General features: G+C 46.4%; 1 protein-coding gene across 1 annotated transcript; it reads right to left on the bottom strand.

The window, feature by feature from the left end:
- Positions 1 to 604: 604 nt before the first annotated feature.
- LOC116754523 (DNA polymerase nu-like) lies at positions 605 to 115,384 on the bottom strand. Its single transcript, XM_032633224.1, is given in 19 exon segments — positions 605 to 749; positions 752 to 788; positions 790 to 942; positions 2,017 to 2,051; positions 4,382 to 4,449; positions 10,746 to 10,824; positions 13,080 to 13,190; positions 18,083 to 18,214; positions 22,922 to 23,004; positions 61,494 to 61,608; positions 62,522 to 62,596; positions 63,549 to 63,606; positions 95,858 to 95,923; positions 96,537 to 96,590; positions 97,490 to 97,546; positions 105,576 to 105,668; positions 105,981 to 106,064; positions 114,557 to 114,621; positions 115,315 to 115,384. Coding segments are annotated over 19 exon segments (1,575 nt in total). The 3' UTR covers positions 605 to 609.
- Between the last annotated feature and the right edge of the window lie 522 nt (positions 115,385 to 115,906).

Raw genomic sequence — 115,906 nt, forward strand, 5'->3', positions numbered from 1 at the left:
GCTGCATCTGCGCCCTGTCAACATGCTCGCCCTGCCCTGGGTAGGCGCTGCACCCCACTTGGAGGGTGGCATGCAGAGCCTGGACCCAGACCAGGGTCGGGAATGGGGCCGCGGGATGAGACAGGCGGCCGGGCAGTGGTGCGGGGCAGGGTCGGGGGGAGCCCAGCTGCAGTCCTGCTGGGACACCTGTCCCAGTGAGGTGACCTTCCCCTGCCTCAGTGTCCCCACTATGTCAGGGGGTGGCACCTCTGTCACAGGCTGCTGTGAGGCTCCAGGGGTGCACGGGCCCTGGGGGTCTGTGAGAACCAGCTCGCGTGGACACCTGGCCGGCGAGCACCTGTGCACGGGCCCCTCTGGCCCTCAGGAGGGTGGTCAGGCTGTGATCTCTGGCCAGTACATCACTGGCCCGGCCCTGGAGGCCCTGGGAGGCAGGCTGCTGGCAGCTCCTGGGCACCCGTGAGGTGGTGAGTAGCTGTCAGCCTGGGGCAACCTAGGCCTGGGCCACTCCTGCCTGGGGTGCTTGCCCTGGCTGTGCCCAAGCGGCCGAGGGCTGCGCACATGGTGTATCCCACCCAAGGGAAGAATTCACGCGGACAGGGCTGAGCACATTCACAAGAGGCGTTTACTCCAGGGGGCACCCAGCTGCCCCAGCTCCAGAGGGAAGGTGGCCCTAGCCCAGTACCAAGCGCTTGACTCTGACCTTGGGAAGGCCACGCAGCGGGGCTGGTGGAAACCAGTTCTCTTCCCCGCTGTTGCCTGGGGCTACAGACCAAATGAAGGCGAAAAATGCGTGCACGGGGGTAGGCGCTCAGGGACCAGCGGTGGCTGAGCGGTTGCTTGGAGACTCGGCAGGACGGTGGTGGGGTCACGGGCTGGGGCCTCCTGCAGTGGTGCCAGGTGTCCCCACGAGCGGCCAACACTCAAGCTCACCTTCAGGGGCACCTGCGGGTGGCAGCCAGAGGTGAGCGCCAGACCTTCCCAGCCACCGCCCAGACCCCCACGCGGGCAGCCACTTGCCCCAAGACACACAATCAGACACGGCCACAGCAGCTCAGCTACGGACAGACGCACACTCACACACGCTCACACACACACACACACACACGGCAACAGGTAAACGGGCTCACCACACACCCACCCTGTCACGATGCCTCGACCTTGGCTGAGCCCCCCTCACCTGCCAGGGCCCCTGTGCAGCAAGGAGCTCGTAGGGGCTGGCCAGGCAGGGGGCTCTGGCATAGGGAGGTGTGTCCTGGGGCCACCTGTGGTCCCCCAGGGGGATCAGCTGATTTCAAGAGGTGCAGAGGAGTCTGGAGAGCCCTCCTAGGGACCTGATCCTGAGAGCACCCTTGACCACGGCTCAAGAGCTCCCTCTCAACGGGAGGGGGCTGCTCACAGCTGCAGCCCCCTGCCACTTGCAGGGCTACTAGTGGGGTGAGGTGGGGCTTCTTGGGCTCCTGGGGACCGTGGGTCCCCCACGTCTCCACCTGCCACAGGAGCAAACGCCAACCACTCCAGAACACGGGAGTTCCCGTCCCTGGCTGGGCCTGTGTGGGTGCTCCTTCATGCTGCCAAGCTGCCGCCCGCAGGGCGAGGTGAGGGGTGAAGTTAACGGTGGGACGGGTGCAGGGGCCCCAGGGGCACAGAGCATGGCTGTTTCCACGGCAGGGAGGAGGGAGCGACCATGGGACGAGGGGCAAGCCATCCTTCCCTGTAGCCTTTCCAGGGGCTCCAAGGTGCTTGTTGACCCTGCCTGGCCCATGTGCAAGACTTCTCACCTCCTTGTTACTCCTCCACCTTCCCCACCACCCTGGGGGAGCTTGGACCCGAAGGTCTTCCTGGTGGGGACCTGGAGCCCCTCTGAGAGCCAACAGCCAGCAGTCTGGCTGGGACTGGCTTGGCACGTCCAGGTGCACCTGGGGCAGGTGGCAGTGGCCTGCGGGGGAGGGCTGATGAATTCCTCCCCCACGCCCCGCCCCGCCCCCTCACCTGCAGCTGCAGCTCCACCGCCGGCACGTGCTGCAGGGCCTCCATGGTTCCCCTGACGAGGGCTGGGACAAAGGCAAGACAGAGGGGCAGCCCGAGCCTGCCTGGCAGAGCTGGCGCCAGGAGGACACCCGGGCCCCAGCCCTACCCCAGCCCCCAGGATCCCTGGTTCTCCCAAGTCCACACAGTCATGGTCACCTGTACTGGTTGCTCTGGCAGCCACTGCGGCTCTCCCCAACTGGTCCCAAGCGTCGCTGTAGCCCCGCCCACACGCTTATCTGCAGCTGCGGGCCCCCTGTGCCAACCCCACCCCCCCCCCGCCCCGGGTGGCCAGGCCAGGCGATCCCGCTGGCCCGAGCAGCCCAGGCAGGACGACCTGTGCTTCCGCTGAAACCCCTGTCAAGTTTCACGTGCCCGTGACGCTGCAGGGACAACTCCATGGCACTGGGGGCTGGGCCGGGAGCAGCCCGGCGGGAGGGGCTGGCTGGCTCAGTGTTCCTCAGGGTTTGCTCTAAGTTATCTGACATTTCAGTACAAAGATCGCCAAAGGAACGCCCAAGGAATGGGGGGAGGCTGCCTTGTCCTCTGTCCTCCGCGGCCCCGGGGGGGTGCGGGGGTGGGGGTGCACGGGGCCTGGGGTGTCTGGCACAGGATCAGCCGCTGCCCGAAGGCCTCGCTACCCTCTCTGTGCTTGCAGAGGGACACTGGTGTGGCCGGGGAGTGGGGAGCCACTTCATGTGGCTCCTGGGTCCGGCTGTGGGGAGGTGGGCGGGCAGCGTGGGCCCGGCCTCCCTGGGGAGCTGCAGGGTGTCCAGGTGCTTCTAATGGGAGGAGTCGGACCCTGACACCCCCTCACTGGGTGTGCAGACAATGCCAGGTCCTCCTGTGTATCCCCTCCTTTGTGTGACTGACTAAATGAGTGACCCCGAGTAACCACTGGGCAGAGGGGTGGTGGCAGTCAGGCAGAGCTGGCTCTCTCCCAGGCCTCTCCCTGGGGTGACCCGTGTCCCCGGCCTGCACCATATGGCCCATGAGGGCAGGGTCCCTGGGCTGGGGGCCCCAGAGCCCCATCCTGGGTCTGCCCTTTGGGCCGCCATCAGGTGTGTCCTGACCACCCAGCATTTCAGAGATGGCAGCCAGCCCCGGCCCACACCGGGTTCACCTGTCTCGTGGTCCGTGGCTGGGTCGAGACCCCAGAGCTCTCCCAGCACAGCGCCAGGTGGTGCCTCTGAGTGCTGGCCTGTGGCCGAGGCCCCTGCATCCCTGAGGGAGCCACAGGGAGCAGAGCCTCAATGCCTGCCTGAAACCGTTAGCAGTTGCCCCCAGGATGAACGGGAACTGGACTGTTCCTAGGATGGCTCCCTCCAGATGTAGAACTTTTTCTTTCCTTTTTAACCAGCAGCTGAGCACCCGCCAACCCATCAAATGGTTTGTTTCAGGCCCATTATTTCCAAACAGATTTCAAATGATGATGTAGGATGGGCCCCCCTGTAGAATGAGGCCCTGTGTAGGATGTGGCCCCATGTAGGATGGAGCCCCATGTCGGATGAAGCTCTTGTAGGATGGGTCCCCGCGTAGGCTGAAGCCCCGTGTAGGACGGGACCCTGTGCAGGGTGGGGCCCTGCTATGGGCTGGTTTCCTAACTATAAGATGGAGGTGTGTGTAGGCTGGGGCGCCGAGGACAGTGGTCTCACCACTTTTCAGGGCAGGTCTCTGCAGGTGGTGGCGGAGCTGGGGGAGGGCTTGGCCAGTTGTCACTTGGGAGCTGGCTGGGAGGCTGCTACCCAGCCCTAACGCCCAGCCCTGTACTCTCTCCACCCTCGGCCACCTCCCTCACAGGCCCTGCAGGGCCTAGAGGGACCAGGGCCCTAGGGCTCCTGCTCTCACTGGAGAGGCAGAAGAGAGGCCCCCATGCCCACTGCAGTGGTAGCTGTTTAGGGAAGGACTGCTGCCCAATCTGAGGACTGAGTCGGGGACAGGTGGTCTCTAGCTTCAAAGAATCCCGGAGGGCTCGCAGCGGGTGGTGCCCGTCACGGGGCAGGGTGGGACCCAGGCTTGGAGTCTGTGCTCAGCCTGTGGGCCTCAGCCACCCCGATGCTCCAGCACTAACCCTGCTGCCGGCCCCACCGCCTGGCTCCCGCCGGCCTGGCGTCCCAATGTCGCCCCCATCTTTCCGGGGCCCCTGGGGCTGAGGCAGGGCCCCCAGTAGGGCACTTAGCGTCCCTCAAGGGCTGCTGGCCAGGGAATGGCCGTCCAGACCTCTCAAGGGCCCCCAAACAAGGCTGGCCCTTCTGCAGGTGGCGCACAGCAGGTGCAGGGAGGGGGCCTGTGAGCCCCCAGGGAGATACTGTAACTATTCGTGACATAGAAACAACCCTGGCTCCTCCGGGCTCACCTGCGAACTCAGGAATCTGTGAATCCTCCACTTCAAACAGCAGCTCATCGTGAATCTGGGCAACCAACCTGCAAGACATGCGGTGGAGGGAGTCACCCCTGTGCGTGGGCCTTCCGTGCTCTGTCCCTGCCTGTGACAAGGGGTGCGTGGGGGGCATGTGCACAGGGGCACGTGGGGCACTGCCCGGTGCTGGCCAATCCGCCTAGGTTTTGGCACAAGGTGCCCGTGAGGATGTGGCCCGGTAGGGAGTGAGAGGACCCAGGCAGGGGCTGGTGGGCGGGGGTCACGGCACCGTCACCAGGACGGCCTGCAGGAGGAGAACACAGGTTAGAATGATGCATTGGAGGCAGAGGGCCCAGGATAAGAGGGTCCGGGCGACCCCCTGCCCCCCCCCCCCAACCTGGGGAGCCTGACGAGGACACAGTGGGGCTGAGCATTTTGAGGAAGAAGAGCCCCCCTTGGACCATCGCGGGGGCAGGGACCCTGACAGGCCTCTACTCGAGGCCATCCTGCAGGCACAAGACCCCAGCACGTCCCTGCTCCTGGGTCCTGGCCCACGGCCTGGGCACCTTGCTGCTGCCCTCCTGGCCACTCCCTGTCCCCGATACACCACGCTCCCCGCCTGGGTCTGGGCCCAGGGCTGAGCTCCAGGGGGAGTCAGCACTCACTCCAGCCCACTCCGCTGGACAAGTCCTTGCTCGATGCCCCACTTCTCTGAGCCCCCTCAGGCACCCCCTTGAGGGGTGTCTGTCCCCACCTGCCTCTGGGTGAGGAAGAGAGAGGGGGTGTGTGTGGACGCTGCAGTGGAAGGAGGCGTGTAGGCAACAAAGGTGCTGCTGAGGGGCAGGGCTCCTGGGAGGACGCAGACTCAAGCGCCAGGGACCAGCATGTGCGCATGTGTGCACGGGGTGGGGATGGAGGAGGGGGACACCCCAGGGATCGGCCCTCGAAGCTGTTCCTTGGCCGCACAGAACACGGTCTGCAAGGATCTGGCCAGCATGGGCCAGGTGTGCCCCGCGCTTAGAAGGTAGGATCTGGGGGCTTCCCTGGTGGCCCAGTGGTTAAGAATCTGCCTGCCAATGCAGTGGACACGGGTTCAAGCCCTGGTCCGGGAAGATCCCACACACCGCGGAGCAACCAAGCCCGTGTGCCACAACTACTGAGCCCGTGAGCCACAACTACTGAAGCCCACGAGCCACAACTACTGAGCCTGTGTGCCGCAACTACTGAGCCTGAGCTCTAGAGCTCACGAGCCACAACTACTGAGCCCATGAGCCACAACTACTGAGCCTGCGTGCCTAGAGCCCGTGCTCCACGACAAGAGAAGCCACGACAATGAGAAACCCATGCACTGCAACAAAGAGTAGCCCCCGCTCGCCACAACTAGAGAAAGCCTGCATGCAGCAACGAAGACCCAACGCAGCCAACAATAAATAAGTAAAATAAATAAATTGATTAAAAAAAAGAAGGTAGGATCTGGGTTGGCTTCTGACACCTACTGGGGGCTGTGACCTCAGACCCGGTGCCAGCCCCTCCTTGGGGCGGACGAAGGAGGCTCACCCTGTGCACTCAGGGAGGGGGTAGGCGTGGTGCAGAATGGTCTTGAGGGCCTGTAGCCCTCAGGGAAGGAGGGTAGGCATGTGGGGGGTGTGTGTGCTCTGCCCTCTGTGTGACCTGGTCTCTGCCTCTAGGACGCTGCTTCCGAGGGAAGGGGCCATGTCCTGTCCTTGTCACCGTACAGCCTGTGCACGCTTGTCTCCGTACTGCCTGTCCACAGCAGGCAGAGGCAGCGCCTGGCAGAGCTGTGGGCCCAGGGGCACCAGGGAGCTGGGGCTGCACAGGGAGGTGAGGCGAGGCCCCCGGACAGGGGTCACCACAATGGTGAGTCCGGCCGGGCGCGGGGAGCAGTCTTCAAGCCCAGTGCAGAGACGGATTGTGCCGGCGCTTTCAGAAGCTGTGCAGGACTTTGTAACCGAGAAGCACAGGGCTCTACCCTGAACCACTCTCCCCTTTTCTCTGTTGCTGGGTCGGGGGGAGATGAGGCTGTGTTCCCAGCCACCTGCGGTGGGTACCCCCCAGCTCCCACGAAGGCTCTTGAAAGGGCTGACGTGCGGGGGGCGGGGGCGGGTACCCTTTCTATCACCACTGCTTTCTCCCTTTGCCCGCTATGCGTTGTGATTGCTGGAGTGGCCACCTCTACCAAGGCACCAAGCGGGAAACGGCCAGGGAGCCAGAGGGACTTCAGTCCTGCCACCCCGAACCTCTGAACCGAAGTCAGCAACTGGATCCCTCACGATGGGGGAAAGTCCACCTTTAAGTCTGAGCTGCCGTGGGCAGGCACAGCCCATCCCGCTCGTGGGAGTGAATCCCCAGGGCGTGCTGGGTCCAGCCCAGGCCGCAGGCCGCTGGCCGGCACACGCCGCAGTGCCCGCAAGGAGGGGCCTGTATTTTACGCGCAGCCTCTGGCGATGGGCTCTCGGCACCGTCCTCCGGGCAGCCAGGCCGGGCTGGTAGCATTGCCATTTACTTTCTTGCACTACTTCTGGGCCTCTGGCGGGGTCTCAGGCTCCCGAGTTTTCATACTTTTTGAAATTACACTGTGAAATTCCGAGTTGCTGGCGTGCCAGCAACCTAAGGATAGGTTTGAATTGTTAGTCACTCACATCTCGCTCACAGCTGGCCGCGACATCACCGTATCTCCAGTTGGAAACTGGGGCACAGGAGGCGCCCGGCTGGGGCAGGTGAACACAGGTGTCAGACCCGTTGTTGCCCAGGAGGCGAGCTGATGGCTGAGGAACTTCCCGTCCCTTTGTCCTGCGCGGACAGGCCGCACATAACCACGCTCTTGTGGGGACACTCCAGGAGAGCCTCACCTCACCTCCCGGCTGTGGCCCGGCCGGCAGTGGCTGCCTGGGGCAGCTCCCTTCCAGGCGCCCTCAGCTCTGAGCACACCGTGAGGACTCATCTGAGAGCACAGGCTCACAGTGGCTGAGCCCCAGGCCTTCCCGCGGCCTGGCCACAGTCCTTGAGAGACACGGCAAGGCCCCACGCCCCTGCCGTTACGCTGTCGTCCTGACCTGCGCAGGTGACCACAGACGGCCGCTCTGGGGAGCTTGGTCTCAGTGCCCCCACAGTCCCTCTGTGCTGTCAAGGTCAGGTTTTGTTAACTGCTCTGCGTCCTTCCTGCTGGACCAGCGTGGCATCCTCCCGCCCCCAAAGGCCCAGCCTCCCGTCCGTCCACTCCGGCCAGTGGCTGCTGTGGTCCAGGCCATGGTCCAGGGGCTTGCTGGCTGCCCCAGCCTTGCTTCCCATACATCCTCAAGGGCCCAGGTGCTGCACAGCCCTCTCCACCTGCTGCCCTGTCACCGTGGGAAGTCCAGGGCCTGCTGCCCCCATGTCCCTCAAGGCCGCTTCTCGCTGCTTGGCTGGTCCTGTCGCCTGCCCTGGGCCCCGGGCACCTTCTCTGCCCCTTCCTGAGATGGGGAGAGCAAGAGCCCACATGCCAGGCTAAGCCTGACCACAGATGCCCTCGGGTTGCTGCCAGGTGGGCAGAGGGCAGAGGGCTGCCTGTGTGGTGGGATGACCCTGCTGTCCTGTAACCATGGGCAAAGGAGCAGGGTAAGCGTCCTCTGAGGCTGCCACGCCGTCCAGTGGGGAAGCAGTGGGGCTGCAGTCCTCTGCACGAGCCCAGGGGAGGAGAGTCTGCAGCATGCCGGGGGGCCCGGTGCTGGTCTCGTTCTGGTGATTTGGGCCGTGTTGCACCATGCTCTCGGGCTCCCTTCTCTACGTGCAGGTGTTGGAATCGACAGCCTCCAAAGCTTCTTTCCAGCCCCAACATGGTCTGAAACCTGGAAGGGCCTGTCATGGGGGTCCCACGTCGGAAGAGAGGAGGCCGCCCCCCCACCCCCTGACGGCTCAGCACGAGGCCACGTGAGCTCTCGGCCAACGGCAGCGCTTGGGGTCACGAGCCCCCCGGCCTTCCTTCCCCAGCCCGTAGGCAGTGAGTGGAGGCCGTCCTGTGGCTCCAGCCCACGGGGCGCTTCGGGGTGACTGGACCAGGTGCCAGGAGCCCCAGGGACGCGTTCCAGTCACGTTGCTTCAGGCAGATACCAGCTCACGCGTGCCCCGCGTCTGCCCCCCACCCCCACCCCGACCACCGACATTGTCCTAGACCTTTCCTGCCACTCCAGGGAGAACAACTCAAGTTCACACGCACAGTGTGGATGGCCGTGTTCCACACTGGCCTGCTTCGGTTTCTGAAATGACACGAAGCGGTTAACGTGTTCTGTTATGAAACGCGTTTCCTGAAGACAACACAGCGCTGGCAAAAGGGATGGCCACCGGGTTTCTGAATTCCTGGATGAGGACTGTCACCAAAAAGCCCCAGACCCTCGTATGCCACTTCCCTTACCCATCCCACAGAAACTGGAGATGGACCAGACCTCCTAGACATAAGGTATCGCGGACGCGGAACAACCGGCGCTAGCACAGGCCCCACACACCCTCACGCATTTTACCCTCAGAAAAGGCACAAGTGAACAGGATGCATGGATTCAGGAGTCGAGCAGAAAGCCACGAGGAGCCCCGGATGGAAGAGGCGTCTGGCCTCGGCGTGTGCGTGCTGGGGACGGCCGGCAGGAGAGACCCGGCGACAGGAGAACATCTCCCACTCAGCTCCTGCCCCCTCACCTCCCACAGCTGCTGCAGGAACCGGAGACAGCAGCCCAGACCCTGGCGCAGCTACCGCAGGGCACCTGGGGTAGCGCTTATATCCTGCCGGGTCTCAGGCTTCTCACCCTCTGTCCTTCCTCCCAGCCTTGGGGTGACAGCCGGGGTGTGGCTGCTCCTTCCCAGGGGTGTAAGGTGAACCATGGACCAGAGGAAGTGCCCGGGGCAGGGGCTGTGAAGGTGGAGGCCAACAGCGGTGGAGCCTGGGAAGGTCTTCTCCCGTCTCCTTTACTAGGACACGACCCTGCAGGCCAGGGCCTTTGCCCCGGACACACTTCTCTACAAAGTTGTTGAAACTGCCAAAAGAACGTAGGCTAGAACATCAAAATGAACAGGAGGAAACATCTGAAGAAGTAAAGGCGGAAGCTTGTTAAGCAAAGATGAAAGATCTCAGGCAAGGAAAAATCCCATGTCTTGAGGATGTAAAGCAGTATCAAAAGCCAGGAGAGAAGCACAAGCTGGGCTTCCCCGGTGGCGCGGTGGTTGGGAGTCCGCCTGCCGATGCAGCGGACGCGGGTTCGTGCCCCGGTCCGGGGGGATCCCGCGTGCCGCGGAGCGGCTGCGCCCGTACATGGAAGAGGGTGGCCACAGGCCAGCAGGCCCCGTGTCCCGGAGGTGGCGGGAGGAGGGGCCAGCTGTCCTCTGTGCTGGGGACGCCCTGTAGTGCAGAGGAGTGAGCAGACACCCCTCAGGGTGGGGCCCGTGAGACCACTTAACGCTTCATAAATTGTCATCACCTAACCCGCCATGAGCTTCCTCCCCAGGTGCAGACAGGCTGACGCCCGGGAAGGGCTCCTCAGCAGGCAGGCCCACGCTGGCCCACACGTGGAGCCTGGGAGGGCCCGGAGGGGTGGCAAACAGACATAGAGACCAAAGAGGGAGGGAGGCAGACCTCCTGGGGTCGGACATACTCACTTCTCTGGGGAGCCCAGGTGGGCTGCCAGGAGGGGATCCTGGGATTCGGGAGGAGAACCCACCCCCTCCCACCTGCACCCAGGCCAGGACCTTGGGCGGCCCAAGGGGTGGTTCTGGGCCAGCAGAGCCTGGGACGAGCACACCTGGTCACCCGGACAGCCGGACACTCCCTCTGCTCGGGGTATGTGCCCAGGAGAGCAACCGAGGCAGACGTGGAGCCTGGCGAGAGCCTTCGGGGAGGGGATGGCAGCAGAAGCCGGGCCTCTGGCTCACTTATCAGGGGCTGGGAGCGGACGCCGTGTGGAGCCCCGTGTCCTGTCTGAGGGGCTCTCTGAGGTGGGCAGCTGCGTGTGTACCCCTGGGGCCGTGCCCGAAGGGGTTCGGGCTCACCAAGGGGAGACACGTTTCTGCACCAGGCAACCTGGGGAGACTCGGCGTGCTCCGGGGTGAGCAGGCCCTTGGCCACCTTGCTCAGTCCCAGCTGGGAACAAAGCGTTCTCCTGGGAGTGCTGGGAGCACCTTGGCTGAAGCGGGTCCCTCCGTGGGGGTCAGCGAGCTTGTCCGGTCCAAGCCCCGGAGGGAAGTGGCCACTGTGGCTTCGCGTCCTGGAGGCGTCTGCCCGCGGGCTAGGCACAGAGCAGCAGGCCGCCCACCCGAGCCCTGCAGAGGGCAGGTCTGCGCCCTGGGCTGGGCCTGGGCCGGCTGGCGCTCACTCACTGACCTGGCCGTCAGGATGGGGGATGTGGCCACTGCTGTGAAGAGGTGGATCATGGCCATCTTGCAGAGGTCTGCGGCCGAGCCTGTGAGGCACAAAGGGCGCTGGTTGAGGAACAGTGTGAGGTCCGGGCCCCGCAACCCTGCCCACCCAGGACTGTCCGAATTTTCTACACTGCGTAATGCGTGACCCCACGCCCAGCAGGCGAGAGCCGCGAGGATCCACCATCTCTCAGTTCTTGCGTGTGTGGCTGCACCTTTGCTCAGGGACTCGCAGGCTGAGGTCGGTGTGGACCTGGCTGTGTCCTCGTCTGGGGCTCCCCTGAGGAAGGCCCACTTTCAGATGACCTCAGGTTGCCAGCAAAATTCATTTCCTTGCAGTCACGTGACTGGGGTTCCCGTTTCCTGGTGGCTGTGACCCTCAGGTCTGTGCCACGGGCCCTCCCCCCAGCGTGTTTGCCCCCCCACGGCCGGAATCTCTGACTCTGACCCCTAAACATTCTTTCAAGGGTCCACCTGATCAGCTCAGGCCCACCTGGGATGTCCCCTTCTGATACGCTCAAGTCAGCTGACTGGGGACCCTACACCTGCCGTTTATCACGACCTGCCCCTGGAAGCAGTGTCTCGCATGCTCACAGGTTCTGACCACACTTGGGCTGTGCCCGCTGCACCAGCCGACAGGATGACGGAGCCCGGACGGCGGCCATGGGCTCTGCCCCCGCTCCCTCAGCCCTCCCGCTGTGCAGCCCGTGAACCTGGCAGAAACTCAGCCTCCCAGTGTGTGGAGTGGGGCTATGATACGGGCTTCTAGGACTTGGGCGGGATCAATCACACGGTCAGTCAGGCACTCTGGAGGTGCTGGCCAGCGTAGGGGACACGCTTGTTCCAGCGCCAGGCAAACAGTGGGTGTCTCAACAACCGGTTCGGATCACGGGAAACAGACTGAAGTTCAGGTTTCCATTCCTGGCTTTAAGCTGCTCTAGCTGTTCAAGGCTCCTGAGGTTCACGAAGAAATAAAAGGCCCCAGTCAGTGGGCCGCCTCCCTCCACTGCAGGGCCACACTTCCCATGAGCGCAGCAGGAATGCTGGATGTGCAAGTCTGGTCTCTGCGACTGACCTGCTGGCCGTGAGGGGTCTCAGCGCCACGGGGACCCTCTACCGGGGCTGGGATGTCGGGAGGCTTTGCTACCTTAGGAGGGGGCGCAGAGCCGAGAGAGAGGAGGTGAGGTGGGGAGCAGAGCACGGGTGGGGTGGGATGCGGGAGCAGGCCGGCCAGGCCCTGTGTCTGCCCAGGTGGAGGGACAGCTCCCTGGTGGGCACTGGCTCGGCTCAGCACAGGAACGGCAGGTCACTTGTCCCGTGCCGTCACGTGCTGGATCACCTCTCCGGGGGAGCTCAAAGCGTGGCCAGGCCTCCTGGTCAGCTTCCCACGTGGAGAGGTCTACGTGCAGTTTTTTCTCCAAACCAGCTTCAAGGCCGCCTTGCACATGCCTCAGGGACAGAGGCGGGTGGTCGTGAGCCAACCACGGCCTCGCGTGAGGGAGCTGGCCTGAGATGCAGAGACCTCTCAGGGCTGGAGGCTGTCGCCGTGCTCTGCTCTCGTCTGGGTGGCCACAGCGGGGCAGGACCCGGGAAGACACTACACGGAGCCCAGAGCCGGTCCCAGCCGTCTCCCCGCAGCCGCCACCCGCTCTCCTGCTCGCCAAGGCTGAGCTTAGCCGGGCAGCGCTGCCGCACCGGCCTCTGTGCAGCACTCGCTGGGGACTTGACCTTCCTGCTCCACCATCCACGCCTCGCACTCCGCGTCTGCTGGGCCGGGCCACCCTCCTTCTGCAGAAACCCCTCGGGGGCTGGGGTCCTACCTCCAGTCTTCGTCTCTGGGCCCAGGGACTTTGGTTCTCCATCCGTGACCACTGGGGTCACAGGTGGGGACGCTGCCCGACCGCCAGGCCCCCAAGGCCTCATCAGGACGGCGCCTAGCGCCGCCTCACACCTGCCCTCCACGCAGAGACTGGGGCTTTGGCCATTCTAAGGAAGACTGACGGATCCGTGGTGGGTGCGCTGGGGTTCGGACGCCTGCCAAGGATGAGGGCTGTGGCGGAGAGACCAGGCCGAGGGTCAAGGGACTGAGCTCCAGGTCTGGCCCTGGTGCCGGCCAGATGACCTCCTGGAGCCTGTCTCCCGTCTGGCCTCGTGGCGTGCGTCGCAGTCAGGAAGGGGACCAGGTGCTGAGCACCTGCCCCGCGCCTCCCAGCAGTAACCGCCAGGAGGACGAGAGCAGGATATACCCTGGCACTCATCTCCTGGGGCTGGAAACCGAGAAGCAGAGGGGCTCTGGCACCTTGCACCACAAAGTTCACTGCCTGCCGCTCTGCTTGAGCCCGGAGCTGCGGGTCACGTGCACGGATCCTCGGCAGCGGCCTCCTCCTGCCCATGATGGACACCACACAGCCTGCGTCACATGGAGGAAGAGCAAGATGAGAGCAGCAGTGAGCGGGCGGCGCGGCGCCCTGCTGGACCCTCCCCTTGTGGGCACAGCTGCTCTCAGATTAGGTCCTGGGGCCCCGCGGGAACCCTCCCTGCTGCAGCTGGAGCTGCAGTGCCGGAGCTCTGCCCTGAGGCCTCTGGGTCTGTCTCTAGGGCAGGTGGGCTCTGTGGTGGGAAAGCAAGGACAGCAGCAGAGTGGCCTTTGCTTGCCTGGCGGCATGTTTTGCACACTTTCTAACTTCTAGCCGTGCTTAGATCTGATGTAGGACAGGAAGCGCGGTTTTTACACTCTAAAGGTGAAAAACCACTTGTGGTTCTTGGGGACAGAAGTAATTCTGGACAGTGTGGCAGCTGCAATTGGGGAGAAAAGCATTAATCCTTAGTTCACTCAAGGAGGGGTTGATGGTCTGTGTCAGAGACCACATCCCTACACATGAGGGCACATCCAAGCTTTGTGGGGCCCAAAGCTTCCATAATTTGGGGTCCTCTTTAAGAGAGTGAATGCAGAGGTGCTGCAATGGTTATGTTCCTGACCAGTGAGAACTTTGGTTTTACTAGGTGTTGGTAAGAACTAAATCCCCAACTTACACGTCATGTGTCTGAGAATTGGAAGAATTTCTCACACATACAATGATTATAAAAATGACAGTGTTAAGCACCTGCTCCAATGCCAGGCAACGTATAATTAAAGTCCCCTAACTGTGACAGGCAGCGAGAACAGGGAGAGCCGTGCTTCTGACGGGCGCATTCCAGTCTCTGTCTCTGTGCGTGTCTGGTGATTTTTCCTTCTTTAAAAATTTTATTTATTTATTTAGTTTCGGCTGCGTTGGGTCTTCGTTGCTGTGTGCCGGCTCACTCCAGTTGTGGCGAGCGGGAGCTACTCTTCGTTGCGGTGCACGGGCTTCTCCTCGTGGTGGCTTTTCTTGTTGCGGAGCACGGGCTCTAGGTGTGTGGGCTTCAGTAGTTGTGGCACACGGGCTCAGTAGCTGTGGTGCACGGGCTTAGCTGCTCTGCGGCATGTGGGATCTTCCCGGGCCAGGGCTCGAACCCATGTCCCCTGCATTGGCAGGTGGATTCTTAACCACTGCGCCACCAGGGAAGCCCTGTCTAGTGATTTCTGACTGGATGCTGGGTATTGTGCTTTTTATGTTGTTCAGTGATGGGGTTTGGTGTTTTCCTTTTTTTTTTTTAAATTTAATTAATTAATTTATTTTTGGCTGCGTTGGGTCTTCGTTTCTGCGCGAGGGCTCCCTCTGGTCACGGTGCGCGGGCCTCTTACTATCGTGGCCTCTTTTATTGCGGAGCACAGGCTCCAGACGCGCAGGCTCAGTAGTTGTGGCTCACGGGCCCAGCTGCTCCACGGCACGTGGGATCTTCCCAGACCAGGGCTCGAACTCGCGCCCCCTGCGTTGGCAGGCAGATTCTCAACCACTGCGCCACCAGGGAAGCCCCTGGTGTTTTCCTTTCCAGAGTGTTAGGCAGGCCTGAGGTACTTGCAGATCGCCTGATCCTTTTGAGGTCCACTTTTAAGCTTTGTTAGGGTGGGTTTAGAGCAGCTTTAATCTAGGGTTAGTTTAGACCTACTGCTAAAGTGTTACCCTTCTGGGTGAATGTCTCAGATGTCCATTGAGCACCCTCCATTCCAATGGTCAGAACCCAAACATCTCCTGGCCCTGTGTGAACTCTGAGATGGTTCAGCCTGCTGCTCCCCAGAAATGATTCTGCTTAGTCCTGTGGAGTTTCACTCTGCACCCATATCTCAGTATTAAGGACAGACGGGGGACTCCTCTGAAGGTTCATAGAGACTTTTTCTCTATAACTTCCTCCTCTCTGATAGTCTACCTTGCAAGATCCGGTTGCCTCTGCCTCCCAGACCCAATCCTTGTCTCCTCAACTCAGCGAGGCCACTGTAGTCTGCTTGGGCTCCCCTCCTGCACTATGGTCTGTGGCCCTAGACACAGGGTGTCAGAGGGCTCCCCTCCTTTGCTTCTGTTCTATCAGAGACCAGACTAATACACTGCCTATGATCCAGTGTCTGGAACAGTTGCTTCACACATTTTGCCCAGTTTTCTAGTTGTTTATGGTGGGAGGAAAGTCTGAACTTCTTTGCGGCCCGAAGTAGAAGCCCCTGGTTCCATACATTTCAAATCTCGTTTCCAAGGCTTGCGGTGCTGGTGATTATAGCTCCTGTTCACACTGCGAGATGACCTCTGGCCCTGCACCTTCCTGTTACTGCACTCGGGAAGTGGGAAGGCATGGAAGGAATGCTCCCGGAAGCCATCCCTGTGCCAGGATGGCTAGCACCCCTCAACCGTGCATGGAAAGAGCAACAAACCTCAGGAATACCCACACTGAGATCCGAACTCAATGAGTCACCAATTTGACTTCCCCTTAAGCCGGATTCAAAATATAGCTGTGGCCACGGCAATGCCACATACCATGGAAAGGAGTACGGTGGAGGAGGGTGGAGGGGAAGAGACAGCGTCTTAGTCAATCGCAGTTAAAGTACCCTGCTTTTGCCAATTTTACAAAAGATGTGACCACGTGAACACACTGCAGGGCCTCTCCCGGGGCCTGGGAGGAGGGGCCCACACAAGGAGGACCCTGAACTTACAGCTGCATCACATCATGGTCAACCTGCCTGGCCCACCTGTCCACCCCCGGGCAGGTCAGTGAGCCTGCAGGGAGAGCGCAGGCTCGCACCACCTCCTTCCCCCCTCGCCCTGCTGTCTACCTCTCACCAGTGGTCCCCCTCCATCCCACCTCCCGGGACTTCCTGAGCTAACAGCCGCGTCACTGCTCCCAGGTGCTGGCTCTGATCAGCTCCCCTCCCGACCTCTTTTCCACACTCTGCTGGAACAATCAGCGAAAAATGAAACCCAGCTTCTTTTCGTGACCCGTGTGGTGCTGTGCAGAGTCTGGGCGCACACCTGCCTCTTCCCGGCCCCGCCCCTCCCCGCCGGCTGTCCCTGGCCTCTCACCTGGTCTTGCTCAGGTGTCACCTCTTTTTGTGTCACTGTGGCTGACCGTCCCCAGGGCTGCCCTCTGCTGCTCTCTGCCCAGTGCCCCGGGATTCTTCCACACCCAGGGTCCCATCTTTCTGACACCGTCTGGATGTACTTGCTCGCTGTGGGTTACGTTTCCCTGGATTGTGTCTCCAGGAGAGCCAGGAGGTCCTATCCCTGGTGCCAACACAGTGCCTGACACGGGTAGGCACCCAACAAGTGTCTGTAGCATAATTTAATGACAGCTGAGCGTCTGCCCAGAAATGTAACTGCTGCGTCAAAGGACACGCGTGCTTCACGCTGGCAAGTGTAAAGCTCCACGGCCCTTCGAGAAAGTTAAGTGCAGGGCAGGGATGCAGAGCCGTGCAGCAGAGAGGCACTGGCTGGGCCAAGCTGCCTGGGGGGTGGGGCCCGGCCTGGCACCGCCTGTTTTGTTAGCTGTGTGAACTCAGGAAGCCACTTGACCTCTCGGGGCTCATTTTCTTCACCTGTAAAGCAGGGTCACGATGCGACCCAAGCTTTTGAGTTGCAGTGAGGATGACGTAGGCAGTTGTGGGCAGCTGTGGACACCACGCCTGGACGCGCTGTGTGGCACGAGGGCCTGCGTGTGGTTGTCCCCACTCCTGCAGTGACCCTGGCTCCGTGCACTCAGCAGTGCTGGGTTCTATCACTGTTTTCACATTTCATAATTGATAGTATTTTAGTTTTCCCAAGCGTGGGGCCCCAGCGAGGAGGCTGTAGGCATCAACCCGGGCTGTGCAGCCTCCATACGGCTCACCCCCAGGCCCAGGAGCTGAGGCCTGTGAGATGCTCACGGGGGGATAGAAACGGTTTCCCGGCTTTCTCGAGCCCCCGGGGGGCTGCAGAAGCTGAGCGCTGACCCCGCACAGGCTGCTGTCGGGATGTGCGGCCAGGCCCGGGGGAGCCTGTGGAGCCGCCCTGCACTCACGGGCTCCCGAGAGAAAGGTCATCAGTGAGCCCCCGGGAGGATCCCGGGCCCTGCGGGATGCGCCAATCCTCCATGATCCCAAGTGCGCTGACTCTCCGCTTGCTCTGTGGCGACCACTGCTCTCTGTTTTGCGTCTGTTTCATGAGCTTCTGCTCCTACGTTGCTTTCCTTCCTTCTTGTTTCTTTAATCTACTCTGCTGCTCGTTCCCAAATGTCTTGTGTTGAATACAGTCATTTATGTTCAAAAACTTTTTCTTTTTAAAGCACTCTTTTAAAGAATTCCTTCATCTCTAAGTGAAGGTCCGCTTGGCCATGTCTTACGGGTTTTCACTGAGACACTTACACTGTCATTTATTGCTAAAATGCTTGTCATTGGCTTGGGACTTCTTTTTAAAATCTTAAATCATTTAGGAGTGCAATGATTTTTCCAAATAGGCAGAGGGATGGATGGCCACACATATTGACATAAACTACCTTTTTATTCCACTGTGGTCACGGAACATGTTCTATTTGATATTCTTTGCAATCTGTGACCAAACTGTGGTGAAATTTTGTAGATATACCACATGCTTTTCCTAAGAACATAGTTCTCCATTTTTAGGTGCAGGACATCTCTCTCTGTGTATCTATCCACCTATCATTTCTAACTCAAGCTTAGTATTGTTGCCTCAAGAAGAGCCTGGCTCTGGACCCTCCTTACGTGGAGCCTTTTGGTCCCATTTATCCAGCAGGGGCTGGATGCTCACGCAGTCCCCACCCACCCAGCCCCCAACAACCCACCATCCTCCCATCTGTTCGCCCACCCACCGGAGGAGCGGGGGCTGGGAGACCACCTGGCTACTGCAGAGAGGGCGTGGGAGAGGGAGGGGCACCTGCCAACGGCTTTGGCAGCAGCTGGCTCACCTGTCTGGTGACACCGGGCAATGGTTGCTTGGGTGAAGTCCTTGATTTTCTTGTACTTCTGCAAAAAACTCTCCAAAAACTGGGCAGCTTCCTGAACGGGAACTCCAAGGCAAGCAGCAAGCCGCTCCTTCCCTGTGTGAGTAGAAGCGTGATCAGAGGCCAGCCTCTCACCCAGCGGGTTCCGAGGACACGAGCTACCAGGCAGTGACCACCACACGTGGAAGTGAGCCCACAGAAGGGATCTTGGAAGACTCGGTGCGTCAAGGCCCAACTGGCACCACTGGTCTCTTCTGATTGGTCAGGATGGTGTTGGCTTTGGCTTTACAGACCAAGTGTTCGGTGCCAGCCAGTCTGGACGGGAGCCTGTTAAACATTTATTTATTCAACAATGTTGACTGAGGGCCTGGCAGGTGCTGCAGGTGAAGCCCTGGTGAAGGAGCTGTAGTCCCTGCTTGCAGCCTGTCCAGAAGGGAGCCTGTTTCCAGAACTGGGGGAGGCTGGAGAGGGCCGGCAAATAAAAGAGGAAGGGAAGTTTCCAGTGCCAAAATACAAGGAGCTCCCATCCTTGGAATGTTTTTTTGAGACAAAAACTTTTGGTCCAGACCAATATTTGGTTCCCAGAGGACGCAGGTGTTCTGGAGAAGCTTTTTATAGCAAGATCTCTGGTCAGGATGACACCCGAGTTCCAGGATGGCACCCCGAGTTCCAGGAAACACCCGGGTTCCAGGATGACACCCCAAGTTCCAGGATGGCACCCAAGTTCTAGAATGACACTCAAGCTCTAGGCCGGCACCCTGAGTTCTAGGATGGCACCCCGAGTTCCAGGACGACACGCGAGTTGCAATCGACTCCAGATCCCAGGAAACCACTTGTTCGCCTTCTATCAGTGCAGATTTTCTTTTCATTATTTTTTGTGGTAAAATATATATAACACAAAGTATGCCATACTGTAAATTAATTTTGTGTTCCAGAATTTCGTATGAATGGTGTAATAAATTATTCACTATAAATACTCCTTTGTATCTGGCTGTCTTCTTTCATTTGCCATAATGTTTTGAGGTTCATCCATGTTGACAGCTGTATCAATAGTCTGTTGCTTTTTCCAAAATTGAAGTGTAGTTGATTTGTAACATTGCGTTCGTTTCAGGTGTACAGCAAAGGGACTCAGTTACACACATCTCTTCTCTTGAGCATGGACCGGGTTACCCTCTTTCTTCATACGTTTTGTATTCTGACTATTGTATTATAAATGATATGTTGTAGACACTCTAGATTCTGTTATGTTTCTCTCAGCAGTGCTGATTTAGAAAAAAAAAAACAAAAAACTTCAAACTTTGTCCCCCTGCAGTCAGCAGCAGCTGAAAGCGCGCATCAGGCCTTTCAGCAGTAGCTGGGCTGTTTGAAGTCTGCCCTTTTCACACACATTCAGGGGTCAGCCAGAGATCTGGGCAGAGCTCAGGCCCAGAATTCGGGGTTCTCCTTTGACTCTCCTCTTTCTGAGATTTTTCCCTTCACTTTCCAGATTCACTGGCTGCCCTGACCTCTTTCCTCTGCCTTTTATTTTCCCCAATTAATTAATTAATTTTTATTTTTGGCTACTTTCGGTCTTTGTTGCTGCGCGCAGGCTTTCTCTAGTTGTGGCGAGCAGGGGCTACTCTTTATTGTGGTGCGTGGGCTTCTCATTGCACTGGCTTCTCTTGTTGTAGAGCATGGGCTCTAGGTGCATGGGCTTCAGTAGTTGTGGCATGTGGGCTCAGTAGTTGTGTCGCACAGGCTTAGTTGCTCCGTGGTATGTGGGATCTTCCTGGACCGGGGCTTGAACCCATGTCCCCTGCATTGTCAGGTGGATTCTTAACCACTGTGCCACCAAGGAAGCCCCTGCCCTCTGCTTCTTGAAGCCAGTAAGACCCTGGATTTCTGTCGGAGTTTTAGCCACACACAACACGGACAGAGGCTTGCCTTCAGGTGAAGAGCTACAAAACGGCAAACTCACCCTGTGCTATTCCTTCCTTCCAAGTGTTAACCCACCTCCAATTTCTGTCTGCTTTTGGTCACTTTTCAGTACCTTTAGGTAGTTGTTTATTATACTTTAGCATACTTTCTAGTTGATATCTGTGGGAGGGTGGTCTGATCGGAGTGCCATGGCCACTGCCGGAAGTCACATTTCTCCTTCTGTGTCTACGGCTGAGAAGGAATTCCTTTCCCTTCCTCTGTAGAGCTGTTGGGATATCCCAAGGTCTCTGCACAGGAAGAAAGCCTGCTTCCGAGAGAAGCCGGTGATGTGGCAACTCTGAGAGAAGCAGAGATGGGCTGAGCCGGAGACTGAGGGTCTGGTCACTTCTCCAGGCCCCGGTCCTTATCCCCCATGCCCTTGCCGGGGGGTCTGTCACACTCTAAGGCCACCGTGCCCCTGCCCCCCAAGTAGGACAATGTTTGGCTCTGTGAGGGCTTCTGTTCCATGCTTCGTGTTCATGGGTCCCCACTTCCGACACAACTTCCCTTCACACTTTGATTCAACTGATCAGGTTCCTGCTGTTTCAGTTGTGAAAATGCAGGCCTGTCTCCGCAGGTGCACCCCTGGGAGCACGGATCCCCTTGGTGGGAGCGCGAGGTACCCCACCTCATAGGTCCCATGTGAACATACAGTTTGGCTTTCCCCACAGAGGGCTAATTGCCTCGTGTGTGTGTGTGTGTGTGTGTGTGTGTGTGTGTGTGTGTGTGTGTGGTGCAATTTTAAGTTTAGGAAGGAAACCTTCACTCCCTTTCCTCCACGTGCTCTTTGCCCCATGCTGAACTATAACAGCTTCTCACTCTTGTTTACAGCTCCAGGGCCTCGTGAGAGCCCGGCACTCGTGGCCCTCCAGGGATGCTGGCACAGGCCTGACCGGCTCCTGCACATCCTTTAAAACTCAGCCCGGCCTGGCGAGGGGCCTCCCCTGGGCTCAGCACTCATGCTGGACGTCGCCAATCACTCAGTGCCATCCCCGCAGGCCTGCTCGTGTGTCTCATTGGACAAGCGTCGGCCCCTCGGAGCAGGAGGCCTGGAGCCCGGCACTCGGCACGCACTGGCGACGGGACGTGGAGTGAGCTTAAGATGCGCAGCGAGGAATCCTTAGAGTCAAGGGTCACGCTGACTCTAAGAGTAGCAGGAGCTCAGGGCAGGACGGGAGGAGCAGGGGTTTCTGCTGCCAGCGGGCCTGGGGGGGCACAGTGCTGGGCAGGCGGCTGCGTCCAGTGGGCTGAGGGCAGCGGTGAGCCCCGGGCCTGCGCTCCGGGCCGAGGCCTGCAGGCGGGCAGGCACTCCCATTTCCGGGGGGACAGGTCTCTGGTGGCAGAGGCCTGGCGGCTCCCAAGCCCTGGGGAGAGGGGCTGAGGCAGGCGTGGGGATCAGGCTGCCCGCGGGCTGGGGGTAAGTCTTCTCGCTTGTCCCGGTCCTGCTCTCCCTCTACGGCCTTTTGTCATCCTCACAATGACCACGACCCCGAAGCCAGGCTGGGGCCATGTGCCCCCAGCACCCAGAGCAGCCGCTTCCAGACCCCTCGTGTTTAGGTGAAATCACAGCATTGTAACCCACAGGAGCCAGGCGGTTGAAGGCTTCTCTGCTGAGTTTCCAAAGGGCCCCAGCAGCCCAGGACGCCCGGCCCTTCAGGAGACGAAGGCCCCACTTCACGCACGAGGCAGACGCAGCCCGACAGGTGCACAGAAGCCCGGCTGTCAGGTGGCGACGGGAGCGGCAGACACGAGGCCCGGGGTGGGAACCCTGTCAGCGTTAGGGCTCAAAGCAGCGGCTAATAACTCATTGCTTATTTACAAAGTGGAGCTCTTTTCTTCCCCAGAAAACAACAGAGTGAATACTCTAGAAGGTGCCAGACCGACAGAAGCAAAGACTGGCTCTGGGTGCACTGGGTAGCGGGGACAGCGGGGGAGGCCTGCCGGCCAGAGACTGGAGCTAAAGCGCCCCTGCCCGAGTCCCGGCTGAGACCACAGCCCTGGCAGGTTTGAAGCGGGTTCCAGCCTCATCATAAGCGGGTCAGTCACTCACGGTCCGGGAAGAGGCGCTTTGGAAGCAGGTCACACGGCACCGCAGCCACACTGGAGAAGCCCGAGGTGGCTCCTACCTGTAGCTGACTACACGTTTGCCCAGGGTTTTGCGCTGGCAGCTCTTCCCTGAACGGACACAGGGTTCCTACGGCGGGGAGGGACCCTCTTCTCCGTGTCTTTACACAAGCCCTGCTCCTCGAAGTGGAACTGATCCAGGAGGGGCCTACACAGGCCTGGCTGCCAGGCCACAGCCTCTCCTGACCCCCTCCCTCAACTCCCGAGAGGCATCAGGCCCACCGACGCAGCGAAACCTAGAGGGAGAAAGAATTTAAAAAGCCCGGAGAGCCCACGGTCAGGAAGGGAGAGGAAAGGGTGGGAGAGGGGAGGGGAGCAGGTTGCTCTGCCTTGGGTCCTGGGGCTGGAAAAGGGGAGGGGAATAGGGTGACGACAAGGGCTCCTGGAGCATCTCAAAGCACAGGAGTGGCCCCCAGCAGGTGGTGTGATGTGGGGTTGGGGAAGGCTTTGGTCGGCCCTCACTTCTGCACGTCTACTCTCCGTGCAAAGGTTGCTGGGAGCCCTGAGGGTTAAGGGCGTGAGTGGTCTGACTGGTGTCTGGTGCATCACAAATACCATCAACATGTGTGTAAACAGCGGCACACAGGGATGCACAAGATGAGTTCCGTGGGCTGAGAGTGATTTCTGTAAGTCACAGCCACATTTCAATGCAGGTACACAACCAGAGCCACCTCCGTCTGGCCTACAGGTGACACCAAGGCCTCAGGCCCACCCCCAGCCTACCTGCTCCATAGACCACCGAGTACACCACCTTCTTGGTCTGCTCTCTGTCTGCGTGTGTCACGCGCTCTGGGGAAATGTCCTTCCTACGTGGAAAGATGGCACGTCGTCAGGTACGTTGGCACCTGTCTGAGGAGGTCAAGGGTCCAAACCACACACATCCCCTCACACCCCAAGAACCACTTCAAGGTCAGGCCTGTAGTACGGTAGGGGAGACAGTCAGCATCTAAAGCGTCCGTGTCAGTCTGGCCCCTCCGAACAGATGCCAGCCAGGTTCTGGGGTATCCACACCCCAAACCCAAAAAGTGGCTCCACCACCGGAGTACCAGGCAGACAGGAGGAGGCCTGGGGCCTGGGGCCTGCCTGTGGTTGCTGCAGTAGTGGCTGCTTCCGGGCCTCCTGCAGGATTGGATGAGCAGCCTGTGCCTTGCCTCCTACAGAAGGAAGGGCCCTGTCCTGGCGTTCAGACAGAATAAGAACCAACTCCACATCCGGCAGCGTGCAGTCGTGCCACTCTCCAAAGATTAAAGCTGAGCCTGAGAAGCACAGGGGCCGGCGGGCACCCAGGGCCCCTCCTCCTTGCTGGGCCATCCTCGCCTAGCCGTGCGCACACCCCAAGTCTCCCTGATGGAGTGAGCACGTCAGATCAGCAGAGACAGAGAGAAAGAAAAGGAAGAAAAAGGAGCCTGTCCAACCTCTGTGGGCAGCCCTGTGCTGGGCCCTCCTGCAGGGCTGGCCTCCACTCGTGGCCACGGGGTGAAGCTGAGGATCTGTGCAGGGATTTGGGGTGTATGGGCTGCCCCGGGCCTGCATGCGGCTTCTAGATTTCCCGGTATGCACGTGGCTTTGAATGCCCTATTTCTCAAAGACCCTCTCTCCCCAGCTTCTCCTCCCAAGCTTTCAGGCTCTGTTATTTGCCTCGACTGAGGTCTTTTGTGGTTGACCTTAGGATGTTTTCCAGCAACGCGGCCACTTTTCTGACTGGAGACAGTTCCGAGATGGGGAAACAATGCCCGTGTCAGTCCTTCAGGCAGCCCCCAGCCGAGTTAGAACAGACAAACACTACTCTTTGCGAGTAAGGTCTGTGCCTGGAAGCAGGGACAGGGTCCCACTCTGGGCAGGAGGCGGCTGAGTCGTGGGAGTGGTGTGGGCCGAGTGAAAACAGCACAGAGCCCTCCTAACTGTTTTCAGCGGCTTTTTTCTTGATTCAGAACTTGCTTGGCTGCTGTGAACTGCTGACTGTTTCTCGGCGTTCTGGCAAAGTTGGTTCTGACCGTTTTTGCTCGATTTGTGGATGCTTCTGTGGGTGGACAGGCCCTCAGAGCTGCCTGCTTCACCATTCTCACTGATGTCCTAGAGTTCATTCATCTTACCGCCTGATTTTAAAGTACTGATGCATTTCTTTTTGTCCTTTTCCTTCTGTGTTAAGCTATTTTGCCCACGTTTTAAAATCCCACCCTTGAACTTGGTATTGTCAACAGCTGTATTTAGATAAGAAGCAAAACACCAAAATGCACCCAAGCCCAGAACAAATGTGTGTCAACCCCTATGTCACCAGCCACCCTTGGTCCTCACTGAACTCCCACAGGCGCTCCAAACCTGCTCAGGAAAGACACTGCTGAAAAGCTTACGTAAGACTAGCTTCCCCGTTACCTGCTCAGGGCCACCCGCAGTGACGGCAGATGAGGGCTTGGCCCAAACAAATGGGTCTGGCGACACTGCAGGGAGGGGACAAGGGAAGCATTTTGGAGCAGGTGCCCCTCAACCAAACCACACTAGGGACCCCCTTAGCTCTATCCGGGGCTGGAAAGTTGTCTGAGGAAGCAGCATTAACTCTCCTGGGACTTGCTTCTTCCCAGAACCAAAGTGTGACAGAATGAATAGATGCTAGGGACATATATCGGACATCATGTTCCAATAACAGAGAACATGCTTTCTCCTTGAGCACATGGGGCACACACACAATAACACATCATGCACCAGGGCACACAAAAAACCTCAAAAGGCCGCACATAGTAGGAATATTAAAATAACACTCTGATCACAGTATAAGAAAACTAGAAATCAAAGACAAAAACAAAATCCCCAAAGCCCATCTAGCTAGAAATAAATCAGAAAACACTTCTATCAGTCAACTTTTGATTGAAGAGAAATATAAACAGAAATCACATAGTTTCTAATGAAAACACCCTATGTCAGAACCAATGGATTACATTAAAACAGTGAGGAAATTTCATAACCCTAAATGCCTATATTAATCAAAATGACAGAATAAAAGTATATGAATTAAATAAACACAAGGGAAAAAAACAAGAAAGTCAAAAGAATACACAAGGAGTGAAATAATAAAGCTAGAAAAAAGATGGGAGCAGAAATTAATGAGGAAAAGAAATTAACTAGAGAACAGCAAAACAGATCATTAGTAAATAAAAATCCTGGTTCTTACAGAAAATAAATAAACCATTAGCTAGCTTAATCAAAAGGGCAAAAACACAGATATACAAGATAAGCAACAACGGGGGAAAGTAGCAGCAGATATGTAGGAAGTTAAAAAAAAAACCTTAAAAGTTATTTTGTACAATGCTATATAAGTACATTTTAAAACCCAGGTGAAACGGACAATTTCTTAAGAAAACACAGTTATAAAAACTGACTCCAGTAGAGATGAAAGTTAAACAGACCAATGTCTATAGAAGAAATAGAGAAAATTATTAGGGAACTATCCCACAAAAACACCAGGCTCAGATGGTTTCAAAGGAGAATTCTATCAAACCTTAGAGACCAGAGAGTCCCCACGCTGTGCAAATTGTTGCAGAGTGCAGAAGATGAACAAAAACTTCCAAATTAATTTTATTAAGAAAGTATAACAGTTATACCAAAACATGATAAAGATAGCATAAAAAAGGAAAATTATAGACTTATACTGCCCATGAATATTGATTTTTTTCTTTAAAAATCTTAAAATTTATTCAAAATATAAAATTTATGAATACTGATTGATGTAATAATCTTAAATAGAATATTTGCAAACAGAGTCCAACTCCACATTAAGAAAATAGCACCTCACAGCCAAGCAGAGTTTATACCAGGAAAGCAAGGCTGGTTCAATGTTAGGAAGTCCATTAATATAATTCACCACATGAATACGACTAAGGAGAAAACTACATGATCATCTACATTGTTGCTGAAAAAAACCCCGTGACAAAATCCAACTCCAATCCAATCCAATCCTACTCCCAGTAAAAACTCTTGAGAAAACCGGAATAGCTGGATACTTCCTTAAACTTACAAAGCAATACACATCACTCCTAAAGCTAGCTTCTTATCATGGGAAGCTCCACGGCAAGGATGCCCACTACCTCCACTATTTAACATTGTTCTGAAAGTATAGTTGATCCTCAAAGAACACAGGTTTCAACTCTGTGGGTCCACTTATATGTATATTTTTTTCAATAAATAGATTGAAAAATTTTTTGGAGATTTGCAACAATTAGAAAAAACTCGGAGATGAACTTTGTAGCCTGAATATTGAAAAATATTAAGAAAAGGTTAGGTGGGTCATGAATGCATAAAATACATGTAGATAATAATTTAGTTTATCATCTACTACCGTAAAATGGACACAAATCTATTATAAAATGTTAAAATTTGTCAAAACTTAAGCACACAAACACAGAACGTACACGGGGCCGTTGACAGACAAACGTGAAGCTGCAGTATGAAATCATCCCTGTGTGAATGAACTGCAGTGTGCCCTGTGCTGTCGTTAACGATTTCCTCGTCTCCTCCTGTTGCTGCAGTGCTGAGCTTAAGTGTTTCAAGTGTCCACTTAAAATGCCCGTGACGCTGGTCATTTCCATGTGGGGAGTTTGTCTCTCCAGTAAATCGGGAATTGCAGTAAGAAGTGATCTCTCATGGTCCTCACACATTTTTCATCATGTTTAGTGCAATATCGTAAACCTTCAGTAACACCATGGAGCCCATACGAAGTGCCACTAGTGCTGCTGGAAGTGCTCCCGAGAAGCAGAGAAAAGTCGTGACGTTATGAGAAAAAGTTGAATTGCATGATATGTCCAGTAGATCGAGGTCTGCAGCTGTGGTTGCCGCCATTTCAAGATAACTGAATTCAGCGTAAGGACCATTGTAAGAAAAGAAAAGGAAATTTGTGAAGTAGTCGCTGCAGCTATGCCAGCAGGCGCAAAAACCTTGGACTTTTTGCAAAATACCTCTTTATCTTGTATTGAAAATGCACCTTTTATGTGGGTGCAGGATTGATATAGACTCTAATATGATTCGAGAAAAAGTGAAGTCATTACATGACAACTTAAAGCAAAAGGAAGGTGAAGGATCTAAAGCTGGAGAATTTAATGCCAGCAAAGGATGGTTTAATAATTTTAGTAAAAGGATTGGCTTTACACACGAAAAGATAACAGGAGAAGCAGCTTCTGCTGACCAAGGGCCAGCAGACGAGGTCCTAGACGCTGCTAAGAAAATCACTGGGGAGAAAGGATATCTGCCTGAACAGGTTTGTAATGCAGACGGAAATGCCTTATTCTGGAAAAAGGTGCCACAAAGGGCACTCACCGGTAAGGAAGAAGTGAACAGCAGGAAGGGAAGGGCTGACTCCTGTTTGGTACCAGTGCAGTCAGCCTTATGGTCAGGACCGCCCTCCACCTATCAATCTGCTGACCCCCGAGCCTTAAAGGGAGACGATGAACAGCAGCTGTCAGGCTTTTGACTGGACAAGGCCTGGACAGTGAGAGCCCTTTTTCTGGATTGGTTCCATCAATGCTTTGTCCCTGAAGTTAGGAAGTATCTTGCCAAGAAGGGACTGCCTTTAAAGTTCTTCTGATACTGGGCAATGCCCTCCTGGCCACCCAGAACTCCATGGGTGCAGCCCCGAAGGTGTCAAAGAGGCCTACTTGCCCCCGGACACAACGTCTCTATTTAGCTTCTAGATCAGGGGCCATAAGGACCTTTGAGGCTCATTATACACGGTGCTCTATGGAAAGGATCGTCAATGCTATGGAAGGGAACCCTGATAGAGACAACATCATGACAGCCTGGAAGGGTTACACCATTGAAGATGCCATCATTGTTACAGAAAAGCTGTGAAAGCCATCAAGCCCCAAACAATAAAATCCTGCTGGAGAAAACTGTGACTAGGTATTGTGTATGACTTCACAGGACTTACGATGGAGTCTGCCAAGGAAGTCATGAAAGAAATTGTGAGCTGGGCAAAAAAAGGTAGGGGGCGAAGGGTTTCAACATACGGGTCTTGGAGAAATTCAAGAGCTGACAGACACCACACCAGAGAAGTGAACAGAAGACAACTCCATGAAGATGAGAGCTTCCCCACCGGCGCCAGCCAAAGAGGAGGACATAGAAGAAGCAGCGCCAGGAACAAACTGATGTTAGATGACCTGGCAGAAGGGCTCTGATATTCCAGACTGCTTTCGACTTCTTTCGGGACGTGAACTCCTCTATGAAACTGAAGCAAATGCTGGAAGAAGGATTGGTGCCGTATAGAAACATCTTTAGAGAAATGAAAAAGCAGGAAAGTCAGGCAGAGATTACGACATATCTCCGTGATGTTACAGTAGGTGTACCTGCCTCTCCTGCCTCCCGCCCCCCGCCCATCACTCAGCGTGAGGACGATGAGGACGGAGACCCTGTGATGATCCACCTCCACGCACTGAACAGTGAATCATCGTCATCCACAGTTCATCAACGTATCTGTTGTGTGTGTGTGTCTTCGTGCTCATTACATCTCCCCATTATTCTTTTAGTATCTGTAAAGATCATGCTGATGTACTTTTGTTTTTTTTTTTGGCCACGCTGCACAGCTTGCGGGATCCTAGTTCCCCCACCGGGGATCAAACCCGCGCCCCCTGCAGTGGAAGCACGGAATCGCAACCACTGGACCGCCAGGGAAGTCCCCTGATGTACCCTTTTTACCCCTGATAGTAATTTGTGGGTTTTCTCTCTTTTTCTTGATCAGTCTCTCCAGGGGTTTACCAATTTTACTCATCTTTTCGAAAATCCTGCTTCTGTGGGAAAATCCTTGATTCTCTCAACTATTTTTCTGTTTCTATTAAATTGGTTTCCACTCCTCCTAGCTTCCTTCTACTTACTTAGGATTTAAATTCCTCTTATTTTTCTAGCTTCTTAAGGTGGAAGCTTAAGACATGTAATGTCATAAATTTCTAAGTGCTTCTATAGCTGCCTCCCAAAATTTTTGACATGTGTTTTCATTTTCATTTAGCTCAAAATATTTTCTAATTTCCCTTCTGACTTTTTGCTTTGACCTATGGGTTATTTAGAAATGTCATCTTTATTTCCACATGTGTGGGGACTTTCTATACCTATTTTTGTTCTTGATTCCATATTTAATTTCTCTAATTGTATTAGAGAACATAGTCTCTACGATTTCAGTCCTTTTAGATTTACTGACACTCGTCTTGTGGCCAAGCATGCGGTCTATCTTGATGAATGCTTTATTGTGCATGTAAAATTGTGGATAATGTTATTCAGGTCTTCCATATCCTTTCTGACCTTCCTTGTCCTTGTTAGTATTAAGAAAGTAGTGCTGAAATCTCCAGCTGGACTTGTGGATCTGTGCATGTTTCATCTCAGCTCCATCAGGTTTGCTTCATGTATTCTGAATCCGTCCTATTAGATGCACCCTATATAGAAGTGTTATGTTTTCTTGATGAACTGGCCCTTTTATGAAGTGTCCCTCTCTGTCCCTGGCAATAGTCCTTGCCCTGAAACCTAACTGTCTGGTACTAAAACAGCCATTCAAATGTTCGTCTGGTGAGTCCTATCTCCTGGCTTTTAGTCTATGTCTGGTGAGTCCTGATCTCCTGGCTTTTAGTCTATGTCTGGTGAGTCCTGATCTCGTGGCTTTTAGTCTATGTCTGGTGAGTCCTATCTCCTGGCTTTTAGTCTATGTCTGGTGAGTCCTATCTCCGGGCTTTTAGTCTATGTCTGGTGAGTCCTATCTCCTGGCTTTTAGTCTATGTCTGGTGAGTTCTGATCTCCTGGCTTTTAGTCTATGTCTGGTGAGTCCTATCTCCTGGCTTTTAGTCTATGTCTGGTGAGTCCTGATCTCCTGGCTTTTAGTCTATGTCTGGTGAGTCCTATCTCCTGGCTTTTAGTCTATGTCTGGTGAGTCCTGATCTCCTGGCTTTTAGTCTATGTCTGGTGAGTCCTATCTCCTGGCTTTTAGTCTATGTCTGGTGAGTCCTGATCTCCTGGCTTTTAGTCTATGTCTGGTGAGTCCTGATCTCCTGGCTTTTAGTCTATGTCTGGTGAGTCCTATCTCCTGGCTTTTAGTCTATGTCTGGTGAGTCCTGATCTCCTGGCTTTTAGTCTATGTCTGGTGAGTCCTATCTCCTGGCTTTTAGTCTATGTCTGGTGAGTCCTGATCTCCTGGCTTTTAGTCTATGTCTGGTGAGTCCTATCTCCTGGCTTTTAGTCTATGTCTGGTGAGTCCTATCTCCTGGCTTTTAGTCTATGTCTGGTGAGTCCTGATCTCCTGGCTTTTAGTCTATGTCTGGTGAGTCCTGATCTCCTGGCTTTTAGTCTATGTCTGGTGAGTCCTGATCTCCTGGCTTTTAGTCTATGTTCTGACCCACTGGACTGCACACTGTGTCTCCCGTTACCAGCTCCAGATTTAGGGAGAGTTTGGGGGCCTCTGTGAAGTGCACGTTTCTCTGGCTCCTTGTATTGTCCTCAGACACAATGACAGGGAATGAAGCCACCTGTATTCTCGCGGGACTGCATACCAGGAGCAAAGTATAAACTTTTCATTAATTGAATTTACCTGCTGCAGTGGCCTCTAATGAGTAGATACAGAGCAGGTATTCCATACACCTAGAGCTTGAAAGAATCGTTGAGAGGTTGGCATATGTATTAGTTTCCTGTGGCTGCTGTAATGAATTGCCACAAATTTGGTGGCTTAAAACAAGGGCTATTTATTCCCTCACCGTTCTGGGGGTCAGAAGTCTGAAGTCAGTACCGCTGGGCCAAAATCAAGGAGTCGGCAGGGGCTGCTCCTGCTGGATGCCCTAGGGGAAGAATCTATCCCTTGCTTCTCCCAGCCTTTGGTCACATCCCTCCAGTCTCCCTCCCGTGGTCGCGGGGCCTCCTCTCCTCTGTGTCAAGTCCCTCTCGTCCGGCTCTTACAAGGGCCCTGTGACGGCATTTAGAGCCCACTCCGATAACCAGGATAACCTTCTCATCTCAGGATCATTAACTTAATCACGCTGCAAAGATCTTTTCCCACATAAGGCAACCTTCACAGGTTCCAGGCTTTAGGATGCAGATATCCTTTGGGGGCCATTATTCAGATTACCACAGCATATGAACCCTAAAATGCTTACACAATGAGATCCAGGTTTTGAAAACCAAAAACAAAAAAACAAAGGAATAAGAATCAAGAGCACAGAAGTGTGTGTACAAGAGAGACAGAGGCCGAGACAGAGAAAGAACGGACAGGAGTGGAATCTGGCAAAGGAAGACAAAGCTGAGTGGAGACAGTGACTTGGATGTGGGGTGAGGAACGAAGTGCCCCCCATACGTGGCCTTGGCCCATGAACGACAGCTGGATGCAGTCACAATGGGTGGTCCAGAGGCCAGGGTGTGTGAGAGGTCAGAGGTTCCCCAATTCAATGAGGCCAAGCCTGGATTCCAGTTCCTTAGTGAGAAATAGAAAAATGAAATGAGATCTGTACAAAAATTATGTAAGTAAAATTCTATCTAAATCTTTTGTCAAACCTATGCTTGACCTTGCAGCTATGCCAGAGGCCGCCCCTGGGCAGCTGAGAAGCAGGAGAGACACTGCAGTCGGGCCTGCGAGTGCCAGGTAGAGAGGGGGCAGGAAGTGCAGAGGGGCCGGCTTTGCACCCGCGAGCACAAGAAGCTCACAGTGGGCCCCTCAGGGGCCATGGCAGGTAAGTCAGAATCCCACAGGGAAAAGGAGGCCAAAGCGCCTCACTGCCTGCATCAGGGCTGCTAGGACAGGCCTCCAGTGTGCACCCCACGGCGTGGCCAGCAGAGGTGGTCAACAGCCCAGGCACAGAGGGAGAGCAGACCGGCTTGGAAGGAATGGGCTCCCAGGTGTCCCCTTCTAAGGTCCCACCTGGTTGTCTCCTGGGAGCAGTGGCCCGAGATGTGTGACAGGGCAGCGGCAGCTGCAGGTGGCCCCCAAGCCTACGGAAGAGCCCGACTGCTTCAGTGCCACCGAGGGAGTGTCTCCGCTCCCCCAGCTCCCTGCCCCACCCCCCAACAGCCAGGCTCTTTGGTCAAGGCCGACCCAGCACAGACATGGCCCCCCTCCCCCACCCAGAGGCCGCAGACACGGGAGAGCCCAGGGACACAGGCTCCTTATTGCTTTTGTTTCCTCGGTGAAAGGGGATTATCCCAAAGCTAGAAAGGGCCGGGCAAACACTGTCAAGAGAGAACGTGCAGCCCTCACAACCACAGGCAGCCACTCTCTGTGAATTCTGTCCCTGGGGTGAAAGCAGCACCCAGTTCCTGTGCCGGCGACTGGAGAAAACAGGAGTAACAGGCTGCTTTCCAGAGGCAGACTTGCTGTTACGGTTGCGGTTGTGAACTGGGCGGCGATGCAGTGGACAGAAAGGAGCCGGAAGACCCTGTCGTGGGCTTGCCTTTGACTCTGCCAACCCGCTTTCCTACAGGCGGCCACCCTGCCTTCCTGAAACAACTCCCCTGACCAGCCAAAGAGAGAAGGGTGGGGCTGTTCCATGTTCTGGGCCTGAGGACCAGCTTAAACCACAGGAATCATCCATCCTTTGCAGGTTTGAAGGCACTGTTTGGCCTGGATGCTTTTTTCTTTTGATGTTTGTGGAACTTCAGTTCTTCCTCCTTTTTCTGTTTCCTCTGAAAAGGTTATCGGTCTTTTGGGCTTTCTGCCTTTTCTCGGATCCTTGTAGGTAATTTATATTTTCCTAGAAAATCATTTATATCATTAAAACTTACACATTAGTTAGCAGAGAGCTGTACATGGTAACTTCTCTTTTTGCAAGAGACAGACCTTGGAAAAGACCTGTTAAGAAAAACTTCTAGCAAATGAAGAAAAAACCCCCCACTAAATGTTATAATGGAACACTGCCTTCAGAAATCGGAAGGAAAACCATCTCCAACATAGATTTCTGTCCTCAGCCAAATTATCAACCAAATGTGAGACATTTTCAGACAGGTAAGTTCTCTAAAAATTAACCTTCCATGTACCATTTCTGAGGGAGCCAAATAAGGATATGCTCCACCAAGACAACGGAGTAACCCAAGAAAGGGAGTCCAGTACAGCAGAGGAGCAGAGGGGCCCCGGAGGATGGTGAGGAGAAGCACAGGCTGACGGTACACGCCAGGCCTAGAGGGCAATCAGTCCAGATGGAACAGGGCAGAGGCTCCAGAAAGAACTTCTTCAGGAAACTGAACTTGATAAACACCTGATGGGTGGGAAAGTTTGCCATGCAAAGCTCCTCAGAGAAAACTTCAGAAGGAGTATTCCATAATAAAATAAACAACTGCAGGAGTTGCTATAAGAGATCTGGGAGGTAAGGGGAATACAATATTTTGGCAGGTTCATTGTTGGCTTTTCTTTTTCTCAAAAAAGCTCAGATCAAATGAAACAGAGAAATCTGTAACTGCAAGACAGAAACTCTAGACAATGTTAACATAGGAGTGGCGTGGAAAGGGGATATTAAAGGGACATAAGGACATGCTAAATTATGTGTTTTATTAGAAAGAAGGTGTAAATATTGATCATTTTAAGTAATCAAAGGATGAACAAAAGAACATGAGTATTTACCCTAGCACCTAAGACAGTGATTGGAACACAGAAAATATTCAATAAGTATTTAGTGAGTGAATGAGCTAAGAAATAAATAGGGCAAAAAGCATAAAAACAAGTTTTAAACATATAATTTTTAAACAATCTGGAGAGTTGTCTACTTTTGGTAGTGGCAGACTAGCGTGTTGTAGATGAATTTCCATGTAGAGCAATTATAATTGCTGGAGAAAATATCAAAAAGCATCTGTTTGAAGGCATGAGAGAACAGTAAGAAACAAGCCCAAGGCAGTAGGAACTTGAAAGGCTATGGCTTCAGAGAAAGGAACATGTAGAAATGTAAGCCTGATGTTTGGGGCCACACTCTCCCTTGAGGAATTTGCTGATTTTGAAGTGATAGTTGAAAGGCTGATTTTACCTTCCTGAAGTCTATGGGACTAGAGAACAACTTGAGGCTCAGGGCTTATCAAAAAAAAGGATCCAGGACTTCCCTGGTGGTCCAGTGGTAAAGAATCTGTCTTACAATGCAGGGGATGAGGGTTTGATCCCTGGTCAGGGAACTAAGATCCCACAGGCCTTGGGACAACTAAGCCCACACGCCGCAACTACTGAGCTCGTGCGCCTCAACTAGAGAGCCTGCACGCTGCAACTACAGAAAAGAAAACCCACATGCCACAACTAGAGAGAAGCCTGTGCACTGCAATGAAGATCCCGCGTGCCACAATGAAGACCTGACGCAGCCAAAAATAAAAACTAAAAATAAATAAATAAATCTTTAAAGAAAAAAGAAAGGATCCTTGGTACTCTAGGGGAAAATGTGATCTTGAAATTTACTAGCTTTCACAAAGACTGAAGCTCATCTTCCCAATGGATCAACCCATGATTGGACTAAGGCAATCTGCCCTCAGTCTGACTGTCTGCCAGAAGCAGGACTATACCATCTTTTGAGGAAGATAACACTATTCATAGCTGTAACCTCTCATTTTCATTCACACTATTTGATCCAAAATCACCTGGCATCCCAGGAAACAAGATCAAATGACTAAAAACCAAGAGAGAAACAATACAAACAGATCTATGGGAGACATAGGTATTGCAGTTATCAGTTATAGACATTAGGGTGGCTGTGATTAACATGTTTCAGAGATTAGATGATGAGCTGAGAATTTAAGTAAAGAATTGAAAACTACAGAAATTAATTAACTGGCAGGTTGTACAACTGAAAAATACAGTAAATAAAATTAAGAACTCAAAAGTTTACTCAAATAGGGTTTAACTTTAACAGCCTATTGGTCATGCCTGTAGAAAAGGCTATTGGGTGGAAGGTAGACAAAGTAATTGAAGATTAGATAAAATGTCCAGCCTGAGGCATGTAGAGAAAAAAGATGGAGAATACAGAAAAGAGAATAAGAGACACATGGAATATGGTGAAAAGTTCTAATGTAGGTGTAACCTCAGTCCCAGAAGCAGAGGAGACAGGAGAGAGAAGCAGTACTTAAAGAGATAATGACCAAGGAGTTTCCAAAGATGATGAAAGACATAAAACCACAGATAAAGGGAACAGTACGAACCACAAGCAAGACAGATCCAAAGAAAACCACATCTAAGCATAATATAAAACTGCTGAAAACCAACAACAGAGAAAATCTATAAAACAGCTAGAATAAATGATTGATTGCCTCCAAAAAAGCAACAATATAAATAACAGTGACTTCTTGACAAAAATAATGGAAAACAGAAAAAAACGGAATGAAATTATAAAGATACTAAAAACAAACAAACAAACAAAAAAACACTCAAATGTGGCAAACTAGAATTCTATGTCCAGCACAAATATTCCTCAAAAATAAAGGCAGAATAAAAAATGTTTTGGATGAACAAAAACTGAGATAATTTGTCAATTGAATACCTGCACTAAAAGAAATGCTAAGACAGAAGAAAAACAACTCCATGTGGAAGCACGGATATGCAGGAAGGAATAAAGAGCAATGGAAGGGATCTTATAAGCAAAGTTAAAACGAATCTTGACTGTACAAAACCATCTCATAATGCTTTGTGTAGTTCAAAATATATGCAGAATTAAACAGTAAATGAAAACAATAGTACAAAAGGCAGGAGAGGGAGGTAAATGGAGTTAAAGTGTTATATAGTCTGAGAAGGGGTAAAAGTACGACTTTATATTACATTTTTATAAGTGAAGGATGCTTGTAGTAGTCTCTAGAATAGTTTCTAAAAGAATAGTGAAAGAATATATAACTAACAAGGTAATAGAGGGGGAAATGAAATAACAAAAAATACTTAAGCCCAAAAAAGGCAAAAAAAGAGAGAAAAAGAAGTACAGAAAAAATAGGACAAATAGAAAACAACACTAAAAGGAGCAATTTATACCTAAATGTATCAGCAGTTATATGTAAATGAGAAAGATACCCCAATTGAGAAACAAAGACTGGCAGAACAGATTACATGTTAGAAACACTGCCTAGGGGCTTCCCTGGTGGTGCAGTGGTTAAGAATCCACCTGCCAATGCAGGGGACACGGGTTCGAGCCCTGTTCCAGGAAGATCCCATATGCTGCAGAGCAACTAAGCCCGTGCTCCACGACTACTGAGCCTGCGATCTAGAGCCTGCAAGCCACAACTACTGAGCCCGTGCACCACAACTACTAAGCCCGTGCTCTAGAGCCCACGAACCACAACTACTGAGCCCATGTGCCACAACTACCAAAGCCTGTGCGCCTAGAGCCCATGCTCCGCAACAAGAGAAGCCACTGCAATGAGAAGCCCGCGCACTGCAACGAAGAGTAGCCCCCACTGGTTGCAACTAGAGAAAGCCTGTGTGTGACAATGAAGGCCCAACACAGACAAAAATAAATGAATAAATAAAATAAATTAAAAAAAACCAAAACCACTGCAAGATAACGTGCCCTCCAACCAAAAGAAAGCTGGTTCAGCTGTACTTATATCAGAAAAAAATAGTTGTAAGTTTATATATGCCCACTAATATAGTTTCAAAAATATGAAGCAAAAATTGACAGAACCCTAAGGAGAGACAGAGAAATCCATGATCACAATGGGAGACTGACTCGACTTTCTGATACTCATAGAACAAGCACACAATATTAGCAACAACATAGGACATGGGAATGACTCGTGTAACAAGCCTGACCTAACAGACGCGTATAGAAAGGACGACAGAGACGTTCTTATTAAAGACGTTCTTATCAAAACTGACCTTGGGCTGGTCTGTGAACCCATTTAAAACACATATCAATGGCCAACAGGCACATGAAAAGATGAACATCACTAATTATTAGAGAAATGCAAATCAAAAGTACAATGAGGTGTCACCTCACTCTGGTCAGAATGGCCATCATCAAGAAGTCTACAAACAATAAATGCTGGAGAGGGTGTGGAGAAAAGGGAACACTCCTGCACTGCTGGTAAGAGTGCAAATTGGTACAGCCACTATGGAGACCAGTATGGAGGTTCCTTAAAAAACTAAAAATAGAGTTACTGTATGATCCAGCAATCCCACTCCTGGGCATACACCTGGAAAAGATGAAAAGTTTAGCTCTAAAAGATACATGCACCTCAATGTTCATAGCAGCACTATTTATAATAATAGCCAAGACGTGAAAGCAACCTAAGTGTCCATCAACAGATGAATGGATAAACAAGATGTGGTATATATACACAATGGAATATTACTCAGCCATTAAAGAGAATGAAATAATGTCCAGCAACATGGATGGACCTAGAGGTTATCATACTGAGTGAAGTAAGTCAGGCAGAAAAAGACAAATATTATAAAATATCACTTATATGTGGAATCTAAAAAATAGTACAAATGAACATATTTACAAAACAGAAACAGACTCACAGACATAGAAAACAAACTTAACGGTTAGCGGGGGGGAAGGTGGGGGAAGGGAATTGGGAATATGGGATTAACAGATGCACACCACTATATATAAAATAGGTAAGCAACAAGATTTACTGTAGAGCCCAGGGAACTATATTCAATATCTTGTAATAAACTATAATGGAAAAGAATAGGAAAAAAATACATAGATATATACACATATAACCAAATCACTTTGCTGTACACCTGAAAACTATCACAGTATTGTAAATCAACTATACTTTAAAAAGAAAAAAGAAAGACACATTTCAAAGACTGAAAATCCTACAATGTTCTTTCACCATAGTGGAATTAAACTAAAAGTCACATCAGGAACAGTAACAGCAAAAACTAGAAAATTCCCATATATTCGGAAATTAAGCATTGTACTTCTAAATAAGTCTTGAGTCAAAGAAAAAAACCACAATAAAAATTAGAAAATATTTTTAGCTGGATGACAGTGAAAACAGATATATCAAAATATTTGAGATGCAGCTAAATAAAGTCATGCTCAGAAAGAAAATTATAGCCTTAAATCCATATCAGAAAAGAAGACTGAAAAGCAATGATCTAAATACCGTAACAGACAGTTGGAAAAAGAAAGAATAACGTGCCGAGTTCAAAGAGAGTAGGAAGGAGAAAATGATAAAGAGAAGACATTAATATAACAGAAAAGAAAGAATAACGTGCCGAGTTCAAAGAGAGTAGGAAGGAGAAAATGATAAAGAGAAGACATTAATGTAACAGAAAATAAATGTATAAGAAAGAGATTTAACAAAGACGTAATTGGTTCCTTGAATAAATCAATAAAATTTAAAAGTCCCTTGAAAGGCTGAATAAAAATGAAAAAAGGAAGGCACAGTTATCAATGCCAAGAAAGGCAAGGGAATATCATTTCAGACCCTATATTCATTAAGATGATAAAAAGAGAATATATGAGCAACTTCATGTCAATTAATTTGGAAATACAGACAAAATGGACAAATTCACTGTAAAACACAATAAACCAAAACTTATACAAGAAATAGGAGACAATCTGAGCAGCCATATAGCTATTAGTCATATAGCTATTTTGCGTGTTGTATCCCACACATAAAACCTCCAGGTTCAGCCAATTCACTGATGATTTCCTTCAAACATTTAAGGAAGAAACAAGACCACTCTTACATAAATTCTTCCAGAGAATGAAAAAAAGAAGGAATACTTCCTAACTCAAAAACTTGACAAGGAAATTAAAAGAAAGGAAAATTATGGCCAGGCTGCTTGCATAAATTTAGATGCAAAATCTTAAACTAGCAGAAGAAAGCATGATCTAATCAATGGAAAATAGGAAAGAAAAGGAAACTCATATATGTTATGAAAATATAACATAAGAAGATAGAAAAGGCTTAATATATCAGTAATTACAAGAAATGTTAATTCACCAATTAAGAGAAAGGGACTCATAGACTGAATATGCAAATTTCAATATAATGTACAAAAAGACACATAAAGGTTAAAATAAAAGCACAAGAAAAAAAAATACAAGTATGCTCCAAGAGAAATCTTAACATTGATCAACATTTAATTTAAATCAAGAAAAAGTCATAAAGGACAAAGATTACATTCTGTTGAAAATAAAACAAGAAGATACATACATCAAAAACATATAAACACCTAACAATTCAGTCTCAAACCTCTCAAGAAAAAACCTACAAGGGGCTTCCCTGGTGGTGCAGTGGTTGAGAGTCCGCCTGCCGATGCAGGGGACACGGGTTTGTGCCCCGGTCCGGGAAGATCCCACATGCCACAGAGCGGCTGGGCCCGTGGGCCATGGCCGCTGAGCCTGCGCGTCCAGAGCCTGTGCTCTGCAACGGGAGAGGCCACAGCAGTGAGAGGTCCGTGTACCACAAAAAAAACCCCAAAACCAAACAAAACAAAACCACAGGGAGAAACAGATAGATCAACAATTGTAAAACTGGATATTCTAGCATACTCCTCTCAGAAACTTGTAGGTCAAACAAGCGAGCAAGCAAACAAAAAGAGAAATTGAAGACCTGAACAGAGCAATTAATAAGCTCAAGTTGTGAGACATACATAGAACTCCATGACCAATAAAGTAAGGATGCATACTTGGCCAAAAATGAAGCCTCATTAACTATCAAAGGACCCATATTACACAAATTATATTCTTAACTATACTACAATACACTAATAAATTAATAATAAAAGGATAATAATTAGTATTTTATTTTTTTCTATTTTCTTCTTGATTTTTAAAATTGCTGCCCTTTATAAATGACTTTTTTGTGTAGTTAGAAAAATTTGGACTCGTTCTTTTTCCAGATTATTGAGTTGAATACTTATCTCATTTGTTTTTATTTTCCGTTTCCTGAAAAATGTATTTAAAGTACTAAATTTCCCTCTACTGCTTTTGTGTCCCACAAGTTTTCACATATTGTATTTTTTATTATCATTAATTTCCAAATATTTCTTAATTTCCTATGATTTTTTTTAACACCAAGGGGCCTTTCCAAGACCAAATATGATCATGTGTCATTAACTGTTGAGTATGATTCTCTCAACCTTGTAAACCTGAAACTCACAAAATGGAGGCAGATCCCCTACAAATCACCATAAGCTGAATAAATTCCATGTGGATCAAACCTTTCGATTTAACAAATTAAATCACAAAGACAGAAAAATACACTTGACTATTTATATGATTTGGGGATGGGAAATAGTATTTTAAAGATGATAACCAAAAACAAGCAATAAAAGGACTAATAGATTTTATGGTATAAACTTTTAAATGTTTGAACATTAAAAAGAATTAACATAATTGAAGGCCAATTAAAAAACAGGGAGAAATGTTTATTTCATAATTGCTGAAGGGCTAATACATTTATTACAGAAAGAGCTCCTGAAAAGTAATAAGAAAAAGAAATCCTGATATAAATGGGCAAATGATATGAACAGGCAATTCACAGAAGAAAAAGAAATGATCAATGAATAAATAAAAGTTCAGCTTCCATTAATAATTAAGCAAATGCAGGCTTCCCTGGTGGCACAGTGGTTAAGAATCCGCCTGCCAATGCAGGGGACATGGGTCCAAGCCCTGGTCCGGGAAGATCCCACATGCCGCAGAGCAACTAAGCCTGTGCACCACAACTACTGAGCCTGCGCTGTAGAGCCCCGAGCCACAGCTACTGAGCCCACGTGCCACAGCTACTGAAGCCTGTGCACCTAGAGCCTGTGCTCTGCAACAAGAGAAGCCACCACAATGAGAAGCCCATCGACACAACTAGAGAAAGCCCGCACGCAGCAACGAAGACCCAACACAGCCAAAAACAAATAAAATAAATTCAAAAAAAAATTAAAAAAATGCAACTAAGTGAATTAATAAGAGACTTTTTCACTTAGCAAGTTGGCAAACATTAAGCAAAACTGAAATATGTGCTGTTAGCACAGGTGCAGGTAAAGGGCACTGTGATATACTTCTGGTGGGAGAGTAAATTATTACAACCTTTTTGGAAGGCATTTGGGGAGTATACATCAAAATCCTTAAAATGAGCATATACTCTTTGACCCCAAAATTCCTTTTCTAGGAATTTATCCTAAGGAAATAGATTTGGTTTGAAGATATTTATTAAGAAGGCATTTGGGAAATTGTTTTAATTAGTGCATATCTATACAGTGAAATCCCATATAGCTATTTGACACTTTTGTAGAAGAATATTTACTGAAATGAAAATATGCTATAGAGGTCTTGGTAAACTTAAATTTATGCCAGGTAGATAAGCAAGGGAGGAGGCTAGAATGACCCATGTGGTGGATTAGAGTTGGAGACAGCAGTGTGGACTCACGTGTGGCTTCACACAGACACAGATGGCTATACCTAGAAACATTTATAGGTACGACTACATAGGGCAGCATATGCGCACATATCTCCTTGCTCTGTCAGCTGAGAGGGCCTAGAAGCAAGGACACCCCCTAGCACCCAGATCTTGGCTTCTGATACCATCTCCAGTGAAAGCAACCAGGGCTCCTTGAGAAACGGCTGATTCTACGACTGTGGCAGGAAACACACAAGATGAGCCTGGAGCATCCTGTAGTGCCAGAGAGTAAGGAAGTGATAAACACACACACACACTGAAGAGGTTAAGTCAAAGGGACACAGGAGCCAAGTGAAAGAGCTTCCACTGGCCAAAGCTGGAGTAATGTGAATAACAAAATAAATATGTCATGTTGGATTATAACCCAAAGGATAGAATAAATGTCCATGAGTTCATACGGATATAAAGAAGTGACTGAATAAGTACATAAATAAGGGAGAATAGACACACTGCCCATGCAGAAGAATCCCTCATAACTCACATAGATACTCGGTCCACAAGAGGATGGAGCCTAACTCCCAACTCCATAAGGGTGGGCTGTGGTTAGTGACTAGGGGGATAAAAGAGGAACTTTATAGTAGAGAAATCCGGCCAACACCACCTCGGCCAGGTGATCAAGGTCGACACCAACAGTGGTGGGTCATGTTGACAGTATGAACCCTTGTCGTGATCGAGGAGAAAGCACGTCACCTCTTTGGTCTCCCTTCCCGGAACCCATATCCCGGGTCCAACCACGAGAGAAACATAGACAAACATCAGTTGAGGGCTATTCTACAACACACCTGACCAGCACTCCTCCAAACTGTCACGGTCATTGAAGACAAGCAAAGTCTGAGAACCTGTCACAGCCCAGAGGAGCTTACGGGGACATGACGACTAAATGCAGTATGGGATCCTAGAATAGAAAGTGGACATTATGGAAATACTGAGGAAATATGAATAATGTATGACTTTAGTTCATAATAATGTATCAGCACTGGGTTCATTAACTGTAACGAATGTACTATATTAATCCAAGATTAATAATAGGGAGAACTAGGTGTGGGACATATGGGAACCTGTTGTACTATCTTTGCCATTTTTATGTAAATCTAAAACTGTTCTAAGATAAAAAGTTTAGTTTGGGGGACTTCCCTGGTGGTCCAGTGGTAAACAATCTGCCTTCCAATGCAGGGGACTCAGGTTCCATCCCTGATCAGGGAACTAAGATCCCACATGCCTCGGGGCAACTAAGCCTGTGTGCCACAACTACTGAGCTCGCACGCCTCAACTAGAGAGAGAAAACCCACATGTCACAACTAGAGAGAAGCCCGAGTGCTGCAATGAAAGATCCCACATGCCTCAACGAACCGACGCAGCCAAAATAAATAAAAAGTTTATTTTAAAAATAGATAACACTACTCTAGTTTACAAAATAGCATGTATAGTATGATTGGTTTCTTTAATCAAAACTGCAGACAAATATGTGGGGAAAAAACAAGAGGAACTCTAGTGGGCTTATGGCTATTTGGTTCTTGTTATTTTTAACATTTGGCAATTAAACTGTTTTCTAACCAACAGTAATTCTACAGAAAAATTAGGCCATTAAAAAAAAAAATCTCACCGTAAATACAAAAGAATCAGCAACTTTCCTACCAGTACTGAGATAGAAAATATAATAAAAGGACAGCATTCACAATAGCAAAAACCCCCCCAATACCTGACAGTGAGTTTAAGAAGAAATGTGCCAGCTGTTTATGAAGGAGGGGACCTCATGGGGTGCATGGAGAGCAGGCCACGCTCCTGAAGATGAGACACTGCACTGAAAAGACACTGAAAAGACGCCGAGTCCCCACGGCAAGTTTTATCATTAGAGTATCAGTGCGACTATAAAGTGAGAACTTTATAAAGTGATTCTAAAGTCCATCCGAAAACAGTCCACATGAGAACAGTCCTGATGATGTTACGAAGGGTGAACAAATGGTAACGGCGGTCGTGAACGACAGGGAAAGCTCAGTACTGACACTGATGGAAGACACACAGGTGAGCAGAAGACAACGAAAAGCCCCAAACAAGCCACAGTGTATATAGAAGTAGAGTCTATGATTCGGCACTTCAAATCTCTATTGGGTTGGAATTAATTAACTACTTGGACAATTATAAAGTTAAATGCCTACTTCATATCATACACAAAAATAAGCTAGAGACAAATGAAGGTATCAAGAAAAGATGAGGATAAACATGTATACGTAACAGCACGGAAAGCCTAGAGGCAGGCCTGTAGCCCGTGGGCCCCGGTGCATGACAGAGGCCGGCCGTGGGTACAGCACAGACATGCCCACACATAGTGCTGGGGCGACTGACTTGCCCTGTTTGAAAAGATCAAGTTAGCTCTTTGTTTTCATGTATCACAAAATCAAAAAATCCAAGTCCAGATGGATTTAAAAGCCTACACATGAAAAAAAAAAAGAGCAAATTTTAAATCAAGTTAAAGAAAACAAAGGAGAATATAAGTTTCCCAAATAGAAGTGTATTGATAAAAAGACACAAACAATATAAACCATAATAAGAAATAATGATGAAGTACTCTCCATCATAGTTTGAAAATCCTGTATGATAAAAAGCATCATAAGTTAAGAGAAAATTAAAGATTATACACTGGGGGAATAAGGTGATATCCAGAATATACAGAGAACCTCTACTAGTCAGTCATTAAGAAAAAGAAGCTAATAGAAAACTGGGCAAAAGATACAAACAAACAATTTCTAAAAGTAGAAATTGGAAGGGCTAACTAAGAGAACCTTATTAGTCCCGTAAAATGCAAAAAAAGATCACAAGACATCCCTTTCCACAGAAGAGATTGGCAAACACAAAGTCTGCCCACACTGAGGAGTGGCCAGGACAGAGGACACAGGTTCTGGGCGCAGCGCGGGGCTCAGCTGGGGGGCGGGGAGGGACGCAGGGCAGACTCGAACCCGCCGTCCAGCTCGTGGAAGCAGACAGACACTGGCCTCCAGCCAAAGCGAACTTCCTGGGGATCCGACACTGGCCCGAGGGCCAGGCCTGAGGGCGCGCCCAGACCTCGGACAGCACCTCGCGGCTGTGCTTTCCACTGGCCAGGCCTGTCTGCACCTCCCCCGCCCTTGAGGCAGGCAGAGAACTAGTGTGACTGCAGAGAGGGGACGAGAGGCTCACAGCAGGCGGCCATCGTGGGCAGGGCGGCCAGGCGGGAGCTGTCCTCTCCAGGCCCCACTTGAGCCAGGACTTACAGACATTTGTAAGGGCCTCTGAATTTCCTCGTGTCTGAAGGCTCTCATTTACAATGGCTTGTGCACAACTCAGGAATGGTTCCCTTGGTTGAGTCATTATGAAATATACGTAACTTAAAATTTATCATTTTAACCATGTTAACTGCACACTTTACTGGCACTGAGTAGATTCACAATGCTGTGAATCACTACTATGCATTTATTTATTTGGCTTTTTGTTTTTTGGCTGTGTTGGGTCTGTTGCCATGCGTGGGCTTTCTCTAGCTGTGGTGAGCGGGGGCTACTATTCATTGCGGTCCACGGGCTTCTCATTGCAGTGGATTCTCTTGTTGTGGAGCACGGGTTCTAGGCGTGCAGGCTTCAGTAGTTGTGGCACATGGGCTCAGTAGTTGTGGCTCGCGAGCTCTAGAGTACTGGTTCAGTAGTTGTGGTGCATGGGCTTAGTTGCTCCGTGGCATGTGGGATCTTCCCAGACCAGGGCTCGAACCCGTGTCCTCTGCGCTGGCATGCGGATTCTTAACCACTGCGCCACCAGGGAAGTCCACTACTATGTATTTATTTCCAGAACTTTATCATCCCAAACTGAAACTCCGTACCCATATTTCCATTCATTTCTCACTATAATTAAAAATATTGTGAGGGGGAGGAACTGATTATTTCCACCTTTGTTTTACTATTGAGATATAATTCACATGCTGTAAAACTCATCCTTTTACAACGCACAGTTCAGTGGTTTTTAGCGTATTCACAATGCTCTGTCAACAATGAGTACTATCTAATTCCAGAATATTTTCATTAGTCAAAAAAATAAACCCAACCCAATACCAGTCATCAGTCCTTCTCCATCCCTGTCACAGCCCAGCTGCTGGCCACCACTGCTCTGCCTTCTGTCTATACACTTGCCTGCTCTGGACATCTCATCTCATCTAACGGACTCCTACACCATGTGCTCTTTTCTGACTGGCCTCTTTCATGCAGCACGCTTTCTAGGTTCATCCGTGTAGCAACGTGCGTCAGTGCTTTGCTCCTTTTTATGGCTGAATAACAGTCCACCATGTGCGTGGACCACACTGTGGTTTCCATTCAGCTGTTGGTGGATACTTGGGTTGTTGCCAGCTTTCGGCTGTTGTGAATAGTGCTGTCCGAACATTCAAGTACAAGTCTCTGGGTGGACATATTTTCATTTCTCTTAGACATATGCCTAGGAGGGAATGGCAGGGTCATATGGTAACTCTACATCTGCCACAGAGCAACTGGGCCCGTGAGCCACAACTACTGAGCCTGCGCGTCCGGAGCCTGTGCTCCGCAACAAGAGAGGCCGCGACAGTGAGAGGCCCGCGCACCGCGATGAAGAGTGGCCCCCGCTCGCCGCAACTAGAGGAAGCCCGTGCACAGAAACGAAGACCCAATGTGGCAAAAAAAAAAAAAAATCCTGATTTCCTGTAACAAATTTGAAAAAAAAAGAATTGATGACTTTTATCCCGGAGAAAGCAGATCAGTCCTTGAGCTCTTTACTAAATTTTGCCCCAGAAAACACGCTCCTGGAGCCCTTAATGAGTGAGGCACACTCTCCAGAGGGAGAGTGATTGAGCAGCAGAGGCCCCTGCTGCCCTTGAGCCCGGCCGCGGGGTCACTACTGCCTCGTCAGACCACGTGATCCGTGGCAGTTTCCCTTGTGGCCCAGGGAAGAGGCGAACCCTGATGGCAGATCACAGCCTCGGGTCATGGATCAGGGCCGTCCACTCCTCAGCTTCCAGCCTGACTCCAAGCTCTGGCCAGAGGCCAGGCCTCACTGCCACCCCTCCCCCGCGCCCCCATGCGGCCTGCACCCCTCCGCCTGCTCACCCCCGTTTAGGTGAGGTGAGGGCCATTCAGGGGCTGCTAGGGCGACAGTGAATCAGACTGGCCCCCCTCAGATATGCGCACAAGCAGGGCACACGTGGTCCCACAGTGACCATTTGCTGAGCGTCCACCAAGCCCCCAGGCCTCCCTCTGGGCTTCGGTCCTGTAACTTCCCTCTTGGTATTTCCAGGTGGATGCTGCAGAGATGGCTCAAGTTCCACACGTTCAAGACCGGACTCTTGTTTCCACCAGCTACACCGGCTTCTCACCTGCCCTTCATCCACCAAGCTGCTCACCCTGGACTCACCTTCCCCCTCCCCACATCCCAGGTGTGGTCAGTTCCACACCTGCTGACTCTGCCACCTCTACCGACTTCTCCCCGGCACGAGCCCAGAAGACGAAACAGCCCCTCTGCCTTTCTCCCCCCACCACCAAGAGCCACAGTGAAATGTAAATGCTTCCTTGCTGAAAACCAATCGATAGGGTCCTAGTTAAAGATGGCACACTAGTCAGACATGTCTACCTGCTCCCTCCTGAGATTCCACTAAAATAGAGCAAAGGAGTTAAAAGGTATAAATCTACGAGAAAGAAGAGAATGGGAGAGGGGCTTTCAGCAGGCACAGCTGCATCTGAGAATGTGCACAAGGGGTGACAGCCCAGGGGGAGCTCTGGGCCCAGCGGAGCCCAGGAAGGCTCTGCAGCTGGGACCGTCAGGTACAGCCCCAGGCAGGAGAGAGACAAGGGGCTGAAGACAGGAGGGGGACAGATGGTCAGACGCCCTCTCTCTGACTCGCCACCCACCACCCCCAGCCCCACACGGTCAACGTGAGTCTAGCCGGGCATCCGCTCCCCCAGGGAGATGATGATGAGGAAAACGAACCAGAGAACTCTCTACAGAAACTGAAGGCCCTAGAAAAGTGACCGCCGTATCTGGGTGCTTGGGGGGGTCCCCAGTGTGTTGTGCCCAAGAGCCTGGTCATTCTGAAGTGAGGCCCATAGGCCAACACTCCGCTCTTGAACAGAAAGCTCTGACCAACCCTTTCATGTCACTCTGAACTATGAACGGATGAGTGCGTCACCGAGGTCTGCCTGCCACTCTTCTGAAGCTTGTTCCACACGCGCTCCCACGACCCTCGTGTGACCGAACGGGGCAGCTCCTTAGTCTGGGTGCACGTGGACGACCTTGAAGAAGACACTTAGGTGTGTAAACCCCTCCTCGGGTTCCTCCGCATTTCTTCTCACCAAGGTCATCCCTACGAGTCTGCTTTGTGCTCACAATGCTAATTAAAGAAATTCGAGTCTGGCCATAAAAGTGCAAGTTTCTACAATTTAAAAAAAAAAGCATCTAAGAAAGAAATGGAGATGTTCCCTCCGTGCAGCTGTGGAGGAAGAAACAGCATTCATAGATCCGATTTGAAAAGACGCTAAATGGGGAATTTCACATGAATGTCCTTCCTGGTTTCCCAAGAAGTATGAAATCCGGCACGAATCCCTCAACAGCAGCAAACGTCCCTTTTCTCTCACGAATTTCCCCCTGGAAGTCTCAAAAGGCCCCCAGACTTCACAGTCTGCTGCTGGGTCCTGTGAGAATCATCTCAAAAGACTCCTGTCATTTTGATAGGTTGTTGCTTGATTTTTTTGCCCTGGGAATAATGCTAAAGTTGGCATGTCTGTGTTCCTAATTCGTATAAATACTTACAAATAAGACTTGACTGTCAAATAAGAAAAGTGTTACTGGCAGTCTCTTCTTCCAATACACACAATATTGGTTGAATAAAAACCCATGGCCATCAGAGGATTATTTAACAAATCATTTGAGAGCCCATTTTTCACTTTAACACCTCCTTTATCAAGTATTAATTTATGTGTGTGTGTGTGTGTGTGTGTGTGTGTGTGTGTGTATGTCTATTCTGGGACTTTGTTCTTAAATTGATCTATCCCATTTTGTATCCTATAATGATGTTTTAGTAACTGTGGCTTTAATAATAAATCTTAATATCTCGTAGGACTTGGCCTTCCTTATTGTTCCTCTTAAAATTTTTTTTCATGATTATTATGGATTATTTTTGCATCATAAACTACAGGTTAATTTGTCTAGTTACTAAAAAATCCTACTGGTATTTATGGCACATTTATTAGGACATTTCTATATCTATACCTTAGTGTAAATAATATCTTTATAAAAATGAGATTCCCTATCTTCTTTTCTGTGTTTCTCTATTTTTAACTTCTTTTCATCTAGATTTTGCACACTTTTGCTTAAGTTTACCATAGGTATTATGTCTTTCTCTTTGCATGCTTTTTACCATTACAGTTTCTAACTGGTTGTTGTTTATATTTGGGAAGCAATTTCTGTAGGTCCACTTGTACCTGGTCTTCTTCCGGATCCTAGGACCAACCTTTTCTTTCAGTTTGTTCTCTTGGCTTCCCAGGCAGGCCATCCCACCATTGCCCCAAATGGTCCTTTTGCCTCTTCCTTTCCAGCTGTCACGCTTCTCCTCTGTCACACCAACCAGAGCGACCGTGGAGAGTGGTGGTGACCGCGGCTCATCTGGGTCCTGGGTCTCGCAGGGCTGCTCTGGGTCTCGTGCCTGGCTTGCTGTGTTTTGTTGGCTTGGGGTGGGTGAGAGTCATCAGCCGGGGGGGCCTAGAGGGGCCACGTGGTCTGACTACATCTCGGAGAGATAAGGTGGAGGCAGCTGGAGGTGGATGTGGAGGAGGGCCGTCAGGAAGCTGTGTGGGCAGTAACGAGGCCTGAGCTGAGGTCGCAGACTTAAGAGGCCCAGTAAGCGGACGACGGGCCTGGCTGGAACAGGGTGTTGAGAGGGAGCAAGGGGAGAGTCAGGACGGCCCCTGCGGGGACTGGGCCCCGGTGCCGAGCTCTCTCCAGACATGTCTGAAGTGTCCTGGGACAGCCAGGGAAACCGCCGCTGAGACCCAGAGTCGCTGGCCTGGAGCTCAGGACAGAGGTGCTGTGAGGACGCGCCACCGTTTTCCAAGGTCTCCACGCTCCCTGTGCCGTCAGCCACCTTCCTTCCCCGCCTTCTCCTCGCTCCCGAGAGCGCAGTGCCACCGCACCTCCTCAAGGAAGGCTTCCTGACTGTGCGGCGCCCTGGACTTCGCCCATATGGCGTCTAGACCATCGCGAGGAAATTTTCGGGGGCATTGTGCAACGCCCTCTGCAGGCTCTGTGGGCATGGCCGCCGTCTTCTCGCAGCTGTACCAACGCGTGACTGACATTCAGTTATTTGCTGAGCGGGCAACTGGATGATCATCCCAGGAGCTGGGCGTCCTTATTCCCAGTAGCCAAGGGCACAGGTGGACTTGCAGCCCAGAGGGAACCAGGGGAGGGAAAAGGGCCCTGGATAAAGCCTTGGGAATCCCTTCACTGGGAGCAGAAGGTGCAGGCCCCACCCCCCACGCCTCCTCTCTTATCCCTGTGGGAGGGCAGCCTGGCTAACCGGCAAGTTGGCCAGGTGGCTCCAGCTCGGACGCGTTCGGGTCTGTCCTCCCGTGTGGTGAGCCCTGCCCTTGCAGGGCAACTTCTGCAGTGTGGACTTGGGTCCAGTTTAGGAACCAGTCCATCTGACCATGGTGCAAGCTGTGCTTTCCAATCGGCTTCATCAGAAGAAAGCTGGCAGTGTTTGGATTTCATTCCCTGGACATCCTTCTCAGTGGTGTTTCTCCCTAAATCCCTGCACTGTCTGTGTCCTGAGGGACCGGACTCTGCAGACGGCTCTGGTGCCCTCTGGCATCACAGGTTAGGCCAGCAGGGGCACCGGCAGGTGGGAAGGTGAGAAGGAGGCGCCGAGTGTTCCTGCCCCTCACCTGGCCGCTGCTGCCCTGACAGTGTCTGTGACATCATGTGACCTCCGGGCTCCATCACCAGCTGCCCGGGCCCTGCCGGCGCTCACCAGGCTCCAGGACTGCCTTTCTCCAAGCACTCCTGGCTGCTCGCCCAGCCACACCTCTGCAAATGGCCCCTCTTGAAACTGAAGTCCTGGTGGAGGCTCTGACTATCACAGCTCTAGACGTAGGAGGCTGAGAAAGAGGTGTGGGGCACGGACTCCCTGAAACCCTAAGGGTTAAGAACCACGGCCCTAGAACCCATCCTGCTGGATGTGGACCGTGCTGCTAAGGCGGCCACCCTGTGACCTCTGGCAAGTTTAACAACCTCTGTGTCAGTTTATCCAAAACATGGGGAATAACAGTGTCACAGGCATTAAGTGAGATGTGCCTGAAACAACACAAGGCATATAGTAAGAATCAGCAAGAATTCGTGTTTTTTTTTTTTTTTTTTTTTTTACCATGAAAGGGATAGAAAGCAGAGAAGAAAGAGGGAGAGAAACCTCCTGGGCACAGACAGTCAGAACAAAGTGCAGATCCTGCTGCTTTTCCTTCTAAATCTCTATTACAGCTCCAAAGTAAGGTACTCATTGCATTACGTGTACTGAAGTCCTTTACAATTTGAGAAAACTCTCCAGGTGATTTTGTCCCAGTTTTTCCACCCTGAGGGGTGCAGTGAGACTCTGTCGCCCAAATGCTGAGACTCGGCTGTGCTGATCAGAGCTGCCCGGGGGACAGAGGCTGGGGGTGGCCCTATCCGAGCCACACAGCTCTCGGCACCTCGGTGGGGAATCAGCCACATGGCTATGGTCACCGGGCAGGCCAGGACTCTCTCCTCTTTGACAAGAAGAATAGTAATAACTCCGTCCCACTGAAAGTGGTGGCTCTTCGTCAACAGGCGTTGGCGATTTTGCTTTGTCTATTAACCTGTGCACGTAACTACTGTCCTGTTTGGGAGAATATGTAACCTTAGGAAGCTCTGAGAGGTGATAAAACACTAAACTGTTTTAAAATTGCCAGCACTTGTAGGAATATTGGTAGGAATTAAATGTGCCAGAGATCTGATCAACTTTTTTTTAATATAGTTTTTTTAAATAGTATTTTTAAATTAATTAATTTATTTTTGGTTGCGTTAGGTCTTCGTTGCTGTGCGCGGGCTTTCTCTAGTTGCATCGAGCAGGGGCTACTCATCGTTGTGGTGCACGGGCTTCTCACTGCGGTGGCTTCTCTTGTTGCAGAGCACGGGCTCTAGGCACACGGGCTTCAGTAGTTGTGGCGTGTGGGCTTAGTTGCTCTGAGGCATGTGGGATCTTCCTGGACCAGGGATGGAACCCGTGTCCCCTGCATTGGCAGGCAGATTCTTAACCACTGCACCCAGGGAAGTCCCTGATCAACTTTTTAATAGAAGAATCCGAAAGATTAAGCAAGACCACTAAGGAGAAAGTGACTGGATAAGAAAAAACAAAACAAAACCTCTGAAGCAGAGCTAATCATGAGAAGAGTCCTTTGTTATAATTAATCATTATGGCAGAACTTTCTTATGGAAGCACTGCACAGGATCTAGGAAAAAAATAATAATCTGTGGTCATGAAATGTTTAACAATGCGTGTATCTTGAAATCAGTGCCATAAATTGTATCCTAAAAGAGCAATAATCCAAATGATACAACATGACATCCTAATTATGTATGGTGGCTCAGTGGTTAAGAATCTGCCTGCCAGTGCAGGGGACATGGGTTCAATCCCTGGTCTGGGAAGAGCCCACAGGCTGTGGAGCAACTAAGCCTGCACGCCACAACTACTGAAGCCCGTGTGCCTAGAGCCTGTGCTCTGCAACAAGAGAAGCCACTGCAATGAGAAGTCCACGCACCGCAGTGGAGTAAGCCCCGCTCACAGCAACTAGAGAAAGTCCGCGTGCAGCAATGAAGACCCAATGCAGCCAAAAATATGTAAATAAAACAAATAAATTTATATAAAAAAATAAACCTCATTTGAAAATAAGTTTCCCTTCTGGGAAATGCAGTAAGACTTTTCAGTGGATGAATGAATGAAACGTAAATCCTATTTCTCTCTTTAGTTCTGTCAATTTTTGCTTCAAGTATTGTGAAGTTCTCTTATTAGATACATAGGACTGTTGTGTCTTCTTGATGAAATTTAGGACTGCTGTGTCTTCTTGATGAATCAGTCTTTCATCATTATGAAATGTTTTTATTTCTGGTCACACTCTTTGTTTTGCAGTGTTAGCATCCCATCTTGGTATTTGATTTTCATTTACCCCACTTGCATCTTGTTCTGTCTCTCTTTCATTGAATTCTTTTGGGTGAATCGTGTATTTTTTAATATCCCATTTTATTGCCTCCATTGATTTTTTCAAAAATTTACTTTATTTTTAAATTTATTTTATTTATTTGGTTGCATCAGGTCTTAGTTGCAAGAGGCAGGGTCCTTAGTTGCAGCATGTGTGCTCCTTAGTTTCAGCAAGCGGGCTCCTTAGTTGCAGTATGTGAACTCTTAGTTGCGGCATGCATGTGGGATCTAGTTCCCTGAGCAGGGATGGAACCCAGGCCCCCTGGACTGGGAGCGTGGAGTCCACTGCGCCACCAGGGAAGCCCCTACCTCCACTGATTTTTTTAAGCTATACTTCTTTTGGTATTGTTTTAGAGGCTGCCCTAGAAATTATGGTATGCATCTTTAAGTCATCATAGTCTACCTTTAAATAATATTGTAATACTTCACAGTGTAAGAACCTGAAAATAGTATAATTCCATTTACTCCCTTTCCTACCCTTTGTACTTTTTAATGCCTTATATTTTAATCTATGTTACAAACTTTTAAAAAATCTTAGTCTTCTCAAGAATTCAAACTATATATAAACTATACATAGAACTATATAAAATATATATAAAATAAACTATGTAAAATAAAGATTAAAATGTTTTTTATATTTATCCTGGTATTGACCCATTCTGGTGTTCTTTATTCCTTCCTGAAGATCCAGAGTTTCATGAGGTATCATTTCTCTTGAGCCTGAAGAACTTCTATTAGCATTTCTAGTAGAGCAGGTCTACTAAGACACATTCTTTCAGATTTTGCAAATCTTAAATTGTCTCTATTTTGCCTTAATTTTTGAGAGATAATTCTCTGGATCTAAAAATCTAGATAGAATGTTTCTTTCAGCGTGGTAAGGATGTTTGTTCCATCGTCTTCTGGTCTCTGCCGTTCCTGTAAAAAGTCAGCTGTATTTTGTGTTGTTCTTTGTATATAATGTCTTCTTCCCTCCGGTGGCTTTCAAGGTTCTCTTTAGAATTCTGTCACACTAGCCCACGTGCGAGTAGGGTTTCGATGGTCTCTTCTTATCCCCTCTATGGCAGATTCCTCCTCCTCCTGCCACTCCACCAGGGATGAGAGAAGCCAGGGCTTTCTTCTTTTCTGTGAAGGGCTCATCACTTTCTGGAGTGCTGTAACTCAGCTGTATCCTCAGATTTCTGGTAAGTTTAGAAAAACTAGTTTTGTAGTTTATTTATCTTGGTTTGATTGTTAGGGTTAGAGCAATAGTCTCTTATGATTTTTTGTATCTTAACTAGAAATTCATCCTTTAATTCTCTCATAAATTACAACTTAAAGAAACCAAACCAGCTGCGTCTCAGGACATATACTCCAGCACAGTACATCAGGAGGAAGGTGTAGGGGAGGCCGTGCTAACGTCCGAGGGCGCGTGGCCTATGAACTTGGTCTCACCATCACGTGGCAGTGTGACCCAGGACCCTAAACCACAAGGCCCCAAGGAGACTTTTCATCACTGTTAGCGGCAACCCAAAAGAGCTCCCCTCCAAAGCTGTTCTCGGCCTTCCAGGCAGAGACCCTCTCAGGTGGTCACCAGAAGTCAGCCTAGAGTACGCAGAGCACTCACATAATTCTCTTCAACACTAACCTGCTCGCCCAGAGATTAACGAAGCCTTGTACAACTCAGTGACGAAGCAGGTAGGATGTGGTATTTAAGTTCATTTTTAAGAGAGACATCCCCAAATACTGACAACACGAACGGTTGCACCTTTGCTGTACGGTAAGGCCAGGCTAGGCTATGCTCAGAGGCTTACAAACACAAGGGCTCAGTTCTTGTTCATGCAACATGTCCAACACAGGTCAGCTGAGGCTCCGCTCCGTGTCGTCTGCATTCTGTGATTCAGGAGCAGAGTCTAGCCTACATCTGGAACAACGAGGCCTGTCACGGCAGAGGAAGAAGAAAATACGGATAACCATGTGTTGGCTCTTAAAATTTCTACCCAGTGGTGACAAATGTCATTTCTGTTCACATGTCATTGGTAGCAAGTCACATGGCCAAGCCTGAGTCAACGGGCAAGGAAGTACACTCTTCCTCTAGGGAGGGAGAGCAAATATGCTTGAATAATAATATATTCCACCACACTCTGCCCTTCTGACCACACATATTGGCCTTCCTCCCCCTTGACAAGAGTGACAATTCCAAGTTCCATCTGATAGGGCATCAGGATTTTGCGATCATCTTTATATCGGGTCTTGATGGGGCTCCTCTTGCTCTGGAGGCCAAGGAACTAAAAAGTCAAGTCTACCTTTCACTCCACACATGTGCTATGCAACGGGGGGGGCAGGGACAGGACGCCCACAATAAGCACTCCCATGTGGAAAGGGGAAGAGTGGGAGACACAGGGGCGTCATTGGTCCACAGCAACTCTGAATTCTCACTGGGCAGGCGCTGAAGGGGCCCTTCTCACGAAGGACCCTTGCTCAGTCCCTTGCTCACCATGGCCATTTGCTCCACTCCCGGGACTTCTTTTTCCATTATCTTTCTCGGCTACATGTAAGAGGGCACTGAAGGATTTTCTTTCCTTGGGGGAACGAGCATATTTCCCGGACCGTTTCTTGGCTGTAGAATACGTGGGGCCCCAGGTTTGCAATCACAGTCTCCTTTGGCCCAGACTGGAGGTTCTTTGGTAAGCACAGTGCTCAGAAACACAGTAAGTCCTGTTTAACTTCAGTCAGCTCCATGTGCCAACAGACATTCCCACAATTCGCTTAGAGATGCATCCTCTCTCCAGACTCCACCACAGGTGCCTGCAGCTTATCAGGAACTTGGGGGAAAGCTAGCATTAGTCTCTTTGTTCAGCGCTGTGTTGTCTAACTGTAAGGATTTATGGGTGCCACCTTCTTTCAGAGATGTTAACAGTAGACATCAAAGCCATACCTTTCATTTGTTAAAGGCAGTGTTTTAACTGGCCTTTGTTGTTCAAAGCCCTCTTCAGATTCATCTTTTACTGGTTGGAGATGAGAATCATTTCTATATTCAAATATGTAAAACTCCAATTTTCTGGAATCTTCTTATTTCTTTTCATTCCTACTTGTACACTGGCCAGTTCTTTTCTGAGTTTGTTTCTTATGGTACCTCGTCACATGCAGACAACAGCAACCAAAGCACGTTCTAGCATTCTGCTGGCCCACTCTGCCCCAAACCTCAGCTCATCAGGGTATTATGTGCTTCACAAGTTACCACAGGTGACAGTTTTGCCAAATGTTATACCATTTACCAAGTGCCATCCTCCAGCCTCCAATAAACGTCTCACTGCCTGCCACCTGGCCCCAAAGCCAGTGCCACACGTTTTAGGATTCATTACAGCAGCCTCTTAGTCCTGGCACCCAGTCCTGTAGATGCTATGATAGGTCAAGTTATACTGCCATAATAAATCACTCTGAAACCTTACTGCCTACAGCAAGAATACTTTATTTCTCTTCTTCACCACCTTTCCATCACAGTCTGGTCCACCATTTATAATGCAGGATGATGGAGCAGCCTCTGTCAATTTTGCCAAAATAGAGACAAAAGAGATCAAGAGGAACCGTGTGCAGTTGCTTAAAGCCCCAGCTTAGGCATGACCCTTGTCACTTGTGCTTACGTTTTATTAGCCAGAACAAGTCACACGCCCAAGTCTGACATCTAACAGGTAGGGAAGCACCATCTTCCCCCAGAGAAGGAGAGAGGCCCACAAGACTATCTACCACACCTGCCAGAAAAGCACTCAAGAAAAGCCTTAAGCAGAAGAAAAACTAATATATTCTGCAGTGAAAAATTATTTTTTAAGTTTCAGTCTGAAAATGTTGAGTTGAACGTACAACCGATAAGAAATGCTTTTTTATTTGCCTTGTAGAACTTTTAGGAAACCACCTAATCAGGCACATGTGTGGTGATTACTGTGAAGGAAGCCACCTCCGTGCAGAATGGTTGTGTCTTCCGAGCTCAGGTGAAAACACTGGAGCTGGAGGAGGCAGCTCTGACCCGGCTCAGACGTGCACCTGTGGGCAGGGCCCCGCTCTCTGGGTCAGACTTTCATCAGTCACATCATAGCTTTACAGATGATCTCCAAGACCTCTTCCAAGTCTCCATTTTTATACATGATCTACATATCCTTGAAGGTTTTTTTAAGAAAATTGTTATTCTTTGAAAATGTTACTAAATATTTCAGAGTACATCTAATTGCCTTTTTGCTTTTTGTGTTTCAAACAATAAGGCATTTACATGAAATAAACATTTTTAAGAGTGCATTTGCTGCTGTTTCACCATGTGCTATTCTAGTCCTCTGTTTGGAACATAAAAATCATTTCCAAAGCAACTAATTATAGTATAAGTCACAAGTGTTGGATTACTACTGCTGGTAGGAAATTAGAAGCGACCACCATGCAAATACTAGAATCTTCTTAGTTTTGAAGTTCTCCCCAAAACCACCACAAGATAAAAAAATGCAGGAAAGACATATATAATAACCAATGCAGAAATGAACTTCCCAAGCTGGCTTTGTGAGTGATTAATTAGCTTAACATGAATCTGAAGAGAATTACTTTCTGCCTGGACTTTACACCTTTCCCGACAATCAGTTGTGCCCGTTTGTGTGGATCTATTTCTGGCTCTCTTTTCTGTTCCATTGGTCTATGTGTCTGTTCCTCTGCCAACACCACAGTCTCTTGATTACTCTGTATTTTTTTCTAAAGATTTTCTTGATGTGGACCATTTTTAAAATCTTTATTGAATTTGTTGCAATATTGCTTCTGTTTTATGTTTTGGATTTTTGGCCCTGAGGCGTGTAAGATCTTAGCTCCCCAACCAGGGATCGAACCTGCACCCCCTGCATTGGAAGGCGAAGTCTTAACCACTGCACCGCCAGCGAAGTTCCCAATTGCTGTGCACTGTGTCTTAATATCAGGTGTGATTCCTCCCACTTTATTCTTTGTCAAGATTGTTTTAGGTATTCTAGGGCCTGTGTCTTTTCATTTAAATTTTAGAATGAGCTTGTCTATGTCTACAGAATTTGCTTGGGCTTTAATAGGGACTGCATTAAACTCATGGATCAATTTAGGGAGAAGTGACATATTTACTACGTTGTGTCTGCCATTCCACGAACACAGTATGCCACTCCATTGATCAGATCTTCTTTGATTCCTTTCATCGGCGTTTTGTAGTTTTAGACATACAGATACTATACGTATTTTGTTAACTGAATACCTAAGTATTCCATTATCTTTGGAGTGAATGTAAATGGTACTGCATTTTTTATTGCGATTTCTGCATGTTTGTTGTTAGCTTATAGAAATGCAATTCGCTTTTGTGTATTGATACTGTGTCTTGCAACCTTGCTAAACTCACTTATTAGTTTTAGGAGTTAAAAAATGTTTTTTTCTTATACATACTTTGAGACTTTCTATATAGACAATCATATCATCTATAAACAGAGGCAGTGTTACTTCTTCCTTTCCAATTTATACACCATTTATTTCTCTTCCTGGCCTTATTTAGTGGGCAGAATTTCAATATTAATAAGTTGTTACTGATCTTAGGGGGAAAGCATTTAGCCTTTTACCATTAAATATGCTGTTAGCTGTAGGCTTTTTGCAGATGTTCTTTATCAAGTTGGGGTTGCTCCCCTTTATTTCTAAACTCCTGAGAATTTTTATCATGAATGGGCGTTGGATTTTGTCAAATGCTTTGTCTAGGTCAATTGATAAAATCATATTATTTTTATTCTTTAGCCTGACTACATGGTGGACTACACTGATTTTTGAGTGTTAAACCAGCCTTGCGTACCTGGAATAAATCCTACTTGGACATGGTGTATAATTATACCCATACAATATTTTAAGATGTTGTTGGATTTGGTTTGCTAATATTTTGCTGAGGGCTTTTACATCTAAATTTGGGAGTGATACTGGTCTGCATGGGGCTGTGTTTTGTTTTATTTTACTTTTAGTCTTTGTCTGGCTTTGGTATCAGGGTAATACTGGCTTCACAGTATGATTGGGAAGTGTTCCTTCTTCTATTTTCTGGAAGAGGTCGTATACAACTGCTGTTAATTCTTTAAGTGTTTGGTAAAATACTCCATGGAAGGCATCTGGCCCTGCAGATTTCCTTCTCAGGAGATTTTAAACTAAAAATTCAATTTCTTTAACATTTATAGGACTATTCAGGTTATCTATTTCATCATAGTTGGGTTTTGATAGTTTGTGGTTTTCAAGAAATTGATCCATTTCTTCTAAATTGTTGAATTTTTGAGCATAAAGCTGTTCATAGTGTTCCCTTATTATCCTTCTGATATCTGCAGAATCTGTACTAATATTCTCTGTTCTATTCCTGATATTGGTGCTTTGTGTCTTCTCTATTTTTATTTTTTTCAGTCTTGCTAGAGTTTATTAATTTTATTGATTTTTTGGAAGAATCAACTTGTTTCATTGATTTCTGCTATTGCTTTTTTCAATTTCATAGGTTTCTGCTCTTATCTTTACTACTTCCTTCCTTCTTCCTTCTTAATCATCTTTTTCAGGTTTCTTGAGACAGAAAGTTTGATGATTTAACTGAGATCTTTCCTCATTTCTGATGTAAGCACCAGTGCTGCACACTTCCCTCTTGGCACGGCTTTAGTTGCATCCTTTGCCTGATACTTTGACAAAAATATTTTTCTGTAACACTTGGTCAGCAAAAGCCAGAGTAGCTTTGGGCCCATTGAACAAAAAACACGCTTAGTGATCTATGCACAAGCACTCACCTTGAATCACAGATAGATTCTTTCACAATGTCAAGGAGAATATCTATAGCACCCTTCCACCAAAGCACTAAGATGGCAACAAAGCTCATATGTGAAACAAATAAGCAAAATACTCTTCCTTCCTAGGTAGAAACAATCTTCTAAGGCTTTCCACGCCTCGGGAGAGAGGGCAGGGGTATTATTAAATCTATCACATGCCTTAAAAATTCTATGTTATCTTACATCCTAACTGGACAGGAACTGAAACAGAAGAGAGACCATCTTCTGGGAGGAAGTATGCAGAGAAAGCTGGGGTGAGCAAAACACCCAGGTGCACTTGTGTAAAGGAGTAGAGGAGGGAAAGAGACAAAGATAGAGAATAAGAAAAGATGCTCAACATTGGCAGTCATCAGGGAAGTGCAAATCAAACAACAAAGCTACCACTTCACACCCACTGGGATGGCTAGAATCAAAAAGACAGAGGATAAAGAGTATTGGCAAGAAGGTGGAGAAATTGGAAACCCATACACTGCTTGTGGGGTGTAAAATGGTGTAGTTATTTTGGAAACTGTTTCGGCAATTCCTCAAAAAATTAAATATAGTTGCCACTATTGTGACGTGAATTGTACATTTTAAAATGGTTAAGATGGTAAATTTTATGTTATGTTATTTTACCACAATTTTAAAAAGTTAAACATAGAATTACCATATGACCCAGAAAATCTTCTCCTAGGTATCTACCCAAGAGAAATGAAACCATATTTCCACACAAAGACTTGTACATGAATGTCCACAGTGGTATTATTCATAACAGCCAAAAGCTGGACACAACCCAAATACCCATTAACTGATGAATGGATAAATAAATGGAATATTATTTTTTTGTTTATACTGAAATATACAGAATACATTATTCCATACAATGGAATATTATTTGGCCATGAAAAGGAATGAAGTCTTGATACATACTACAGCATGGATGAACCTTGAAAACATTATGTTCAGTGAAAGAAGACAGTCACAAAAGGCCATATGCTGTATGATCCCATTAATGTGAAATGCCCAGAATAGACAAATGTATAGAGACAAAATAGATTAGTAGTTTCCGGGTGGGAGGGAAGGCTGGGGAATGATAGCTACTGGGTGTGGGGTTTCTCTTTAGGGTAATGGAAATGTTCTGGAATTAGACAGTGATGATGGTTGCAGAACCCTGTGAATGTACTAAAACCCACTGAATTGTACACTTTGAAAGGCTGAATTTTATGGTCTGTGAATTATATCTCAGTTTTAAGAAGAATAAACGGTGCGTACCAAGGAGAAGGGAGGAGCCGCGGGAGCAGCTGGAGCGGCGGGCGGGGCGAAAGCACCGGGCCCTGGCGGCACCGCGTCAACCCAAGCTGAGAGCTGCTGAGCTGGGGGGTGGGCAGGGAGGGGCAGGCAGGGTCTGAGCCTGCTCTTGCTGGCTTTGGACCTCGAGACCAGCTGCACCCTGAAGAAAGGCATTCATGGCCTTAGATGGGAGGAGTTCCAGGCTTCAAACCGAAAGAAGAAAAGCCTAAGTAGGCAAAATGAAAGTTTACTCAGAAAAGCAACGATGAGGCGGCAGTGAGAAAGCATAGCATTGTGTAGACTTGTTTTGTACCCAAACAGCAAGTGAGGGCTTCAGTGGGGCTGAAGACACGACTGCCACTCAGGCTGCCAGGCACTGGGCTTTGTCTTGAGTGGCACTCATCTGGAGGGCGTGCGTGCCTTTCACTTTTGATTTTTCCATATTTCTATCATATTCTTTCGCAATGGACTTCCTTTCTAGTGGTGAAGAATTACCATTTCTTTCATCATTAGGAAACTCTTGGCATCCTCGTTACCTACTCTTCTTTTCAAAGAGATTAACTACTAGAGAAAAGTATAATTTCTTTCTTATGAAAATAGGTTTGGAACAACTTCAGGCTTTTAAAATCGTGTCAGCATTCCTGCGGATCTGATACTATTATGAGCTCATGTATCTTACCACTGTGAAGTCAGGGTGGAAAATACATCACCTCTTTCAGATTCCTGGAATAACTTCAAAAGTTCTGGATCCCCAGATAAGTGTGCAAGAATGTGTAATTCAATCTGTGAAAAGTCTGTTAGATAGAGCCCTGCGTGAATTCAGCATCTAGGAACAATGTCCCTCATTGTTGCTACCCACCCCCAGGGGACCCCCAATCTTCCCTCCCCACTGAGGAATCAAGGCCAATGTGCCCACCCCTCATATGCCAGGGTCCTTAGGCCTCGGGTCTATTGGCCATCCCTGGGTCTAAAAGTCCCGAGACCTCTTCTGCGAGCCTGGCCATGCCTCCAGGCTGGGCTGTATTGATTCATCACTTCATTGGAACCTCAGAATTTAAAAGGCCTGCTGTGCGCCAGGCCGTGTGCTTGGGGTACGCTAGTGAACAAAACGGGCAACAATCCCTTCCTGCGTAGGACTTACACTTGGGGGGAGGGAGGCAATTCGAATTACTCAGCATGTTAGAAGGTGAGAAATGAAGTGGAAAAGATCCATCAAGAGAAGGAGCTTCCGGAGTCAGTGTGTGTAGAGGGAGCTGCTGTAAAGTGTCATCAAGAAAGTGACCTTCCAGCCGAGGTATGAGGTGGAGGAGGGAGCGGGACCTCATCTGGGGAGGGGGGTCCACGCAGGCCCGAGGTGGAGCTGGCTGGTTGCTGGGGGACAGCACAGGGACCAGCAGGACTGCAGCAAGCAAGCAAGGCAAAGCGCCAGGGGTGATGGGGACAGAGAGGAGAAAGGGGGGCAGACTGAGCGGGACCAGGCAGAGGAACTTGGGATCTAGTCATGGTAAAGTGAAGGGACCCAGGAAGCAGAGCTGCTCTCACTGTGCGTAAGAAATCTTTGCTTCATATAAATATTTGCCAGGACTTATTTTAAAGAATGCGTTCTGTAAGCACCTTTGGATTATTCAATTTCTAAATATTTGAACTGTATGAAACGCATAACGTGGGATCCAGTGACACGGTGTCTCTACCACGGCCCACACATACCTGCTGCTAGGAAGGTGTGGCCTTCGGATGAAACAAACACGGCCCTCGGGGAGATGGTAAGGAGTTCGTCTTTACCTGAATCATATTTCAAGAGCACTTGGTGAATGTGGTCATGAGCTGACTCATAGCTATTCCTCATACAAAGTTATTTTAACATCATTCTAAAGTCAGAAGAGTCTAGATTTCTGATTTTTCTTAATATTTTTAATGTAATTTTAAAACATCATAAGACTACTGAAAGTAAACTAGATTTTCTGCTGTTAAAGTCTCCTGTTCCGTGTAGAATTCTTAATGAAGAAAAGGTCAAACATTGCAGTAAGAGCCGCCTAGAGACCCTCTGGCCTCTCCGCTGAGAAGGTCTCCTTTGTGGAAGCACAAATTCTAAGATTTCCCCGCTGAGTGCATTTTACAGGGGCTGGAGGAGGCGGAGTTGCTGCTCACCTCCCATGAGCTGTGTTCACGCACGATCGTGTGTACTTTAAAGAGGACTGCTCATCGGGCTTCACTGTTTGGCCCTGACCTTCCGGAAGCAGCAGTTCCCAAAGCAAAGGGGGCAGGAGTTTACTGGGAATGGGCCACAGAGCCCTACTTTGCTCAGATTTGACCTTTTTCTTCTTTAGAAATGTAACCATCAGCAGTACAGTGTAATAGCTTAAGAGAAAAAGAGTGTTACTATGCTTTCATAAACATTTCCAGTAATTTTCAGACTTTAGTAAAAGCCAGTTCTATTGTGTGTCTGTTTGTTTTTTCTTTGTTGGGAAGTTGGTGGGGGAGAGATAGTAGGAGGGGAGCTACTTCCCTTGTATAATTATCATGTATTTTAACTTATAAAGTGCTGAAGGGGAGGTACCATATCACTTTAGCTGTGTTTTATTTTTCGATGTATATTTAAATCCTGGTCATGCAAATACAGAGGAGAACTTCAGGAAAGAAAAGCAGTTAGTTACACAGAAAAACAATTACAACATCTCTAGGTTTTTAGAAAATGTTACCCAAGACTTCTGCAAAGTAGAAAGAAATGTGTTACCTTGAAAATTTTGAGGTCTAGTTATTTGAATCGGGTGCTTGGAGATGCCTTGGATATTCTGTGAATAATAAGAGGGAAATTGCTTTAGTTGAAATATCTTCTCTTAAATTAATCTGTACTATTTAACGGTATTTAAAATGTGTCACATTTTATTAAACATTAACAAAATAACTAATGCCAATGTACTGTGCATAAGTGTATTGATACTTAATACAACTAATACTGAAACATAATTTTGGTGGGTATAGCACTAGGTATTATCAGCAAATATGAGAACAATTCTTTTTGACTTTAGCCTGTGTGACCCTTATCATAATTATATACAGTAATTCTTTCATCAGCAGCCTGAATTATGAACTTAGTTACCTTTAAAATTCCTACATAATATGCTAATGTAGATTTCTGTGAAATCTGTACACCGTACTTTCCTTTAAAAAGGTATTTTAGGGCTTCCCTGGTGGCACAGTGGTTGGGAGTCCGCCTGCCGATGCAGGGGACACAGGTTCGTGCCCCGGTCCGGGAAGATCCCACATGCCGCGGAGCGGCTGGGCCCGTGAGCCATGGCCGCTGAGCCTGCGCGTCCGGAGCCTGTGCTCCGCAACGGGAGAGGCCACAACAGTGAGAGGCCCGTGTACCACAAAAAACAAAAACAAAAAGGTATTTTAAGATGAGTATTTGGGTCTCTCCACTCTAACCAAGGCTATTGCTCTTGGCACTTGGCACCAGCCTTGGTCTTAGTGTTTGCTGACTGTACCAGATCTACACGATCCCTACCAGAAAAAAAAAGAGGATGAAATACTTCCTAACTCATGTTATGAGGTCAATAATATCCTAATAACAAAACCAGACATGACATTTCAAGAAAAGAAAACTACAGACCCATATCCTGCATGAATATATACACCAAAGATCCTAAACAAAATATTAGCAAATCAAATCCAACAATAGGACAATCCGTCATGACGAAGTGGGGTTAATCCCCCAAACCCCAGCCCTGGCTGGTTCAACATTTGAAAATCTATCCACGTCATTCAGCATATTAATAGATTAGAGAAGAAAAGTCACATGATCATCTTGATAGATGCAGAAAAAGCATCTGACAAAATTAAATATCCATTCGTGACCAAAACTACTCTCAGCAAACTGGGAACAGAAGGGACTCCTTTAACATGATAAGCAGAGCCTGTGACAAAACCTAAAGCTAACATCATCCTGATGGTGGAAAACTCAGTGTATTCTCCTCAAAATCAGGAGCAGGCAAGGATGTCCACTTTCAACACTTCTATTCAACATAATATAGGAGGTCCTAGCCAGCACGATAAGGAAGGAGAAAATAATGAAAAGCATACAGTACGAAGGAAGAAGTAGAATGACCCTTATTCACTAGATGTGATTTCATACGTAGAAGAACCCATGGAAACTACAAAAAAGCTTTCCAGAACTAATAAATGAGTTGACCAAAGAATCAACATAAAGTCAATATACAAAAATCGATTCTATGTCTACATAGTACCAATGAATAATTGGACATTGAAATTAAATGAACAATGCCATTTATAATAGCACCCCAAAATATTTAGGTATAAATCCGTATGTTGAAAACTACAGAATTCTGATGAAAGAAATTTTAAAAGCCCTAAATAAATGGAAAGATATACCATGTTCATGGGTTAGAATATTCAACCTTAATATGCCAATGACTCCCAAGTTGATCTATAAATTTAATACAGTCCCAATCAAAATACTAGCAGGATTTTTCATAGCTATCAAGAAGCTGATTCTATAATTTATGGATCATAAAGGTAAAATGTAAAACTCTAAAGCTTTTAGAAGGAAACTTAAGAGAAAATCTTTGTAATCTTGGGTTAGATGAAGAGTTGCTAGATACACACCATCAGCATGGTCCGTAAAAGAAAACAGTGAAACACTGGACTCCATCAAACTTTTTTTTGCAAATCATGTTGGATTCAAAACATATAAAGAACTCTCAAAAAATTCAGCAATGAAAGGTACTTCCAGAATGGCAGAGTCAGGAGATTGCCAACTCATTCTATGAGGTGTTATCCTGACGCTAAAGCCGGACACCAAATAGAACATCCTCCATAAATAGACACAAAGATCCTCAATAAATATTAGCAAGCTGAATCTAGCAACATGTAAAAAGGGTTATGCACCATGACCAAGTGGGATTTATCTCAGAAATACAAGGTTGGTTTAAACTCCAAAAATAATTAATACATCAGATTAGTAGAATAAAGGAGAAAAAGCACATCACCACCACAACAGAAACAAAATCCAACACTCATTCATACTAAAACAACTCAACTAGGAAAAGAAGGGACTTTTCTCAAACTCATAAGAGAACATCTATAAAATTTACTCACTTTGAGTAATGTCAGCGTCTACAGCTGTATAAAATAGAATGTGTTCTCTATCCAATAGCATGTCAAATCGGGATCAGACCAGACTGTAACTAACGTGCCCAGCTAGAAGCTCTTGGTAAGCACAGGGTGGTGTCAGGGTCGTCTGGCGTGATTCCTGAAATCATTTCCCTCCCACAGCACATAAAACATCACTTTTTTTTTTGTTCCAGTGAATCCCACGAAGGGTGTTTATTGAGAACCCAAGCACTCAGCAGTTACATGATCAGAGTGAAGCATGGCTCCCTGAATTCCAATAGTGCACACGATCTGGAAAGACCCTCAACACTGTCATGCAACAGCTACAGAGCAATTAGTGACTCAACTAGTAGTCTTGGCTATAACTGCTTTATGAACTAAGAAAAGGAAAGGAAAGGAATGACTGAAGTTTACTGTCATTAGGAGATGTCTCATTCACATTAATGAGGCTATCAATGGCACAAATAACACTTATATTTGTTTAAGTGCTGCTACTCTAATCAGATTTTGATCAAGACATGTCTAAAATTGGTTTGGGGGTCTTCCCTGGTGGCGCAGTGGTTGAGAATCTGCCTGCCAATGCAGGGGACACGGGTTCGAGCCCTGGTCTGGGAAGATCCCACATGCCGCGGAGCAACTAGGCCCGTGAGCCACAACTACTGAGCCTGCGCGTCTCGAGCTTGCGCTCCGCAACAAGAGAGGCTGCGACAGTGAGAGACCCGCGCACTGCAATGAAGAGTGGCCCCCGCTCACCGCAACCAGAGGAAGCCCTCGCACAGAAACGAAGACCCAACACAGCCATAAATAAATAAATTTAAAAAAAAAAAAAAAATTAAAAAAAAAAAAATTGGTTTGGGTTCTTTGAGACCATAGAAATGGATGGTAATGAGGAGGTACTCTGGGACATATAAAAACATCACTTTTAATGAAAGTTCCTTTACCAATGGAAAGAGGGATAAATAAGTTTCTTACTTGTCCTGAGAAAGCAGAAATGCTAAGTTTAAATTATCTTCAGAAGAATATGAAGGAAGCTTTTTAATAATTAAATGCCACTTTTTATGCTTTACAATATAACAAATAATAAAATAACAGAAACTTCACTAAATATCTAACACTTTGTTAAATATGTTCTATAATTTGAACATTAAAAAAAAATTTATTTGGCTGCGTCGGGTCTTAGTTGCGGCACGCAGGATCTTTCGTTGCAGCATGTGGGCCTTTTTTTTTTTTTGGCTGCGTTGGGTCTTTGTTGCTGTGCACGGGCTTTCTCTAGTTGCAGTGGTCAGGGTCTACTCTTCGATGTGGCACGTGGGCTTCTCACTACGGTAGCTTCTCGTTGCAGAGCACAGGCTCTAGGCACGTGGACTTCAGTAGTTGCAGTGTGTGGGCTCAGTAGTTGTGGCATGAGGGCCCGCAGGCTCAGTAGTTGTGGTGCATGGACTTAGTTGCTCCGGGGCACGTGGGATCTTCCTGGACCAGGGCTCGAACCCGTGTCCCCTGCATTGGCAGGCAGATTCTTAACCACTGCACCACTAGGGAAGTCCTGTGGGGTCTTTTTGTTGCAGCGCACGGGCTTTTCTCTAGTTGTGGTGTGCAGGCTCCAGAGTGCGTGGGCTCAGTAGTTGTGGCGCGTGGGCTTAGATGCCCCACAGCATGTGGGATCTCAGTTCCCCAACAAGGGATGGAACCTGCGTCACCTGCATTGGAAGGCAGATTCTTAACCACTGGACCACCAGAGAAGACCCAATTTGAACATTTTAAGGAAAATTAAAATGTATATTTTATCCTTCGACCATATGGAAGAATGCATCCTAAGAAGGCACCTGAAGGTTTTAGCTCTTTCTTTTCTCCACCGTTGCCGATAGACATGAGCCCAATTCCCAGGCACTCACACTAGTCTCAAATGGCATCTTCTTTTCTATTATCCCACAGAGGCCATTCTGCTCATGGTGACTTGCCGAGGCATGAATGAGTGCTCTGGCATCTGACTACAGCAGAGAACCTCAACCATGAACCCTTCCTTCCTTCCTTCCTTTCCTCTCTCCCTTTCCTTCTTCCTTCATTCCTTCCTTTCTTTCTCTCGCTCTTTCTTTCTTTCTGTATATGGTTTTGGTTTTTTTGTGTTTTTTTGGCTACGTTGTGCAGCTTGTGGGATCTCAGTTCCCCAACCAGGGATTGAACCTGAACCACAGCACCGAAAACCAGAATCCTAACCACTAGGCAACCAAGGAACTCCCGAACACTGTCTTTCACTGTCAGGTTGCAGGGAAGGAAGACGAACAGTAGTTCCCGTAAGCCAACCTTAAACAAGCCAATAAAAATGCTGTGCACACTGACTGGAGACTAGAGGAGCACACAGTCACCGAATAAGAAAACATAAATGACTTTCAATCAGAATTGCTTTTATGAAGTGTCCCAAATATGTCTAGAGATAAACAGTTATTAAAATTTAATAACTCAGCTGATAAAAATGGAACCAGAATATTTTGATGGAGAGGACCAAAAACATCTATGGAATCTTCTATTATGTTAAATGTTTTTTTTTTAAATTAAAATAACCTTTTTATTTGAGAACAGTTTTACAGAAAAGTTAGGAAGATAGTATAGGGAGTCCCCATATGCCCCTCACCCAATTTCCCACATTGCTAGCATCTTACGTTTCTAGGGCATCCTTCACACGACTAAGAAACCAACATCAATACACTATTATCAACCAAACTCTATACTTTATTTGGATTTCACCAGTTTTCACCTAATGTCCTTTTTCTGCTCCAAGACCCCATCCAGGACACATTCAGTCATCATGTTTCCTTAGGCTCCTCTTGGCTGTGGCAGTTTCCCAGATTTTGTTTTTTACGACCTTGTTTTGAGGAGCGCTGGTCAGGCAGAATATCCCTCAGTTGGGATTTGCTTGTTGTTTCACATGGTTAGACTGGGATTACGGGTTTGGGGAGGAAGACCCCAGAGATAAAGTGCCCCATCACGTCAACGGCACCTGCTGTCGACATGACCTATCACTGCTGATGTCGATTTTGATCTCAGGCGGTGTTTGCTAAGTTCTCCGTTGAAAAGTTACTTTTTAATTTCCCCCTTTCTATGCTGTACTCTTCGAAATCAAGTTTCTGAGCACAGCCTTCACTTAAGGGGTGGGAAGTGATCACAGAAAGTATTTTTCTGTGTGCAATGACAGAGACAAAGTGAGAGGTGGTGTTGTGAGAAAGGTTACCATCCGGGGAGAACACTAACTGACCAAACAGCAAACTGAAGTCCATGCAACAGTGCCAGAGGAGGGAGGGTTGATGTCAGTCGCAGCATGGACGCTGCTGGCGTGGACAGAGACAGGTGAGATTTGCAGCAGCAAAAGGTGGATTCAGGCCAGCAAGAGGCACAGTTGGGGCTGCAACTCAAGATGTGCAAATTCCCTACCAGGTAATCGTTCAACTATGCTGTGAAGTAAAGCCCTGAAAAGAGCTTGGCCTGCAGCATACCTCAGATTTAGTCGGCTATGGAACCCTTTTCACAGAACGCCTTTTAGCATCTCACAGGGTGCCGTATCCTCCGGAAGTGATCCTGACTTGGAGCCTTTGACTAGATGGTCTTTCTTCCAGACCTTAGCAGGCCCAGCTCCTTCTCAGCTTTGAAGCCACAGCTCAAATGTCACCTACTCAGTGAAGCCTTCCTGGAACATCTAAGCCAAAGCAGCACACCCCCATTCCTCTCTATTCCCATTTCCCTGTTTATTTTCTCCTTGGCACTCATCACAATGTAAATGTGTTATGTATCTACACAGCCATGGGCCACCTGCCCCCCAAGATGAGTGAATGAATGAATGAATGAACCAGCTAACAAATGGTGCCTCCATTCCAGCTGGTTTCCCAAGTCCAACAGATGTGTCTCTAGATGCTCTAGATGCTCTTGTCCACTCCCTGCACCCTCCCCCCTGGCCCCCTCCCCGCATAGCCCAGACCTGCTTTTCCTCCTGGATGTCTTCCCTTCCACATTCTCTGCCTCTTACCCGCTGCCCGTGTCCTGGTCACATCTTACATGGGTTCTAACAACACTCTCCCAACCACGAGTGAAGCAACTCTATCATTCCCTCTGTTAACTACTGTTTATTGGGCTCCTAGTTTATTCCAGATATTCTGCTAGGAGCTGGGAAAACAAGTGGTGGACATGGCAGGCAGAGTCCCTGCTCCCACGGAGCTCCCATCCTAGTGGGGAGAGGCAAAGAATAAATAAAACAGGACAGACATGGGTCCTGCCCTGAGGGGCTTACACTGCAGTTTAGCGAGAACAAAGAGAGAGAGAAGTCGCATCACTACAAACTGTGCCCGTGCAGGATGATAACAGGGTGCTGTCATTCTGAGTGGGAGGGGGAACCAAAGAGCACCCCTCAGAGCAGAGTCACCCAGGCTGGGAACGGGGTTACCACTAGGGTAAGCTTGCAAAAACACTAAACCAACCTTTTCACCCCTTGGCTTCAAATATCTCAGTGGTTTTGCACTATCCCAGAGGTAGAGTTCGTGCCCCTACGATTTGATCTTGATCACCACTGCCAACTCCATCTCTCACCACTGCCCCACAGACACGCCAGCTCCAGCCAACCCGAGCTCCCTGCAGTCTCCCCAATGCAGCATGCTATCTGCTCCCCTTGGTGATCCTGGCTCCCCTTCCCCTCCTTTTAAAAATTTTGGTGTCATTGACATAACATATTAGTTTCAGGTATACAACATATTCAATATTTGTATATACTGCAAAATGATCACCACAAAAAGTCCATTTAATATTCATCACCACACACAGTTGCAGACATTTTTTCTTGTGATGAGAACTTTCAAGATCCACTCTCTCAGCAACTTTCAAACATGCAATACAGTGTTAACTATAGTCACCATGCTGTACATGACATCCCCATGGCTTACTCACTTTATAACTAGAAATTTGTACATTTTGACCCCTTTCTCTCATTTCACCCACCTCCCACTCATCGCCTCAGGCAACCACCAGTCTGTTCTCTATATGCATGAGTTCGTTTTTTGTTTTGTTTTGTTTTTTAAGATTCCACATATAAGTGAGATCATATAGTATTGATCCTTTTCTGTCCAATCTGTTTCACTTAGCATAATGCCCTCAAGGTCCATCCACGGGTCATAAATGGCAAGATTTCATTCTTTTTACAACTGAATAATATTATATTGTATATATATGCCACATTTTCTTTACCCATTCATCCATGGATGGACCTTTATGTTGTTTTCTTGTCTTGACTATTGTAAATAATGCCGCAATGAACATGGGGGTGCAGATATCTTTTCAAATTAATTTAAAATTTTTCTTTGGATAAATACCCAGTGGAGTTGCTTGATCATATGGTAGTTCTATTTTTAATTTTTTGAGGGTGACTTCCCTGGTGGCAGAGTGGATAAGAAGCCACCTGCCAATGCAGGGGACACGGGTTCAACCCCTGGTCTGGGAAGATCCCACATGCCATGGAGCAACTAATCCTGTGCACCACAACTACTGAGCCTGCGCGCCTAGAGCCTGTGCTCCACCACAAGAGAAGCCACTGCAATGAGAAGCCCGCGCACCGCGACCAAGAGTAGCCCCCGCTCACCGCAACTAGAGAAAGCCTGTGTGCAGCTATGAAGAACCAACACAGCCAAAAATAAATAAAATTAAATCTTAAAAAAAAATTTTTTTTGAGGAACCTCCATACTACTTTCCATAGTGGCTGCAACCAACAATCTACATTCCCACTAAAAGATGTATGAGTGTTCCCTATTCTCCACATTCTCACCAACATTTGTTATTTCTTGTCTTTGTGATAATAGCCATCATAGCAGGTGTGAGGTGATATCTCATTGTGGTTTTGATTTGCATTTCCCTAATGATTAGTGATGTTGAGCATCTTTTCATATGTCTATTGGCCACCCGTATGTCTTCTTTGGAAAAATGTCTATTCAGATCCTTTGTGCATTTTAAAAATTGAATTTTTTGTTTACTATAAAGTTGTGTGAGTTCTTTATATATTTTGAATATTAACCCCTTATCACGTATATGATCTGCAAATGTTTTCTCCCATTTGGTAGGTGGTCTTTTCATTTTGTTAATGGTTCCTTTACTGGACAGAAGCTTTTTAGTTTGAAGTAGTCCCACTTGTTTATTTTTGCTTTTGCTTTTGGTGTCAGATCTAAAAACTCATTGCCAAGACTGATGTCAGGGAGCTTACCACCTATGTTTTATTCTAGGAGTTTTATGGTTTCAGGTCTGACATTCAAGTCTTAATCCACTTTTAGTTAATTTTTGTATATGGTGTAAAATAGTGGTCCAGTTTCATCCTTATGCATGCAGCTGTATAGTTTTCCCAGCACAATTTACTGAAGAGACTGTCATCCTCTCCCTACTGTATATTCTTGGCTCCTTTATCATAGATTAATTGACCATATATATATATATGAGTTTATTTCTGGGCTCTCTATTCTGTTCCATTGATCTATATGCCAGTTTTTATGCCAGTACCATACTGTTTTAATTACTCTAGGTTTGTAAGATAGTTTGAAATCAGGGTGCATGATGCCTCTAGCTTCATTCTTGTTTCTCAAGGTTGCTTTGGCTATTTGGGGTCTTTTGTGGTTCCATACAAATTTTAGGATTGTTTATTTCTATGAAAAATACCACTGGAATTTTGATAAAGATTGCACTGAATCTGTAGAATGCTTTGTGTGGTATGGACATTTTAACAATATTAATTCTTCCAATCCATGAGCATGGAATATCTTTCCATTTATTTGTGCCTTCAGTTTCTTTCATCATTTTATGGTTTTTCACAGACAGGTCTTTCACTTCCTTGGTTAAATTTATTCCGAGGTATCTTATTATTTTTGATGCAATTGTAAAATGGGATTATTTTCTTAATTTCTCATTCTGATAGTTTATTAGTGTATATAAACAACAGATTTTTAAATATTGATTTTGTATCTTACAACTTTACTGAATTCATTTATTGCTTCCAACAGTTTGTGTGTGTGTGTGTGTGTGTGTGTGTGTGTGTGTGTGTGTGTGTAGTTTTCAGGGTTTTCTATATATAACATCATAGCATCTGTAAATAGTGACAGTTTTACTTCTTCCTTCCCAATTTGGATGCCTTTTATTTCTTTTTCTTGCCTAATTGCTCTGGCTAGGACTTCCAATACAATGTTAAATAAAAGTGGTGACAGTGGGCATCCTTGTCTTGTTCCTGAGCACAGAGGAAAGACCTTCAGCTTTTCACCACTCAGTATGATGTTAGCTGTCAGCTTGTCATATATGGTCTTCATTATGTTGAGAGACATTCCCTCTATACTCACTTTATTGAGCTTTTATCATAAATGAATATTGACCTCCTTTTTTAAAAAATGAAATTTTAATTTTTGAATAGTTTTAGATTTAGAGATACATTGTGAAGCTAGTAGAGTGCCAATATATCCCACACCCAGTTCTCCCTATTATTAACATCTTACATTACTATGGTACATTGGTCACAGTTAATGAACCCAATACTGATACATTATTATTAACTAAAGTCCATCAATTATTCATATTTCCTCAATATTTCCCTAATGTCCACTTTCTGTTCCAGGATCCCACACTGCATGTAGTTGTCATGTCCCCTTAGGCTCCTCTGGGCTGTGACAGGTTCTCAGACTTTCCTTGTTTCTGATGACCTTGACAAAAATGAGGACTGCTGGTCAGGTAGTTTTGTAGAATATCCCTAATTGGGGTTTGTCTGATGTTTTTCTCATGATTAGAATGGGGATATGGGTTTTTGAGGAGGAAGGCTGGAGAGGTAAATTGTGTTTCATCACATCATAATAATAAGGGTTCTTACTAGCAGTATGATTTATCACTTTTGATGTTGACCTTGATCACTTGGCTGAGGTGTGTTTGTTCAGTTTCTCCACTGTAAAGTTACCTTTTTCTCCTCTTTTCATACAATACTCTTTGGAAAGAGTCCCTATGCTTAGCGAGTGGGGAGTTATGCTCCATCTTCTTGAGGGCAAAGTATTAATACCTACATAAATTATTCTACACGGGGGAGTCATCTTTTCTCCCTTATTTATGTATTTATTCAGTCACTTCTTTATATCCGTATGAACTCATGGACATTTATTCTATCCTTTGGGTTATAATCCAACATGACATTATTTATTTTGTTATTCACATTATTCCAGCTTTGGCCAGTGGAAGCTCTTTCACTTGGCTCCTGTGTCCCTTTGACTTAACCTCTTCAGTGTGTGTGTGTGTGTTTATCACTTCCTTACTCTCTGGCACTATAGGATGCTCCAGGCTCATCTTGTGTGTTTCCTGCCACAGTCGTAGAATCAGCCGTTTCTCAAGAAGCCCTGGTTGCTTTCACTGGAGATGGTATCAGAAGCCAAGATCTGGGTGCTAGGGGGTGTCCTTGCTTCTAGGCCCTCTCAGCTGACAGAGCAAGGAGATATGTGCGCATATGCTGCCCTGTGTAGTCGTACCTGTAAATGTTTCTAGGTATAGCCATCTGTGTCTGTGTGAAGCCACACATGAGTCCACACTGCTGTCTCCAACTCTAATCCACCACATGGGTCGTTCGAACCTCCTCTCTACTGCAACATGAGAAACCTGGCTCCACCATCAGTGATGACGTTACTCTCCCGGGTCCAAGGTGCAGTGGGCGGGACCAGGTCCATGAGCCTCTCGGACTCTCTAGAGTGAGCATCAAGGTGGGCACACAGCAATGTGACCACATGTCAGGGGGACTGTTCTGAAACTTACCCAAACTGTGGAAACTGAAAGCAAATTGTGGGCTATAACATTTTCTGCCGTTAATGTGGACACTTAAATGTATGAAAACCACTTCCAAGTCCTTTGTGTAACAAACTCAGCCAGATTCTCCAGGACGCTGAGACCCACTGCAGAAAACGCGCTGTGCTCTGCAGCAAGCCCCTTTTCTCAGCTTCCGTCAACTGCCCTGCACAGCCCAAGGCTCCGTTGGTGTCTGGAGTGACGAAGACTGGGCACACTCCTAGCATTCGTTTTCATGGTGAACTCTGGCATGTGTGAAAAAATAAGAGAACTGATCTGGAAAAATTCAATGTTAACGGCCTTCGCTTCACATTCAGCAAAAGGCAAGGTGCAGAGGTGACGTTTTAAGCCTATACTTTGGCGTCTGTTCGATTGTCAGTAGTTGTAAGTGAACATGCCAAGCAGGCAACAGTCTGAACTGTGGGGAAGGAGGTGCACCCATGGGCCCTGGCCCACAGCGTCTCTGCTCAGCATGTGTGGCCTGGGCAGAACGGCTGGTCCAGGGATCAGCCACCTTCAGTTTGGCCACAGTCTCCACGCTGGAGGCAAAACACGGAGGAGGCTGCAGATGGACAGGCGCCGTGACGACAGCCCCATCTTTTCGGTGGGTCCTCAGATGATCCAGCGGGGCCACAGCCAGCATGCTGGCTTCCTCTGTCCTGGTCGCTACGTGACAGCAGCTCCAGCATCTTCTGAGAGCTCTGTGAGACACCTTGGCCCGTCGGGAATAAATGAACAGCTGTGCTCCCCCAGGACGCAGCCTACTCCATCAGTCCTGCTCTGACTGCCCTGGCCAACACCACCTTCCCCTGTGCTTTGGGCCCTTCCCCGACTCTGTGCTGTCCACAGTGTTTATCATCTTCCACATCATGACTAATTTAGTATGTTTGCTGTCTGGCTCGTGCCCTCCAGCCCCCCAGACTCCACAAGGGCAGAGGTTTTGGTCCATTCAGCACGAGTTCCATGAACAGCCTGGCACACACGACGTGCTCATGAATGAATCAGTGAGTGGGGAGCAGCAGGAAATGGGCTGGAGAAGGAGGCAGGGTGTCCAGACTTCCCCCGAGAGGCCTGGCAGCGGCTGAAGCCTGAAGAGGCATCAGGCTACCATCTGAGAGGCTTTCTGGCTGCTAAACAGGCGGCTGGTGGACAGACTAGAGCGTGGAGACCTAGGAGGGGGAATGAGAAGGCAGTGGGGAGAAGAGGGGACCAGGAGGCAGACCCCCACGTACTTGGTGATCCTAGACATGCAGGTCCTGCCTGAGTTACCAGGGAGCCGAGACAGGCACTGTGACTGTTTGTTTGAGAGACCTGAAGGAGAGCTAAGTAAAGAGAGAGATGCAAGCGTCATAAGCATGTAAGTGGGAAGCTGCTGGTGAAGGAGTGGCGTGTGCGGTGGGCTCAGAGGAGGGAGGAGCACCAGGCTGCATGAGAGCAGCAAGGAGGAGGGGATTGGAGCAGGAAACAGGCCCCTGAGGGGCCACCCTGGAGGAGAGGGGACAGATGTGGGAGGACCAAGCCAGGCGAGGAGGAAGGACAGAACTAGGCAGCAGCCCGGCCCAGCAGCAGCAGCGGGACCGTGCAGGCGGAGCGAGAGGCCGCCAGAGAAAGGGTGAGCCTCTGCTAAGCAGGAAAGGGGGCTGGGCCCAGTGGGGCCGAGATGCAGTCCGGGCAGAGTGGCTTTAGGAACAGGCTCCTCTCCCTGTCAGCTCTTGGGCTCTGATGGTCCGTTTAGCTGCAGGTCACCACCAGTGCTTTAAAAGATGAAACTGAGGGACTTCCCTGGTGGTGCAGTGGATAGGACTCCATGCTCCCAGTGGAGCATGGGGCCCGGATGCAGGGGCCCGGGTTCGATTCCTGGTCGGGGAACTAGATCCCACATGCGTGCCACAACTAAGGAGCCGGCGAGCCACAACTAAGGAGCCCACCTGCTGCAACTAAGAGCTGGTGCAACTAAATAAATAAATAAATATTAAAAAAGAAGATGAAATTGAATAGGATAAAGAATCACTGTGCATTGCTCACAGTGGTACTCGCTCCTGGTACCCTCTAGCTGCTAAGGTCCCCATCAAAAGGAGATGCACGAAAAGTGCTGTGACGCGGTCCGTGGACAAGGAGGGGACTACTCATTTCACTCTAAATAGAAATAGGAAAGTCATACATCACTAAAATGACAAAGGACAGAGGCTTAAAAATCTCATTTGGGTTTCAAGTAGTGACACAGATTTAGCAATAATTATTTGATTTATAAAAACCTTGCTAATAAATATTTTGATATTAAAATAATATCACGTAGGAGGTATACTCATAAGCAAAGCTGAAAAATTCACAAGCCAACGATGTAAAGAGCATGATTAGAATTTTTCCAAATTAGCTACTGTAACATTATGTAGGTACTGATGAATATAGGGCTTAAATATTGTATCAGGAAAGCCAGGCCTCTACACGTGGTGGCACAGTCTGAGCCTGAAGACAAATTTCCTAAGGCTCTTTTCCAAATAACAACGTAAGGACGGCTGCACAGAGGAAGACAGAATAGAACATTTGCTGCTATAACTAGAAAGATAAGTAATAAATATCCGTTACCCTCTTTCAGTGCATTCAAAGAGATATTGGTTCAATTTATCTTACGTAGTAGGTTTAAAATGTGTAACCCTTATTTCTGCTGATAGCATGAAAAATATCATAATCTTGCCCTTTGTTTTGGGCCTTGAAGCATGCTCTTTTTCTTTTTCCTTAGAAAATGGCACTCAGATTTTCACTAGGGCTCTCCCCTCTTTACGCCAGCCAGCAGAGCCCATCTTGTGGCCATGCGACTAGTTCAATGGTGGCCTAGTTCCAGACAGAGATGCAAGGAGGTGCTTGCTGAGGGCGTCTGCAAAAGATGTTTCCCCTTCCTTTCATGGAAGCTACATGGAGAGAAACTAAGCAGGTATCCCCAAGACCTGATGGGATGAGAGGCTGAGGACGAGAGGCTGAGAGATGGGGGACAGAAGAGGGACCTGCCTGTATGACTTGACTGATAGATCAAACCTTGCCTGAAGCTGGCCCTTCCTTGGACTTCTAAGTCAGGTATGCTAAGAAATACCTTAATTGTTTAGATCAATTTAGTCTGATTTTCTGTCATTTGCAGCTGAACATATTTGAACGAATACGTGGATTAGAGGTATTTTAATCACCAGTTTAGACTCCTGGGGAAAAGCAGTCAGTCAGTGTAGGACCCACAGTCCTCAAAGCCCAGCCTTTCTTCCCTCTCAGTCATGCTCCTCCCGCCCCAGGCTGTGTCTGCGGGGAGGATCCCACAAACCGCATGGTATCAGGAAGGGGTGGGTCCTACGTCACCAGCTTGGGGCCAGCTGCCCTTGTTGCTTCTGCTGGTGAAGCCTGTTATCACACCATGGCCAGCATCCAACGGCCCCTCCCCTGATGACCTGGTCCTGGCCTTGGCTCTGCTTGACACTGCTGATCTGCTGAAACTCAGATGCCTCCTCTGTGTGGACTTGACCTTGGACTGTCCACCTCACAGCCCCACTCTGTGGCCCAGTCAGACCCAGACAAATATGGTGGTCCTGCATTTCCACAACAGAGGACCACAGGACCAAGGGGCCACGGGAACTTTCCAGCTCTCACTCACGCCCCTTGGGGCCCATGGAGACTTGGCAGGAGAAAGCCACTTCAGGGTCCCTGCTCAATGCCCATGCCCTGTCTTGGCTTGGAACGCCCAGGCTTCTGGGCTAGAAGCCAAGCCTCATCCCCATGGGTTATAGTCTACAGGGGTCTATTCCCTCCTCTGAGCTTCTCCCCCAGGGGGCCAGGCCAGAGCCCTTTTGGAGATACTCACTAGTGCTTGTCTCCCTCTCAGCATTTCCTCCAAGCCCACAAGTCATTCTCATGCCTCCCAGTGAAGTGGACCTGCCCATATAGCATACCTTGCATGCCTTACCTTATAAACTCTGAAAATACAAGTCTCTGAGTCTTGATATTTAAAGGGAAGCTTCTGAAATTAAAAAAAAAAAAAAGAAAAAAACCACCCCAAACATTTTCTGATCTTCATTTCTGATACTTTCTTGTTTCTTCTGTGCTCTTTCACAAGTTCTGTGTTGAAAGCCAGAGCTGAACACAGACTTCTTTATCCTCAGCTGTATCCCCCTCTCCTTCTGAAGAAATAGAGCCCTCAGCCCCAAGGGTGGGCAGTCTCATAGGAGCAAGAGGTGCTGGGAATGAAATACACAGCAGACAGTGTTTTGAAACCATCCTTGTGCAAGCAAATCTTTTGTTCCATTAATGCTGCTAATAAGGAGACTGCGCTTCCAGGAGGATGGCATGGACACTCCCCTTCTTCCCCCACTGGTACAACTAAAACCCTAGCCATTATGTGTAAAACAAACACAAGACAGCTCTGCAAGTGGAGAGAGTAAGGCAGACTGGCCAGGGACCACAGAACCAAGGATTACATGAAGGTGAGGCCCAGGGTTTCCTTTTGCTTCACAAGTCTCAGACTGGGTGTTAAAGAAGCCAGTAACCTAGACATGCTGATGGCCAGGGACCAAAAGCCCCAACAAAGGCCTGCACTCTCTAGCAGGATAGGAAAGTTTTAGATGAGAACTGTACTATTTCAAATATCACAGACAAAAACTGTGGCTGAGTTTAGCAAGTTTAGCAAGCAGTTTAGCAAGAATCCCCCCAACCCCTCGTACCTCACCAAGTTCTTCTTAGTAATTTTCCACGCACTGACCCCTTCCCCTCCCCATTAGCTATAAATCTCCAGCTGTCTTCACTGCATTTGGAGTAGTTCAATCTCTCTCCCTTATTGCAATAATCCTGAGTAAACTCTTCCTTGCCTGTTTAACTCTGTCTGGTGCATTTTTTCTTTGACAAAATACAACATATCAAAATTTGTGGGATACAGCTAGAGCAGTGCTGAGAAGGAAATTTTATAGCACTAAAAATGCATACATGAGAAAAAAGGAAAAGTCTCAAAGGAATAATCTAAGATCCCACCTTAAGAACCTAGAAAAAGAAAAGCAAAATACACCCAAATCAAGTAGAAGAAAGGGAAAAACTGAAAAACTGAAATTGATAAAATTGAAAACAGAAAAAAACCAATGAAACAAATAGCTGCTTCATTGAAAAAGTCAATAATATTGACAAAACTCTAGCTAGATTGACAAAGAAAAAAGAGAGAAGACACAAATTACCAATGTCAGGAATGAAATAGGGAACATCACTACAGACCCTACAGACATCAAAAGGATAAGGAAGTGCTAATGAACAATTACACACACATTAATTTCACAACTCAGAAAAAAAAGGACCAATTTCTCAAAAAGTACAAATAATAAAAATTGATCCAATATGAAACATAATATCAATAAGCCAATAAATATTAAGGAAATTGAGCTCATAATTTTAGAGCTCTCCAAAAATAAATCTTTGGGCCCAGATGATTTTATTGACAAGTTCTACCAAATATTGAAAGAATTAACACAATTCCACACAATAACCTCAAGAAAATGCAAGAGGAAGGAACATTTCCCATTTTATGAAACTAGTATTATTCTGATACCAAACCAGATAAGAACGATCAATATCCATCATGAATAAACACACAAAAATCCTTTTAAAATATCAGCACATAAAATTCAGCATATATTTTTTAAAAATATGATTCAGCAATTGCACTCCTAGACACTTATCCCAGAGAAATGAAGACTTAAGTTTGCACAAAAATCTGTACATCAATGCTTATAGCAGCTTTATTTATTATAGCCAAAACATGGAGGGCTTCCCTGGTGGCGCAGCGGTTGAGAGTTCGCCTGCCGATGCAGGGGACGTGGGTTCGCGCCCCGGTCCAGGAGGATCCCACATGCCACGGAGCAGCTGGGCCCGTGAGCCATGGCCGCTGAGCCTGCGCGTCCGGAGCCTGTGCTCCGCAACGGGAGAGGCCACAACAGTGAGAGGCCCGCGTACCGCAAAAAAACAAACAAAAAAACCATGGAAAACCGGAGATGTCTTCAAAACTAAATTGCTGGGACTTCCCTGGTGGTACAGTGGTTAAGAATCCACCTGCCAATGCAGAGGACACGGGTTTGAGCCCTGGTCCAGGAAGATCCCACATGCCACGGAGCAACTAAGCCCATGCACCACAACTACTGAGCCTGCGCTCTAGAGCCCGCACACCACAACTGCTGAGCCCAAGTGCCACAACTACTGAAGCCCATGTGCCTAGAGCCTGTGCTTTGCAACAAGAGAAGCCACCACAGTGAGAAGCCCGTGCATCACAAGGAAGAGTAGCCCCCACTCACCACAACTAGAGAAAAGCCCAAGCGCAGCAATGAAGACCCAATGCAGCCAAAAAAATAAAATAAATTAAAAAAAACCCAAAAACTAAATTGCCACTCATACCTGGAGGAGGATATGCTGAGGGATCTGGGGGTGGAAAAGGTATCTAACAGAGGTAACGAGAACAAAGGCTCAAGGCAGGGGGAAGCGTGAGGGGTCAAGCAATCATCAACCATCTTGAAGTTATTACCCACGGTATGACAAAATCTTAATTTGGCTCCAACTCACACACCAAAAGGCTAGTATAAATGTGCTAATAAAATACTGGACATATATTTAGAAAAATAAAGAAAACTAAGAGGAAAAAGGACTCACAAGGAGAGGTGGAGTCAAGATGGTGGACTAGGAGGACGCGTCTCCGCACAAGTAGGGCACCTACCAGGCACCGGTGGGGGGCCACAGACACCTAAGGGGACGGAGGAACCCCCAGCAGCAGGGTAGGATGTGTGGCATGAGGGGGAGTGGGGAGGGAGGAGAAGTGGAGGCAGGAGGGGGCTGACGCCCCTGAGGGGTGGCTGGGGGAAGGGAGGGGATCCCACACCCGCAGGGGAAAATTGGGGGGCCATTGGGAGGACAGAGGGTCCAAAGGGAGTGTGGCCAGGTTTCCCCTGCCCACTTGGGCCCCCAGGAGCCTGCTGAGATCCTGGGCCTGATCCTCTGCCCACCAAGGCCCCCTCCAGCCGCATGAATCCTGAGGGAGTGGGAGGGAGGGAAGGGGGAGCAAAAGTAAAGGCCGGACCTCCGGGACCGGCACCCCTGAGGGGTGGCTGGGGGAGGGGAGGAGTTCCTACACCCAGCGGGACCCACCCACGGTGAGGGGTCCAACGGGGACGGGGAAGACCCTAGGAGCGACAGTGGGGGAGGGGCACAAAGGAACAGAAGAGGACGGGGCCCTGTGCTTTCCCTGTCCACTTAGGCACTGGGGAGCCTGTTGGGCACCCTGAACTAATCTGCCCTAGAAGCCTCCCTCCCGCGTGGAGAGCCCAAGCCCCGCCCCTACACCCCCACCCAGGGCCCTACCTCTACACTCAGAGACCCCCCAGAACGGCTGGGCCTAAACCCCACCCACACACCCTCACTCAGGGCCCTACCTCCAAACTCCGGAACTCCACACTCCAGAGGCCCTCCTTTCCACATGCTGCCTCTCCCCTTCCACGAGCAGGTCCTAAGCAGAGGCCCTGCCCCACGCTTGAACGTCACCCCCCACCCGCCTAGGTCCCGCCCCACGCCAAAGCCCGCCCTTGCCTAAGTTACAACCCTGACTAAACTCCGCCCCCATCACCAAGGCTTTCTTTTTTTTTTCTTTTTTCCTCTTTTAGATTGGGGTTCTGTTTTACCTTGTGGGTTCATTGTTGTTGATTCATTTATATATATATATTTTTTTCTAATAAATCTTTTATTTTATTCTTTTTTTTTTTTTTTTTTTTTGCAGTACGCTGGCCCCTCACTGTTGTGGCCTCTCCTGCTGTGGAGCAGAGGCTCCAGATGTGCAGGCTCAGCAGCTGTGGCTCACGGGCCCAGCCGCTCCGCGGCATGTGGGATCTTCCCGGACCGGGGCACAAACCTGTGTCCCCTGCATTGGCAGGCGGACTCTCAACCACTGCGCCACCAGGGAAGCCCTTATTTTATTCTTTATACTTCATTATTGTTCTGCTCCTTTTGGCTTCTTCCCCCCGACTTTTCTTTTCTTTTTTCTGTTGTGGTTTTATTTTACCTTGTTGCAGTTGTTTCAATTATATTTTAATTTTTCCTAGTACAGTTCTTATCTTTCTAATTTTATTTATTTTTGTTCTTTGTTATTGTATTGCTCCTTTTTTTTTTCTTCTTTTTCTTTTTTTGCCACACCACACGGCTTGCAGGATCTTGGTTCCCAGGCTGTAGGTAGGTCCTGAGGTCCTGTGGTGGGAGCTCCGAGTCCAAACCACTGGACTAATAGAGAACCTCAGACCCCAGGGAATAGTAATTGGAGTAAGGCCTCCCAGAGACCCTCATCTAAGCACCAAGACCCACCTCTATCTAACTGTCTGCAAACTCCAGTGCTGGACGCCTCAGGCCAAACAACCAGTAAGACAGGAATACAGCATCACCCATCAAAACAACAACAAAAAAATGAAACGACAAAAAAATATGTTACAGACGAAGGAGCAAGGTAAAAACCTACAAGACCAAATAAATGAAGACGAAATAGGCAACCAACCTGAAAAAGAATTCAGAGTAATGATAGTAAAGATGATCCAAAATCTCGGAAACAGAATGGAGAAAATACAAGAAACAATGAACAAGGATCTAGAAGAACTAAAGAGCAAACAAACTGTGATACACAACACAATAACTGAAATTAAAAATACTATAGAAGGGCTTCCCTGGTGGTGCAGTGGTTGAGAGTCTGCCTGCCAATGCAGGGGGCGCGGGTTCGTGCCCCGGTCCAGGAGGATCCCACATGCCGCAGAGCGGCTAGGTCCGTGAGCCATGGCCGCTGAGCCTGCACGTCCAGAGCCTGTACTCCGCAATGGGAGAGGCCACAGCAGCGACAGGCCCGCGTACCACAAAAAAAAAAAAAAAAAAAAATACTGTAGAAGCAATCAATAGCAGAATAACTGAGGCAGAAGAACGGATAAGTAAGCTGGAAGATAAAATGGTGGACATAACTGCCAGGGAGCAGAATAAAGAAAAATGAATGAAAAGAATTGAGGACAGTCTCAGAGACCTCTGGGACAACATTAAACACACCAATATTTGAATTATAGGGGTCCCAGAAGAAGAAGAGAAAAAGAAAGGGACTGAGAAAATATTTGAAGACATTATAGTCAAAAACTCCCTTAACGTGGGAAAGGAAGTAGTCAATCAAGTCCAGGTAGTGCAGAGAGTCCCATACAGGATAAACCCAAAGAGAAACAGGCCAAGACACATATCAATCAAACTATCAAAAATTAAATACAAAGAAAAAAATTTAAAAGCAGCAAGGGAGGGGCTTCCCTGGTGGCGCAGTGGTTGAGAGCCCGCCTGCCGATGCAGGGGACATGGGTTCGTGCCCCGGTCCGGGAAGATCCCACATGCCGCGGAGCGGCTGGGCCCATGAGCTATGGCCGCTGAGCCTGCGCGTCCGGAGCCTGTGCCCCGCAACGGGAGAGGCCACAACAGTGAGAGGCCCGCATACCCAAAAAAAAAAAAAAAAAAAAAAAGCAGCAAGGGAAAAGCAACAAATAACGTACAAGGGAATCCCCATAAGGTTAACAGCTGACCTTTCAGCAGAAACTCTGCAAGCCAGAAGGGAGTGGCAGGACATAATCAAAGTGATGAAAGGGAAAAACCTACAACCAAGATTACTCTACCCAGCAAGGATCTCATTCAGATTTGACGGAGAAATTAAAACCTTTACAGACAAGCAAAAGCAAAGAGAATTCAGCACCACCAAACCAGCTTTACAACAAATGCTAAAGGAACTTCTCTAGGCAGGAAACACAAGAGAAGGAAAAGACCCACAAAAACAAACACAGATATTTCCCTAGTGGCTCAGTGGATGAGAGTCTGCCTGCCAGTGCAGGGGACATGGGTTCAGGCCCTGGTCCGGGAGGATCCCATATGCCGTGGAGCAACTAAGCCTGTGTGCCACAACTGCTGAGCCTGCACTCTAGAGCCTGCCAGCCACAGCTGCTGAGGCCCATGTGCCTGGGGCCTGTGCTCCACAATGGGAAAGGCCACTGCAGGGAGGAGTGGCTCCCACTTGCTGCAACTAGGGAGAGCCCACATGCAGCAGCGAAGACCCAACACAGCCAAAAATAATAAATAAATAAATAACTTTATTTAAAAAACAACCCAAATCAATTCAGAAAATGGTAATAAGAACATACATATCGATAATCACCTTGAATGTAAATGGATTAAATGCTCCAACCAAAAGACACAGACTGGCTGAATGGATACAAAAACAAGACCCTTATATATGCTGTCTACAAGAAACCCACTTCAGACCTAGGGACACATATAGACTGAAAGTGAAGTGATGGAAAAAGATATCCCATGCAAATGGAAATCACAGGAAAGCTGGAGTAGCAATATTCATATCAGATAGAATACACTTTAAAATAAAGACTGTTACAAGAGATAAGGAAGGACACCACAACACTATGAGATTAGAAATCAATTACAGGAAAAATTGATTTTTTCATGGAGGCTAAATAACCAAGAGATCACTGAAGAAATCAAAGAGGAAATCAAAAAATACCTAGAAACAAATGAAAACGAAAACATGACGATCCAAAACCTATGGGACACAGCAAAAGCAGTTCTAATAAGGAAGTTCATAGCAATTCAAGCTCACCTCAAGAAACAAGAAAAATCTCAATCAACAAAAATCAATAAACAATCTAACATTACACCTAAAACAACTAGAAAAAGAAGGACAAAGAAAACCCAAAATTAGTAGAAGAAATCATAAAGATCAGTGCAAAAATAAATGAAATAGAAACAAAGAAAACAATAGCAAAGATCAATAAAACTAAAAGCTGGTTCTTTGAGAAGATAAACAAAATCGATAAACCTTTAGCCAGACTCATCAAGAAGAAAAGGGAGAGGACTCAAATAAATAAAATTACAAATGAAAAGGAGAGATTACAACTGACACCACAGAAATACAAAAGACCATAAGAGACTACTACAAGCAACTATATGCCAATAAAATGGACAACCTGAAAGAAATGGACAAATTCTTGGAAAAGTACAACCTTCCAAGACCGAACCAGGAAGAATTAGAAAATATAAATAGGCCAATCACAGGTAATGAAATTGAAACTGTAATTAAAAATCTTCCAACAAACAAAAGTCTAGTACTGATGGCTTCACAGGAGAATTCTATTAAACATTTAGAGAAGAGTTAACACCTATCCTTCTCAAACTCTTCAAAAAAATTGCAGAGGGAGGGACACTCCCAAACTCTTTCTAAGAGGCCACCATCATCCTGATACCCAAACCAAACAAAGATATCACAAAAAAAGAAAATTACAGACCAATATCACTGATGAACATAGACACAAAAATCCTCAACAAAATACTAGTAAACAGAATCCAACAACACATTAAAAGGATCATACACCATGATCAAGTGGGATTTATCCCAGGGATGCAAGGATTCTTCAATATACACAAAACAATCAATGTGATACACCATATTAACAAATTAAAGAATAAAAACCATATGATCATCTCAAAAGATGCGGAAAAAGCTTTTGACAAGATTCAACACCTATTTATGATAAAAACTCTCCAGAAAGTGTGCATAGAGGGAACCTACCTCAACATAATAAAAGCCATATACGACAAACCCACAATAAACATCATGCTCAATGGTGAAAAACTGAAAGCATTTCAGGTTAAGATCAGGAATAAGACAAGGATGTCCACTCTCACCACTCTTATTCAACATAGTATTGGAAGTGCTAGCCACAGCTATCAGAGAAGAAAAAGAAATAAAAGGAATACAACTCGGAAAAGAAGAAGTAAGACTGTCACTGTTTGCCGATAACATGATACTATACACAGAAAATCCTAAAGATGCCACCAGAAAACTACTAGAACTAATCAATGAATTTGGTAAGGTTTCAGGATACAAAATTAATGCATAGAAATCTCTTGCATTCCTATACAATAACAACAAAAGATCAGAAAGCGAAACTAAGGAAACAATCCCATTTACTATCACAACAAAAAGAATAAAAAAAGAATAAAATACCTAGGAATAAACCTACCTAAGGATGCAAAAGACCTGTACTCAGAAAACTATAAAACACTGATGAAAGAAATCAAAGATAACATAAACAGATGGAGACATATGCCATGCTCCTGGATTGGAAGAATCAATATTGTGAAAATGACTCTACTACCCAAAGCAATCTACAGATTCAGTGCAATCCCTATCAAACTACCAAGGGCATTTTTCACAGAATTAGAACAAAAAATTTTACAATTTGTATGGAAACACAAAAGACCCTTAATAGCCAAAGCAATCTTGAGAAAGAAAAACGGAACTGGAAGATTCAGGCTCCCTGACTCCAGACTATACTACAAAGCTACAGTACTCAAGACAGTATGGTACTGGCACAAAAACAGAAATATAGATCAATGGAACAGGATAGAAATCCCAGAGATAAACCCATGCACATATGGTCACCTTATCTTTGACAAAGGAAGGCAAGAATATACAATGGAGAAAAGACAGCCTCTTCAATAAGAGGTGCTGGGAAAACTGGACAGCTACATGTAAAAGAATGAAATTAGAACACACCCTAATACCATACACAAAAATAAACTCAAAATGGATTAAAGACCTAAATGTAAGGCCAGACACTATCAAACTCTTAGAGGAAAACATAGGCAGAACACTCTATGACATAAATCACAGCAAGATCCTTTTTGACCCACCTCCTAGAGAAATGGAAATAAAAACAAAAATAAACAAATGGGACCTAATGAAACTTAAAAGCTCTTGCACAGCAAAGGAAACCATAAACAAGGTGAAAAGACAACCCTCAGAATGGGAGAAAATATTTGCAAATGAAACAACTGACAAAGGATTAACCTCCAAAATATACAAGCAGCTCATGCAGCTCAATAGCAAAAAAACAAACAACCCAGTCCAAAAATGGGTGGAAGACCTAAATAGACATTTCTCCAAAGAAGATATACAGATTGCCAACAAATGCATGAAAAGATGCTCAACATCAGTAATCATTAGAGAAATGCAAATCAAAACCACAATGAGGTATTACCTCATACCGGTCAGAACGGCTATCATCAAAAAATCTACAAACAATAAGTGCTGGAGAGGGTGTGGAGAAAAGGGAACCCTCTTGCACTGTTGGTGGGAATGTACATTAATACAGCCACTATGGAGAACAGTATGGAGGTTCCTTAAAAACCTAAAAATAGAGCTACTATATGACCCAGCAATCCCACTACTGGGCATATACCCTGAGAAAACCATAATTCAAAAAGAGACATGTACCACAATGTTCATTGCAGCTCTATTTACAATAGCCAGGACATGGAAGCAACCTAAGTGTCCATCGACAGATGAATGGATAAAGAAGATGTGCCACATATATACAATGGAATATTACTCATCAGTAAAAAGAAATGAAATTGAGTTATTTGTAGTGAGGTGGATGGACCTAGAGTCTGTCATACAGAGTGAGGTGAGTCAGAAAGAGAAAAACAAATACCGTATGCTAACACACATATATGGAATTTTAAAAAGCGGTACTGATGAACTTAGTGGCAGGGCAGGAATAAAGATGCAGATGTAGAGAACAGACTTGAGGGCACACGGGGGAAGGGGAAGCTGGGACAAAGTGAGAGAGTAGCACTGACATATATACACTACCAAATGTAAAGTGGATGGCTAGTGGGAAGCAGCTGCACAGCACAGGGAGAGCAGCTCGGTGCTTTGTGACCACTTAGAGGGGTGGGATAGGGAGGGTGGGAGGGAGGCTTAAGAGGGAGGGGGTACGGGGATATATGTATACGTATAGCTGATTCACTTTGTTATACAGCAGGAACTAACACAACAGTGTAAAGCATTTATACTCCAATAAAGATGTGAAAAAAAAAAAGATTCACAAAGGAACTAAAGCAAAAATCCAGCTAAACAATGGCTGGATTTTAACATTTCCAATCAATACATTTTTAAAACTGTAACATTAAAAAAATTTTTTTAAACACTAACTAGAAGAAGAATGAGGACTCTGGATACTAGAGAATTCATAAAGATACAATGTGAAAGGTCAGATATTTTGAATTACAAAATGTTGATAAATTTTTTTAAACACTAACTAGAAGAAGGAGGACTCTGGATACTAGAGAATTCATAAAAATACAATGTGAAAGGTCAGATATTTTGAATTACAAAATGTTGATAAATTCTGAGCCAGTACTGCGAATGGCACTGCAGTGAAATGCAGGCATTGACAAAAACTGGCCTTGTCGACGTGGAAACATTAGAAGGGACATCTAAAGCTATACCTGATAAGGAGGTATTAGATGATGAAGAGATGGGAAGAATGCGGCTCCTGGCAGGTGCTCGGCACCTTCCCAGGAGAAGGTCTTGTAAAAACACAATAGGCATGAGAGGGACGCACGAAACAGACTGACAGGCGTGACCCCTGAAGTATCAGAGTCAGGGGAAGAGGGGAATCTAGACCAACGGGAGACCAATGACCAACTCAGGCCAGGGACGAAGGCGTGATGGTCCAGCACGGGGAAGGGTTTGGCCCCCATCGTCAACACGTTGCCATCTTGATGATGTCCTGAACCAGGTGACCCTGAGACGCTGGAAGACGACTTGAGAGTGGATCACACATCCAGTTTTTCATTCAATCAAAACTTGGCGCCTACCGTGTTCCAGGTACAGAGCCAGGCCTGGAAATAGTCAGTGAAGCAGGCGGGAAAGGTCCCTGTTCTCATGAAATTTACAATCCAGTGAGGTACACAGAAGTAAACAGGCAGTTAAACCACAATGTAATAAGCATCACGAAGGGGGAGTTCGGGGACTACCTCAGAGGAACACAAGACTGAGGTTCTGATAAAACAAATACTGATTAATGTACTCTCCGAGGCGAAGAGGACAGAAAGAATGCAGGGTTTTAGGTGGATTAAAAATTATTAGATGGGAGCTTCTACTTCCACCTGGGAAGTATACAATTGAAAAGCACCCTAATAATTAGAAAAGACAGATAATCTATAAAATCATCATTTTCTTGAGCCCAGCAGAGAGCTGAGTATCCAACAAAGAACTGATAGTGCACGCCTGTGAGCAAACTACCAAAGGCTAGGAAAAAGCCATCTAAAGGGGTTGGAAACTGTGTACAACACTCACACAGGGACAGGAAAGTCTCCTGTTCCCACCAGCCATTCTTTTTTTTTTTTTTTTAAGCTCTTTTATTTATTTATTTATTTATACTTTGGCTGCACCAGGTCTTAGTTGTGGCACGCGGGATCTTTTAGTTGAGGCATACAGGCTTCTTAGTTGTGGCATGTGGACTTCTTAGCTGCAGCAGGCAGACTCTTTAGTTGCAGCATGCAAACTCTTAGTTACGGCATGCATGCAGGATCTAGTTCCCCAACCAGGGATTGAATCCCGGCGCCCCGCATTGGGAGAGTGGAGTCTTACCCACTGGACCACCAGGGAAGTCCCCCATCAGCCATTCTTAGAAAACTCATAATCTATAGACAATAGGTAGAATACTCAGAAGGCCTTTCCTCAGGGATGGGGAATAATTAGTTTTATAAGAAGCACTTCTCTGGGCCTGCCCAACAAATCATAAAACCAAGACCAGAAAGGAAAAAACTGTTTCCAAGTAACCTAACCCAGAGCAAAGCTCAGGATATTTACAGTAATGCATAAAGTTCCATCACCCAATAATGTAAAATCCACAGTGTCTGGTATCCAAACAAAGATGACCACGCACACAAGGAAGCAGGAAAATGGAGTCCTAACTAGAGTAATCATCTACTGAATGGACACATCATCTATAATGGACACAGATGTTGAAATTACAGACAAGGACACTGAAACAGTTACTACAACTGTATCCAATATATTAAAGATGAAGTAGAGACATGGCTGGCATAAAAAAGATCCAAAGTAAATTTCTAGAAATGAAAACTGTAACATATAATTAACGTGGAAAAGATACTCAATGGGATTAACAACAGATTTGACGTGACAAAATAAAAGATTAGTGAACTATAGGATATAACAATAGAAACTATCCGAATTGAGACAGGAAAAATATCCAAGGAAAAGAGGAAAAATGAGTTTCAGTGAGCTACGAGACAAATACAAGTGACCTACTATATGTAATTATAAGTGGAGTTCCCAGAGGAGAGGAGAGAGAAGGAACACAAAAAGTACGTGAATAAGTAATTGTCGATCATTTTACAAATTTGATTAAAACTATAAACCCACAGATCCAAGAAACTGAAACATAGAAACATGAAAAAATTACACTGAGGTACATCATAATCAAATTTCTCAAAAGTAGTGATTAAGAGAAAATGTTAGAAACAGCCAGAAAAAAAAGACACATTACAGATGGAGAAACGAAGATAATGATGACAGACTTCTCAGCAGAAACAATGAGAGAAGAGAATGAAGTAACATCTTCAAAGTATTGAAAGAAAAAACTTTCAACTGAGAATTTTATACCTCACAAAAATAACTTTTAAAAACAAAGGTGAAATAAAGATATTTTCAGACCTACAAATGCTGAAAGAATTCATCAACAGCAAACCCACAGTATAAGAAATGTTCAAGGGTATCCTTTAGGCAGAAGGAAAATGATACCAAGTAGAAATCTGGATGTACACAAGGAAATGAGCACTGAAAATTTACATGGGCAAATATTCAAGATTTTTCTTATTATTTAAATCTACTTAAGAGATATGGACTATTCAAACAAAAATAAAATATATTGTGGAATTTATAACTTACGTATAAAGTAAAATAAAAGACAATCATAGCACAAAGGCCAGGAGGAGAAATGGGACTGTACTAGTGTAGGGTTCTTATACAATACTATATGTGGGATGACACAACTACTTGAAGATAGACTGTGGTAAGTTAAAGTTGTAGGCTGTGAACCCTAAATTAACCACTAAAATAACAAAACAAAGAGTTACAGCTAATACATCAAAAAGATAATCATTAAAAAACTCAATCCAAAAGAAGGCAGAAAAAGAGGAAAAGGGGGACAAAGAACAATTGGGATAAATATAAAACACAAAGCAAGATAACAGACTTAAATCTAATCCTATGAATAATCACAATAAATGTAAATGGACTGATAAGAACCTGCTGTATAAAAAAATAAATAAAATAAAATTCAAAAATTCAAAAAAAAAGTAAATGGACTGAACATCCTAATCAAAAGGCAGATATTATCAAAAGGGATAAAAAAGCAAGACCAACTACATACTTCCTACAATAAATGTACTTTATATATAATGAGATAGTTTAAAAGTAAAAGGATGGAAAATGCCCTGCTAACGCTAGTCAAAAGAAAACTGCAGTGGCTATTTTAACATTAATATTAAATTACATTTTTATTAATTTTATTATTTCTAAAATTATCTTTGATGTATTTTGTTAATTATTTTTAAATTAATATTTTAATATTAGACAAAATATATTTCAGATCAAATAAATATTACCAGGTATAAAAAGGCCATTTCATAGAAATAAAAGGGTAAATTCATCAGGCGGACAAAATTCTTAATGTTTCTGCTCCTTATAAAAGAGCAAAACTACAAGGATATAGAAGAGGTAGAACTGTAAGGAGAAAAAGAAAATTCCACAGTTGTGCTGCAGACTTCAATACCCTTCTCTCAACAATGGACTGAACAATCAGACAGAAAATCAGCAGGGATATAGTAGACTCGGACAGCACCGTCAACCAACTTGATCTAATTGGTATTTACAAAACATTCCACCCACATTAACAGAATGAACATTCTTTTCAAGTGCACATGGAACAGTTACCAAGATAGACCATTTTCTGGGCAAGAAAACAAGTCTGAATGAATTTAAAAGGATTCAAGCCATGCAGAGTATATCCTCTGACCACAGTGAAATTACATTAGAAATCAGTAACAGTTAGATAACTGGAAAATCACCAATTACTTGGAAACTAAGTAACAAACTTCTAAATAGCCCATGGGTCAAAGAAGACATACTAGAAAAGATTCTGAACTAAATGAAAGTGAAATACAACATACCAGAATTTACTGAATGCCAGAAAGCAGTACCTGGGATTAAATTTATATCGCTGAATGCCTATATCAGGTGATGGAAGAAATTTTCACATACTGAGGTTTGGAGAAGTCATCCTGGCTTACGCATGATTTGGCTTGAACTTTATGCTAACTAGCACAGCCTCTCTTATGGCCTGTCAAATAGGCATTGTACATCTGCTTTAACCAGTACAGAAAAGAATGCATTTAGAAATCAAAATGGGGCAACTGTGGTTCAGGCATCCAGGATGAAGTTGGGTGGCCAGTGTGGATGTGGTTTCAGACACATTCCTACATCACTGAGAATGTGAATTTCCTGAACCGTATAAAGCTCCAGGACACCACCAGCCATTCTCAAAACCATATCTGCTAGCAGCTGCCAGCTGCAACCTTATGGTCTCAAGGTCCCCCCCCCACCCCTGCTTGTAACTATGCAACCATCTCAGACCCCAACTGATCCATGCTTAACAAGCACCCTTACTTCTTGCCACATCCAATTATAATTCCCTATAGACAACTCATGCAACTAACTGTAACCTTGAATTTTTTGCCTTCATACACCTCCCCCATTTTGTAGGCTGACAGAACACAACTCAAGTGCTTCTTGAATCTGTGTCTCCTGGGCTACAGTCCTCAGTTTGGGTCAAATAAAACTCTTCTATCTTATTTTAGATCGTTAATTAATTATTTCCATTGACATCAGGAAAGAAGAAAGATGGTCCCAACTCCAAAAGGGACATGGAGAAACAGGGCATTTATTTTGAAATAACTCACAGGGATGTGATGTGCAGCACAGGAAATATAGTCAATAATATTGTGATAGCGCTGTATGGTGTGTAATGTTAAGATAGCAAATCACTATGTAGTACACCTAAAATTAATATAGTATTGCAAGTTAACGACACTTCAATTTTTAAAAAAGGTGAAACAGGACCCTGTCAGAGGAACTGCAGGGATTCCACGAGCTGTTGCTGAGAGAGAAAAGCGAGAGGCAGAAAAATAAAATTCTAATTCTGTAAAATAAGAATGACAAAGTCATTTTGTGTCTCTGTATATGTATGTATATATATATATGTGTGTATGTATAGATACATATGGGTCTGTATAAGGTTTTATTATAAATCTGGAGGAAACTATGGATGTACACTCTATAGGCTGCTAACATGAGCTTCCAACGGCACTGGGCCTGAGGGTAAGGGGCTGAGATATGGGTATGGTGAGGGAGCGTCTGCAATAGAAAAACATGCATGACATAATCCCAGTCATGTAAACGTGTGTGCACGTGTGAGTGCACGCACATACGTGTGTGCACAAAGAAATAGAGTACGGTCACTAAAATGTTAATGATGTGGCATTTCAGGTGACTTTTACTTTGTTATTTATATTTTTATCTATTGTTTGAAGTCTTTAGAATTATATATTATTTGTATAATGAAAAAGCCATTTTAAGTACAGCAAACATTATATATTTTAAAAATTAAGGGGCAAAAGAAAAACGGAGAAAAAGAACTCAGTATTTTACAAAGGGTTGATCTTTATTATATAAAGAGCTTTTCCATACCTATAGAAAAAAATATACATCCTCCAGAGACATGTGCAAAATGACATGAACAGACAACTCACAGAAGAATAACTTTTATATAGTCAACCTCATTTAATGTTTAAAGGAACAGGTATTTAAAGATCAAGCCATGAACTAGTAATCAAAATGAAGACTCCCTGTACTGGCAAGGATGTAGGGAACCAAACATTTTACAAATTGATTGGGAACGTAAAACTTTTTTTTTCTCTGGAGGACAATTTGGCAATGCAAAGCCTTAAAAATACACATATACTTTGACTCAGAAGTTCCATCTCCAGGAATTTATGCTATGGAAATCAACAGAAAAACATACCAAAAATATTTGTACAAGTAAGTTTATGGCACATATAAAATAATTAAAACTGAAAATGATCTAAATGGCCCTCAATAGGGACAGCCACTAAGTAGAGTACAATGCAGCTGTTAAAATGATGATGTACACTTTGAGTCAAAGGTGGGGGCCAAATGCACACATGATGTTTATCTCCTTTTTCAAAAAATTCAATTGAAATAACAGAAAAATAAATAAGTAAAACTACAGCACCCCAGAAAACCTGGGAGGAGTGCTACCCGCAAGCCTGAGACGTGAGAAATTTCTGGAAGAGAATAAAGCCCAGCAAGAGATAATCAGAGAGGACACAGGTTCGAGCCCTGGTCTGGGAAGATCCCACGTGCCGCAGAGCAACTAAGCCCGTGAGCTGCAACTACTGAGCCCGTGTTCCACAACTACTGAAGCCTATGCACCTAGAGCCCGTGCTCTGCAACAAGAGAAGCCACCGCAATGAGAAGCCTGCACACCACAATGTAGAGTGGCCCCCGCTCGCCACAACTAGAGAAAGTCTGCGCAGCAACAAAGACCCAACACAGCCAAAAAAAAGAGATTATCTGGGGAAGCCACCTGTCCAGTACAAATCTGAAAATGAAGAATGGGGTGGGAAGAGGTGTCCGTCCCTCCTGCCCTCAGCACCAGAGTGCGTGACTCTCTGGATGTGAAGACCCCCCCACTAACTCAACACTTCACACGTGTAGTGTCCTGATCCCCCACTAAGTGCCCAAAACATAGTATGTGCTACTAGAGAATGGACTTGAGGACACGGGGAGAGGGAAGGGTAAGCTGGGACAAAGTGAGAGAGTGACATGAATGTCTATACACTACCATAAAAATTTTTTTAAAAAACCCATAGTATACTTAAAAAAAAAAAAACAAAAAAAACCCCATAGTATGTGCTAAATGAACATTGGCTGAATTAATAAACAGAAAAAACTCCACAGCCTATCAGTATGGGGTCTCCTCTTACAAACAAAAAGTGCACAGACAAACACACATCTAGGCAAAACTGCAGTCCGACACAGAAACAGGCATTTAACAAGAGCTAACTTACAGGATGATTGGCTGACAGTCTTCCGGTCACGGTTCCAGTCTGGTTCCACGTGGAGGAAACGGAGCCCTTTATCAGTTGGAAAGAATCAGCTTATGCTCTGACAGTGCCGTGTGAAGTCACAAACACGCTGGCCCCTTCAGCACACAACGCTCACTGCTCCGTCCAGAGAACCAGGAGCCACGGGCCCTACACTCCCAACCCAATGTCCGTGGGGTTACAAATTCCTGCATGTGATCAGGGTGAAGGAGATTCTCTCCCAGGCTATGCAGAAGCTGCAGTAGGACACGTGGGCTGATGTGCCATGGGGGTCACAGCATGGACTCAAGGTGGGGCTGTGCACCCCAGACTGGGGCTGTCACTTGCTGTGTGTCGCAGACAAGTCACAGAATACCTCTGACTGCAGACTCCTCATGCATGAACTAAAACAACATGTCCCTCAAATGACTACGGAAAAGAGATGCAATAACAGATGTGAAAGCACGTGGTCAGCAGTAGAGCTTCCACATGAATATGAGATTTTAAGGTATAATGTCAACTTATGCTATAGACCTAAATGATAACAAAATCATGGTTCATAGTTTCAAGAATATTAGATTATTTAAAGAAATTCTACATGTATCTGAACCCATGTGTAAGCCATATCCCCAATCATGATATCTTTTTTCTTAGCTTTAGTTACCTTTTTCATGCAAGCTAGTAATCCATCTACAAAGGTTGACTTGATCTTGTGAACCTAGATTAGAAGACAAAAGTAATCACTTTCTGTGTTTAAGTGTTTAAATTAGGAACAAGTGTCAAAGCAGTGTCTCACAGAGTGCTGGGCATGTGTCACTGATGTCACCTCAGGTGACTCCAGGAGGCCCTGAAATGGCCTTATGTGGTGCCCAGAATTAAATAACAATGACCAACAGAGAAAGACGTCACCCTACTCCTTTTAAAATAAACTTTGTCCTGGAATAATTCTTTTTAGAGAAAAGTTGCAAAGATATAGGGAGAGTTCCCGAGTCCCAGCACCCAGCGTCCCCCGTGGGGCCTCTTTCAGTTCAGGTGCTACCATTTACCCACCACCACCACCCCCAACCCCACGCACACACAGCTGCCCAGCCCTAACAAGGACAGCAGTAAATAACGATGGTCCGAGCGGCAGCAAGTCATACCTGTGAACAGATGGTAGGTATGTGAACGGGGAAAAGAGGAGGAGCTAGAAACGTAGCTAGAGAGAGGGGCATGTCCATAAGTCAGTAAGTGTCAATGCGAGATGATAAAACACCACCAGGCCGGGAGAGGGAGGAGGCTTGTGTGACAGGCTTCTGAATTCGGCGCGGATGGAAGCCGAAGTCACACTGTGGCCACATGAGGATGACACACCAAATACTTCCTTCAGAATTTTTGTTCGTCCTCTTCCATCTACGACTCCTCTGATTCACAGCAGGGCTGTTTGCAGACCTGAGGACTATCATGTCTGGGTACAAGAAGCAGTGCTAATATGAGGTCCACGTGAACAAACTGCATTCCCTTTAGGACACTGTCAGGGCTACTTCAGCGGTGATGGATTTTGTGAACACAGACGGTGCCATATGGGCCCCCTTCATTACCAACTGACTGACCAAAAAAAAAAAAAATCTAACTTACCTGCCTATATTCCAAAATTATTTTGGGTAATGGATGAAGGTCTTGTAGAGCATTTAACTAAAAAATAAGAATAAATATCACCAATATAATTGCTTCATTTAATTTTAACATTCCAAACACTTAGTTTCAGCTGGAAAAGTCCTAATAATAAATGGTCTATCTTGAGCATATTTTCCAAAATGAAGACTCATAATAAACTCAGTTTATCAAGTGTCTTAATTTTAATCCCTTACAGAATCATTATTGTACATTTGGGAGCTAAAGGCACTTCACATGAGCTCGGAAATAAGATTCCTCTTGAGATTTAAATTCCTGAAATCTAAATCCAGGGCATGTAAAACACCATGTAGGACAGTAAACTAGGAAAATGCCTACAAATGTGTAACTCAATAGTTTAGGAACCCCAACATCTGAATCACAGTTATCGAGCACAAAGTCAGGGAGGTAACACTGGAATATGACTATGGGTTTTAAATTTAATTTTAAAAAGTCAAAATACAACGTACATAAAGCACAAGATCATGTAAACACGGTTTGTTAAATTATCACAAATGGAACACACCTGGGTACTGCCAGCCAGAGGGAACATCCCAGGCTCCCAGGCAGGCCTCTGGCCCTCCCCCAGAGGTAACCAGCCCCCTGGCCTCCACCAGCAAGACCACTTATTCCAGTTTTTTGTTTGTTTGTTTTTTGTTTTGCGGTACGCGGGCCTCTCACTGTTGTGGCCTCTCCTGTTGCGGAGCACAGGCTCCGGACACACAGGCTCAGCAGCCATGGCTCACGGGCCCAGCTGCTCTGCGGCACATGGGATCCTCCCGGACCAGGGCACGAATCCGTGTCCCCTGCATCGGCAGGTGGATTCTCAACCACTGCACCACCAGGGAAGCCCTTCTTCCAGTTTTTGAGCTTTGTATCAATGGAATAGGATAGGTACTCTTCGCGTGCGGCTTCTTTCGTTCAACATTCCGGTTTTAAGGTTGGTCCTTGTTGTATGATTTACTTGCACTGCTGTAAGGAATTATTTGAACGCAGGACAGTTATTTACCCATTCCACCCCTGATGGACATGTGCGCTGTTTCCACTGCAGGGCTATTACAAAGAGTGCTGCTGTGAACATTCTGGTGCACAGATTTTGGTTAACACACGTCCACGGTTCTGTTGAACATGTACGTAAAGAGGAGAGAGGCGCTGGGTCACCTGTAGCAGAGCTGATACCAGCCAGTTGTCCAAGGTAAACACAATGGTTTTTGTCCCCATCAGCAGCACATGAAAGTTCTCCTTGTTCCACATCTCCGCCAACACATGTTCTCCTAGGTCTTCATTTTAGCCATTCTGGCAAACGTGAAGTGACATTTCAATGTAGTTTTAGTGTGTATTTCCCTGACTAATAAAGTCAGACATGATTCAAATGTTTATTGGCCAATTGTATATCTCCTTTCATTAAACCCTGTTCATGTTTTTTTCATTTAAAACGTTGGTTTGTATGTCTTTTTCTTCTTGATGTGTAGGAATTCATTTTTCTGGACAGGGTTTTCTTTAGTTGGCTATATTTAGTGGAAATATCTTCTACCCCTCTGTGGCTTGTTCTTTTATTTGTTTAATAGTGTCTTATTTATTTATTTATTTTTAAAAAGTTTATTTACTTTTGGCTGCATTGGGTCTTTGTTGCTGCACAAGGGCTTTCTCTAGTTGGGGCGAGCGGGGGCTACTCTTCGTTGCAGGTGTGCGGGCTTCTCACTGTGGTGGCTTTTCTTGTTGTGGAGCATGGGCTCTAGGCACTCAGGCTTCAGCAGTTGTGGTGCACAGGCTCAGTAGTTGTGGTGCACAGGTTTAGTTGCTCTGCGGAATGTGGGATCTTCCCGGACCAGGGATCGAACCCGTGTTCCCTGCATTGGCAGGCAGATTCATAACCACTGCGCTACCAGGGAAGTCCAATAGTGTCTTTTCATAAATGGAAATTCTTAATTTTAGTATTGCCCAATTGATCAATCTCTTCCTTTATGGCTGATGCCTCTTGTGTCCTGTTTAAGGATGTTTAACTACCTCAAGGCCTTGAAGATATTCTCTTATGGTATCTTCTACAATCTTTGTTTTACTTTTTATATTTAGATATACAATTCATTTGAAATTTATTTTTGTATATGGTGTGAAACAGGGGTCAAGATACACTGAGCCCTCCCTCTCAGAGAACATGCACTTTATACACACATGTGCAGGTCTGTTTGTAGATTCCCTATCCTGGACCATTTGTCTATTTGCTTATCCTTGAATTGACACTACTTCGTACTGATTAATTAATTCCTCATAATTTCTACTGCTTCATGATTAGTCTTGATATCCAACAGACTAAGTCCTTCAATAGTGCTTTTCCCCAAGACTATCTTGCCTCTTCTTAGTTGTTTGCATTTCCCTACAAATTTGGGATTCAGCTTGCCAATTTCTACCAAAAGTTCCTGCTAGGGTATTAGTTAGGATCATTCTGAATCTAAAAATCAACTTGGGGGAGAACTGATGACATAACTTTAATGTACTAGCATGAGCCACGGAACTGCATCACTCTCTATTTAATAGACTGAGGTCACGGAGTCTTGGCCAGCCATAGAACATAAACAGGAGGGCCAACACTGGTGTCCTCGGAGCAGGGCTCTACCCAGAGGGAGGACTCCTGCCTCGGTGTAATCCAGAACTGCAGTTTCTCAGAAAAGCTATCCCTAGCGGGATGAAAGTGCATGAAAATACTTAGCCAAGAAAACTGCTTAAGATCAACTAACTCTCTTTATCCTGATACCTTACTCACAAAATAACTTTCTAACCACAGTCTCCCTGTATATCTCGAATCGAGCTGTCTGAGAACACTTGAAAAGGATGAAGCGTTTGATCTCATAACGCTTTGGATAAAGCCCTGCCGCGCTGGTTCACGATCAGAGGCGGAGTGCCGTGGCCGTTGCCGCTCTACAAGCTTTATCAAACGCTCCCTCTGTTGGCTCCTGACCCCACATTCTTCTCAGCTCCCTTCTCTCTCTGTGGTCGTTCCATAGCCTCTGCTCGGCACCTCTTCTCTCTCTGACCCCTAAATGTCAGTTTCTCAGAGTTCAGTTCTGTGGTTATCAGTGCTGGCTGCTTCTAGAATCAGCGGGGGAGCTTCAAAAACATGTCTGGGGCTTCCCTGGTGGCGCAGTGGTTAAGAATCCGCCTGCCAATGCAGGGCACACGGGTTCGAGCCCTGGTCCCGGAAGATCCCACATGCCACGGAGCAACTAAGCCCGTGTGCCACAACTATTGAGGCTGTGCTCTAGAGCTCACGAGCCACAACTGCTGAAGCCCTCGCGCGCCATAACTGCTGAAGGCCACATGCCTAGAGCCCGTGCTCTGCAACAAGAGAAGCCACCAAGATGACAAGCCCACGCACCACAACGAAGAGTAGCCCCCGCTCAGTGCAACTAGAGAAAGCCCACGTGCAGCAACAAAGACCCAACTCAGCAATAAATAAATAAATAAATAAATAGATAGATAAATAAATAAGACATTATTAAGCAACACTAATCCATAAAAAGAAAAAATGTCCGGACTGGGCCACGCAGCCCACAGACTCTGATTTTGTGGATCAGTTGTGGGCCTGGGCATGAGTGTTTTTCCAAAGCTCCTGCCCGGGTAGAGGACAACCATCCCAGGGCCAACTACTTCCAGGTGTGCATCTCTAACACAGGACTTCTCCTCACAGACCCAACTGCTCTGTATCGATGTTTTGTGCACACATCTGTCTTCACATGTCCAAGGCTGAACACTTGACCCCCAGTCCCCGTAAACTGTTCCTCTCTTGGTTTTCTCTGGGCAGCGGCCATCACTATCTGCTCAGGTGCACAACTAAGGAAACCAGGAATTACTCTGCATTCACACTCATGTGAACTCACATTCAGAGAAGCTCCTTTCTGTTCTCAAAATGCTCTGAGCATGTGTTTGCTCTGCTCCATCCTCACTGCCATCGCCTGGACACTGAGCCAGCAGTGCCCACGCTGCAGCAACAGTCTATTAATGGGACTCCTCCATTCTCCAACCAGTGACGAGAGTGGTCTTTTTAAAACATAGCTAACGCCTGTCAGAATGGCCACAATCCAGGACACCGACACCACCACGTGCTGGCGAGGGTGTGGAGCAACAGGAACCCTCGTCACTGCCGGTGGGAACCAGAATGGTGCAGCCACACTGGAGGACAGTTTGGTAGTTTCTTACAAAACTAAATATACTTTAACCATACAATCCAGAAATCAGGCTATTTATTTACTCAAATAAGATAGAAACTTATGTCCACGTGAAAACCTGAACACAAATGTTTTACAGCAGTTTTATTCAAGCTGCTAAAACTTGGAAGCACCCAAGATGTCCTTCAATAGGTGAATAGATAAATAAAACTGTGGTTCATCCAGACAATGGAATATGATTCTGTGCTAGAAAGAAATGAGCTGTGAAAAGACGTGGAAGAAACTTAAGTGCATATTGCTAGCTGAATCAAATCTGAAAAGGCTACATAATGTATAATTCCTATATGACATTTTGGAAAAGACAAAACTATGGAAACAGTAAAAACAGTGGTTGCCAGGGGTTGAGGGGAGAGATGAATAGGGAGAACAGAGGCTTTTTAGGGCAGTGAAACCACTCTGTTCGATACTCTAATGGTGGATACATGTCATTACACATTTGTCCAAACCCATAGCCTGTATAACACCAAGAAGGAACCCTAATGCAAACTACAGACTTTGGGCAATGATGATGCGTCAGTGTGGGTTCATCAGCTGTAACAAATGTAGCCCCTGGTGGGGCATGTTGATGGTGGAGGAGGCTGTGTGTGTTCGGGCTGGGGAGGGGGTATATGAGACTTCTCCATACCATCTGCTCAATTTTGCGGTGAACCTGAAACTACTCTAAAAAACAAAGTCTAATAAAAGCATATCTAAGCTCATAGTTGCGCCCTTACTTGAATTGTTCCAGGCTGTCCATCTCACCAGGAGACCACATCCCTTCCCACGGGGAGGGGAACAGGGCGGGTGAAGGGAAGTGGGAAGGAGTCCTAATTTTGCACTGAGAACCATGTGCACATGTTGCCTAGCGCAGGTTCATCTTTTTAAATGTACAGAACAGTGTGACTTGTTCAGCTAAGTAAGAGATTAAAGCTAATATAATATGATTCATGTTGATCATGTCTTTGCGAAGAAAAATTCAGGGCATCGTCTGAATTCTGTGCACAGTGAAGCACCTCGACACCAGAGGAGAATCACGTTTCCTCTCTTCTGTCGTTGGTTGTCTGGGAGAGCTAAGGAGTAGCAAAGGGAAGAGCAACACTGCCAGCTGGTGCCCAGATGGAGAATAAATCAGGCCAAGACCCCCAGCTCAGGTGCAGTCTGAGTGGAAACGTGTGCTTTCCCAGGTTCTGTCACCCCTGGGACTTGGGGGCACACTGCCATGTAGCGTTGAAACCCACTCCAGAGTCTCTCCAGCAAGGTGGGTCCTGCCCCTTGCCCTCGCTGTGCTCTGTGAACACACAGCCGACAGCTCAGCCCCAGCAAGTGCTAGTTCTAGGCCATTTGGTTCTGGGGATGTAGTGAACAAGTCAGATGAAGTCTTTGATCTGTGCAACCTACATCCTACTGGAACAAGCAAACAAGTGACTAGGTAACTTTTTAAAAATTTTATTGGAGTATAGCTGACTTACAATGTTGCATTAGTTTCAGGTGTACAGCAAAGTAATTCGGTTATACATATACATGTATTCCTTCTTGTTTAGATTCTTTTCTCATATAGGTTATCACAGGATACTGAATAGAGTTCCCTGTGCTCTACAGTAGGTCCTTGTTGGTTTTCTATCTTATATATAGTAGTGTGTATATGTTCATCCCAAGCTCCTGATTTATCCCTCCCCCCCGCGTTTCCCCTTTGGTAATCATAAGTTTGTTTTCAATATCTGTAAGTCTGTTTCTGTTTTGCAAATTAAGTTCATCTAAACCATTTTTAAAAAATTAGATTCCACACATGAGTGACATCATGTGATATATACCTTCCTCCATCTGACTCACTTCACTTATGATAGTCTCTAGGTCCATCCATGTTGCTGCAAATGGCATTATTTCCTTTTTTATGGGTGAGTAGTATTCCATTGTATACATGTACCACAGCTTCTTTATCCATGTCTCTTGATGGACTTTTAGGCTGCTTCCATGTCCTGCCTATTGTGAACAGTGCTGCTATGAGCACTGGGATGCACGCACCTTTTCTAACCATGGTTTTCTCTGGATAGATGCCCAGTAGTGGGACTGCTGGATCATACGGGAGTTCTCTTTTTAGTTTTTAAGGGACCCTCCATACTGTTCTCCACAGTGGCTGTACCAACTTACCTTCCCACCAGCAGTGTAGGAGGGGTCCCTTTTCTCCACGCCCTCTCCAGCATTTTGGCAAGTTGTGTGCAGAAAACAAATCGAGGTGAAGGAATAGGTTGTGTCTGGGGGTCTTACTGTCACCTGTGACCAGAGGAGGACTTTCTGGAAGCAATACTTAAGCTGACAATCAGAAGACAGCTGAGCACACTCCGTGGGAAGAGTTTCCAGAATGAGGAAGGAGCCTGTGAGAAGTGTCCTCAGTGGGGTGCTGGGAGTGAGGAGTGAGGGAGGTCAAAGAAGGGCGAAGTCCAGACCCAGGGCCTGGGGGAGGCACACTCGAGAGCTTGGATGTTATTCTAAGTGGCATGGAAAGCCACTGGGGGACTTCCCTGGTGGCACAGTGGTTGGGAATCCGCCTGCCAATGCAGGGGACACGGGTTCGAGCCCTGGTCCAGGAAGATCTCACATGCCGCGGAGCAACGAAGCCCGTGCGCCACAATTACTGAGCCTGCACTCTAGAGCCCGCGAGCCACAACTACTGAGCCCGCGTGCCACAACTACTGAAGCCCGTGAGCCTCGAGCCCACGCTCCACAACAAGAGAAGCCACCGCAATGAGAAGCCCACGCACTGCAACCAAGAGTAGCCTCCGCTAGCCCCAACTACCGAAAGCCCATACACAGCAACGAAGACCCAGCACAGCCAAACAAAAAAAAGAAAGCCATTGAAGTTAAAGGCAGGGGATCAACATGACTTTTCTAACACTTTTAAAAGATCATTCTGCCTGGATGTGACGAGTCACCAGCAGGGGTAAGCTCACTGCTGGCTCCCAAGGACCAGGAGGGGGACACTGACCAGGGTGGGGAAGACTTGAAGAAGAGGGAAGATGCGAGCCCCTCTCGGGAGCAGCGCTCCCCAGGGGTGGTCGTTCACTCGGTGACTGATGCCTGGGCCCCGAGGGCCAGGTGTGGGGACAGTTGGCAAGCGTGGTGCCCCGCCAGGGCTGAGACGAGCAGGAAGTGCGGGGCTGGAAAGGCAATGTGCACAGAGGAGTCTGGAGAGAAGCGTTCCTCGGCTGCAAAATCCAACGCTGAACAAGGCACAGAAAGGATAAGCTGGAGCCTCCACAGCCGGCCCTCAGCAGAGCAACACGTGTCCTCTCGCCCACTGGCCAAGCTCCTTGCTGCAGGCTTCCAGCGGTATCATTATACTCACGGGGTTCTGAATATCTATTCACACCCTGCCATTTGATTAAAGCAGCATCTCACTACACCCTGTCTTTTAAAAAATGCATTCCTCTCAAGGGAAGGGCAGCTCAATTTTTCTAAAACAAACTTGGGGAAAGGAGAAGACTGATGACTTTTCCCATTTCCAGTCTCTTATGAGGGCGTGAAACAAAGAAGTCATGACTACATTGTCAAGAATTTGGTTTCCAGAACAAAGTTCCATCAAATTATCCTCTGCAGGAAATCAAGGCAATTTCTTGCCTCTGGAAAACTGTACCATAAGCCTCTTTGTCCTTCCTTCATAACTGAAGAGCAACCTTGGGGTGGGGGCACCTCTCCTGCCGCAGAAAGGAAGTGATGGAACGGAACTGCTCCGTGGTGGTTGCTGCCGACTTGTGCCACCACAAGGAGCACGGGGCTCTGCAAGGGACTCGCACGTGGTGGGAGGTGCTATTGTCTCGGAGAGTGAGGGGACACTTGTCGACCCTTACCACGGCTTCTGATGTGGACGGGTGTCTCCGGAGCCCAGTTTTGGGGAGAGTCTCCTGTGGACGCAGCAGGTGCAGCTGCAGCTTGCCAAACAGGATCTGCAACAAAAGCCATTTCACGTGATGAGCGGGTCCCAGATTTGAGAGGACCTGAACATCACTATAACAGAGTTAAAGCAACCGGCCAGAGGGGACACACCTGACTAGCTGTGACAAAATGCTTAGATTCTGATTCAGTACTTTTCTTAGATGTAAAGGCTTTGAAGTAATGAATCTCAATGTGAAAGACATGAACAAGTTACATACTTTTCAGATGATCACATAAAATAATGCTTATAAAATCAGAATAAATCTCCCTGTAACCCCTGAACAGGAAGTATATTTAATAAAAGAACTGAAATTTAGCTTTACCTCTCGAAGCTGATTACTGCTTGTTATAAGAAACTGTTCTCCTGCAACAAAATGGGCTTCTTGCTCCAGTTCCTTGAGACGAGACTATGAATGTGACAGACACAATGTTATTAATAGTTTTCACAACTTAAGATTATTTTTCTCAACATGAGATCTTGCAAGAATAAAAAATAATCTAAAATTTACCAAAATGGACATTACAGAATACATATTCTGACTCACGATGCAATACTCAGGCTCAGAATCACTCTCTTAAGTGCAGTGGACCCAAGGAAACAAACTTAAAGAAGTAAAAATAGTAAATAACACACCAAAATGAAGGAGGGAAAGAAGAAGGAATTCTCCAGCAACATTATGACAAGTAAACGGATCCAGCATCAAACCATAAACCTCAAAACTTCCGAAGTATCCCAAGGCAGAAGAGCTAGGACCAAACTGCATGGTGAATGCAGGACATTCCCTCCCAACAGAGGAGCAGCTGCGGCGGAAACAAGCAACAACGCTCTGAACAGCCACACAACCTGGGGCACAGCCCAGGGCGAAAGGTGGGCGGCATGCAAGGCCCAGGTGGGAAAAGACAAAGGTACCTTATGAAACAGCTGATAAATACGGTGCTGGGCAGAGCAGTAGGGCATGCTGAATCTATGAACCCCTCACCCCTCACCATTTTGGTCAGAAGAAAAGTAGAACATGACCAGGACTTTTAAAAAATTATTATAGGGACTTCCCTGGTGGCGCAGTGGTTAAGAATCCACCTGCCAATGCAGGGGACATGGGTTTGAGCCCTGGTCTGGGAAGATCCCACATGCCGCGGAGCAACTAAGCCCATGAGCCACAACTACTGAGCCCACAAACCACAACTACTGAAGTCCACGCACCTAGAACCCGTGCTCCAAAACAAGAGAAGCCACAGCAATGAGAAGCCCATGCACCACAGCAAAGAGTAGCCCCTGCTCACTGCAACTAGAGAAAGCTCGCATGCAGCAACGAAGACCCAATGCAGCCAAAAATAAATAGATAGATTTACATGTTAAAAAAAATATTATAAAAGAAAAGAAAGAGCAGAGTGTAAATCAACCAACTCTGAGGAAATATCATCTGCACTCTACCTTTACCAGACAAGAACTGCCTTTCGGCTGAAATACTGAAAGACGTTTACAAATAGGAGCAGGACAAGTATGATACAAAAAACTAGCACTAGGCAAAAAGAAGAACCCACAGACAATGCCCTCAGTTAAGGTATGCCAGAATTCTATAGTCAAGGGAACAAATGATGAAAAGAAAAGCAAGGAACAAAGCATGAAAAAACAGATAATGGGGACTTCCCTGGTGGTCCAGTGGCTAAGACTCCACACTCCCAATGCAGGGTGCACGGGTTTGATCCCTGGTCAGGGAACTAGATCCCACATGCCGCAACTAAGAATTCGCATGCTGCAACTAAGGAGCCCACCTGCCGCAACTAAGACCTGGCACAACCAAATAAATAAATAAAATGTTTTTTAAATGTGTTAAGTGGCTTTTTCTTATTGACAGGAGTTATCTGTAGAGTCTGCATATGAGTCTTTTATCACACGCATAGAAAGTACAATCAAAATCCCAGCTGGTTTTTAAAAAGTAGATCAGAGAATTTTATATGGAAATGCGAAGAACCTGGATTGAAAAATACCATGTGGAAGAACAAAGATGGAAGACTGTAGGATATCAAGACATATTATAAGCCTACAGTAACTAAGCCAGGGGAGTAGTAGCACAGGGACAGACACACAAAACAAAAAAACAGAAAAGAGTCCAGAAAAAACCCCACACGTACACAGTGACCTGATTTATGACAAAGACACTACTGTAATTCTTAGTGCAGGAAACAGTGGCACTTTTAATAAATTGTGCTTAACTGAATGGAAATCCATCTGGGAAAAATCTTAACTGTACTTTATACCATGCAGAAAAATTAATTTGAAGTGGAGGATAGGCTTAAAATAATACAGCTTATACAAGAAAACACAGGAGAATATCTTTACTAGAGGTCAGACAAAGAGTACTTAGCACACAAAAATTCTCAAACATTTAAGAAATGGTTCATTGGACTTCATGAAAATGAAGAAATTCTGTTCATCAAAGGACATAGCTATTGAGAGAGTAAAAAGACAAGCTGTAGACAAAGACAGGGCCAGACAGTAAATACTTCAGACTCTATGGGTCACATATGGTCTCTGTCACATATTCTTTTCTACTTTTGTTTGTTTTTTAAAAATTGTAACAACCACTCTTAATTTCAGGCCATATGAAAACAGGCCACAGGATGGATTTGGCCTATAGACCACTGTTTGTCAAACCCTGGACTGGGAGAAAGTACTTTCAATATATCTTACAAAGGACCCACATACAGAATATATAAACAATTCCTATAAGTAAATAAGAAAAAGCTGACATAAACTTTTAAATAGGCAAATTCTTTGAAAAATTGGATCACAAAAAGAATATATCCAAAATACCATCAAGCATATGAAAAGGTGCTCACTATTATTACTTATCAGGGAAATGCAAATTAACTCCACAATAAAATGCGACTACAGACCCACCAGGATAGCTAAAGTGAAAAAGACTGACAGTACTGCGCTGGTGAGGATGTAGCAAATGGGACTAGAAAATGTTATAACCAATTTGAAGGGCTATTTGGAAGTACCTACTATCGCTAAATATACACATACACTGTAACCCAGCAATTCCACTTCTGGATAGAAAACCAAGGGACAAGAGCTCTCTTATCCACCACAGGTTATAGTTACACCACATGAATAGTCGCAGCCACTGCAATCACAGTGCCCAACAATGGGAGAGGGTGTAAGGAAATTATGGCACCTTCTTACAATAGGTGCTACAAGCGATTTTTATTGGCATGCACTTCTGCTACATTCAACCAAATTGGTGAATCCCACAGATAGAATGTGAGCAAAAGGAGCCAGAAGCAAAGAGCCCATGCTGTGTGGTTTACATGAAGCTCAGAATCACCAAGGACAGGGTCAGATGAATGGCTATCTGGGGGTACAGACTGGGAGGGGACAGGAAGGAGACTTCCGGGTGCTGGAAATATTCTATACCTTGATCTGGATGGAGGTTACATGGATGTGTACATATATAAAAATACGTCAAGCTGTACACTTAAGATTTGTACCAAGCAGATTCAGAGAAGATGGCAGAGTAGGAGGCACCTGTGAGGTGAGACTCCATCTCCCACCTGGACAGCAACTGCAGGGGAAGAACCCTCTGATGTAACCGTCTGGGAACTCTGGAGTCTGCTGATGGCTTCCAGGGGAAGCCTTGGATGGTAAACCGCAGTTCATTTTGGTCAGTTTCAGCTCTTGGTACCGTAGAAGCTACCCACCCCACCTCCCCCAGACAGGAGGCTCGAGGCCAGGAGGCCATGCACCTGTTTCTGGAGCAGCCTGCCCACAGCCTGCAGGAACTGGTGGGGCAAAAAAGACCCTGTACAGATATTGGGGGCCTCTGCTCTGATCACTGATTGCTGCTTCTGATCACAGAGGTGCAGAAGAACAGGCCATTGTTGTTGCACTTCCCCCATTATTGCAAGACCCTCTCCCTCCAGCTGAAGTGACTTCCAGGGGACTTAAAGGGCTAGTGCCTTTTTTAACCCCTCTGCATTTTTTGCTTTTTCTCCTTTGAAGCCAGATATTAAAGACAAGGACATTCAAAAATAACCTCACATACATGGGGAAAATTAGAAAGTGACCGTGCATGCCAAGGAAAAGGCTCAGAAAAGAACTGTGAAGACCTTAGGTTTATACTTTAGGTTGATCCTCAACACAGAGACAACCTACAGCAAATTTAAAAACCCAAGACAATAAACAGAAACAATAACACACAGAAAGAGCAAACTGTGGGAAAGGAGAGAATCTGATTTCCAGAGTTACCACATTATTAGATCCAAATGTCCAATGTTCAACAAAAATATCACAAGACAAACACAGAAACAGGAAAATATGGTGTATTCAAAGGAAAAAAAAAAACAGAAACTATCACTGAAAAAAAAGACCTAATGGCAGATATATACCAGACACCATTAAAACAACCATCTTAAAGATGCTCAAAGAACTAAAGAAAGGTGTGAAGAAAGTCAAGAAAACAATGTGTGAACAAAATAGAAATATTAATAAAGAGACAGAAAATGTAAAAAGAAACTAAAAAAGAAACTTTTGGAGCTGAAAAGTATGATAATTGAAATTAAAAAGTCACTTGAGGGTTCAAAGGGAGATCTGAGCAGGCAGAAGAAAGAATCAGTGAACTTGAAGAGAGAATAATGAAAATTATTGAGGCTGAGGAGCAGAAAGAATAAAATATTGAAGAAAAGTGAACAGAGCTTAAGGGTCCTGTGGGACACCATCAAGCAGACCAATACACACACTGTGGGAGCCCCAGAAGGAGAAGAGAAAGAAAAGGATAGCAAGAATATTTGAAGATATAATAGCTGAAAACCCCTCAAAAATTTTTTTACATCTTTATTGGAGTATAACTGCTTTACAATGTTCTGTTAGTTTCTGCTGTATAACGAAGTGAATCAGCTATATGTATCCATATATCCCCCATGCCCTCCTTCTTTTTTTAAATAAATTTATTTGTTTGTTTGTTTATTTATTTTTGGCTGTGTGGGGTCTTTGTTGCTGTGCGCAGGCTTTCTCTAGTTGTGCAAGTGGGGGCTACTCTTTGTTGTGGTGAACAGGATTCTAATCGTGGTGGCTTCTCTTGTTGCGGAGCACGGGCTCTAGGTGCAGAGGCTTCAGTAGTTGTGGCTCACGGGCTCTAAGGTGCAGGCTCAGTAGTTGTGGTGCATGGGCTTAGTTGCTCTGTGGCATGTGGGATCTTCTCATACCAGGGCTTGAACCCGTGTCCCCTGCATTGGCAGGCGGATTCTTAACTACTGCGCCACCAGGGAAGTGCCCTCCCTCTTGAGCCTCCCTCCCACCCTCCCTATCCCACCCTTCTAGGTGGTCACAAAGCACCAAGCTGACCTCCCTGTGCTACGCAGCTCCTTCCCACTAGCTACCTATTTCTTGCTGTGATTTATGTCATAGAGTGTTCTGCCTATGTTTTCTTCTAAGAGTTTTATAGTGTCTGGCCTTAACCCATTTTGAATTTATTTTTGTGTATGGTATTAGAGAGTGTTCTATTTTCATTCTTTTACATGTAGCTGTTCAGTTTTCCCAGCACCACTTATTGAAGAGGCTGTCTTTTCCCCACTGTATATTCTTGCCTCCTTTGTCAAAGATAAGGTGACCATATGTGTGTGGGTTTATCTCTGGGCTTTCTATCCTGTTCCATTGATCTATTATTTCTGTTTTTGTGCTAGTACCATACTGTCTTGATTACTGTAGCTTTGTAGTATAGTCTGAAGTCAGGGAGCCTGATTCTTCCAGCTCCGTTTTTCTTTCTCAAGATTGCTTTGGCTATTTGGGGTCTTCTGTGTTTCCATACAAATTGTAAACTTTTTTGTTCTAATTCTGTGAAAAATGCCCTTGGTAGTTTGATAGGGATTGCATTGAATCTGTAGATTGCTTTGGGTAGTATAGTCATTTTCACAATGTTGATTCTTCCAATCCAAGAACATGTTATATCTCTCCAACTGTTTGTGTCATCTTTGATTTCTTTCATCAGTGTCTTATAATTTTCTGCATACAGGTCTTTTGTCTCCTTAGGTAGGTTTATTCCTAGGTATTTTATTCTTTTTGTTGCAATGGTAAATGGGAGTGTTTCCTTAATTTCTCTTTCAGAATTTTCATCATTAGTGTATAGGAATGCAAGAGATTTCTGTGCATTAATTTTTTATCCTGCTACTTTACAAAATCCATTGATTAGCTCTAGTAGTTTTCTGGTAGAATCTTTAGAAAACTAAAGATGAAAACTCCTCAAATTTGATGAAATACATGAATACAAACATCGAAGAAGCTCAAAAACTTCAAGTAAGATGAACTCAAAGAGATGAACATGAAGACATAATATGATCAAACTTTCAAAAGACAATGACAAAAGAGAATTTTGAAAGCAACGAGAGAAAAGTGTCATCACATACAAGGGATCCTCAATAAGATTATCCTCAGATTTCTCATCAGAGACATTGGAGGCCAGAAGACAGTCGGTTAATATATTCAAAGTGCTAAAAGAAAAAACTGTAAACCCAAAATCCTTATCTGGCAAAACTGTCCTCCAAGAGTGAGAGAGAAATTAAGACATTCCCAGATAAACAAAAGCTGAGGGAGATGTGAACACTACACCTGCCCTGGAAGAAATGCTCAAAGAAGTCCTGCAAGGTGAAATGAAAGGACACTATACAGTAACCTAAAGCCAAATGAAGAAATAATGATCTCAATAAAGGTAAATACGTGAATTATAAAAGCCAGTATTATAACAATTTGTAACTATACTTTTTGTTTTCTATATGATTTAAGAAAAAAACAATTATGAGTATAAAAGCTAGTAGTACTGTAACTTTAGTTTGTGACTCCAAATCTTCCTTTCTACATAATTTTAAAAAATTATTAGTTTATATTTTGGGACCCACAATGTATAAAGATGTAATTTTGTGACATGAATAACTGGAAGTGGGGGGACAGAGCTGTAAAAGAGCACAGTTTTTGTATGTCATTGAAGTTAAGCTCATATAAATTCAAATTAGAGTGTTATAACTTTAGGGTGTTAGATGTCATCCCCATGGTAACCACAAAGAAAAAACTATAGAATATATACAAAAGGAAATGAGAAAGGAATTTAAACATTTCTACAAGAAATCAACTAAACACAAAGGAAGACAGTAATGCAGGAAATGAAGGACAAAAAAGCTATAAGGCATATAGAAAACAAATAGCAAAATGATAGAAGCAAGTCCTTCCTTATCAGTAATTAATTAAATGTAAATGGATTAACTCTCCAATTGAAAGACAGAGATTGGCAGAATGGATAAAAAACCATGGTCCAACTATATGCTGTCTGCAAGAGACTCACTTTAAATTCAAAGAGACAAACAGGTTGAAATTGAAAGGATGGAAAAAGATATTCCATCCAAATATTAATGAAAACAGAGCAGGGATGGCTGTATTAATATCAGACAAAATAGAACTTAAATAAAAACTGGTTACAAGAGACAAAGGATGACATTATATTTTCAATACAGCAAGAAGATATAATATAAGCATTTACATACCTAATGACAGACCATTAAAATATATGAAGAAAAACTAACAGAAATGAAGGGAGAAATGGATAGTTCTACAGTAATAGTCAGGGACTTGAATACCTCACTCATGATAATGGATAGAACAACCAAACAGAAGGTAAGTAAGGAAATAAGAACTTAAGCAATGATAAACCAACTAGAGCTAACAGACATGTACATAACACTCTACCCAACAATAACATGCGCATGGGATATTCTTCTCAAGTGAACATGGGATGTTTTCCAAAATAGACTACATGCTAGGCCACTAATTAAGTCTCAAGAGATTTTAAAAGACAAATATCATAGAAAGTATCTTCTCTGACCACAGCAAGTTGAAGTTAGAAATCAATAACAAAAGGAAAACTAGAAAATTCACAAAATTGTATAAATTAAACAACACACTTTTAAACAACCAAAAGATCAAAGAAGAAATAAAAAGCAAATTTAGAAATTATTTAGAGATGAATGAAAACAAAACCACAACATACTTGCATATGGGATGCAGCAAAAGCAGTGCTAAGGAGGAAATTTATAGCTATAAATGCTTATATTAAAAAACAAGAAAAATCTGAACTCAATAACCTCACTTCACAACTTAAGGAACTAGAAAGAGAACAGACTAAACCCAAAGATAGCAGAGGAAGGAAATAATAAACATGAGAGCAGAGTTAAATGAAATCGAGAATATAAAAACAATAAAGAAAATCAATGAAACCAAAATTTGGTTCTTTGAAAAGATCAACAAAATTGACAAACCTTTAGCTAGCTAGACTAAGGAAAAAAGAAAAGGCTCAAATTACAAAAGTCAGAAATTTAAGTGAAAAATATTATTATCAGGGAATTTCCTGGCAGTCCAGTGTTTAGGGCTCCGCACTTTCACTGCCAAGGGCCTGGGTTCAATCCCTAGTCAGGGAACTAATCCCACAAGCCTCACAGTGAGGCCAAAAAAAAAAAAAAGAAATTACTATCAATTTTACAGAAATAAAAAGGATTATCAGAGAGAACTATGAACAACTGTACACCAGCAGAATGGATAACCTAGATGAAACTTTGATTTTGCTTCTTTAAAGAATCCAAGAAACGTCACCAACTACAAGGGGCAATGTCAGTGGGTATCCATTAAACCACGCACACATCCACATGGAGAGTACCCAGATGTGACGCTTGTTTCAATCCTTTCAAAGCGTGGTACTCCCCTGCAGGAGTCAGAGATAGGAGGAACAGTGCCAACATCAGTCTGGGACAAACAAGGAAGGGAAGAAAAGGAAAGTCACCCGAGAACTGCCAAGGGGACCAACTCATCAGACAGGAGAGAGCTAACACATGCAAACAGTCTGACAGAAGAATGTACCCCAAGAAGTGCTGAAGTCCTCTTCATCTCTTCCTTGTTCACCTGAATGCTGTAGCTTTCCATCACTGTGATTCAAAACCAAAGCAGACAAAAATCTGTACTGCAGCAACAAATCATTTCTGAGAAAGACTGCAGTGCCAGGAGCAAGCCTCATCCCCCGATGAGGACCAAGATGACAGTGCGAGCTCGGCAGCGTCCATGAGGGTCAGTACTGGAGCCCAGCAATGGTGGCAGTGGGCATGGGGACACTCTGGATGGAGAGTCACCCCCGGCCACTCAGCTGCCATGCTGGGCGAGGCTCTGCTCTCCCAGGTGCCCAGCAGGACAGGGCGGGTCAGGGGCTAAGAGCAAAGGCAGAGCAGAGCCTGCAACAGTGCTTGCAGGGGGTTCTCACGAAGCAGAAGGGTCCATCACACCAGGACCAGGACAAGTGCTGACCTGGAAAACATCCAGACAGGCCTCCTCCCCCCACCACTGCTCTCAGGGCTGTGGGAGTCTGGCAGGCCACCTGCAGAACAGGCAGTACAGAAGCGATACCACGTGACCCAGATGTTAGAACCTTAGAGTCCTTCTAGCCCAAGAGGTGATGCGGTCCAATCCCTCTTGTTAGAGAAAGGGAAAGTTAAGGGCTCACTACCTCTTCGGTGCCCATATGATGCACTGCCCACCCCAAACTAAGTCAAGAGAAAACAGTCTTCCCAAAAGGTACAAAGAACTCTCTAGAAGGATGACTGGGCATCATCTTTAGGGTAACTTACCTGCCAAAATTGGTATCAGAGGAAGCTCCAAAGTACAAAACAGTTGCCATAAACCGTAAACCTGTTTCATAGGAAGAAATGACATCAGTGTTACTTTTAAACTATTATTTCTACCTGCGTTTGCTGAACAGCCTACTTAATTTCATTGAGCAACTCCTCTGGCGGGCATGGTTGGTTCCCCTATCCTCCTTCCTAATAAAATCCCTATTTTTGTCAAGTATCCTATTTTATTACCAAGCCCTAGTAGAGATATTCAGAAATACCTGGTAGGACAAGTCCCACTCCCACTTTTCTTTAATCTTTCTTATTTTTAAGTGTGATTTAGGTATTTGTGGACTTTTAGTCTCCCATTTTAATTTCAAAATAGGTTTTCTGAATTCCCAAAAATTTAACTAGAATTTTCCTTGATTTTGCCCAGACTTTATAAATTAACGTGGGGAGATGTGCACCACCTTCATCTACTCGGATCACCTCCCACGCTCTTTATCAGGGTTTCCATCTGAGAGCCCTCTGCCTCGTCTGTCCTTCTGCTGTGCCCTCACCTTCTCGGCTGCCCCTAGGACCCATCCTCTGTCCTGCTCTTGGCCCTGGA

Source organism: Phocoena sinus, chromosome 5 (assembly GCF_008692025.1).
Source record: "Phocoena sinus isolate mPhoSin1 chromosome 5, mPhoSin1.pri, whole genome shotgun sequence".
Classification (NCBI taxonomy): domain Eukaryota; kingdom Metazoa; phylum Chordata; class Mammalia; order Artiodactyla; family Phocoenidae; genus Phocoena; species Phocoena sinus.